We start from the raw sequence: 144,179 nt of genomic DNA on the forward strand, positions 1-144,179 counted from the left end.
GGGGAGGGAGAGAAGGGGGATAAGTAAGGGAAGGGTCTAGTCAAGGAACGTGTATGAATGACTCATGGACATGGAAAACGGGGAGGGATATAATTGTGGGAGAAGGGATGGGCTGGGAGGGGGGGCAATGGGGGAAAAATGGGACAACTGTAATTGAATAACCAAAAAGTAAAATTTAAAAAAACAAACAAACAAACAAAAAATATCTGACAGAGAAGAAATTTTTATTCCTTACAGATTATAAACATGTTTCATAAATATTATGACATTTCTCAATATTCCACACCTAATGTAGAACAGAAACAATTCTTAAAATTAAGTTTATGTGATTTCAAATCCTTTGTTCTTTCCTAAAATTTTGACTGTGTGGGTTCTGGATTATAGTATATTATTTGTTCATAATTATATGTTCCCTCCGTACTGTTGCCATGTTCTTTCACCCCATTAATTTTGAGCATGGCCATGTTACAAGCTTTGTCTGTAAGATCTGTTATATCTGAGCAGAATTATAAAAATAATTAGATGGCTTAGCAGGAACTATCTTTCTCTAGAACCTTCCTTGAGAAGAGCAGCTCATAATAAGTGATCCCCATTAAACTATATTCCAGAGTGAAAAGACATGTGACATTAACGAGAGCCCAGGTGAGGCCAGCTGAGCTCAAAGAGCCCTGCAGACCTCAGTTGAGCCCAGGAAAACAATAGCAGACCCATACTTTTGTGTAACATGAATTGGAAATAAGTGTGTTTTTGTAGCCAACTGAGTTTTTGAGGTAGGTTATTATACAACATAACATAGCAAAAGTTAACTAATATATAAATTGTAATCTAAAAGTAGAAATTGCCATAACATAAAATTAATAAATATATATATGGCAGTACTTAAAGGCTAGGTGGCAGGTGACAAAGTAAGAGGATGAAAAATTCTGCAAAAAAAAAAAAGGTACAGACTGAACTTTGTCAAGGAAGATACCAGCCTAGGACAAAACTACCCCTCATGACTTCCTTTTATTTAGGAAGTTTTAATTTTAGACCATCAAATGGTTATGGTAGGTTTCTGTTTTCGTACGGCCTGCCATATAGGCCTCGCCTGAGCTTGTCAGGTTTAGTATTGTGAGAAACGCTCACAATAAAAACTGGGACACAGGTTCTGCAGACTCGTGAATAAGGGCCTCGCTTTACTGCTCAAGTCCTGTGTCCCAGTTTTTATTGTGAGCGTTTCTCACAATTTGGGGGCTCATCCGGGATCCTCTGCCTGTGTGCGGGAAGGCGCTCTGAGCCAAGGCGGGGAGATGCGTCCTACCCGCTTTTGGGTGGCCCGCTTGACCCAGGGCCTACCTGTCTTAGTGTCCGGAAACGACCTGAGACTTCTTGTTGGGACAGCAGTGGATGGACGTAGGCGGAAAACAAAAGCAAACACCATGGCAACCAGGCAACCTGGTGCACGGGCCAAGGTAAGAAAATTGGACTTAAGTACTGCCTTGGTGGTTGGGCATCCTTGGGAAGCTGATTGTGTGTGTGGGTGGTACGAGTGTGGAGTGCCCCTCTGCTGGATCCGTTCTCCCGCAAGGGAAGCGGCTGGAGATGGATGAAGCATCCTGGGCTTGAGCACACGGAATTGTATACAAGAAAGTTCCAGCAAGGGAGGCTGAGTATACAGGGCGTGGGCAGAAATTCTCTGGTATAGGGGGATTGAGCTCACGGGGTCTGTGTTCAATAAATCTCTGGTGAAGGAGGTTGAGAACACAGCCGAAATTCAGCCACGGGAATCAGCTGAGGATGGGAAATGGAAATTCTAGGCCTAAGGATGGGGACCAGAAGTAAGGAAAAACAGACAATGGTAAATTATTGTTGTTTCTTTTGGCCAAAGGAACCCATTTAGGGGAAATCTGTCTTCTGGCCCCAATTTGGGTCTGATGAATGTTGGGTTTGTCAAGCCCTGGTCTTATATGTGAGTGATCGGGCATCAGCTTTTTTTTTGGATTGTTTGTTTTTGGAGAGAGGAGAGGGGAGGAAGAGAGGGAGAGGCATCGCTGTGTGGTTGCCTCTCACTTGCGCCCCCAGTTGGGGACCTGGCGTGCGACCTGGTCGTGTGCCCTGATTGGGAGTTGAACGAACAACACTTAGTTCGCAGGCTGGCGCTCAGTCCATTAGGCCACAGCAGCCAGGGCCAGGCATCAGCTTTTAAGGAAGAGAGGGAATATGCTCTCTGCTGATCATCACCTACCAGCAGATCCACAGGTCTCTTCCCTGTAAAAAAGAAAAAGATAAGGCCTGGGACCCTCTGTCCTGTCTCCCATTGCCTTATAGCCCTGGCCAGCCAGCGGCCAACTGGGCAGAGGCACCGCAGAGGGACAGTACAGATGGAAGAGACCAGGAACACCTAGCAGATACCCCACCAGTATCCACCCCCATGACACCGCCGGTGGGAACTTATTCTAAATTAAGAAAGGAATTGAAACAATGTAAGCGAGACCTAAAGAACTTCCCCATTTCCTCAGAGCAGCCTGATGTTTCCCCTTAGGGAGGTCTCCATGGGTCCAGGACATATTAGATATGTCAAATGCTCCTTCAACAAGCACTGAAGTTAGAAACTTCAAGCGCAATATGAAGTGCTTGGCAGAGGACCCCTCTGAATTGGCAGAATAATTAGATCGGTTCCCTGGATCCAGCATATACATGTGGATGGAATTAATGTCTATACTAGACATCTTAAGTGGGGAAGAAAAGGGAGTGATCAGACGGGCTGCTATGAGGATATGGGAAAGGGAACATCCTCCCAGTCAGAAAATTGTCCCGGCCTAACAAAAGTTGCCCAGTATAGACCCTGAATGAAATAACAGGCCAGAGGATAGGGCTCAAATAAGAAACCTTAGGAGCCTCATCATCAGGGGAATCAAGGAGTCCGTTCCCCAAGCACAGAATGTCTCCAAGATATTCGAAATATAGCTCCATCAGATTCCTACAGAAGCTCAGGGACCAAATGAGGAAGTATTCTGGTCTAAATCCAGAGAATGCTGTAGGACAGGGACTCTCAAAAGTCACCATTGTAACAGAAACTGGCCAAATATTTGTAAGAAATTGCAAAAAAGTAAATGAATGGGCCAAATAAAGCAATTGAAAAACTCCTCAGGAAAGCTCAGAAAGTGTATGTTAGAAGAAAGGAGAAGAAGGAACTTCAAAAAGCTGCAGGATATCTCTGCAAATCTAGGAACTTTTAGCTGCCAGATACTGAGTTTGAGTACAGTCCTTCACCGTGTGGAAAAGAACAAGGATCGGAAGCACGTTATGGTTAAATCTAAAGAAGTAAAGAGTATTTAGAAAGTTTGTGAATGTTGCAGAAGGTGTGAGAAAAGTTGTAATGATAAAAAGGAAAGTTATGGAAGTTTTAAACCTGGGAAAAGGTAACCTTAGCTGTTTATGTTCTGTTTATGCTCTGAAAGGAAAAATTGAGGTTTCCCAGGGAAAGTTTAAAACTTCACATGAAAAAAAGAAAACCAGGGATAGTGTAAGGCATGTAAATGAAAAGGTTTGTTAGAAGTTTATAAAGGTTTTGAGAAGAAATTGTATGGTTTTAGTAATAGAAGGTATAATGCATGGAAATGCAGTTTTGAAGTACAAGGATTTTCCTTCACGCCTTTATATTTTTCTCCCTACCAGAACCCTCCAGTATTTGGCATTGTAAAGAAGTAAGAAGTGACATAAGGTTCCTTTGCATAAAACTAATAAGACCAGTTGCTAATGGTGGTTTTGTCAGCTGAGGCTTTGACTGGAATGTCATGCCTGAAGGAGGCATGCCTACGCTAATGAAAGCCCAGAAGGGAAAGGCCTAGCACCTTGTTTGGTTGTGCGGTCCATGGCAATCTTTCTAGGGAAGAAACAAAGGTCGCTTCCCTGATAAATGGCTAGGAGGAAACTTAAGGCACAATGGAAAACTTTAAGGACTTATAAAAAGCATGAGTTTTACAGGCAAGGCCAGATGGCAGGAGTATGGCTCAGCTTGTGTGCCCAGAGGGCAGACTGAAGGTCAACCTTAAGGTTCTTTGTGTAAGTTCCAGCAAAGCAGACTTAAAAAATTTATGCTATCAATTGCTGCTCTTGTTGTATTTATGCAAATGAACAGGCTAAATTAAAACTGGACTTAATGCAGTCCCTTTAATGACAAGGAGGTTAATCTTAAGGAGAAAAATTGTGATTTGAGGAAAATCACAATGCTCAGTGGTAGACTATAAACTAGTGCAGCTAACTGTGTCTATAAAGTTTATCTGAATTAAAAGTTTGTTTTCATTCAAAAGTTAAACCAGGTCTGTGACATTATCAACAATGTTTAATTTACAGGCAAGAAGAATGTCAAATGCCTTGCAACTGGATGTCTTCCCAATAAGACAGTCTTACAAATTTAAAGACTGTTTTGTGAATTGTGTTGTGTGAATTAACATGTGTGTTCTTTCTGTTTTCATGGGGCATAAGCCTATGATCTTATTACCTGAGTGATTGTCTGTACATACAAGCCTCACTTAAGAAGCCCATCTGCATTGCCGCCTCCTGAGACTCAACGGTTTGGCTGAACTAAGTGGTTGGGTTGGTGAAGTATGGGTTGGTCAGTGGGCTTCACTTTAAAACTAGTCTCTTTTTTGCCTAAAATATCTTTAAGCAAAGGAGCTCCTCCCCTAAACTGCCAGCCTCTCCAGTGCAACCCTTTTCTTCTAACACTTAATCAGCCACAGGCCTTAAGTCAGGAACCCCATGTGGCTACCAGAGTTTATGGCTTAGGAGCAGATGTATCTGGCATAGATCCAGTTGGGTGGCTAGGTATTCACTTAGTGACAACTCCTCCTTCCCTAAAAAATCTAACTTCTCCCAGCTAGACCTCAGAAACTCCTCAGAAAAGACCCCAGAATAATCCAGCCAAGGTAAAAGTTTTTGAGGTATTAGATCTCAGACAAACCTTAGAAACAGAGACTGGGTATGGAGACGCAAATGCTTGGGTAGAATGGGTCAAATTTACCGTTAAATCCCTGAATAAAAGCAACTGTTACGCTTGTACCACAGGAAGACCCCAGGCACAAGTCGTACCATTTCCACTAGGCTGGGACTCTGACCCCTTGGGAATGGTCTGTATGCTCACTCTCTATCAGGATAAGAATGCAGGGGGAAATGAGACTTGCAGAAGCTTGTCTCTCCTCTTCCTTCTATTAGGAGTAATGGGACTCAATCCCTCCCTTCATACTCACTGGGGTCCATGAATTATTCTTCTTGCCTCTCTAGGTGGGAAGCGAATTCGGGTACCCCTGTGGGAGAACTCCGAACATGTACTCATACCAGAAATGTGAGCCACCTTCACAGTGGGGCTGGCAACTATATTCCCCTCCGAATCCCCAGAGCAGATGTCTGGTGGTATTGTGGGCAAAGGAGTCTCTGGAAAATCCTACCTGACGGGTGGAGTGGAACCTGTGCCCTGGTTCAATTGGCTATCCCATTTACCCTAGCATTTCCCAAACCGGTCCAGACTGCCCCTGTTAGGAAAAAGAGGTCAATGGCGCCTGGTGGATCCTTTGATCCTCATATCTATATTGACGTCATTGGGGTCTCCTGAGGCATTCCAGATGAGTTTAAAGCTAGAAATCAGATAGCAGCAGGGTTTGAGTCAGTGCTCTTCTGATGGTCAACCATTAATAAAAATGTTGATTGGATAAACTATATTTATTATAACCAACAGAGGTTTATCAAATATAGTAGGAATGCTATAGAAGGAATTGCTCAACAATTAGATGCCACCAGTTGAGTGGCTTGGGAGAACAGGATGGCACTGCATATGATGCTGGCAGAAAAGGGAGGTGTATGTGCTATGCTGGGTGGGGGGCAGTGTTGTACCTTTATCCCTAATAATACAGCCCCTGATGGATCTATCACTAAGGCTCTGCAGGGACTAACTACCTTAGCAAATGAGCTAGCGGAAAACTCAGGTATTGACACTCCCATAACAGGATGGTTAGAAAATTGGTTTGGCAACTGGAAAGGAATGATCTCATCAGCTCTCGTATCCCTCGTAGTGGTAGCAGGTGTCCTCACAGCTTTAGGCTGTTGTATTATTCCATGTGTCAGAGGTTTAGTTCAGAGACTAATTGAGACTGCACTGACTAAACAGATGGCCAGCAACTTTACATAATCTCCTCCTCCTGGAGGCCAAAGGGAATCCTAACCATGAGGAAGAAAGTGGAGAAATCCTCCCTAGATTTGAAGGGATAAAGAAAATGGTTTGAGTAGTCAATTTTCCAAAAGAGACAGGGGGGAATTGTAGGAAACAAGGACATAGTGACTCCCAAACCAGTACAAAATCAGCAATAACAAAGGGCAAATGTAATTAAAGGGTCTCTGAGAGGGGAGTTAACAGCACTGGCATTATCTACAAATCACAATAGGAGCATTTAGATAACCGTGTTAGATTGTAATTCCGGAGTAACCAGTAATGGAGAAACGGGGAAGAAGGAGAGGGGAGGGGGAGCTAATTGCCTTAGGACAGCGGAGCTGATCCTCTCACTTTAGGGTGGGGAAGCTAATCACTTTAGGGTGGCAATTTCAGGGTGGGGAAGCTAAGACTATAAAACCAGCCATCTTTGTTTACTCTGCACGCACATTCTCCTGGCTGTGAGGGTGCGCCTGGCTCTGCAGACTCGTGAATAAAGGCCTTGCTTTACTGCTCAAGTCCTGCGTCCCAGTTTTTATTGTGAGTGTTTCTCACAGTATGTGGCCCATTTTCTTCCACAGTCACCTCTCAACTTGGCCAGAGAGATGGACTAAGTGTCTTATTTCAGAGGTGATATAAAATAAATGAAATGAGCATATCCATTCTGAACTGGTAATCTTTCTCTCCATTGTTTTGATTTTGGGAAACAAATCATACTAACACAGTGAAGGAGGTCAATGTCCAATGAGCTGCATATACCTTCTCTTAACTCCTTTCTACTACAATTCTACAGGGTCGGCAGTGCCAACTCTCATGCTTCACAACTTCACAATTGAATAAGGAAGATTCAGGGTTTAATTGATTTGTACAACTTTTCTTATTTTATACATATCTTCCCTCCTCCCCAAAATCTGAGGGGAAGGACACAGAAGAAGGAAATAATGATCTGCTTTCCTACAGGGAATATCACAACGATCAGAGGAGGCTCTGAAGCTGGGGCCCCCAGATGGCCCACCGAAATGTAAATATTTCAACATGTTTCACTTAAAATATAAAAAGGGTTGCCCTGACTGGTGTGGCTCAGGGGATTGAGCGCCAGCCTGCAAACCAAAGAGTAGCTGGTTTGATTCCCAGTCAGTGCACATGCCTGGGTTGTGGGCCAGGTCCCCAGTTGGTGGCGTGCAAACGGCAACCACACATTGCACATTGATGTTTCTCTCCCTCTCTTTCTCCCTCCCCCTCTCTAAAAATAAATAAAATCTTAAAAAAAATAAAAAATATACAAAGGGGAATGTAATATATAAATTAAATAAAATTAATGACTAAAACAAAATTAAAATTAATGAATTTGATGGTGGGCTCAAATGTTGGAAAATTTTAGTTTCAGGTAGCAACTAATAAACTTAGTAATCAATGTATGTAAAAAGCTATTGTTTTAGGAACTGGGGGTATGACCCACCTTGACTCCAGGAAACCATAAGCAGTTCCACCTTTGTGCCTTGGGAGGACTGCAAGCAATCAAGACGGTATCTGAGCCAATTTACTCCAGGGTGGGGCACCACTGCCCAACACAAAGACTACCATCCAGGGCATAAGGACCACTGCCCAGGACACAGATGAAAGAATGCTGAAGCTTTTATCTGATCAACCTTTTCTCTGAATTCCAACCCCCTTACCTACACTTTTCTTCTCTTTATAAAAAGGGTCCATTTATAATGGAATTTAAGACAGTCTGTTATGGTACAAACCCTCTGTCTTCTCAAAGCACCGACCTTTTGAATTAAACGCCCATAAAGATTCAATCCCTTTCTCTGCTTATTGGGTCTGGTAGATGACAGACAGCACGAATATCAGCTTTTCTAGTTTCAAATTTATATTAGTAATAAGTAAATAACCTGGTGTTAAATAAATAACTCCAACTAAATAAAAATACATGAATTTTTACTAAAGAAAATAAAAATTCAGGAGTGCATACTAGTAATAAATAACCTGGTGGATACCACCTTACCAAGTGACTTAAGTTTCTCACCAAAAAATGGTACAAACTGACATCGCTTATATAGACAATCCCAAGTATTTTCAAAAATATCTGCTAGAATAAATGAATTTGGCATAGTCAAAGAATACAATGTCAATACATAAAAAACCAATTGTATTGGTTCGCCCGAAAGTCCATATAGTTTTTTCTATAAAATGAGGCACATTTTTTTTTCCCAATAACTTTATTGGTTTGGATATTTTGATTATGTCGGCTATCTCCTGCATAGTATAATGTTGATTGTTCTCAATTAATGTCTTGATTTGATCACTATCAACTTTAATTTGTTTACAGGACCATGGAACATTGTCCAGCAAGAGATCACACATGAAACTTTGCAAACCACGTTCAAGCAGTCACAGCACCTTCTCCATACACTGCACAAATCTTTTTTTTGTCTCAGTTGCATTTTTACCTTTCTTGAAATAATAAAGCATGATATGCCGAAAATGTTGCGTATTTTCTTCCATCTTCTATATCAAAATAGCTACACAAAAATTCACCAGTTTTGATTTTTTAAAAAGTGCTCTCTGGTATGACAGCTGTCACAATACAATCTAACAAAATTGTTTTGAATGAAGTTAAAAGACAACTAAGTGCTACTAAAACTACCTATTAGAAAGAAGCAAACTCTTTGGCCAACCCAGTTTTTCCATTTATGAGCAATAAACAATAAAAAATGAAAAAAATAACACTTAATAGCATCAAAAACAATTTGGGTGTGTTGATAGAAATGTTCTAAATCAAGATTGTGGTGGTTATTACATGATTATACCCATTTGTTAAAACTCATTGAACTGTATACTTAAAATTAGTAAATTTTATTGTTATACAAATTATACCTCAATAAAGAGAGAGTAAGCACCTACCATGTATCATGCTCTGGATGCTGGACACACAATAGATAAAAAGATAAAGCTTTTCCATTGGAGCTAACTTTCTAGACACTGTATAAGTATGTTGCTGAAATGGTAAAATGAACTGCCTCTGAATTCGGCAGCTTTCTGCCTCCATTATTTTTTATAATATCCCTTGCCCCTAAAAGGTACAATAAATACAACTCAGGCCCTAGGCCTAGACCATTAAGAGGCATCTTGATTCCATAATCTACCCTCCAGCAAATTCCCAGCTGACCAAGCGGGATAAAACGAGACTGAACACCAGACAACTGTGAGTTCCACGCCGGCTTCCGGCGGCGGCGCTGAGACAGCCGGGTCCCGGAAGTTTGTGCGGTGTCTTTGGTTCCCGCGGCAGCGCGGGGGTGGACGGAAGCCCGGAAGTTCGCCAATGGCTGTGCGTCGAGCCTGGGGAGCCTCCTGGGCCTGCCGGCGAAGTAAGATCGATACGGGGTTTCCTGGGCATGGCCACTCCGGCTGCGGTTGGGGCCGCGGTCGCCGGTGCAGCCGTCGTCACGCTTCTCTCAGTTGCGCTAGCGCTCTGTGGGTCGCAGCTGGACGCAGGTACCCGGCCGCAGGCTACTGGTGTGGACGGGAGGCGCCGTGGTGCGGGAGGAGAAGTGTGGAGCGCCTGGACTGAGCGCGGCGCCAGTGTCTGGGAGCTGCGGGCGGGGGTGGTTGAGGTGAGCGTCGGTGGCCGGACCTGGCCCTGGATCACGCGAGCAGGGTGGGCCTGGCCGAACCCTTCAGGGCAGCGGAGCTTTCAGGCCGGACTTGGCGAGAATAATTGTTAGAGTTTTTGGCTTTTTGCTTTTAAGCGTGGTAGGTCTAGATGCTTTGAGGATTATTGTGGGGTTCCCCAGCTAATGCACCTCACTTAATCACACCCAGCAGCAGAGGGACTTCTGGGCAGCAATTTTTTGAGACTTTTTATTGGTAGTTGTTTGTATTAAAGTCACACAGTATGATTAGTTAGCAAGATTTCTCCAAGTTTGTTTTGAGGTTTCATTATTGGACAGGTGTTGCAGATTCTTGACTTCCTGTCCTATATTTAAGGCATATCCCCTTGACTTAAGCATCGCTGTCATGTGCTCCAAATTAGTTATGGTTCATATTAATTTAAAGCACATTTGGCACAAAGGAACATCGGTATCACAGAAAGTTGTAAGTGGCAAGTAATTCTAGAAAACAGCCTAAGAAATATACGTGATTCTCTAGATTTCCACAGCCACATTTCTTTAAAACAAACAAATAAAAACCAGACTGATTGTACCAATTCTTCCAGAATCAGAATTGTTATGGAAACAAAGTTATTAAATATGATAACTTTTAAGTTACCTCTTGTCAAGGCCTTTTTATCCTTCAGGACTTCGATGTTCATATTTAAGTATTTCTGTGGATAGAGCCACATGGTGTTTGTCAGTAAGCCATCTGCAACTGAGATTCACTGTGAAGTGTATGGAAATTTATTTGTCCTTTTCTTTGGCTTTTTCTGCAACAGGTGCTCATCTTAGGTGCGTGGGCGGAACACTGGTGAATAGTGTAGATTTTACTTTGCATGCATACCGTTCCAGTAAATGCTGTACTTCTCAAGAGTGATTTTTCTCACCTTCCAAGTGGTTTCAGAAAGCATTTGAGAAGGATTTAATTTGTCTTTTGGTTGGTGGGGTGAATATTTGGTTAAAGAAAAAATGATTTTTTTGCTTTAAAATGGCAGCATTTTGGTGAAATGGTGTTGTTTGCCCTAGCGTATTCATTACTAACAGATATCTTCACAGGTTTGTCTCTGGGCCTTAGTTTCCTTATTTGTAAAAAAAAAGGATGAACTGGCTACTAATGAGGAGAGTGAATCAGGATGCCTTTAATTGATCAAACATTTATTGACTGTCTTATTCTGTGCCAGGCTCTGTTTGAGGCAATTGAGGATGGGAGCACAACATGGAAACACATAGACCCCTTTAAGCCCCAGATAGGAGCTGTACCACATGCTGTGCAGGCAGAAGGTAGTGGGGTGGTCTCAGGGGTATTTTGTGTGGGGCTAAGTGCTTAGTATTAAAGTGATGGTATCTAATAAACCCAAAACCTAGGGAACCTGGAACAACCAAACAACCCTTGAGTGACTGGTAAGTTTGGATTCTATCTTTACAATTTCTAGACATTTTTTTTTAAAGCAGCTGTATTTATTGTTCTGGGGAATTTGAAGGAGCAACCGTTCTCTGGTATTTTTGTATTAACCAGTCATATTATTAGGCTACATATGTTCAAGTTTGAAACAAATGCATGGCAAGCATTTTCATTACTGCATAGATTGCTCACCAGCAGGCAGTGATGCCATCATTAAATCTGATCATAACAGCTCTGGTTCCTTCCATGCAGCTGGTGAGGGAGCTCCAGGAAAAAACATTTCATTGTAACTGTGCATGGCAAAGACTGCAATCTGGGAATTCAGGATGTGGATGGGTATTTAGGAAGTTAAATTTTTCAGTGGGTGGAGAAATGAAAGTGGGGTTGCTCTGTTGAGCTCAAGGCCTCTGCCAGCTGGCTTTGTGTCAGGGTGGGAAGCAGTACTGCGGAACATCTCACTGAAGCAGAATGGGGCTTTTGAGGAAAGACAGTGGGAGCAGAGGATCTACCAGTTGTACTGATCCTTGCCTGTGCCTAGTTCTGCCTTTTCTTGACCAAAGGTTTGCACTGATTCTGTTCTGAGTTTTAATCCTGTGTTAGTTTGTAAGGTGAAAGGTTTCTGGTTGGCAATAACTAATATTCTCTTTACATCTTGGGGTTTAAACACTCTAAAAGTGTTATTAAAGGTAAATCTGTTTAACTGTGGAGCTGAGCTCACTTCTGATCTTCACTTGAACTTGTGATCCATATCTAGATTTTCTTAGCTGGTGAGATAACTGGAAGGATAAAAATATTGAGGGCCTTGCTTTCAAGGAAAACCAATTAAAATTAGTTATTTAGAGACCAGTCAGAATGCCTTTGAGCCCTGTAAGATATGTTTTATATTTAGAATGTCATTTCTAGGTTACTTAATTAGTATATAATTGAGTGTTGGAAATAGGACTGGAACATGAAATGGGGAATAATATGAATCTGTCAGACTTGAATATGACAGTGGAATGTGACAATGGGAGATTGCTTTTCCAATTTGAGAGAAGAGACATAATAAACTTGAAGGTTGAAATGAAATGTGTGTAGTTTATTAATAACACATTAAAAAAGCTTTCTGAGATTAAATAGACTTCCAAAATGTCTGATACATTTAAAAAATAAGCTTGATATATACAACATGTGTTAGTGTTGTAATTTCTGAACATCATTTACTTACAGAAATAAAGTAATGAAACCATTGGGTAAAAATCTGTAGCATTCATGTTGAGTCAACTTGGGGAAGTATTTTGGTTAATGGTCTTTTTTAAAAAGATTTTATCTATTTTTGAGAGGGGGGAAGGGCGGGAAACCTCTATGTGCAAGAGATCCGTTGATCAGTTGCCTCTTGCATGCCCCCAAATGGGGACCTGGCCTGCAACCTGAGTATGTGCCCTGAGTAGGAATCGAACCGCTGACCTTTAGGTTCGCAGGCTGACACCCAATCCACTGAGCCACACCAGCCAGGGCTAATGGGCTATTTTGTTTAACTCCTGTTCTTTGTATATATACCAATAGATATTTACCATTCTGAGGAATTTAATTTTCCTGTTTTTCAGTTTTAAAAAGAGCATTTTCGCCACATAAAGCACATTCGATAAAGGATATGGAAAATACTTTCCAGTTGGTGAGAAATATTATACCTCCTCTAACTACCAAGAAGCACAAAGGGCAAGATGGAAGAATAGGCATAGTTGGAGGCTGCCAAGAGTAAGTGACTTGGAAAATGTTAGTATTTAAATGGCTAATTTAAACTGTCCATCTGTCTAGTTGGACCCCAGTAATCATTTCCAAATGTAGTCTGATGTTGTGATGCTTATTCTTTTTCCGTGATGAACTTTTAAGATTGAATACGAGAAAACTCTTAAGGGGCTGTGATTGAGCAGTTTACTGGTATGTGTTATAGTGACTATTTTTTCTTATCTTACACTTTTCTGTATTGAGCAGACTCATACCATAAGCATGTATTACTTTTGTAATCAGAGTAAAAACACTCAGCATCTGGTTGGTTTACTTTGTTAATTTAAAGACATTCCTGGAAGTCATTTATGAAATTTGACAGATTCTAGCTTTTTTTAAGGCCTGTTCTCTCATATAGTTTTATAAATTTTGCTGCTGTGGTGTTTGACACATAAAGAGTTATAATTCGTCCATACTTGTAAATGATACCTGTTGCCTTTGACTTAAATTTGACCTTGGTTAGTATTTCTGTTTCTGTTTACATTTTGTATGCTCTTTGCTTAAGTGTATTATAAAATGTTAAAAATATAGGGCTGCCCTGGCTGGTGTGGTGCAGTGGATTGAGCACCAGCCTGCAAGCCAAAAGGTTGCCAGTTCAGTTCCCAGTCAGGGCACATGCCAGGGTTGTAGGCCAGGTCCTTGATTGGGGGTATGTGAGAGACAACCGATTGATGTGTCTCACATATCAGTGTTCGTCTCGCTCTTTCTCCCTCCCTTTTCCTCTCTCTAAAAAGAAATATAAAATTTAAAACCATAAATAAAAATACAGGGCTAAGTATACTTATTATAGATAATATGTAACTAGATTTTATTTCTTTACCCAATTTGACACCACCACCGCGCACAGACCAGCTCCGGGGAGGGCTGCATCTACAACAAGGTCCCCACGAGCTGGGCCCACTCCCTCCCCTCCTCCTTACGCTGGGCCCAGGTGGCGAGCTGGTCAGGAGTCCCTCTGTGCCATTTAATGACAAGTGCACTCCCTGTGACCCTTTGGAATCACCTATGCCCTCTGGGGCCAGGAGACCTCATACAACCACCACCTTGACTCCTGAGAGCTGATCAAGCCCAAGCCTTCCACCCATCCCCCTCTGATCAGAATCAGGGAATCAGGTCCTGGAGGGGGCAGGTGGCTCAGACACCAAGTGAGCCATCTCTACTCCTGTAAAGGAGGAAAGAGGAAGGACATCTCTAAAATCAGAGAAGGAAAACTCTGACTCCAAAAAACCTCCGCTGCCTTGCGGCATACCTCTTCAGGGGAAAGGCTAAGGGAGTAAACCCCGACAGAAAATCCGGAGCCGGAGTCCCTAAGGCAGTTTGACATTGTAGTCAACACCGGCAACTCCTGCGGCGCACCTGAAGCCAAGCTGTATTGACTTTGTCTTTCCCTTGGACCCTTCAGCTGCGAAGAGGGGGGGGGTCTGCTGCATGGGCAACAGCAGACCCTCCATATCACCCTGCCCAGGCTCTGTAGCTTCAGTTTCACTGGAGAGGACACTCCAGCGTCATCGCAAGATGTCGACTCAACACGGGAGGAGACAGATACCGGTTATAAGCTCATCCGATTGGCGAAGGAAACGAGCGCCAGGGGTCTCCTCTGACGGTGGGAGAGGTCATCGCACCTCACTGGACAGCTACCGCCCGCCTCAAGCTGGGCAGCCCCAGCCAATTAGGTGCCGTCTCGCCATGGCTCGCCTGCCCCACTGGGTGCGTGGGGATCAGAGAGGCGCCTCTCGAAAAGTGGGCCACAAAACACCCGCACCAGTTAATTCCAAGCAAACAACAAGAAAGAAGCCTCCGGCTCTTCGCCTCGCTAGCTGGAACATCAGGACCATGTGCCCCGGACTTACTGCAGACCTTCCGTGGATCAAGGGTGCCAGGAAAACCGCTGTCATCGATAGGGAACTGGCACGACTAAACATCGACATTGCGGCTCTACAGGAGACCCGGTTGGCCGACAACGGAACTATCAGAGAAACCAACTACACCTTCTACTGGCAAGGGAAGTCTCCGGACCAACCAAGACAGCACGGTGTTGGGTTTGCTGTGAAGAACACGCTTGTTAACTCCATAGAGCCACCCACAGGAGGCACAGAGAGATTACTTACCCTCCGATTGTCAACAACTTTCGGCCCAGTTAGCATTCTTAGCGCGTATGCCCCAACCCTCTGCGCCACCACTGAAGAGAAAGAACAGTTCTACCATGCACTGGACGAAGCGTTATCCAAGATCCCCAGAAGTAACGCTCTCTATCTCCTTGGAGACTTCAACGCAAGAGTAGGAGCCGACCACATGGCCTGGCCCACCTGCCTTGGAAACTTTGGGAGAGGAAAGATCAATGAGAATGGTCAGCGACTGCTTGAGCTTTCGTGTCACCACGGCCTGTGCGTGACAAACACATTCTTCAAGTGCAAAGAGATCCACCAGGTGTCATGGAGGCACCCCCGCTCCCGCCATTGGCACCAGCTTGACCTCGTCATCACCAGAAGAACGGATATTGGCAGCACCCTCCTCACCTGCAGCTACCACAGTGCAGACTGCGACACGGACCATGCCCTCGTGGTAAGCAAGGTGCGCATAATGCCGAAGAGGTTGCACCACTCCAAGATGAAGGGTCGCCCACGCATCAACACCAGTTGTGCCAGCAACCCAGTTAAGACCCAGCAATTCATCAACAAGATGGAAGATGCACTCGGCGAGGGAGTGGCGGCAGATGACATTATCGAATCCAATTGGCCACGTCTCCGCGACGCCATATACAACTCCGCCATTATTGCTTACGGGAAGAAAGAGCGGAAGAACGCTGACTGGTACGAGGCTCACTGGGAAGAAATGGAACCCGTGATCGAGGCTAAGAGGAAGGCCCTACTGGCTTACAAGGCCACGCCCACTCCCAGTACACTTCAAGCTCTACGGGCTGCCAGGAACAAAGTCCAGAAGACCGCCCGCCACTGTGCCAACACCTATTGGCTAAACCTGTGCAGAAGCATTCAGGAAGCCGCCGATATAGGCAACGCACGAGGAATGTATGAGGGTATCAAGAAGGCAACAGGCCCAATCCCCTCCAAGATCGCCCCCCTTAAGTCCAAGACAGGTGAGGTCATCACTGACCAGGAACAGCAAATGCGGCGGTGGACCAAGCACTACCTCGAGCTGTACGCAACGAAGAACACCGTAACAGACACTGCTCTTAACGCCATCCCAGACCTACCAGTCATGGAGGAGCTAGACACCCCACCTACTGCGGCAGAGCTCAGCAAAGCCATCGACCGCCTCGCTTGCGGGAAAGCACCAGGAAGCGACGGAATCCCTCCAGAAATCCTAAAGAGCGGGAAACCAGTCCTGCTACAGCCGCTCCACCATCTACTCTGTCGCTGCTGGAAGGAGGGTTACATCCCCCAGGATATGAGAGATGCCAACATTATCACCATGTACAAGAACAAAGGAGACCGCAGCGACTGCAACAACTACCGGGGCATCTCTCTCCTCAGCGTCGTCGGCAAAGTATTCGCCCGGGTCGCTCTTGCCCGCCTGCAGACCCTTGCTTCCCGCGTCTACCCAGAGTCCCAGTGTGGCTTCAGAGCTGGCCGATCAACAGTGGACATGATCTTCTCCCTACGCCAGGTGCAGGAGAAGTGTCACGAGCAGCATAAACCACTCTACCTCGCCTTTATCGACCTCACGAAGGCGTTTGATCTGGTCAGTCGAAGCGGACTCTTCAGCTTGCTACGCAAGATTGGCTGTCCACCACATCTGCTTGCTGTGGTCATGTCCTTTCACGACAACATGCACAGCACGGTGTCCTACAACGGCGCAACCTCTGAGGCCTTCCCAGTCAGCAGCGGAGTAAAGCAGGGCTGCGTCCTCGCACCTACGCTGTTCGGAATCTTCTTCTCCATGCTCCTCCAATACGCCTTTAAGGACTGCAGCGAGGGTGTCTTCATTCATACCAGATCCGATGGCAAGCTCTACAACCTGGCCCGTCTACAAGCCAAGAACAAAGTCAAAGAGGTGCTCATCCGTGAGATGCTCTTCGCCGACGACGCAGCTTTGACATCACACTCCGAAGAGGGACTCCAGCAGCTAGTCACTTGCCTTTCCCACGCATGCAAGGAGTTCGGACTAGCCATCAGCCTGATGAAGACGAATGTTATGGCTCAAGGCACGGGGACTCCCCCATGCATCACCATCGATGGGTACACCCTGGAGGTTGTCAACGACTTCACTTACCTCGGGTCCACCATCTCGAGCTCTCTGTCAGTCGACTTGGAGGTCAACCGGAGAATCGCCAGGGCAGCCACAGTTATGGCCAGACTGAACCGGCGAGCGTGGAACAATTCCAGCCTCACTGAGAAAACCAGACTGCGCATCTACCAAGCCTGCGTACTCAGCACTCTCCTCTATGGCAGCGAGACGTGGACCACCTACGCAAGGCACGAAAGGAAACTCAACAGCTTCCACATGAGGTGCCTGCGACGCGTCCTGCATGTCGCCTGGCAGGATAAGGTCCCCAACACCGAGGTGCTGAAGCGAGCCAACATGAGCAGTTTGCATGCAGTTCTTAGCGAGAGACGCCTCAGGTGGCTCGGCCATGTCAAAAGAATGGATGCAGGCCGTATCCCCAAAGACCTCCTCTACGGCGAGCTAGCAGAAGGCAAGAGGATGACAGGGCGCCCAAAACTGCGGTTCAAAGACATCTGCAAAAAGGACATGACACAATGCTCCATCAATCTCAACACATGGGAAGTTCAAGCAGACGACCGCCTAGCCTGGAGGCTCGCGGTCAGGCAAGGTACGTCACGCGCAGAGACTGCGCGCAACGAAGAGGCGGTCCAGAAAAGATCGAGGCGGAAGCAGCGTCAACAGCAGCAACAACGGCCATCTGCCTTCACCTGTAACAAGTGTGGCAGGGATTGTCACTCCCGAGTCGGACTGCACAGCCATTCTCGGCGGTGCAGATAGACTCTCAAGAAGCTACGCCATCGTCTCTCGAGACGGACGGCTGCCGACGATGACGATTCCTTTAATAAGGGAAATAAACCTGTTAAGATTTAGAGTTTACCTGATGTACCTTTTTAAAAAAATGTTTACTCTTTATTTTACTTTGTATTTTTTTCTTTTTCTTTTAAATTTAATTTTAGAGAGAGGGAAAGGGAGAGAGAAAGAGAGAGAAACATCAGTGTGCCAGAACACATCAATTGGTTGCCTCTCCTATGTGCCCCAACTGGGACCTGGCCTGCAACCCAGGCATGTGCGCTGACTGGGAATGGAACTGGCAACCTTTAAGTTCTCAGGCCAGTGCTCAATCCACTGAGTCACACCAGCCAGGGCTATTATATGTTGTGTTTCTGTGTTGATTTATATAGTTTGATTCATTATAAGTGGGTATGTGGATATATAGTATTCATTGTACAGATGGGCCATAATTTATTTAAGCAAGTCCCTATTGATAGGCAGTTGGTTAACTCTATTCTTTTTTTCAATTGACAATCTATCTGTAGACATCCCTTTACGTGTATCTCCTTGTTTACCCATCTGGTTATAATTGAGGGATCAATTCCAGAAGAATTTTTACTGGAACAGAGTACATAGACATTTTCAGTGTTGATAAACATTGCAAATTGTTGTTCCTCCAAAATTGCACTATTGTGTGCTGCCTCCGACAAGTACCTATTCTCCTCACACCCTGTGGTTATTGGCAGCCTTTGCTTTGGAGTAGGCAAGCTATTTTTTGTCTTAGTGTATTTCTTTTTTTTTTTTTTAAGTATATTTTATTGATTATGTTTTTACAGTGGTTACAATATGTTTTAGTGTGTTTCTTGTGGTAGTGAAGCTTGTGTTCTTGTTGTGGGGTGAGTGTGTTTGTGTGTGTATGTAGCATGTCCTATCCTGTGTGTGTTTGTATGTCTCTGTGTGGCATGTCCTTTGGCGTTTCTGGCACATTGACCCTGCTCTGCAGGAGAATATTGTGTATGCAGAGTACACTCTGTATTTTCCCCAGTTTGTTTTTCCTGGGATAGCAAAACTTTTCACTGCTTGAAATTGACATAAAAGTTACAGTCACCATCTGATGCTAAGTTCAAGGGTTTTCCTTTCTGTGCTTAAAAGTAGTTACAAGCATTCTGGAACAGCAGGATAGAAGCCAGAGGGAGGAATGAGGGTCTCTTCTTGTTTGGCCTGGCTGTCCCTGTATGGGCCTACATCAAGATGCCTGTTACCTGTGCCTACTGTTGCTCTCGGAGAACTGCCCCTGCCCCTCCAGTACTGTCCACTGCAGGGTACCCTGGCTTGTGATATTTCACCTCCGTCAAGCACACACTTTCCTGGCAGATGCCTTCAGTAAACTCTCACTGTCTTCTTAAATTTTCAGTTTTTGTTTTTGTTTTTTACCCCTAACGTAACATTCAAAGCATTAATTTTGTTCAGAGGCTGTTGCATTTTCTTTCACTTGCAGGTGTGTGCATTTCTGATAAATACTTTTTATATCTATGTATTAATCTAGAGAAGTGTCATGGTAATATTGTCACCTCGTCCAGTGTACAGCTAATATTTATTTTTAGAGAGAGGAGAAGGGAGGGAGAAAGAGAGGGAGAGAAACATCAATGTGTGGTTGCCTCTCACGCGCCCCCAACTGGGGACCTGGCCCGCAACCCCGGCATGAGCCATGACTGGGAATTGAAACTGTGACCCTTTGGTCCAATGAGCCACACCAGCCTGTGTTTTAATAGGTTTTAAAGTTTCCCCACAGTTACTGTTTTATAAAGTTAATTCCTAGATGCTTTATGGTTTTTGCCTATATTGTAGATGGTATCATATTTTCTAACCTATTATTCCTAGTATAGAAAAATACTATTTTTATTTTTTGTTTTGTTTTTTGGTCGATAGAAATCTGGCATCCTTGCTGAACTATTTTATACTAGGAGATCAGTTCTTTAATAACTTTATTGAGGTCTAGTTGATGTACAATTTGATAAGTTTTATACTATAACGAACCCCTAAAACCATCACCTCAAACCTTCAGTTTGAACATACCCATTACAGGGAGACCACAGTCACAGAAAGACAGAATTTGCCTCTTCTGACATAGTACAAAGATCTTAGGTGAAAGACAGACTTTTGTGGTTCTGATCCATGTTTATTGAACATTTAGCCCCTGCTAAGGGCTTGGCCCAGATCTGGGTGCTTGGTGTCTATATAGGTTGTTGATAAACCTAGTATGCTTGTCTCAATCTCAGACATTTTTGACTGTTAATATCTTCTTTTTAGGTACACTGGAGCCCCTTATTTTGCAGCAATTTCAGCTCTCAAAGTGGTATGTTTACTTATATCTTGTTTATTAGGAAGAGTTGGGTTATTTAAATATGATTAAAGCAAATGTTTTCCAATAGAAATCTATGTAACATCTTTGTGTAATTATGGGTAAGAGAAACATCTTTAAATGTACCCTGACCTCTTGTGCAGTAATAAAATAACTTGAGACTCATTTCTTTTAAAAGTAAAGTTTTATTAGGATTGTACTTTACCAAAATAATCCTGGGATGCCATTTCAGTCCTAGCTTCAGCAGTTGACATCTTTTGTCTTCGGCAGTTGCTTATGCCTTTTGATCAAATCCTAACCACCCATTTAGCACAATTAATGTGACATGTACTCAGCTCCATGGCTTCAGTGCTTCCCATGAGCCTCATAGGTGAGGCAGCCTGAGCTGGTCTGGGTTGACCTGCCTCTTGGGTAGCAGCAAAAGTCTGCCTTTATTCCCAGGTCTTTTCTTAGGTTATGTCTTCTCTTAAGCCTCCTAGCTATAGTTTAGCTGCTGCAGTTGCATATTTTTCTTTTATAGATAGTGCTGTGTAATTTGAATGGTTGAACACCACGTGTCCTGTGGTCAGTGGCTCTTGCTGAAACCACTTTGGGTGTCTTTTGAGTGTGTCCCACATTAAGTCAGCCTCTTGTACTTGTTTCTCAGGGTGCAGATTTATCCCATGTGTTCTGTACCCGGGAGGCCGCACCTGTGATCAAATCGTACAGCCCGGAGCTGATTGTTCACCCGGTTCTGTGAGTGGGGCCGCATGTGGGGTGCTTTACTTGCAGCACCTTCTCTTGGTCGTATGGTATCTTTACACTGACTCTAAGAGCCTTTGTTAAGTAGCTGCTGTACTGAGCGTTGGTAGGTAGATTGTTTCAGAGGAAAGAAGAAGATAATAATGAGCCCATTATCTGTGGTCAGAAGAAGACAGACAGTTGTGTGTGACAGTGTGGGATAAGCTCTGAATACCAGGGCGAAGTGCCCAGGACTAGCGTCTGTGGTCTGTCAAAAATGTCTGGCGGTTCTTGGCCCAGAAGAGGTCTGTGGGCCTGCCTGTGGACAGTGCACATGTGGATGGAATGCAGAACCTATCAGACAGTAACAAAACTGTTCACTCATTCAGCAGATCTAATGCGCAGACCCTGTCCTGGGTTCCACAGGGAGAGCATCGAACTGGGCAGACAAAAACACCTCCTCCCGTGCCGCCGAACTTCCTGCGATGATAAAAGTGTTCTCCCTTGGTGCTGTCCAGCACTGGTTCTGAGCACCTAAACTGTGGCCAGGAGAACTTAGGAACTGAGTTTTTACTTTAATTTTAATTAAATTTAAAAGGTACATGTGGCTAGTATCTACTATATTGGGCAACATATCTCTAGAGATGGACAGCTAATATAATAGTGTGTCAGGGGATGGTAAGTACCGTGGGTAGATGGGGGCAGGGAAGGGGACAGAGTGCTGGCTGTGCACGTGGTGTGTGTGCTGTGTGTGCAGTTTCTAACAGGATGTCATGGGCAGTGACACAGCAAGGGGCATTCAAATAAAGGCTTGAAGATGGTGAGGGAGTGAGTTCTACAGACATGGGAAGTGGGGGGAAGCCCATCCATACACAGGAAGAGCTGGTGTAAGAGTTCAAGCTGCAGGTATGTTGGGGAGCACTCGGGTGCTCAGGATGGGTTGGGGTGATAAGAGGTTTTGAGCTGGGCTTTGCAGGTTATGGGGATCTTTGTAAGCCTTTGTCTTTTACATAAATGAGAAGGAGGCTGCTGGAGCATTTGAGCAGGGGAGGGATAGGACCATTTTTGTTTTAAAAGGCTCACCTGGCTAATGTGTTGACAATAAGCTTTTGGAGCCCAGGGTGGCAGCAGGAGTCCTACTAGGAAGCCTATTGTGAGGACCCTGGTGACAGGTACATGATGGGGTAGAAACAGGACAATGGATCAGGCTCTGGGAACCTTTGGAAAGTACAGCCCCAGAGCTTCTGACTGTGGGATATGGAATAAAAGAAAAAGAAGAGACTCATGAGTGCCACCCAGGGCGTGGGCTGAGTGAGTTGTCATTTAATGAGGTTGGGAAACTGGGGATGGGGGTGATGGTCAGGAGCTGGGTTTTGGACATGTTCTTAGTTGTCTGTTAGATGTCTGAGCAGACACGGCTGGTAAGCATCGGATAGGAGTGGAGCAGTCAGGGAAGGTGTAACTCTGGGAGTTGTTAATGTGTGGATGGCATTTAAAGCCAAGAAACACCAATGAGGCCACACAGGAGTGTGTTCAGGCAGAGAGTACCCATTTAGAAGCAGATGGGTGAGGAGGTGGAGGAGGCCAGGAGGGGTGTTGTGGAGTTGAGTGAAGAACTGCAGACTGTTCTGGAAGGGGCCAGATCCCTGTAGTCAGAGATAAGGACAAGGATGGGTGGTTGGATCTCACAGTATGAGGTCATTGGTGACTTTGACAAGGGCAACTTGTAGGGGACAAAGCCTTGTAGAGTGGGTTCTAAGAGTCCAAGAAATGAGACGACGAACAGGAAAGTGTTGTGAAAAAACAACAAAATTCTGTGCAGCTGTCAGGTCTTGTTCTACAGGAGTTCCCTCTTAATGTTTTAAAGGGATCAGTCACACGAGTCTTTTAGATGACTTCCCCAGTGTCTCATGTAGGGGTAGTCTCTAATTGTGTAAATCTACTCTGTTACCTCTACTCCTAAGTGATGGAAACAGAATGGGCAAGATAATTTTGAAATTAGCCATAGAGTCTTACTCTAATGTATTTAAATGTTTTTCATGATCCTTGTTTAAAAAAAAAATCAAACAAGGAGGAAAAAGTGTTACATGTTTATAGCTATATATACCCTGCATTATTGAGACTATTTCTGATGGGAAGAAAGTTCTGTGATGACTCATCTTTGATGAGACCCAGGTCCTCTGCTTACCTTTGCAGATTTTACAAAACCATATGGACCACTTGAATAAATTGCTGAGGCCCCTCCCAGGGCCTTGGAAGGGGCCCAGCAAGTGGGTGTTCTGATGCCTGAGTTTTATCACAGTGAATCTGCCTCTGCTTCTCTCATATCATTTCCTTGTTGGTACTTTGTCCAGCCAGACTGGTCTTTTGCCACTTCCCATAAGTGAGCACTTCCTTGCCTTATTTCCTGCTCATGCCACTCTCTCTTTTATCAGGTCTGCTTATTCCCAGAGGGTGTGGCTTTCCCTTGAAGCCTCTCAAGTAAAGGTGGCTTTTCCTTTGTACCCTTCATGTATCACCGGGACTAGAGGTGGGATGTGCATCCTCCCTGTTCCTCATCGCTCCTCTCAGACCATTGTGCCTCTCTCATACCTAAAACTTCCCGGCTTCTTTGAACTCACACTGTCATACTCTGGTATTCCCTCTTCCTCGTGACAGCTATGTCAGATCCTGGGATAATTCTTTGAATATTTTATGTCTGGCGTAGTGTCTCCCTCCACCATTACTATCATTAATTAACAATTTCTAATGTGTGTCTGCTTTTTTGAGCTGTAACTTAATTATGAAATTCACTCATTTTAATTGTATAATGATTTTTGTACATTTTTCTAAGTGTTACTATAACCACAATCTAATTTTAGAAGACTTCCATTACTCCAATAAGAAAACCTCTGCCCCTTACCACCCCTTCCCTGAGGCCACCTCATCTTTCTGTCTATATAGATTTGCCTTTCTGAACATTTCATATGAATGGAGTCATACATGTGGTCTTTGGTGTCTGACTTCTTTCACTCAGTATAATGTTTTTGAGCATTATTCGCATTGTAGCATATATCTGAACTTCTTTAAAAACAATAAATTTATACCCCTTTCACCCATTGCTCTCATCCTCACCCCCACCCTCCTCCTTCTCCTCTGAAAACCACCAATCTGTTCTCCGTGTTTATGAGCTTCTTTTGTTTGTTTTAGGTTTTTGCATACAAGAAGGATCACACAATATTTGTCTTTATCTGACTTCACTTAGTGTAATGCTCTGGAAGGTATTTAAATGTTGAAAGCTAGACATCTATGTTGGGGTGTTAAAAGATGAACCATTCTACAGAGAAGACTAAGAGATGCTGGCTAAGTGCAGGGTGGGATTCTGGCTTGGATCCTGAAATAGGAAAAGGATGTTGGGGGGAGGCTGGGAAAATCTAGTTTCATTAATAAACAAATAAGTGAAATTTTAAGTAAACCGATTTGTTCTTCTTTTCCATATTTAGTGACAGCCCCGATGCCGTTCATGAGGTGGAAAAGTGGTTGCCCCGACTGCATGCCCTGGTTGTGGGACCTGGCTTAGGTAGAGATGATGCTCTTCTTGAAAATGTCAAGGTAACGTATGGGATTACTAAACAGACCTGTTCTGGATGCTTAGATCTCGGGAAGTCAGAACGGAAACATTTTTCTTGAATTTCTGTTGTTCAGTGTTTTGTTTGCCTTGTCATGGAATGATTAAGATGGATAACATTTGATTTGGGGGATAGAGGAGGACCTAGGGATAAAGATGGTAATGAACTTAAAAATAAAACAAAACTGAACTAAAGGAATCTCTTCTTTACTCTTGGGGCATTGTCTTTTTTATACTTTAGCAGAAGGAAGTCACTGTGGAATCACTCAGATGTTTGTGACCTTTATGTGTTTTATACTTGAGGTGCTGGGAAGTCCCAGCATCCAGACCGAGCAGTGTTAACAGTGAGCAGCGTTTGGGGTCAGGTTCGAGTTCACCTTCCAGCACTAATTCCTTTACTGCTGGGAACTCTGGCAGTTTTCTCAGCCTCCAAGGCTTTTTGCCTTCCCTCTAAAGGGGTGATTATACCCCCAGGAGTTACTGAGAGCCACGTTTTATAAAGTGCTTTGCACAGTGCCAGGTTTGGTACAGTACACAATACAGTGGGGACAGTCGAAGTCTGTTACAGATGACCTGAGTAGGAGGGAATATTTCTGATAGTCTACCAACTACTTCTGTTGTAAGTCATAAATTTGATGAAAACATAAAAGGTATCTGTGTGTTCTACCTTTGTGTTTTTAGTTGGGTCTTCTTGAAAGCTCTGTTAGTCTAATTTTGTAACCTGGTGCTTTTCTAGCATTTTTAAAAAAAAAAAAATTTATTATGAGGTTACAGTAGTCCCAATTTTTTTTCCTTTGTTCCCCTCTGCCCAGTACGCCCCTTCCCTCCAGCAATCCCACCCCGCTTAGTTCATGTCCATGGGTTAGGCATATAAGTTCTTTGGCTTCAATTTTTCCTATATTATTCTTAACTTCCCTCTATTTTGTACCAACTGATTATGCTTCTTAATCCCTGCACCATTTCCCCATTCCTCCCCCTTTACCCTCCCTGCTGAGAACTCTCAAAATAATCTCCGTACCTATGATTCTGTTCCTATTCTGGTTTGCTTAGTTGGATTTTGTTTTTATTTTTTAGATTCAATTGTTCATAGTTGTGAGTTTGTTGTCATTTTAGTGTTCATAGTTTTTATCTTCTTTTTCTTAAATAAGTCCCTTTAACATTTCATGTAATAATAGCTTGGTGATGATGAACTCTTTATTTACCTTGTCTGGGAAGCACTTTATCTGCCCTTCCATTCTAAATAATAGCTTTGCTGGATAGAATAATCTTGGTTGTAGGTCCTTGCTTTTCATCACTTTGAATACTTCTTGCCAGTTGCTTCTTGCCTGCAAAGTTTCTTTTGAGAAATCAGCTGACAGTCTTATAGGCATCCCTTTGTAGGTAACTCCCTGCTTTTCTCTTGCTGCTTTAAGATTCTTTCTTTATCTTTCTCCTTTGGCATTTTAATGGTGATGTGTCTTGGTGTGGTCCTCTTTGGGTTTAGCTTGTTGGGGATTCTCTGTGCTTCCTGGACTTGTATGTCTATTTCCTTCACCACATTTGGGAAGCTTTCCTTCATTATTTTTTCACATAAGCTTTCCATTGCTTGCTCTTCCTCTTCTCCTTCTGGCACCTCTATGATTCAGATGTTGGCACGTTTAAAGTTGTCCCAGAGGTTCCTAAGCCTCTCCTCATTTTTTCCAATTCTTGTTTCCTCATTCTGTACTGGTTGACTGTTTTATTCTTCCTTATGTTCCAAGTCATTGATTTGAACCCTGATTCCTTGCCTTCACCACTGGTTTTGTGAAGATTTTCCTTTGTTTCACTTAGCATAGCCTTCACTTCTTCCCTTATGCGTTCGCCATACTTAAGCATATCTGTCAAGTCTGAGCATCTTTATCACCAATGTTTTGAACTCTGTGTCTGTTAGGTTGGCTATCTCCTCATTGTTTAGTTCTTCCACTGGAACCTTGATCTGTTCCCTCTTTTGGGTCATACTTATCTGTTTCCCCATCTTGACAGGCTCCTGTGTTTGTTTGCCTCTGTGTCTTAGGTAAGCTGTTGCTCCTGTTACATTGTAAGGGGCGGAGCCTTAGGTATTTTCAGTACAGGGCAACCTATTTCACCATGTTGTGGTGCTGTGTGTGGGGGAGGGTTCTGGGAGGGAACAATGCCGCTTGCTCAGCACTTGCCCCTTTTCCAGGCGCTTCTCCCACCTTTGTATGGGACTGGTGCTTCTCTAACTTTTGTCCTGGCCATTGTTCCCAGAGTAGGTGGGTCTGCGGACATTCTAGGACTATGGAGGCTCTTTAAACAACTGGACTCTGCTGAGAGACCAGCAGTTTCTTCTTCTGCCCCAACCCCCACTGGTTTGCTCAATCAGAAGCAATGAAGCTTTATTTTCCCCGGCGCTGGGACCATGAGCCGTGCCGTCTGGTATGGGGCTGGGAGCGCTCCCCAGGTGTCCCTCCCAACTTTTTAAAATGTGTGACTGCATTTTCCACCTGCATGCCACTGCTGCATCTGCTGCAGCTACCACACCGCGTCCTCTCCACCCCAGCTCCACCCCTCCTACCTGTCTTCATGAGTATTCTTTATATCTACATTCGTTGGACTTCCATGCAGCTTGATTTTCTGGAACTCCTGGTTGTTTCTAGTTTTGAGATAGTTGTATTCCTTCTTAGTTGTGGAGGGAGATGCAGCATGTCTGTCTACACCTCCATCTTGGCTGGAACTCTTTTTTAGCATTCTTGATGGTCTTTTTGGGTCTAGAAAACTCTGGGCCTCAGGCCCCATGGGCTACTTAGTTTGCAGCTTTGACCTCTGTTCTAGTCTTTGTTCTCCTTCTCAAATAAAATCTGCCTACATGCACAGCCTAGCCAGGCGCCTGGTGTCACAGAATGGGCACGAGACTAATTATGCTCACATGCAAATATATATGTGGTCCAGAAGGTATCCAGCCATGTAATATGAAAAATAGAGACATTTATTGAAGAAGATAAAAGAAACATTGTACGTAGGGCAATGATGCCTCAGTCCCCTTCAAAGTAGGCACCTTGGGACCTCACACAGTTCTCCCAGTCACCATAGCTGCCAGTCACCAGTTTCCTATAGCTGTGGGCTTCTGAGTCATCTGAATAGTTTTTGCGGAGGAATGTTCAAGCCTAAGACATTTTTTTAATTGCCTTTTTAAATTGTAGTGCTTTTACAGTTTTAATGCAAAATTTGAGGCAGATTCATTTCTCTACTTGCTCAGTCATTTTGAATGCAATGGCCACACAGTACATGTGCTCACTCAAAGGCGTCTGCCACCCCGACTGACTAGTATAGTGAAGTTGTCATTGTTCATGCATGCACATTCCAGTCCACTCGCCTTGGCTGCCAGGTTGCATTGATGTCGCACAAACTTTTTGTTGTATTAACAATGACTGAACTTTCTCTGGACAGACCTCGTATGTGAAATGGTGCTGTGTCCTCAGGAGATCTGGAATGACTCCAAATCAGGGAATGTGCCTGATGCTTTCAGATGGTGCCTGGCTTGTGCCCAATGAAGGATTCAAGGTCATACTAAATATGATTTAGCATTCTTATTATCATTAACTAAGAGGGGCTTTTTTTGACTCAGTTTTTACGTTTGAATTAAATTCAACAACAAAGTGAAAGGAAGGTGTAGATAGCTGTGTTAGTTGTACTTTCTTGGCAAACTGATTGCTAAAGAATACTTTTAAAAGGTAGGAAGTGTGTTTGCTTTACCAAAATTTAGTGAGAACATTAAGTATACCTTCTATGAAGAATCTTCCAGTTCCAGCCTTTGAGGTGAAAGTTGGGGTTTGAAATTTCACTTTCTATGAATAATCACCGAGGAGAAACATAGCCATGACAATTACAGGTGACTGGGGTGAATGGAAGTGAGCAATAAATTTGTTTTTGACTTAAAATTGAAAGTAGATACACTCTTATTACCTCTTTCAGAGGGGTTGATTAAAATGTGTGTATCCTCTGGAGTATATTTTGCTTAGTGAAATAAACCAGATGCAGAAAGGCATACTGCATGATCTCACTTATGTGTAAGTCAAAATAATTGAACTCATAGAAGCAGAGAGTGAAAAGGTGGCTGCCAGGGCTCGGTTCAGGGAATGGGGAGGTGTTGGTCAAGGTGCAACATTTTGAGTTAGGCAGAATGGGTAAGTTCTGTTGTAGAGTATGGTGACTAGAGATAACAATGCTGTATTGTATATTGAAATTTGCTAAGAGGCAGGTAGATCTTAAGTGTTCTCACCTGTTAAAGTGATAGATATATTAGCTTGATTGTGGTGATTACTTCACAATATATATATAAAAATATCAGGTTATACACCTTGAATTTACACAATGATTTGTCAACTATACATATCCTGAGTTATGCCTGGGGAGGGGCGTGGGGATGTCTGCTTCTAATTTTCTCCTATGTCTCTCACACTACTTTGCATTTTAAAGTTTTTCATTTAATGAAAATTCTCCAGGAGCCCACTGCCTAGAACTGGAAGCCAGCCTGAAGTCTGTGGGGTGCTGGGCTGTTGAGTGGTTCTGAACAGAATGCCTTGTGCTTCACTGGGCTCTGGAATGAGGAGCTGTGATAATAGATGTCTGGGGCTGGGAGGGGTAGCGATTCACTACCGTCAGTCACAAAGAGCTTGACTAGAGAACAGGAGAGGTTAATGAGCCAACAGTTGTGCATTCAGGATAAATAACCTGAGAGGCCGTCAAATACAGTTAAAAGGTAGTTCTAGATGACACATTGTGCAAGGTAGGAGATTTAATTTAGGATTTTCCTGGTTCTAAGCATGGGTTGTGCAAGTTTGTCAGGCATTGCCATTCAGATCTTTGAAAGTCTTAACCTCTTGCTGAAAAGTAGGAGTTAATCATGGTCGAGAAGTGCTAGACCCTTTGGTCTTTCTGAGTGGGAACCTGTGCTGGGGAATTTCCATGTGTAAACAGCAAATCTGCGGTGCACTGTGTCCTGAGTTAGTAGTGCTCGCTCAGTAGGGGCTCAGCACAGGTCACGGGAGGTCTGGCAGTGCGTCTTTGCTGGATGGTTTGTCTTTGCAGAGAGAGGCAAATGAGGGTTCCTGCCAGAAAGGAGCCGGAGTGTTTGCTTCCCCAGTGAGCCTTGTGATGATCAGATTCTTTTTTTCTTTTAAGTATATTTTTTCTTTATATCTTCGTTCGTTGGACTTTGGTGTAGCTCGATTTTCTGGAACTTTTGGTTGTCTCTAGTTTTGAGGTGGTTGTATTCCTTCTTAGTTGTGGAGGGAGATGCAGCGTGTCTGTCTAGGCCTCCATCTTGGCTGGAAGTCTCGAAAACCAAGCTGATGATGAGATTCTTGACCTTTTGTTGACCTGCCAGTAAAAAACTTCTGACCCCATTGGTCATGACAGAATGGAGCTTATGACACACACTCTGGTCTCTTTTAACCTCATCCTTCAATGCGTTATTGTCGTTGATTCTCCAATTGTGGTGGTGTCTCTTATGTAACATGGAGACTTATACATGTTGCTGGTGTAGGTAGGTTTGACTTCTGGTGCTTCCGCAGTAGAGCCTGTTAGACTATAGGCTGATTGCCCTCTGCTGGTCTAACCACAAAATGGAGACATCTGTGACCAGGAAGAGACCTACACCTTGCACCATGATTTCAGACTTCCAGCCTCCAGAACTATGAGTAGTAAATTTCTGTTGTTTACAAGCCACATGTCCGTGGTATTTTGTTATAGCTGCCTGAATAGCCTAAGATAGCATAGTTTGACCACAATTTGATTCAGGCCATTTGTTTGGGTGTTTTCTGAACAAAACCTGGACTGTGTACTCTCCGTCGACAGCTGTGATCTGCAGGTCACATGCTTGAGGCTTGCTAGCTTGTTCTTCCTCATGTGAGGTTCCTGCCAGGCCCTGGCCACCATCCTGACTGTGCTATCCTGGCAGTTTAGCTTCCTGTGCTTGCCCACCTGAGCCATGTCCAGGTGTGTTCAACTCTGAGGAGTTCCCATGCAGGGCCCTTTATCCTGAACCAAGGGCTCCCCTGTATTTCTGAGCACTTGCCACGCAGGTGATTCATTCTTTAGTGAAGTATTTAATTTAAGATCAGTAATTAGAAATGAAGAACTTGTTTTTGAAACATCTGTCTAAATGAATGGGAAATATGCTTGAATTTTACCAGAATTCCACATAAGCATTTTTTTCCCTTCGGACAAATATGTGTGCTAGGGCTACCCAGAACACTGGCCTTGGGTCGGGGGAGTAATTAGCTGTGCGAGTAATTAGCTTGGGTACCTGCGACAGACTCTGCAGCTTCATTGACCTTGGGTTTCTGGTATCATTACCATGTTCTACCTATTGAATTATTGAGCTTTGTAGAATCTATGAATTGTATAGTTATGTTGTGTATATTTTATGTTCCAGGAACTTTTCTGAGTACTTTATATTATTAAACCCATTCGTTCTCACAACAGCCCTCTAAGTAGGTATTAGCATCATTTCCATTTTACAGATGTGGAAACTGATACAAAGAGATGATGTCTAGTGCAGGTATAATATGCCCACAGTCATCCAGGTAGGACTAGTGAGTGGTATTTATGTCTAGAACATCCAGTGCCAGAATTGATACTTTTGATAATTAAGCTCTGAGGAGTAAATGAGATTGTATGTATAAAAGCATCTTCAGGGGGCTGTGGAAGTAAATTGAAGTATTTATTTTAATTCTGCTGCTAGGTGCTCTGTGCTGTGTGTGGCCCTGAGGATACAGAACCCCAGCACTGGCAGGAGTATAATAAAGAATTGGCTGGTTTTTGTCCCTGTTCCTAGGAGGGAGCCTCTAAACCTTTGGAATTTTTTGAGTGATAGAAATGACTCTTATTTAAGGTGGACCTCTTGGACCACACCTGAGTCTATGCTAAAGAGTTGACTCCGGGTAGGGGTCTTTACTCCAGGAACTTGAGATTAGAGTTCTTGCCACTTCCAGGGAGGGGCAGGAAGGGGGCAGCAAATTGAGTTCAGTCATGTGGGAAGTGATTCCATCCTTCACGCAAACATAATATGAAAGACCCTAGTAAACTCAGGTGAGCTTCGTGGTTGGTATGCATACAGATGTGTCTGGAGGGGTGTGTGTGTCCTGACTGATAAGGAGAGGGCCTGCAGCTCTTCCTGGGACCCTCCAAGATCTCTCTGCTTGTGTCTCCATTTATTTGGCTGGTCCTGATTTTTATCCTTTATAGTAAAACTATAATTGAAGCTATAGTGGTTTCCCAAGTTCTGTGAGTCATCCTAGCAAATTATCAGACCTGAGGGGGTGGTGGGAACCCCCAAATGTGGAACTAGTTGGCCAGAAGTGCCAGTGGCCTAGGAACCCATGAGCTTACAGCTGGTGTCTGAAGGGAGGGCAATCTTGAGGGGTGTGGGTCTGTGCCCTTCATCTGTGAAAGTTGACCATCTCCAGGTGGTTAGCACCAGAATGGCACTGCAGCAAGTATCCAGGAAAATAGCAAAGGAGTGTGGTACCAATGTCACCTTCTTTGGACATATGTACTCTCCTATGATGTCTGTCCAGACCCTTTGTTAATCCCACTTCTGGGACCATATTTCAAAGGGAAATATCCTTTGGGATCCCAATTTGTAAACAGTTACATATGGAGTGTCTGTCCATGACCAGACGGGGAATAATAAATGAATTTCGATATAATATTTGGCTGGAATACCATAACCATTTAGTTTTTTTTCTAAAATCATATCACAGACAAGCAGACTAGGTTCAACCAAGGAAAACTGTGTCTGATATACTAAAATAAAAAATGACTCATTACAGCAACATAAAAATATAGTCTGTATAAAGAGGGATCAGATGCAAATTTAAGGTGAGAAAAGGTAGAGTTCTCCGTACTTCCAGTTTTTTTCCTCTGTGAATTTAAGTTCATAATAAAAATTTCAGTGTGTTTATTTAAATAACAAACTCCATTGCAGTGTACAAGTTAGAAGGCGGGAAGTGAAGGTGTACTTCACTGCACTTCCCAGCCCAGTCTCCAGAGTTCACATTTCCATTCATTCTTTTGGACTTTTTTCCCTCTGCATATAAAATAGCAGTTGTGGTTATCATGAGATTGCTAACATTTATTGAGCATTTCCTATGTTCTAGCTAATACAAAGCAATGTATTGTGCATTTTTCGTTATCCCCTTCAGAGCCTGCCACATAGCAGACATTTATTAGATTTTTTTCTGAACAAATTCATTATCTGGTGTAATCCTGAAACAACACTATTAGATAGATTTCTATTCTTTTTTTTCTTCTCTTATAATTCTGGAGGCTGGAAATCCAAGATAAATATGTCAGCAGATTCAGTGTCTGGTGAGAGTCTACTTCCTGGTTTGCAGATACACCTTGCTGTATCCTTCTCGTGGTTTAGAAAGAGATCATCTCTCTTATTGCTCTTTTTGTTAGTTGAATTTGTTGGGGTGACATTGGTTAGTAAAATTAAATAGGTTTCAGGTGTACAAATCAATAATACATCATCTGTATACTGTATTGTGTGTTTATCACCCCAAGTCATGTCTCCTCCCATAACCATTTATCCCCCCTTTACTCTCTTATAGCCCTGGCTGGTTTGGCTCAGTGGATTGAGCGCCGGCCTGCGAGCTAAGTGTCGCTGGTTCGATCTTCCAGTCAGGGCACATCAGAGAAGGAAAACTCTGACTCCAAAAAACCTCCGCTGCCTTGCGGCATACCTCTTCAGGGGAAAGGCTAAGGGAGTAAACCCCGACAGAAAATCCGGAGCCGGAGTCCCTAAGGCGGTTTGACGCTGTAGTCAACACCGGCAACTCCTGCAGCGCACCTGAAGCCAAGCTGTATTGACTCCGTCTTTCCCTTGGATCCTTCAGCTGCGAAGAGAGGGGGGGGTCTGCTGCATGGGCAACAGCAGACCCTCCATATCACCCTGCCCAGGCTCTGTAGCTTCAGCTTCACTGGAGAGGACACTCCAGCGTCATCGCAAGATGTCGATTCAACACGGGAGGAGACAGATACCGTGTCACTCCCGAGTCGGACTGCACAGCCATTCTCGGTGGTGCAGATAGACTCTTAAGAAGTTACACCATCGTCTTTCGAGACGAACGGCTGCCGACGACGACTCTCTTATACCTCTCCTCAACCCCCCTTTCCTTTTGGTAATCACCATACTGCTGTCTGTGTCTATGAGGTGGTTTTTTAAAAGTTTTATTTATTTATTTTTAGAGGGAGGGGAAGGGAGGGAGCAAGAGAGGGAGAGAAACATCAATATGTGGTTGCCTCTCGCGCGCCTCCAACTGGGGACCTGGCCTGCTACCCAGGCATGTGTCGTGACTGGGAATTGAACCAGCAACCTTTTGGCTCACAGGTCGGTGCTCAATCCACTGAGCCAGGGCAGCCAGGGCTGTGTCTTTGAGTTTTCTGTTTTTGTTGCTTAATCCCTTCACCCTTTTTCACCCAGTCCCCAAAATCCCTTCTCCTCTCTGCCAGCTATCAGTCTCTTCTCTGTGTCTGTGGATTTCTATTCTTTTTTTGAAAGTGCAAATTTTTAATTACTTTATTAAATATTATAGTCATTTTAAAGGCTTTAACCATTCAGTCACCATGATACAATGTGTGTGTGTGTACCTATTGGACATCCTTTAAGAGGTATAACTGCTTTGAAATATGCAACATGAAATATGATTTGATATAAAAAATGAATTAATCAGAAGCACAGAAAAGAATCCACTATGTTTTAATAAGAACCCATTGCAGATCCTGGAGTGATTGTTGCATGCATGTCTCTAGTCATGTTGAACTTCTCCTTCAGCCTTGACTGGAGTAATTAATGTGTGTTCCACAACACTGATTCTAATATTCATCTGAATGGTTTCTTGCTTCAGCTTTAAGTTCTGTTTAATCTTCACCAAAGGAGCACCATCAGTCATATGGCTACCCTTTCCTTCCATTTCTTGCTTTGGCAGCCTCAGACAGCAGTCTGGTCCTTTCACTCACTCCATTTCCTTGCTGTCGCAAGATGTCGATTCAACACGGGAGGAGACAGATACCGTGTCACTCCCGAGTCGGACTGCACAGCCATTCTCGGTGGTGCAGCTAGACTCTTAAGAAGCTACACCATCGTCTTTCGAGACGGACGGCTGCCGACGACGACGATGATTTCCTTGCTGTTACCACTTCCTTGCCTCAGTCAGCTGAGCTTGAGCTGCATATTCTTGAACCAGGTTCTCAAGCTGATTGTTGATGTACTTTTCTTGGCTGCCAAACTTTTCCAGAGTCCTACTAATTTCATTATGGACCTTATCCAAAAGCCCCTTGATCTCCTTTAGAGGAGATTCAGTTCTACTTTTGTGCTGGTGCATTTGGTCAACATGGATTCTCAAGTCCGTATTGTCAGTCCTAATAGTGACTTTCTGTTGTGGTAGTACGTGTTCCACTTTTTGACTTCATTCTGCAGCATCTGTTGTGGATTTTAAAATGTAGAGATCAATAAAGTTTTCTTCATTGTCTCTCTCACAAATTCTTCATCCACTTTATTTAATGTTAATTCTGCATCATCTTCTGAAACAGTTTTTTCTGTTTCTTCCACTGGATATGTTGGTCTTTTCCAGGTGAAACCAGTATATTTTAACGCTTCTTCAGCTAAACAGTCAAGAACATAGCATAAATGTTCTTCACAGCCCAACTTTAGTTTTGAAGGAGGAAAATCTGTACTCCCAAAATGATGGAAGCTTAGATAACACATTAGACATTGTTTCATTAGGGTCATCATATTCCTGAAACTGCTCAAAGAGGCATCCTGCTTTGTTAATCAACCAAGCAGCAAGAGTGCAAACCATGTAGAACTGCTCACCAGGGTTGGTAGGCAGTGCAAAAGGGTTTCTGGATGGGGGCTTCAGGTTGTTCTTTCAGAGGAGCTCCTCATAGCAGGGCAACTTCAGCTTCTCCACCAGGTCCTTCATCACTACAAACATGTGCCACGGCCTGTTCTACGACCACCTCTCCAGCCTCTTGCCACAGGACTGAGACACCCCATCCTCTGTACCTGACAGTATGACCACTGCTGCGGTGGCTGCCATCATGGAACAGACAAAGAGCCCAATGTGGGCCCCAACCCACAGATTTTGGCAGACTGTGCTGCTGCAGCCAGGACTGATGGATTTTTGTTCTTCTTATTTTCCTGATGAGGAAATTGAATCCTGCAGAAATTAAATTACATTCTTGAGGTAGTCATGTAGCAAGTAAATTGTTGATTTTTTTTAAAACAATTTTATTGAGATGAATTTTTTTACATACCATACAATTCACCCATTTAAAGTGTGCAGTTCATTGATTTCTAATATATGAGGTCTGTCCAGAAGAAGTCCAGCCATTGTTAATATAATGAGAATAGTTTGCACAACATCCATGTTACCTGGTAGCCAAGGAGAGTGGACTGGAATGCACATGTGTGAACAATGACAACTTCACTGTACTAGTCAGTGGGGGCGGTAGATGCTGTTGAGAGCATGTGTACTGTGTGGCCATAGCATTCAAAATGAGCGAGTACAGCAACAAATCTCTTATCAAATTTTGCATGAAGCTTGAACATTCCTCTGCAGAAACTATTTGGGTGATTCAGAAGGCCACAGCTATGGGCAACTGGTGATTGGCAGCTTCATCACAACAACACACCCGCTCACGCATCACGTCTTCTGCAGAATTTTATGGCAAAATATCAAATCACCCAGGTGACTCAGGCTCCCTACAATCCAGGTTTGGTGCCCTGTGACTTCTGGCTTTTCCCCAAAACTAAAATCACTTTTGAAGGGGAAGAGATTTCAGACTGTTGATGAGATTCAGGAAAATACGATACGACGGGGCAGCTGATGGCAATTGAAAGAACTGCATGAGATCCCAAGGTGCCTGTCTTGAAGTAGATTAAGGTGTCATTGTCCTATGTACAATGTTTGTGTCTTTTATTTTCTTTAGTAAATGTCTCTATTTTTCATAGTACATGGCTGGATAACCTTCTGAACAGACCTCATTCACAGACTTGTGTAGCCATTACCATGATCAATTTTAGGACATTTTCATCACCTGAAAAAGAAACCTTACAGTTATTAGCAATTACTCTGTTTCTCTCAATCTCCTCAGCCCCTGGCAACCACTATTGTACTTGCTGTCTCTGTGGATTTGCCTATTCTGGACCTCTTGTGGAAGTGGAGTCATATAATATGTGGCATTTTGTGACTTGTTTTGTTTATTCAGCATGATTTCAAGGTTCATCCATGTTGCATAGTGCCATTACTTCACTCCCTTTTATTGCTGTTTAATATTCCATTATATGGGTAAACCATATTTTGTTTATCCATTCATCAGTTGATGGACATTTGGGTTGTTTCCACTTTCTGGCTATTATGGATAATGCTGCTCTGGACATTTGTTAACAAGTTTTTGTGTTAACTTTCGCAGTTTTGAGGGGCTGTCCGTATTTTCTATAGCAGCAGCACCATTTTATATTCCCATCAGCAATGTGTGAGGGTTCTGATTTCTCCATATCCTTCCCAATGATTTTATTGTGCATCTTTTTAATTAAAGCGTCCTAGTAGGTGTGAAGTGATATCTTATTTTGGGGGTGTGTGTGTTTTCTTGTGGTTTTGGTTTACATTTCCTTGATGGCTAATGTTGAGCATTTTTTTAATGTGCTGTTGGCCATTTGTAGATCTTTGAAGTATCTGTTCATATTATTTCTCTATTTAAAAAATTACTTGGCCCTGGCTGGTGTGACTCAGTGGATTGAGTGCCAGCCTGTGAACCAAAGGGTTGCTTGTTGGATTTCCAGTCAGGGCAAATGCCTGGGTTGTGGACCAGGTTCCCTAGTTGGGGGCGAGTGAGAGGCAACAACACACTGATATCGCTCTTTCTTTCTCCCTCCCTTGCCCTCTCTCTAAAAATAAATAAATAAAACTGTAAAAAAGAAATTACTAGTCTTTTTATAATTGAGTTTTAAAAATCTTTATATTTTCTAAATACACATCCTTTATCAGAGATATAATTTACAAATATTTTCTCATTCTGTGGTTGTCTTTTCATTTCCTTGATGGTATTGTTTGTAGCACAAATTTTTGATTTTGATAAAGTCCATTTTATCTATTTTTTTTGTCACTTATGCCTTTGGTGTCTTGCCTAAGAAGTTTTTTTTACCTGAAGATTTATATTTTGTTACAAGAGCTTTATTGTTCTTAGTTCTTCTATTTGGGTCTGTGGTCCATTTTGAGTTAATTTTAGTTTATGTTATAAGGAAGGGGCCCAGTTTCATTCTTTTGCAAGTGAATATTCCATTTTTCCAGCACTACTTGTTGAAAAGACTTCTTTCCTCCAGTGAATTGTCTGGGCATCCTTTTTGAAAATCAGTTGGCATAAATATAAGGGTTTATTTCTGGGCTCTCGTTTCTGTTTCATCGGCCTATACAGCTGTCCTTGTGCCCGTGCCACACTCTTCATGACTATAGCTCTGCAGTAAGTTTTGAAATGGGAAAGTGTGGAGTGCTTGTACTTTTTTCTTTTCAATGTTTTTCTGGCTAATTCTGGGTCTTGTGCATTTCCATGTGAGTGACTTAATTTTTATATTTATTTATTTAATCAATTTATAATAGATTAAATAAATTACATTCAAATATATGAATAATTGTTACAACTCAATAAAAATAAAACAAATGACCAGACAAAAACTTCAACTAAAAATTCAGAAAATTATACACACACACACACCATATTTTTTGCACTATAAGATGTACCTGACCATAAGACGCACCTAGGTTTAGAGGAGGAAAACAAGAAAAAAAATTATTCTGAACCAAATGGTGTACTAAAATATTTAATAAAATATAACAATAATATTTCAACCATGTAAAGTGAACAGTTAACAGCGGTATTAAGAACCATCAGCACTGTCATTAACAAGTGAGAGGCTTTAAGGTTCAAGTACTCTTCTGGTTTTCTGGGAACCCCAAGAACTTGTCATCGCTAGTGTCAGAAATTATGAAGTTCAGTTGCTCTCAGTCATTTATATCATTTTCTTCGCTATCTCCATACTGACCAGATGCCCTGAGATTCAGCAGTAAAGTGGGATATTTAAGCGTCCCCAGGGGTTTCACGTGGGCCCACGGCTTCCTCTTCCTCTTCTAACAGCTGTCGCCACTGCTGACAGGTCAGGTAATACACATCACGGTCTGTAATGCAATATTTGCTCCATAAGATGCACAGACATTTAACCCCTGCTTTTGGGGAAGAAAAAGGACATCTTATGGAGTGAAAAATACGGTGTGTGTGTGTGAGTGTGTGTGATATGGTCTGTCCAGAAGGTATCCAACCATCTAATATGAAAAAAGACATTTACTGAAGAAGATACAAGGTACAAGATACAAGGTACATTGTACATAGTATATAGGACAATGATACCTCAGTCCCCTTCAGAGTAGGCACCTTGGGATTTCACACAGTTCTCCCAATTGCCATCAGCTGCCCCATCATATTTTCCTGAATCTCATCAATGGTCTGAAATCTCTTCCCTTTTAAAGGTGATTTTAGTTTTGGGAAAAGCCAGAAGTCACAGGGTGCCAGATCTGGGCTGTAGGGGGCCTGAGTCACTTGTGTGATTTGATGTTTTGCAAAAAACTCCATGAGACGTGATGCGTGAGCAGGTGTGTTGTCATGATGAAGTTGCCAATCACCATTTGCCCATAGCTGTGGCCTTCTGAATCATCTGATTAGTTTCCATAGAGGAATGTTCAAGCTTAATGCAAAATTTGATACAGATTCATTGCTTCACTCCCTCAGTCACTTTGAATGTGGTGGCCACACAGTACACATGCTTATTACCCAATGGCATCTACCGCCCCCACTGACTAGTACAGTGAAGTCATCATTGTTCACACGTGCGCATTCCAGTTCACTCTCCTTGGCTGCCAGGTTACATCAATGTCGTACAAACAGTTCTCATTAACAATATATATTTAGCCAGTAAATACATGAAAAGATGTTCAACATTAGTAAACAGAGAGATGCAATTTAAAAACAATAAAATATCACTACTCACCCACTTGGAAGAGCCCAAAGTTCAAGACTTCTGGGTTTATGTGTGTGTGTGTTACAACTGGGAATTTAATGATAAAATTAATTTAAATTTCATGTAGAAGTGTCCAAAAACAGCCAAGAAATTTAAAAAAAAAAAAGTTCAGGGGAACTGTTTCAATCATAATAGTATGGCATTGGTACAAGAAAAACATGAGTGGCATAAATGAATAATTTTTATATTTATATATTTTACGTTATATTTTATATTCATTTATATTTACACTTATTGTATTTTATATTATAATATTCAATTTCATTTATTTTTCATTGTTATTCTATTACAGTTTTCCCAGTTTTTCCCCTTTGCCCCCTCTATCCAGCCAACCCGTTCCCACAGTCAGTCCCCACACCATTGTCCATGTCCATGGGTCATTCATACATGTTCTTTGACTAGTACCTTCCCCTCCTTTCCACAATATCCCATTCTCCCCTCCCCTCTGGCTGCCATCAGTACGTTCCATGTTTCTGTGTCTCTGGTTCTATTTTGCTCATTAGTTTATTTTGTTCATTAGATTCCTCTTTTAAGTCAGATCGTGTGGTATTTGTCTTTCACCAACTGGCTTATTTTACTTAGCATAATATTCTCCAGTTCCATCCATGCAGTCACAAAAGATAGGACTTCTTTGTTTATGCTATGTAAGTACTCCACTGTGTAAATGTACCACAGTTTTTTGATCCATTCATCCAGACAGGCATTTAGGCTGTTTCCAGCACTTGGCTATTGTAAATAGTGCTGCTATGAACATAGGGGTGCATAAGTTTTTTTGAATTGGTGTTTCAGGATTCTTAGGATATATTCCCAGCAGTAGAATTGCTGGGTCAAAAGGTAATTTCATTTTTAGTTTTTTGAGGAAATCCCATACGGTTTTTCACAGTGGCTACACCTGTCTGCATTCCCACCAACAGTGTACTAAGGTTCCCTTTTCTCCACATCCTCTCCAGGACTTGCTTGTTGATTTATTAATGATGGCCATTCTGACCGGTGTGGACTGGTATCTCATTGTGGTTTTAATTTGCATTTCTCTGATGGCTAGTGATGTTGAGCATCTTTTCACACATCTGTGGGCCATCTGTATGTCCTCTTGTTCAGGTCCTTTGCCCATTTTTAAACTGGATTATTTGTCTTCTTGATGTTGAGTCAGATGAGTTATTTATATATTATGGAGATCAAACCGTTGTCTGAGGTATCATTGGCAAATATATTTTCCCATATGGTTGGTTCCTTTTTCATTTTGATGATAGTTTCTTTAGCCATGCAGAAGCTTTTTAATTTATGTAGTCCCATTTATTTTTTCCTTTATTTCTCTTGCCTTAGGAGATATATTGAAAGAAATACTGCTATGTTGGCTATCTGAAATTTTAATTCCTATGTTTTCTGCTAGGACTTTTATGGTACCACGACTTATATTTAAGTCTCTTATCCATTTTGAGTTATTCTGGTGTATGGTGTAAGTTAGTGGTCTAGTTTCATTTTTTTGCATGTACCAATCCAGTTCTCCCAACACCATTTATTAAGGAGACTATTTTTACTCCGTTGTATGCTCCTGTCCCGTTTGTCAAATATTAATTGACCACAGAGACATGGGTTTATTTCTGAGCTCTCTGTTGATTTATATATCTGTTCTTATGCCAGTACCAGACTGTTTTGATTATAGTGGTCTTGTAGTATAGTTCTATATCAGTGATTGTGATCCCTGCAACTTTATTCTTCTTTCTCTAGATTGCTGAGTCTCTTTGAGGTCTTTTTTGGTTCCATATAAATTTTTGAAATGATTGTTCTAGATCTGTGAAATATGTCATTGGTATTTTAATAGGGATTGTGTTGAATCTATAGTTTGCTTTGGATAGTATGGACTTTTTTTATTTTTAAAGAATTTATTTAGTTTTATAGGGGAAGGGAGGGAGAAAGAGAGGGAAAGAAACATCAGTGTTACACTGATCAGTTGTCTCTCTCATGCCCCCAGTTGGGGACCTGGCCTGCAAGCCAGGCACATGCCCTGACTGGGAATTGAACTGTTGACCTTTTGGTTCACAGGCCGGCGCTCAATCCACTGAGCCAGGGCAGTATGGACATTTTAATATTAATTCTTCCAGTCCATGAACAGAGTATATGCTTCCATTTATTTGTATCTTCCTCAATTTCTTTCTTCAGTGTTTTATAGTTTTCTGAGTATAGGTCTTTTATTTCCTTGGTTAACTTTATTTCTAAGTACTTTATTTTTCTTGTTTCTATTGTAAGTGGGATTTCTTTTTTAGTTTCTCTTTCTGATAGTTCATTGTTGGTGTACAAAAATGCCATTGATTTCTGAATATTGATTTTGTATCCCTTTACTTTGCCAAATTCACTTTTTAGAAGAGTAGTTTTTTGGTGGAGTCTGTAGGATATTCTATATACACTTATCACGTTGTGTGCAAATAATGACCTTTCCAACTTGGATGCTTTTTATTTCTTGTCTGATTGCTGTGGCTAGGACTTATAGTACTATGTTGAATAACAGTGGTGAAAGTGGACACCCTCGTCTTGTTCCTGATCTTGAGGGAATAGCTTTTAGTTTTTGCCCATTGAGTATGATGCCTTTATTAAGTTGAGGTATGCTCCTTCTACTTTCACTTTGCTGAGTGTTTTTATCACAAATGGGTGCTGGATTTTATCAGATGCTTTTTCAGCATCTATTGATTTCATCATGTAGTCTTTGTCCTTCATTTCGTTTATGTGATGTATTACATTTATTGATTTGTGAATATTATATCATCCTTCCATCCCTGGGATAAGTCCCACTTGATCACAGTGTATGATCTTTTTGATGTATTGCTGGATCTAGATTGTCAACATTTTGTTGAGGATTTTAGCATCTATGTTAATCATAGATATTGGCCTGTAATTGTCTTTCTCTGTTGTGTCTTTACCTGGTTTTGGAATTAGGATAGTCGTCGTCGGCAGCCGTCCGTCTCGAGAGACGATGGTGTAGCTTCTTAAGAGTCTATCTGCACCGCCGAGAATGGCTGTGCAGTCCAACTCGGGAGTGACACGGTATCTGTCTCCTCCCGTGTTGAATCGACATCTTGCGATGACGCTGGAGTGTCCTCTCCAGTGAAGCTGAAGCTACAGAGCCTGGGCAGGGTGATATAGAGGGTCTGCTGTTGCCCATGCAGCAGACCCCCCCTCTCTTCGCAGCTGAAGGGTCCAAGGGAAAGACGAAGTCAATACAGCTTGGCTTCAGGTGCGCCGCAGGAGTTGCCGGTGTTGACTACAACGTCAAACCGCCTTAGGGACTCCGGCTCCGGATTTTCTGTCGGGGTTTACTCCCCTAGCCTTTCCCCTGAAGAGGTATGCCGCAAGGCAGCGGAGGTTTTTTGGAGTCAGAGTTTTCCTTCTCTGATGTGCCCTGACTGGAAGATCGAACCAGCGACACTTAGCTCGCAGGCCGACGCTCAATCCACTGAGCCAAACCAGCCAGGGGCGATTAGGATAGTACTGGCCTCGTAAAAAGAGTTTGGCAGTCTTCCCTTTTCTTGAATGTTTTTAATAGTTTAAGAAGAATAGGAGTTAGTTCTTTTTTAAATGTTTGGTAAAATTCACCTGTGAAGCCATCTGGTCCAGGGTTTTAGTGTGCCAGGAATTTTTTGATTACTGCTTTGATTTTGCTAGATGTTATTGGTCTGTTCAGGCTTTCTGCTTCTTCTTGGTTCAGTTTTGGAAGGTTGTATGTTTCTAGAAACTTAATCCATTTCACCCAGGTTGTCCAATTTCTTGGCATATAGTCATAGTAATTTCTTATAGTACTTTGTATTTCTGTGGTATTGGTTGTTACTTTTCCATTTTGGTTTCTGATTTTATTTATTTGGGTCCTCTTCCCCCCCCCCCCCCCCCCCCATGAATCTTGTTAAAGGTTTAACAATTTTGTTTTATCTTTTCAAAGACCCAGCTCCTGGATTCATTGATCCTTTGAATTGTTTGTTTGTTTTTTAGTCTCTCGTGTCATTTAATTCTGCTTTGATCTTGATTATTTCCTTCCTTCTACTCACTCTGGGCTTTGTTGTTGTTCCTCTAGTTATTTTAGATGTAGGGTTAGGTTATTTATTTGAGATTTTTTTTGTCTTCTTTGGGTAGGCCTGTATTGCTGTGAATTTCTCTCCCAGGACTGCCTTCGCTGCATCCCATAGGTTTTGGTTGTTTTTGACTTTTGTCGGTTCATTTTCATTTGTTTCCAGGTACTTTCTGATTTCTTCCTTGATGTCATTGTTAACTCATTCATTATTTAATAACATGGTATTCAGTCTCCATGAATTTGAATGTTTTTGAGTTTTTTTTTGAGGTTGGTTTCCAGTTTCAAGTCGTTGTGATCTGAGAAGATGCTTGATATGATTTCAGTTTTCCTGATTTTACAGTCTTGTTTTGTGTCCTGCCATGTGGTCTGCCTTTGAAAATGATCCAGTGCATTTGAAAAGAATGCATATTTTGCTGCTTTTTGGTGAAATGCTACATCATAATATAATGTATTTAGTCCATTTAGACTGTTAACAGCTTTTCCTATTATATTCATGATGTCTCGAACACTTCTATATATACTTGTCCATTTCTTTATTTTTATAAAGATTTTATTTATTTATTTTTGGAGGAAGAAAGGGAGAGAGAGAAACATCATGTGGGAGAGATACATCTATCGGTTGCCTCTTGCACACTGCCAACTGGGGACCTGGCCTGCATGTGCCCTGACTGGGAATTGAACTGGCAACCTTTCAGTTTGCAGGCCAGCTCTCAAGCCACTGAGCCACACCAGCCAGGGCAATTTGTCCATTTCTTTATGATAAATTTCTATAAGTTCTGGGGCTGAATCAAAGAGCTATTAGCAATAGCTAACAGGCTGCCCTTGCCAGGACTCTGCTCTGGGGTGCTGCCATTCCTTCTTTCTTCTGTCTGGTCTCCTGTGTGGGCATGCTTTGTTTTATTTTGTGTCTTACTGGAGATTTCGCACTGCTTTTCAACTATCCTCTAGCCTTTTCTGATCTGGGTGTAGCTTGTTCATTCCTGTGCTGTTCTTTTAGGTTGGATTATTAACTAGATGGCAGATGAAGCTGAAGTTTTAGAGAGTGGTAGTGATGTCATCAGCCAGTCTCACTTGGAGTTTTGGCCTTGTTAAAAGTGCGTACTCATGGCTCTGACTGCTGCCAACGTCAGCCATCCTTGCAAATGCGGTAAATGTTGACAGGTTTAAATGCACAGTGCACTTAATACAAATCTTTTGAGTGATGGAAACAAATCAGTCCTTAAATGGGTGACTTTGATGCATAATTCAGATTGGTGCTCTTAACTGTGCCAGAAGATCTGAGTGTTTAATGATGTTACATATTCAAATACATTTTCCAGTGTTTGAATATGCACTTTAGGTGACTGTTTTTTGTAAGAACTTTAATAGGAAAAATACAAAGAGGTAAAGATGTCAGTGTTGTGGCCAAACACTGCAACATGAAACCAGAGATTAAAAAATCTGTATTAGCAAAAACCAAATCAGTTTTAACAGTCAAGCCAAACTAAAGGCAAGCAGAGTATTTTCATTGTTAAAATAGGAAATAGGCTTCCATGAGGCTCCTATACCCTGATATCCCTTTGAAAGGGCTTTTGAAAATGCTGCCAATGCTCTGACCAGTGTCAGCAAAGTAGGACTGAGACTATTGGACAAGGCAACTCATGCTTGGTGCGGTTTCACATTTCATTTTCAGGATAATAACTTAATTAAATATATGTGGATTTATCTTTCAAAGTTTTAAGTTATTTCTGCTTACCAAGTATTTTGTTTTATTCTCTTTCAATGTTTTCTATCAAGTGTATCAGCTAGAGATCATTTTTACATGCTGTTGCAATATATAATCTTACACTGGTTCATAATAAGAAGCAACCATATGCTGATCATATACACAGGGTGGAGCAAAAGTAGGTTTACAGTTGTTTGTATGGAAAGTAATACAATTAATAAGAAATAACACAAGAATGAACTCTGTTTCGTATACTCACAACTGCAAACCTATTTTTGCTCCAACCTGTATATACTGGTAATTTTAGCATAAAACCTCTGAAACTTTTATTATAACCTTTTCAGAGAGCATTGATTTTCTGTTTATTATGGTCACTCATTATTGTAAAACACATAAAGTATTATGAAAAATGTATAAAAGCTGATGATTTGAGGAAATCCCAGGACTTCAGATCTCTCATTTCTGAATCCTGAAGATTAGTATTTATTGGAAATTTGGAGACACTAACTTGGGGTTGTCCTTTACAGGCTAGCCTGGAACTCAGTGCTGTGTATAATGTTGCCCATGGACTTATGTTTTTGGATACCAGGCCCTGCCTTACAAAGGGGCTGTATCAGTTCATTTGGAGATTTTCTGTTTATTTTAGGCAGTTACTTCATTGTTTTCCATCTATTTGTTGATAAGCTGATGTTGAAATTCATCAAGGAACTGCTTGGTTTTCTTTTAATCCCTCTGAGAAGTGATGGTCTTGTGGCTCAGCATAGCTTTCTTTTCTTGCAGGGCATTTTAGAAGCATCAAAGGCCAGAGCCATGCCCATCGTCATTGATGCAGTGAGTATGGCCTCTGCTCTCCTCTCCCTTTCTCATAGCCAGGTGCCCAAGGCCATCAGTAAATAGGAGGCCTTTGTTTTATGCAGGATGGGCTGTGGCTGATAGCTCAGCAGCCGGCCCTCATCCAAGGCTACCAGAAGGCTCTTCTCACACCCAACCACATGGAGTTCATCAGACTTTCTGAAGCTGTGGTGAGTTTGTTGACCACCTGAAAGACAGGGTATAAGACCTCCTTATCCTGAGGAGGGGTGAAGGACATGTTCTGTAGTTCTCCAACCACTGCTCCCTGCAGGTGCATCTGCAGGGACAGACTTGGAGATGTTGAGTGGATACATGCATATTCTATGACTCATTTTTCACATGTTAACATATATTTTTCCCTTGGTGGTACATGCAATGATGGGACATCTTCCAATCAGTGCATCTTTGATTGGATGAAATGCAGAGTGGTGGGCTCTGGGGTTACTCTGCCCCCCATGCTGTGTACTCTAGGCAGATAACTGCATCCTTATCTTGTGTTACCTCGTCTGTGAGATGTGGATAATGATAGCATGTGCCTCATATGGTATGTGAGGATGAAATGAAACAATGTTCAAGGTCTTCCCAGAGGTATCCAGCCATGTACTATGAAAATAGAGACATTTACTGAAGAAGATACAAGATACAAGAAACATTGTACACAGGACAATGACACCTTAGTTCCCTTCAAAGTAGGCACCTTGGGACCTCACACAGTTCTCCCAATCGCCATCAGCTGCCCCATCATATTTTCCTGAATCTCATCAGTAGTCTGAAATATCTTCCTTTTCAAAGGTGATTTTAGTTTTGAGAAAAGCCAGAAGTCACAGGGTGCCAAATATGGGCGGTAGGAGGGCTGAGTGATCTGGGTGACTTGATGTTTCACCAGAAAACTGCATAAAATGGGATTTGTGAGAGGTCACATTGTTCTGGTGAACCTGCCAATCACCAGCTGCCCATAGCTGTGACCTTCTGAGTCACCTGAATAGTTTCTCCAGAGGAATGTTCAAGCTTAATGCCAAATTTGATGCAGATTCGTTGCTCTACTCACTCATTTTGAATGTGACAGCCACACAGTAGACGTGCTTACTCCATGGCCTCTATTGCCCCCACTGACTAGTGCAGTGAAGTCATCATTGTTCACACATGTGCATTCCATTCCACTCTCCTTGGCTGCCAGGTTACATTGATGTCACACAAACCATTCTCATTATATTACTAATAGCTGAACTTTTTCCAGACAGACATTGTATGAAAATTCATGAGTCCTTACATATCAAGTGCCCCGTAAATGTTAGTACATTATCATTTGAAGTCCAATCCCTTCTGTAAACCTTTAAAATCCCAGCCATGAACAGTGTTCTTTACCTTTGGTCTAACAAGGCAGGGGATGGGCCCCAGAGCATTTCTACCTCCAGCCCCTGTGTTGGTATCCACCTGGCGGACTTGTGTCCTGTGATATCCTAGGCCTCTTTCTAGCTGGTGGATGGAACACTTTATTTTTGTGTGTGGGGCCATCTGTTGCCTGGGGGATTCCCTTAGATATGAGAGTCTGAGGATAAGGATGGATGGGAAAGGATGTTCCTGTCCATATTTGTGGACTCTTTTCAAGTGTCTTATGACAACTTTGTGGTGTCCTATGTTATAGCTGAGAGAACCCATGGATAGCAGTGATCGCCGTGGAGCTGTGCTGAGACTCAGCCAGGCCCTGGGGAATGTGACTGTGGTTCAGAAAGGGGAGCAGGATGTGATCTCTGATGGCCAACAGGGTGAGTGGCTTTGGGCTTCACCCAGTGTGGCCATGCTGGGTACAAGCCTTAGGAAAACCTCATTCACACAGTACAGGTACACAGTGTGTCATACACGTTTGCACATCACATGTGGTCCTTCATGTCTTACATGCTCATACATTATATGCATCACATGTGTTCCACAGAGGGACTTCCTAATGAGCTTTTAAATCACATCTTCAAATTCCATTTTTATTTCTATTTTGCAAAGGGAAGTGAGAGTCATCACTGTTGATTCTAGCTGATACCAGGTGCAGTGGCTGAAGTTCTGTTAATGATTTATAAGCAGCAGCCCAGTGGGAAGGTGGTGCTCCAGAGTCCTTGACTTGCTATCTCTGTCTTGCCTTCAACATAAATGAAGTTATTTGAATATTTTATTGTGTTTTGTCCTATTTTATAAAAATGAGTTGACTGTGAAGAAATCCTCAGAGCTGACACTAGTAGGGGAATCACTAGGTGCTGAATGTGGCAGACCTTTGTCACATTTTTTCCACGGAAGCCTGAGGACTGTTGAGTGAGAGCAAGACGGGCTGTGAGCACTTACTTGTATCTACATGGAGCATAATCAGGGATTGTATAACATTCTTGCTCCCTGAAAACAGAAAAATCTGACCTGGAGGCAAAAAGTACGCCAGTTCTTTTAACAGAATTTAATACAAAAACTGTCACCTATATAGAGTCCCTGACTAGGTCACAGAAATGAGGGCGAACAGAGAAGAGAGACTTCCTTAGTCGTATCTGCCTCACTTTGTCTCTTTCACATTCCTGGGCAGGAAATGTAGTGAAGTGTTCTCTGAGGGATCCTGAAACCTTTGGGTTCTTTTATTGCTAGAAGGTGCTCTAGACTATTAACATATTCAGAGCATATTCAGAGCATATAACAACCTCTTTCCAAGAGAGAAATTTCTCATTACACAGCACAAGTGAAGTCATGAGGATTACCAGCTGAGTCCATGCAGGGGATGCTAGCACTGTGTGTGTCTCCTTGAAGGCGGGCTCTCTGGAGTGTGAGATGCCTGGAACCTGTAGGACTGAGAGGCTGTGTGTGCTGTGCGTGTTCTTCTAACTCTATTCCTGCAGATCCCTCAGTGGTTCTGAGTCATGTCCGCTGACCACCATACTAAACAGGTGCTCTTGAGGCAGCCTGACTGCTGCCTGCCTCAGTTTCCTCTCCTGTAAAAGACAGGCTTCCTTGTTAGGAACAGTCAAGAAAGACCTGCGGATGACCTGGGACATGCACTTGCTCTAACAGCCATCTCACTTTTGCTCTGTAGTGCTCGAGTGCAGCCTGCAGGGCAGTAACCGCAGGTGTGGTGGGCAAGGAGACCTCCTGTCGGGCTCCCTGGGCGTCCTGACGCACTGGGCACTTCACGCCGGACCTGAGAAAACAAACGGGTATAGCCACATCTTCATCTATCCTACTTTGAAATTTTTGAACTGTGTAAGCTATTTTTGTAGCTCATACTTTTCGTAAGTAGCTGCTTGGAACATTCCAAATGAAATATTGGTGTTACTGTTAACATGGAGATTTCAGGGTGGGGAGCTCTTTTACTCCGTATGTCTGGGCCCCATTCCTCATTCAGTACCAATGGGCTCTGGGGCATCCCTAGCCTTTAAAGCTCTCCTGTTAACTAATGTGCAGCCAAATTTGAGAACACTGTTCTAGGAGGCCTGATTCATATCTGCTGTAAAACAGAAAATTAAAATTAAAAATGCACAGGCAGAGGTACAGCTTACCCTGAGGTAGATGCTATCCTGCAAGGTGAGTTTTCTTTAAGAGGCAGCAGAATTCTGAGATCTGGGCTTTGACCCATTTCTGCTGTCACACAGCTTTATGAGTGAATTCCAGCAGTTCCCACCTGTCTTTGTGCCTCAGTTTCTCTTCTCTGCACCCTTCACGATGACAGTGATGGCTGTACATGCCAGGGTGGAGGTTGCGGCACATCTGGCAGGCAGGAGCACCCACCCAAATGGGCCCAAGAGGTGTGTGCACACGGAAAGGAGAGCTATAGCGCGAGTCTGGTAATGGTAGGAAGAATCTGCATTCTCAGATCTTGAATATTCCCTCATATCTAAACTATCGTCCATAAACACTGGTCCAGTTTTCACCAGGGGAGAACTACTGTGTTCTAATCTTCTCCAGATGGATAGTATTTTTGATATGCCTTTTCTCAGGGAATATCAATATCAGGGGGTCTAATGGTTATTTTAACTGTAATCAAGCTGCCTTCTGCATGCCTCAGTGGTATATCAGATTAGAAGTTGCCAATTTGGGGTCTCTGGGTGGAAAGAGGAAGGAAATGAGAGCCTTTGTTGGCTTCAGGCCTCTGATGTCTGACAAAGCCATGGAGGGAGAACTCCCAACTCCACGCGCCTTGCTAACGCCTCTGTCCTCCAGTTTCAGCCCCCTCCTCGTGGCTGCCTTTGGTGCGTGCTCCCTCACAAGGCAGTGCAACCACCAAGCCTTCCAGAAGCATGGCCGCTCCACCACCACCACCAACATGATTGCAGAAGTTGGACCTGCATTCAGCAAACTCTTTGAAACCTGAGCCAATGCAAACGGGAAGAAAGTGGGCACCGTAGTGGAAGAAATTGCACTCATAACAGGAGAATCCACGCCCAATATGTCTGAATCCTCTGGGTACCAGAGCAGCATGGCTATTTGGGAGGTTTGTAAGTCTATGATACATAGGTTGACGCAGAGAATTTTAAAAATTGGGCATGCAGCACTTTTTGGCTAAATTAATATGCAGTTTTGAGATGTTGTAATGACACTAAACAAAGTACTTCCTAGCAATAATGAGAAAATGGAGAATCATTTGAGAATGAGAAAATCATTAGCCAGCTCAATTTGCGGGCTTGTTCCAAGATTGCAGAGTTCTGTTGTAGCTTCTTTGAGCTTATTTCTTCTCATTCTCTCTACCAGCACACTTCATGTTTCTTTTTAGGCAAGAAGTTCCTATTATTAGGTAGTTCTCTCAAAGGAATCCAGTCGATCGTTTACAAATATCTTCGAGAATAATAAGTTTTGCTTTGAGATCCACCAAAGGATATGGCATTCATTCCATAGCTCATTTTTCTTTTTTAAACAGTGGTTATGTTGAAAAGGTCTAGGCAGAAATACTAAGCACTGGTTGTCCTGATTAATTGGTTAAAGTATTCAGAATAATCAGTGGTCATTTTGACCTTGGAAATGTTTTTGGAGGTACCATGGAAAATCAGAGAAGGAAACTTAATGGGACAATGATACCTGAATGCACAGGTTGGGGCTCTGAAATCCTTCGTGTCTTACACTTTCATGTTTCCATGTCTGTGCACTCAAGTCTGTGTGGTGGCTGATGAGGCCCAACAGAGTGTGCATGAGGGAGATGGATGCCCACTGGTGTGCTCTCTTGGGATAAAGCCTTTGGGTGCTGGGTCTGGTGGTAGATGGTACCAAGAGGGCTCTGGGGGCACTGAACAGAGCAGCCTATGTTTGAAAATGGGTGACTGTGTACTCAGGAAGATTTAGATTCTATTAAAGAAGTTGATATGTCTGAAATTGTTGTAAATGAGACTTTTTATTGCCTTGTTAGCCTCTGGTTCACTTTTGTTTGGTTGTATGGGTGGTCTTCTTAGAAGCCTGAGAGAGACTTGTTTTCTGTCATCATTTCTCCATGGGGTTTGATTCCTGATATTTGAGTGCATTCTTACTGTTTAATAACGCCTTTTACAAGGACAAGAACTGCCCAGTTCCTTTAAAAGTCTGTCTGCCCTTGATCATTACACTTAGATGAAGCTCTGCGGCTCAGATACATCACCCTAAGCAGATCCTACTTTCTCTAAACCAGTTGTGAACTTGTAAGATTTCTTAAAATATATATGCCACTATTATTTCACATCTGACTCTAGAAGTTTGGCTAGCTATATGTGAACTTCTTCAGAAATACTCATGGACAATTTTCCTTTGGGAAATTACATCTAAATCCTGGTGACTATTAAAAGGCAGACCTGGTTGATTTCAATGTAGTTTTATATTTTTTCTTAAATAGCCAAAACTTTCAGGTTTCCTAAGTTGAGGACATTGTCAGGTACTAGGGAAATAAAAATGTATAAGCTTATCTAATTTTATTTTTTTACTAGTGCTTACCAATGTTATTAAAATGAAGTAATTTGAATAAGCCTCAAATGTTGCCATTTCTTTACATAGAAAATAAAATTTAGCAGCCACAGGAGCTATTCCTATGCATTTGTTACCTAAGTTCTTACTTTGAATTAAGTACAAAATCCCTTTGCTTAAAAAAGAGACAGGAAGTATACCCAAGTAGCCAGGGGTCAATACTTTTAAATGAAGTTTTGTAATTGTTTCCTTGTGTTTGTTAATAAACCTGAGTACTCACTAGTCTTACTGGGAGCTTCCCTGAGACCAGGATAGCAGCAGGAAGTACTAGCTGGGCAAGTTAGGCATCAGGGGACAGTCTGCTTCGCCAGTACTGAGTCGACCCTATTTGGGCATCTCCTTGTAAGGGGCTTGCCCTGCTATATGGGCTCTTTGCTCTACTGGGTCACTTACTAAGTCAGCTTCCAAATGAGTTTCCTTGTCAGTAGAATAGGAACACCAATGCCCTTGAGGGTCATGAAGGTCAATGACAAAGTCAACATGGCTGCCGAGCCACACCAGGCTACCTACAACTGTGCCAGCGTAAGCTTACCTGCTGCCCGAGGCTGTACCTGGCCAGGACCTGAGAGCTGGGGGAATCAGCAAGAGGGTCACCCCATATCCTTCTGGTTCACTGAACAGCAATAGCTCCCCACCTGCGGCAGAAAGGTGAGGGGACCAAGACCAAGGCCAAGGCCATTTGGCTCAGTTTCAGGTTGTCTGTCATGTGCCCTCCTGTGTATTGACCTCTGTCAAACCTCTGTGTCTTGTTCACATCCCTACCATCTCTCAGTTCATCACTGCCCAGCACTTGAGGTACAGGCAGCACAGCCAAATCCCTCCAAGATCTCCATGGAATAAGGGGTGCCCTGGAAGCTGCTGCCCTGTTGGCCCCACTCACATGTCCCATCTGTCTTCCTATGATATCTTCTGAGACCCCCACTTAAGACTTACATCCTGGCCCTGGCTGGTGTGGCTCAGTGGATTGAGCACTGGCCTGTGAACCAGTGTGGCCGGTTTGATTCCCAGTCAGGGTACGTGCCTGGGTTGTGGGCCCAGTCCCCAGTTGGGGGCGTGCAAGAGGCAACCACAGATTGATGTTTCTCTCTCTCTTCCCTCCCTTTCCCTCTCTAAAAATAAAATATTAAAAAAAAGACTTACATCCTGGATTCTGGGCTTATGGACATGGGCTGGCTGGGTTATATCACAGATGATGTTGGCTGATTTAACTAAACTGCACTTGGTGTTGGTGGCTGTTGGTACTATAAAGAAATCCATTTTTTAGCCCTGGCTGATGTAGGTCAGTGGGTTGACTGCCGGCCTGCAAATCAAAGGGTCGCTGGTTCAATTCCCAGTGAGGGAACATGCCTGGGTTGTGAGACAGGTCCCCACTTGGTGGCGTGTGAGGGGCAACCGATTGATAAGTCTCTTAAACAATGATGTTTCTCTTCCTCTCTTCCCTTCTCCCTAAAAATAAATTTTAAAAAATTAAAAAAGAAATCCATTTTTAGCCATAGTTACTGACACACCAATGAGATGGTATCAGTTTGATTTATTTTAATGTTGACTAAACAGCCACAGTGGAAAACTTTAATGTAAAGCTTCTATAGTGACAAGCAAGTACAGACCACATCGTGAGCCTGTGGTTCCCACTTCATGTATCCTTAGCTCCTAGGTTTGTGGTCTTCTAACCTCTGACCCAGTAGTTCCCAGGTGGATGTGCTGCTCCTGTCCTGCAAAGGGGGAGGAAGAAGGTCCCAGCTGAGCAGGCTCACTTGGCTCAAGGAGTAAATGGGCAAGATGGTCAGGGCTCAGAGTGACGGGGCACTGCCTGTGTCCTGATGCTTCCACTGGTTTGGGCCACACTAAAGGAAGCAGCCGGATGCTTAGAAACAGTCATGTACTGCCTCCCCCTGGCGAGCTGGGGAAGAGCCACTTGGGGCAGGAACGGGGACTGAGCAAGAACGCAGGTCTGCTCCTGTGTCCACCCGAGTCCTCGAGCGCACATGTCCCCGGGCCTCAGTGTCCCTCCTGGCTCTGACTACCTCCTCACATTCATCACAGGGTGGGTTTCTGTGCTCACAAGCAGCATCAGCACAGGGGATGAGCTTTGACCTTTCCGTGTTTGCGTGATGGCAGCTGGTTTACACAGCACCTCAGGGTAGTCATCTCAGGCCTGTTGTCACTAGTCCTTGGTGGCAGTGGCTCACCTTAATACTGATGCCATGGGCAGCAAGGTCCTGGCGCAGGGTGTCGCATGCCTCCAGCAGGGGTTGCCTCTCCAGGAACTGCTGCTGCCGGGCCTCCCTGTTAGCCTCTCCTGTGGCCAGGGCGAACTGCCGGACCTTGAGCCGGAATCGAACCAGCTCCTCCACCACGCTGTGCAGAGTGGCTGAGCTGCTGTCCCCTGAAACAAACTTCACCCAGGTGGAATGGCATAACCAGCAAGATCCTGGCAGCAGCCCAGACGACCATACCTGACAGGCCAGTGAATTCTGGGCTCAGCCCATCCAGCACGCGTCCTCCCCAGGGTGCTGTGGGGAACTCTCGGCTGGCTGTTCTCACTGGGCTGGGAAGAGAGGCCGTGAAGTTCTGGGCCATTGGCAAGTCTTGCTTTCTCCTGAATGTCTATCACCCAGGCAGAGCTCAGGGCTCCCACTGCAGGCCTCAGAGTCATCTTGGGCGAGGCCTAGAGCTGGATTTCCTCCCTCCAATCCTGGACTCACACTAACAAGCCAGGAGCAGGTGTTCCACAGATATGCTAGCATCTAAAGATGTTTCATTATCATCTAGTTCATTAGGCAGAGTCTAGAACTCTTAAGCCTTATTGGCCAATGAAACCCAATCTATTCACTCTAACCAAATATTTAAAACAATGTAGATACACCACATGACACACACAATGTTTTCACTGGATAGTTGGAGACCAACAGTCTCAGTGCACAGCTGGTTGCCAGAAGTCCTCTCCCCTATACGGTTTCTTCGTGATGGAGAACAATCCTAGTGGCTGTTTGTGTTTGTATGTGTGAAAGAAGAAACCCACATTTTCCTTTGGGTCAAACTTCTTAAACCTCATAAGGTCTTCAATTATTGCTCTGTCCCAAGCCAAGAATAGGCCATTTCTCTGAGAAGCCTGATAAGAATAATTCATGTTGTAAAAATGTGAATCCAAAGTAGGCCCCAGTGTCAACCCTCAGGGTAAGGGAAGTGCACGAGCTATTTATGACAAGGGCCAGGGGAGAGTCTCATGTGAAAATTAATACATACTGCAAAAACTTGTGTCACCTCAGACTAGTCACTTGTACGAACTGGCTGACAATCCCTGGACAGCCTAAGAAAGGACATTAAATCTACCAAGTAATCAACGTCTATCAGTAAAACAAACTTGGAAATTATCACAAAGTCACTGCAACTTGTGTTTAGGTCAGAAACTCACTGCACTTAAAGGTCGTAAGAGATGTGCACCAGCTCACAGGAGACACTCCCTGTCATAGCATGGAGGCAGCTAGGAGACAGACCTCCATGACTCCCGCCTCCAGCCAGGACCCCAAGTGGCAGGCTCCCCCAAATGCCAGGCAGGGGAGTTAACATGGCAGCCCCCCTTCAAAGCATTAAGCAGCTGTTCTGTGCCACAGTCCAATGGCAGGGAGGACCCTGGCAGTGCTGTGAAGGAATCTGGGAAGAGGGGCTGATTCCAACGTCTGTGCAGCCAGATCTTTCCACATTAACAACCTGCTCACATGCCATGTTTTCTAAAATGGCTATTTTAGCCCTTACCCCATCTTCAAAAGTCCTAAAGTTGTTAGGTGTGGCAGAGCAAGGTGGGCCTGTTGGAGCCTCATGAGCATCCATGCAGAGGGCAGCCTGCTGAGGGGGACAGCCTGAGGGGTAAAAAGGTTGCCCAGGCAGGGAGCAACGGGAGAGTCAGAGCTTCAGTGAGTGAGGAGGGAGAGTAATATCGAAGGAAATATGTTTAGGATACTGGAAAGCAGGTTTCTCACTATAGGAGAGGGAGTTACAAATAAAAAGGGGGGAAAGCAGAATGAACCCTTTGTTGGGGGACTGGAATTAAAAGTGTTGGTGGTAAGCCCTGGGTTTCAGTCAATGTAGAGCCAGTGATACAGAAATGAACTTGGATACTGTGTGCACACTGTGCACATACGCATCTCCCAGCTCTGCCCACCAAGGGCTGGGAGCAGCTGTGGCCTGGGCAGTGAGTACATCCAGCACTCAGGTCCTGCCTTCTGACTCCTTTCTCTACTAAGGAGAAATGGCCTGGCTTGGGGCAGAGAAAGTACCAGGTGAGACCCAACAGCTGAAAGCATGGCGAGTTCTGCCACAAAGGGCTCATGGGGAGAATGGGGGAGCCCAAGGATAGGGACTGGACTGATCTCTGTTTGTAGGGGACACACTGCGGGGCTTGGCTGGCAGCTTACTTTCAGGAAAAATGTCCTCTTACTGTACATATGTCTGTACATTTTGAGATTCTTTCTAAATAAAAAACACCAACACCCCCAAACGAGTGTGGACAGAAGTGGCGACACACACCGCTCTGCAGAGCTAAGATGGGCTGCTGGTTCTGCTCAGAACTGCTGCAATTTCAGTTAATAAGATGTCAGCTCTGGGTGGTAACCTTTTAAGGAACGGAATGTATTTTGAGCATATAAATAAATTTGCGATTTAATTATCCACTAAAAAGGGGAGGGGGAACAGTTCTTATTGTATTAGCTTGTAAATATCCCACAGCTGAGGAATGAAAAGAGAAAGGTGTACCTGTTGTTCTGCCAGAGAAATTCCAACAGTCTCAAAAAACTGCTCAACGTAGGAGACGATGGAGCCGAACACAGCAGGACTCCTAGGACCACTGGGATCCTGTGACAGATTACCCAAAGAAGGCTCTTTAACAGCGGGGGACACTCCGTGTAACAGAACATGGAGTGACCTCACAGGTCACTTCTGCCTGTCACACCTCTGTAAGGGTGTGAGTCCTGGCAGGAGACACTCACTGGCAAATCAAATAACCACGGGGCAGTAACAATCCCGCACCAGAGTTCACTGACCTGGAATATGGGCATGTGTTATGGTCTGAATGCTGTGTCCCCCCAAATTCAGACATTGAAACCTAACCCCTAGCATGAATGTATTAGGAGATGGGGCCTTTGGGAGGTCACTGGGTCACAAGGGCACAGCCTCATGAATGGGATTGGCACCAAGGCCCAAAGAGGGGCAAGGCTGGGTGGGCACTGAGTCAGGCTCCCAACACAGGGTATCCTCCCCTATTTCACGTTGCAGCAATAAACTCAGGTTACTCTGAGCAAACAGGAGGGTTAAAGGTTCCTATATCAGCAAACGTGTAATGCTGACTCTCAGTGTTCTGGGACGTCCCTGTGCCCCACATACACCTGTAGCTACTTCTCTGGGGTCAGGGAAGTGGCTGTCTCTCTTGCAGTGCCAACAGGGCAGGCCACATTGGGGGTGAAGCAGCTTCAAGTACTTAAGGGAGGTTAATTAGGAGAGGCCTGGAAGCTATCAGTTGTGGGAGATGGGAAGGTGGCATCTGTTCCTTATGAGGAAAAACCAAACAAACAAAACCCCTCGTTTGTGGCCCTGTTCTTGGAGTTACCTTAGTGACCACCTTCAGCTGTCTGTTCCCTTGGTGAATGAGACCCATGATGGCATCCACCGCCCCGGGTGTGTCAAAGTCGTCTGCCAAGGCAGCCTTCACAGCAGCCTTGGTGTGGCTGAGCCTTGGAAAGATGAGGGGAAACAAATATGTGTCCCTCACTCCTGAGCCCACCAGGGGCAGGGAGTCTCCCCTTAGGCACAGCACGCTTGCGTTCCTCTCCTGCCCCGTGGCTGCAGCCCGTCTTCTCCCTTCCTCCACCCTCAGACCCATCGTGAGCAGTCTCCATGGTGAACGTCCCCTTCTCCTCACCTTCCCAGCCCACGAGAAACTCAGGGGCCCTTGGCCTCCCTCCTCCCCTCTTGTACTTCAGGCCGTGTCCTGCGGCACCGTCATGTCCCTCAGCCTTCCTTTGTCACTCTGCACATTCGCATCTGCACACCCACCACATGTAACCAACCTCTCCAAGGCTTTGTTTCCACATCTAACTCTCTGATGCCCATCTTGACTGGTCTTGGCCCCACTTCCTTTGGATTCCCCTCTTTCTGGACATGGGGAAGGATTGGGGTCTGGGCAATCTTGCAGTTGGGTGGCCCTGGGAACAGTTCTGGCCATGAGGTGTCCACATTTGGGCCAGAACATTGAATGGCGGAGGCAAAGTCCCTGGAGCCCTCGCTTCCCTCCAGCCTGGCACCCTCGCAGTGACAAGAGCCTCTGTCCATTACACACTAATAAACACCAGCGGGAAAACTCATCTAGGCAAACATGTTATTTACAACTTTCACAGCCACCCCACAGGCAGGGCCTCCTCATTTCTCACCAAGCGGAACCAGAGCCAGAGGGAGCTTCTGCACCAGCGCTCTCAAGTGTCCTTAGTCTCCAAAAGCCTCATTTCCCTCTAGGAAGCTCCATGTCGGGCACCCAGGGCTCTCTGGGCAAATCCCAGGATGGCACTTACCTTTCCCACAGCACGTCTTCCCAGATGGGGGCACAAGCCAGTTGCCCCTTCATGTAGGCCCGAGCATCCTGGACAAATGCAGCTATAGCCAGGAGGAGGTGCTTTGCTTCCAGCATGGTGCTGTCGCTGTAGTTGATGGCTGAGGAAGGGGGGGAAGTGGTTACCTGGGGGTGCCCGCTGAGCGCGCCCACACCCAGCAGACCCAGAGTTTCCTAGCCAGGCTGTCCTCACATTACACCAGAAACCCAACAGGGAGGAAAGGACACACAGCAGCTTCCTATATTGTGCCTCCTTGAGGCCTGTCCCGCACAGGCCATCTGTGGGACCTGACTCAGGTGTCTCACCACCTCAGAACAAGGAAAACCTCTCCCAATCCCTCTAACAGATGGACAGACAGTCAGCTGACTGCAAAGTGGGAGAAATCCATTTGGGTGCCTGAAGCAGCTCAAAGACCACCTGGTGCCATGAGGGCTTTGGGCTCAGTATTTCAGGAGAGGGAGAGAGGATTAGACCTCAAATTCAGCATGTTGGAGTACATGGTGACAGATTTAAGAACACTCACTCCACCTGGGCCAGCCGCTGAGCCACTGGACAGTTGCGTCTAGGCTTCCACACGAAGGGCACAGACAGAGTGGTGGAAGTGTGTTAGCTACTCCCCAAGTGGTGGGGGTCAGTGTCCTGGGGCTATCGTGCCTCACTCAGTACCACAAATCAGGGGGCTCACATCAGTAATTCATCCTCTTTCAGTTCTGGAGGTAAAAGAGACTACAATTAAATGGAGGGTCCTTCCTTGTCTCTTGCAGCTTCTGGTGGCTCAGATGTTCTTGGCTTGTGGCTGCACCACCCTAATCTCTGCCTTCCTGGTCACATGGTTGTGCCCCGTGCACAAGCTGAGGAGCCCACTTGTCCCCAAAGGGAACCTGCTTCTCCTGCAGTGCCAGACATAAAAACCAGAGGCAATATTGCTATGATAGTGGTCAAGTCAGACAGGGCAGTGCATGTCCCCAGACCTCACCTTCCAGGGTGGAGACCTCTGGCCCTAGGGACACAGCACTAGACAACCCTCCCCAGAGCAGCACTCAGTATCGCAGCACAGCAGTGACTGCCCACTCTGGGTGGGATCCCATTTTGAGGGATCCTGGTTCAGTCCCTGTGTGAGGATGGCCAGTTCAACTTTTCATGAAGCAGGAAGTGGAGGGCACTGTGGGATTCAGACTTGTCCAGACCCCACAGAGAAGGAGAGGTGGGGGAGTGGACTGAGAGGACTGATTAGAAAACCCATGGCTCCGTAAGCTTCTGGAATCTTCTGGCCAAGTCCTGATATTATGCTTAATAGTGCATCTTCAGGCTAACTTTCAGAACCAAACCTTAAGGGATAAAAGCAACCATGCTAACCAGACTGCTTATTACTTAGCTAGTGTTTGCAATTCCCCACACACTATCAGAACAGACTCTCCCCAGTTGTACACAAGCAGAGGCTGAGGCCCTCACCCCAGAAGGCCTCACTGTTCAGCTCACCTGACCTATAGCTGCTCCGCATGCAGAAAAACCGAAAGACATCCGGGGAGAACGTCTTCAGAAAGTCCTGAGAGAAAAAAACAGGAGAGATGTATAGTGCTTTCATTTAACATTTGTATCACTCGATTATATTATTTGCTACAATTATGTGAGCTACCTCACATATCAAAAAATCAGGAATGTTTATGAAAAGCTTTGTTTTGTTTCCAGACTCTTAGCACCTTTTCCTGCAATTTTCCTGCTGGATTGTCACACTCAGTGCAGTGTCTGTGGGAAAGGACGAGAGAAGCGGCCCGTTTGCCTGGAGTCCGTGCTCCAGACCGGTGCAACGGGACTCGGCTCTGTTGTTGGCCTTGGGAGCTCTTGACCATGACATGGTTTTCTCACCATTGCATGAGAGGATGGGGACACAACCAAACAACCTGGGAACTGCGGAGTTCTGCCCACAAGAAGGGGCACGAGGAGGAAGAGACACACACAGCTCCTGGCTATGTGTGAGAGGGACGGGATCCCAGGAGCAGGAGACTGTCCCGAAGCTTGACTGTGGTAACATCAGAACAAGCAATGTCAGTGCTCAGGGTTGGACTGAGGGGCAGGGGGCCCAGTTCATTCTCTCCGGTGACGTGGTTCTCTGAGGCACTGAGCTTAAGGCAGACCCCACGTTCGTGTTTCTTGAAGAATAAACCATCCCACCTCTGATTAAACAAAATTAAACGAAAATGCAATTGATATCGTCCTATATGTTATTTCCACAATGTCTACACAAAGAAGTGAAAGTTTCCTATCAGAAAGGATAATGTGGGAAAACTTAGCAGAAATCATTAAGGCAGCACAATCTTCAACAAAACCTCTCTGGTGGTCAGTGGCAAGTTCTGCATGATTTCAAAGGGATAATACACAGGGTGAGGTAAGGTTGGGGGACAGGGCCACGCCTTACGACAGATGCCAGTGTGGCCCCAGGAAAGGCACTGGGGCTCTGCTCAGCCCTGCCAGTGTCTCGCTCAGTCACAGGGCTACCCAGCCTTGATCTGAGGACACAGGGCCCACAGTGTGCCACCAGCTGACCAGTGCTGGGCACGAAGGAAAAATGGGCTGGGACAGGACTGCCTGACAACAGGGAGTTGGAGTAAAAACCAGAACCAGCCTGCTCCTTCGTCAAGGAGACTCAGCGAGTAAAAGGAGACATTCTCAGCCCTTCTGCCCTACTTGTGCAATGTCTCTGGCCTCCCCTCAGCAATAGTGACCCAGCATGTGACAGCTGGGAGAAGACAACTGGCCAGGACCCTGTGCCAAGTCAGGTCAGGTGGCTCCTCCGTGGGGGTTTAAGGGTGCTGTTTAGAAACAAACCAGACTGGGAGCACCTGCTCTGACTACGTGCTGGCTCTGGTGCAGGGATTTACACTAAGGGGACACCTGGGCACACCTAGCAGGTTTAGACAGAAAGTCTCACCTGCTGGAAACAAGTCTCCAGCAACACTTGACCAGCAGCCAGAGACCTGTGCTCACTAACTGCCATTGGTCCAAAGGCCAGTCTCCTGCTCCTGCACAATCCAGTTTGACAGACTTCACTGACTTTCCGGACAACTCGGCCTCTGTCCTGCTGGTTCCTGACATGATGCCAGGGCTGCTGTGAGGCCAAACTGAACTACAGGCTCGACTCCAGCCCGGCACATAAAACACCATCATGGCAAGGAATGGATCCCCCAGTGTCTCACAGAAAGCTGTCTGTCAATTAGATTTTGATAAATTACCACCCTAATAAGCAATTTGCATGGAACTCTGACCAGAGCAAGGACCACATCTGACAGCAATTAGCCTTCTGTCCATGGTAGGGGCTCAGGTTGGCTGCCACCTGCCCTGCAGAGCTGACCCTCTCCCCACACCCTCTACTGTGTAAGTTCCAGGGTGCTGCTGTGACTTGGGGAACACCAGGCTGGGGTCCTTTATCCTCTCTGATCCCAGTTCTTTGTAAGGTACACATGGTGAGGGAGAGAGGATAGTTATAAGCAAAATGCTCCTCCAAGAGCCTTCACACTCAAACATCCTACGCTCTGAGGCCCAGAAAGGCCCATCTCTCTAGTTGGGTCCTTCTGAGCTCATCAGACCCTCACTGGGCTCATCTCCTTCCTACACCTCAGAAGACAGAACTGGAGGCTTATCCCAGATGCTTCTCCACTGTCCTCCTGGACTTGCCTTGCCTCTTTGGAAGATAATGAGACCTGCAGGTGTGAAAGCCATGAGTGTAATGAGGGCTGGCCACATCAAGCCCCTCACTCTGGGCCCAACCCCTCAGATCACCGGGCTGATGTGGCAATAACATGACACCTGGGCGCTGATGCAACCCACATCAGAGACACAAGTGTGCAGGTCCCCACCTGCGGGAGTGGGTGGCCTCACTCAGTCCTCCCTGGGAAGGAGGAAAGGACTGCTTGCTCAGACTCCCATGTCTGATCCTTTCAGAGGGATGGAGGTGGGTTCTGGTTTGGCTGGGGACTCCCACCGCCATCATAGGTCCTGCAATTGCATTGACTGCTCCCCCTTGTTTGGCTGCACCTGAGGCAGAGGGGGGATCATTCTTATTCAGGGGGGCTGTTATTTAGGAAGCTGCTCAGCTAATATTCTAGGGGTTCTCAATCAGATGTCCTCAGACCTCCTAGAGCCCATAGACAGAATTCAGGAGGACAGAGCTGTATAACTTTAGATGAGAAAATGGCTATATATTTGTTTCCAAGTATGACATTTCCTCCAATGATCAGTAAGCAATAAGCCATAGTAGGTTCTGTCACCCCCAGCAGTCACAGTCTTCACCTCCCATTCCTGCTGCTGCATTACCTCAAGGTATCCTGTGCCCATTACTTATATGAGATGATCAGACCTGCTGCTAGATTTTGTTAAATAATTCACTGAAGTGAAGAAGTACATATATTCCTTTCAATATAATCAACACCTCCTATAGCCCTATATATTTAATTTTATGTATTTAAAAACATTAAATTCTAAGACCGTCCACAGACTTCAACAGGCCACCAAAGGGATCTCCAGGGAAAAAAAGTGAAGAGGCTCCATCGATCTGATCTTATCAGTAATAAAGCTGGTTCTTCAATTTCCATTTGTCTGTCTCCTTTGTGTTCCTTCCCAAATTGTAACAACAACAAAAAAGTATTACTTCTTGGTCCCCTTAGTTTCCTAAAACTAGCCAGCTAACAAAAACATGGTATACATCCACTTTACACCATGTTTTTTCTGTATTAATTTAATCCATCCACGCAGTCACATGTCTTACTTTTCTCATTTCATGTCATTTCATGTTTGAATCTCCAAGGATCTGGTGAAAACATGCCACTTTAAATGTAAGGTAGGTAATACACAACAAACAGTAAGACCAGATAAGTAACATTGCTATTCAATATAAAAGACTTTATCATTTACAAAATGTTAAGTTGTAATAAAATTAATCATTAGCTATCCTATTATGGTAACAAAAAAAAGAGCCTTTGAGAACTGAAAACCAAACCACTAAATGTCAGAGGCCACAGTCCAGCTCCAGATCCTGTGCTTTTTTCCATAATAAATCTTCTTATGTCTTATCTGCTAGGCTATTTCCCCACTGTGGTACTTCTGAGGACTTTTCAGTTCCAGCTCATTTGAACAGTGCTTCTCTGAACAGTTACTTGCACAGGGCTGTCTCTTACAGCAGTAACTGACTTTCCTCAGTTTCCAGGTAAGGCTCTACTCCCAGGGACCCCAGTAAACGTGCAGCCTATGGGTGCTGATCTGGTTGCTGCCTAGAGAGCAGAGAGGAGCACGTGGATGACTGCTCATTGGCATGCAGAGGGCCTTTTTGGCCACCGTCTCTCACTTTTTCCCCTTGTTTTTCAATTACAGCAGTCCCCCCTGATCTGCAGGGGATACAGTTCAAGACTCCCAGTGGATGCCTGAAACCACGAATAGTACCAAACCATATATATTTCATCTTTTTTTTCTTTACATACATGCCTATAATGAAGTGTAATTTACAAGTTAGGCACAGTAAGAGATTAAACACTGTAACTAATAATAAAGTATAGCAATTATACAATATGCTGGAATAAAACTATGTGAATGTGGCATTATTTAGTAAAAGAAGGGTTACCTGAACACAAGCTCTGCCATACTGTGACAGTAGATCTGATAATAGACGGCTACTAAGTAACTAATGGGCAGGAACCGCGTACAGCGTGGAGATGTGGACAAAGGGATAATTCTAGTCCCAAGTGGGATGGAGTGGCACAGGGCAAGATTTCATCATGCTACTCAAAACAATGCACAATTTAAAACTTAGGAATTATTTCTGGAATTTTCCACTTAACATTTTCAAGCTACAGTTGACCACAAACTTTGAAAAGCAAAACAGCAGTTAAGAGGGGCATAGACCACTGCTTTATGGCTTGTTACAAGCTGCTTTCCTGTTTCTGACAATGTATCAGGAGAGCTAATTCAGGTGAGGATTCCTTGTTGTTTTTTTTTCTTAAATTGCTGTTGCTGTTTGTTTTGCATTTTATAAATTGTCAGATGTTTGGTATGTATGGTTATGGAGTTGTTTTCAACCAAAGCAGAAGCTGTGCATTTTCCCTCACGTGACTGCTGGCAGAATTCCTCACGCGTATCCTCGAGCTGACCTGACCACTTATCAGTTCTCCGCATGTTTGTGCTTTCTTTGACTCTGATACCTTTCCCTCCCATGTTAAAGTTCTACTCATATTTAGTTAAAAAATTTAAAAACTCTATTATAGGTACTTTATGTCTGATGAAGTTCTTTGGTTTTTATAAAAGAAATCTCTCTTCTTTATGCTATATTTTCTGAATAGCTAGTTTCTACTTCACTCCAAAAAGGATTTCAGATGGCTTTATTTTATTTATTTATTTTTTGGCGGGGGGGATGGCTTTAAAGGATTTTTCCTCTCATTTAGAATGTGGACTCATTCAGATTAATCTTAATGTGTATTCACAAATCTAAGTAAATAGTTTTCCAAACCCTGCAACATTAGAGCACTTTGGGGGTGCTCTCATGAAATTAAAGTAGTTTAAAAAGAAATGTGAAATCTAATCTTTATTATAGCATTCATTTTCTATGGACTATTTGCTAATAATAATAATGTACAAAGAAAGTATGACTACATCAAACTAAAAAGCTCCTACAGAGAAAAGGAAATAATCAACAAAAAGGCAACCTACAGAATGGTAGGAAATATCTGCAAATCATATATCTGATAAGCAGTTAATATCTAAACTATATGAAGTTTTCAAATAACTCAATAGCAAAAACAAAGAAACAAATAATTCAATTAAAAATATGGGCAAAGGACCTGAATAGACATTTTCCCAAAGACATACAATGGCCAACAGGTACATGAAAAGATGTGTAATATCACTAGTCATCAAAGAAATGCAAATCAAAACCACAATGAGATTCCACCTCATGCCTGTTAGAATGGCTATCATCAAAGACACAAGAAATAACAAGTGTTGAGGAGGATGTGGAGAAAAGAGAACCCTTGTGCACTATTGATAGGAATGTACATTTGTACAGCTATTATAGAGAACAGTATGGCGGTTCCTCAAAAAATTGAAATTTGGATCTACCATAAAATTCAGCAATTCCACTTCTGGGTATATATATATGAAGGAAACAAAACCAGTATCTCAAAGAGATATTTGCGCCCCATGTTCATTGCTGTATTATTCATGATAGTCAAGACATGGAAACAACCTAAATGTCCTCCAATGGAGAATGTATAAAGAAAATGTGGTATTTATACATAATGGAATATGACTCAGCCATAAAAAAGAAGAAAATCTTGCCAGTGTAACAACATGGACAAAAACAAATACTGTATGACCCACTTATGTGCGGCATCTAAAGAAAATAGAACTTACAGAAACAAAGAGTGAAAGGAAAGATGGTTAAAAAGGGCTGGGGGCAGGGAGAGATGAGGAATGCTGATCCAAGGGTACAAAGTTCATTATGAGTATTAATAATACTGTACTGTATACTTAAAATTGGCTCAAAGAGCAGGTCTTAAGCATTCTCACCACACACACAAAGTAAGTCCATGAGTTGATGGATGTGTTAACTTGATTGTGGTAAATATTTCATTATACACATATCAAATCACATTGTACACTGTAAATATATATAATTTTATTTGTTAATTATAACTCCAAAAAGTCAGGAAAAAAATAACAGGAAAAGAGAAAAGCATGTGAACTTCTTCCATGCTGCTCTGAATACTCAAGTGTCATAATGTGACAAGGTCTCCTCCACATTGCCGGTTTTCACGGGCATGAATGTTTGAATGTGCTCCTGCCCTATGCTCTGATATCACTGTTTCTGCACTACTCTGGTTCCATCATACAACCTGAGCAGGGTGTCCTGAGGTGAAATGTGGTGATGCCTGTGAAAATTTGTGCTGCAAGTCTCTCAGGGAGGTAAGTGAGCTCCTGGGAGCTCAACCATGAAGCAGTAACAGTAAAAAGCTCTCTGAGGTTCCATGAGCTCACCAGGGAAGGGGGCTCATGCTAGCAGGAAGCAGGGATGCATTACCTACAATGTGGGTTAGATCTACCCCAGCGCCACCACCACTGGGGAAAGGGTGGGGCTGGGGGGAAGGAGTGGCTGCCCCTCCTGGTCTGGGCCCACGGGTACCGGGCACTTGACATAATTTCACCTGCCCAGGAGCACAAGGAAACAGGAGTTGTCCTCTCATTTTAAACTAACAACTAAGGCTTTGGGAGGTTAAGAAACTTGTCCCAAATGATAACCTACTATTTTTAAAAGGCTGGTTTTGAGCCCTTATCTGAACTCTAAAGGTTAAGCTCTTTCCACACTAAATGCAGCCTCTGTTAACTAAAGAATTAAGAGTTTTCATGCAGATTACAGGCATAGCTCTGAAATATTGTGGGTTCAGTTCCAGACCACAGCAATAAAGTGAGTACTAAAATAAAGTGAGTAATAATCTTTTGGCTGGTGGAGGATCTTGCCTTCAATTTGTTAAAAAAAAAAAAAAAAAAAAAGCAAAGCGACATCTGTGAAGCCCAATGAAACAAAGTACAATAAAATGACATGTGTCTGTGTTATAAAAACCTATCAGTAGCCTCCAAAATAATGAGGACTGGCAGGAAAAGTTTCTTGTGCTAGAAACCAGGGAACAGCTATTTTTTAACATGTAGGGCAACAACTTAATATCCCCTAGGGAATACAGGCAAGGAGAAGTTGCAAACTGGCCAAAAATACAATATAAAAACAGCCAATAAGTATGCACAGCAAATACACCATAATAAACTAAGAAATGAAAATTTTAAATCTAGTTCTCGTTTTCCACCAAAGTGACAAAGAACATGTTAACCTGATTAGGATTCTCTGAAGTTTGAAGTGAACGAGGGAAAGGGATACTTTCATACACCACTAGTGGGCAGGCAGATGACAGTTACTGCTAAATTACCAGAGGCTGTATCCAGAGCATGCTGCATGTGCACACATCCTCTGATGTGCGGTTCTCCTGTGTCACTAATCACTGGGTGTGTGAATGAGTACTCCTCTCAGTATGGTACACCTGAGAATGCAGGTCCCCTACAAAGTCCAAACACAGGGAAATAACTCAGTCCCGGGATAGCAGCCCCATGGACCACTAAGTGGTCATGAAAAGTAATGCATGTTTTGTAATATCTATGAAAATTTTAAATGCACACACCCTAGTAGAAAATTTGATATAATTTAAGTGACCATCAATAGGCTATTGTTAAAATTAAGGTGTATTCATACAATGGATGACTCAGCCATTCAAAAGAATTAACTCCATCGGGAAGAAAACTGACTAATCCAAAAGACTCACGAGGTGACTAAAGCAAGTGCAAATACTGCTCCCACTTGTGTGGAAAGGAAAAAATAAGGAATATGCTTCTAAAGACACACTGTGACTGCTACGAAACTGTTTAACAGCTGCTGTAGGAGAGAAGAATTGGGTAGCAGGGAATGTGGCTGGGAAGGAAACGTGCTTCCCCATATTTGTACTTCTGAATTTCCTACTGTGTGCTTCTTTGTCTTGTCTGTACTTTTCAAACCCTCTGCAATGAAATACATTACTTCTACAATCAGATTAAAACATTACTTACATCGTTGAGGGGGAGGGGACAGGTGCATTCATTATGGGATATATCATATACTGCATCAGTGTAGGAGAAGATTCTTATACAGGTGGTGTATTTTTGTAAAAGGAAACAGTGAAGTGATAAATGAAGAACAAATATAACAGTTACTATAGAGGTGGATACAAAGGATGCAAGGAAGGATCAACATCTTAAGCTTCTCTTCATAAAACTGACTACAGAACCCTGACTGACATAATCTGAAAAATACGGAGAGTCAAAAGAGAGGAAGATACCATCCAAGTGGAAACAAACAAACTCAAAAAATGGGCCTGCTGTGTGGCAAGGGGGACACCAGTCAGAGAAAATAATTAAACTCTGACTGCACATGTACATTCTGACCCTGTAACATCTGAGGGATACAGCCTGAAAGTAAAGAGAATTGCAAGCCCAGAATAGGCAGATGTGAAGAACTGAAAGCACACTGTGGGCGCCAGGGGCTTGCGGGGAGACAGGGAATGAGAACTGACTGTTAGGGTGTGGAGTTTCTTTCTGGGGTAATGAAAATATTCTTTAATGAGATAGGTGTAAAGGTTGTACCACTCTGTGAATATACTAAGAACCACTGAACCATACAATTTAAAAAGGTGATTTCTCTGGTATATGACTTATGTCTCAATAAAACTATTTTAAAAAGAATTACAAAGAAATCTTGACTTCATTTAAGGTTTTACTATTAACAGGAATACTGGTATTATATTTTTTAAACTTATTTTGTGTCCATTTTAGGATAAAGTATAAAAATGATGTTATTGTAAGGAAATAAGACCTGTCAGTAAAAAAGGGAAGAAAAGCTGAAACAAAAAGGCTCTGTAATATTAAATTTTATCTGGATATTTCAAAATGAACTCAAATTATTTACTTCATGGATACAGGTGTTTTTCCTCCCTTAGCTCTGTCCCCTGAAGAGGCCTAGAAACAGTGTCACTAAGTAGTAATAAACATACTGAGTGCACAGACCTTGGTTCAAATTCCATTTCCTCACAAAGACCCCAAGGAGAAATGGCAGGTCTGGGCAGGATGCAAAAGGTGAACAGGACCGAAATCAAGGACGCAGGCAAGACATGCCCTGGGATGCAGGAGTCCCCCTAGCCAAATGTGGGACAATTGCAGCACATAAAGGATAAAGACTGAGTTGATAAAGCACAAAGACAAATCCTTAACTCAATAGTGATACCGAAAAGAAACAGAGACAGACAGACAAAAACCACTTCCTTAAAGAAGAGTAGAATAACTAGTAAATGTAAAAGGAGTAAAAGAATGAAACAAGTACAACTTTGCAAGAATCAATGAAATGCGCACAAAAGTGAAGCCCACCAAAAGATGCTAAAACTGCAGGACAGAAGTTTGTTGGGGACAGGATACAGACATGACATGTTACCTTGCAGGTTCTTAATATTCATGAGAAGAAAATAACATGTCTCTACAGCAGAGAGATGTTGTGGCCGTTCCCTAGCCAAGCAGTCAAATGTGACATCACAGTCTGGCAATCTGACACTGTGGCCCCAGGGGAATGCAGTATGAAGTCGAGGAAGTGTTTTCGCCAAGCAGGTTTAACCTGAATTGAATCAGCCTTGAGACCTCACTTCCAGCTATAGGAAATATCGGATAGAAGAACAAGTTAAACAATACCACAAAGAAAGAAACAAATGCACAATGTGGGGTGTTCAACAAAAATGGCCTGGTTTCTTCAAAAAGTCAGCGCCATAGGGAAAATAAAAGGAGAGAGATAGCTGTAGAGTAGGAGCCTAACAGAACAGTGGAATATTATTTGGCCTTAAAAAGTAAGGAAATCCTGTTACACTCCACAACACAGATGAACCTTGAGGACATTATGCTAAGTGAAATAGGCCAGTCACAAAATGTCAAATACTATATGATCCCACTTACATGAGATACCTAGAGCAGTCATATTCATGGAAACAAAGCAGAATGGTGGTTGCAGGGGCAGGGGAGGCGGAAATAGGGACATGTTCAACGGGTGCAGATTTCAGTTTTGCAAGATGAAAAAGTCCTGGAGATCTGTTACACAACAACGTGAACATAATTATCACCATTGAACTACACACATAAAAATGGTTAATAAAGTAAATTTTATGTTACGTGTTTTTTACAACTATTAAAAGTTTATTTTAAAGCCTAAGAAGACACAACATTCACATGCAACAAGTAAACCTTGATTGGATCCTGGTTAAAAAATAAAGCAGGAGAAATCAAAATATGGGTTAGATAATTGATGATGTTAAGAAATTATTGCTAACTTTTTACGTGTTTGGTTTACATAGGAAAGCATCCTTATTTTTAGGAGTTTCACGCAGAAGAGAATTCATGACGTCTGAATGTATTTTCTAATGGTTCAACAACAGTAATGAAATGTCTGTGTGTATATGTACACACACATATACACATACTTAAATACAGTCAGCACTGAGATATAGAAAAAGCAGCAAAATGGAAAAAAATAATAACTCTTGAATTTACGTGGTGAATATATAAACATTTCTTTTAACTTTTCTATATGTTTGGAAGTTTGTATAAGATAATATTAGACATTTCCATTTATGAAATTATTTGTGAGGAGCACTCCCCTTTTGGTTTATTCTATCTAAATCTGGTTGGAATAGCTTTAGTGGTTGGGTATTCAGGTGATGAAGGTCTGATTACTATCCTTGTCAATTTAATTTGGCATTATCAACCCAAAGACAAAGAAGATCAAACTGTTTTTCAGTGTTCTATTAGTGAGCTTGTTTTCCATTCCCATGGAAATTCACATTTCAGTCTGCATTTCCACAGCACAATAACACTTTTCGGGTAGGTTAAGAAGCCAGCAAGCAGCAAAAATCAAACAAACAAACCAAACAAACAAATCTTAAGCTATACTAGATAGCAGGAAGGAGGTGGTGGGACAGGGCAGAAAAGGGGTGGCGACGGGGAGGAATCCTGCAAATGTAATTCAAAAGATTGTTATGAATGGAAAAGGGAGGAAGAAGGTGTGAATCCTGGGATGCCAAAAAAGAAAGGCAGTAGTCCACCAAAAAAGCTGACAGAAAATGGTGGAGGGACACATGAGAAGAGAGGACAGGAAACAGAGAAATACCCTGGTGTGCTTTTAAGACCAAAAAAAAAAAGAGTAATTTAAACTCAGAAGTGGCAAAGCCTGTTAGGGTCATGGGGAAAGGGGAGCCAGGGAAACAGGGAATCAGAGGTGTGGGGTCTCACGCTGCGCATCAGCCTGTAACACAGGGTCAGCGAGTTGGGGGCAACACAGACACTTACGGAAAGCACGTTACCTTAATAGTAATGTAGTTTTTCAGTGATTTGGACATTTTTTCTTCTTTGCCTTTCACATGCAAATGTCCTGAAACAAAAACAAAGTCATTCATTCTTATTTGGGTGAGAAGAGAGGGACTCCTCCATCCCACCTGTAGAGAAAGAAGGTGAAGTGGGCACTTCTCCAATACATGCCCAAGCTACAGAACATGGACTGCAGCTGCCTCAGGAACGTGAAGGAAACGATATGCAAATACCCCGTATGTGCGGATATAAGATTTCCCCCAAACCTTCACGGACAGTCAAGCCTCCAGGAAGACAGAACCAACAGCAGCACCTGCTCTAAGTTTCAGGTACTGTTACAGAAACAGGGGAGTCCAAAAACAAACCCCAGAGTTTGCGGCTGGGAGATAGGGAAAAGGAAGCAGCTTTCAGGATGCCTTTGCATGCCTGGGGCTAGTGGCTGGAAACTTTGTTGCACAAAGATCCGCTTTGAAATTTCCAAGGCCCAGGAAAATGGGAGGGGTCTTGGATCGTGGGATGGTACAGAAAGAGCCTACAGAGCCTGCTTAGGGTTCTGTGAATGGTCAGAACTGGTGGCTATACCCACTGTGTCAGAGGACATAGTCAGGGATTTAAAAGCAGCTGCAGACATTTTTAGGCGGTGTGTGTGTGTGTGTGTCTCCAGACTGCTTTAAGGGAGGCCTCCAGGCTGCTTTAAGAAGGGCTCTCGCCATACAGTTTTGAGGAGAGGAGATCCACGTGGTTTTCAGGAAGAAGGCAGTTTACAAGGGGGCTGAGAATCCCCGCAGTACTGCATTAAGAGCTGGAGGGCACCACAGCACAGAAAGACCTCCCCAGTCAGAATTGAATGATTGGCAGCTACCGGTAAAGCTGAACTATGTCTAGGAAGTAGGGAAACGGTATCTCTAACTTTTCTAAAACTAGCTTGGTTTGGTAGGGGGAGGCAGAACTATGCGTTTGTGGGTGTTTTAAAGAACATAAGACCTAGGGCAGAAATCGCAAATAATCTAAATATATATGTCTGTTAAATAAACAGTTCTTTTTCTTTTCACTAAACTCTGGTATTGAGAGTTATAATTCTGGCGTCAGGCAATCGGGCCCCTAACTAAACAGCTCATGGGTTCTGTTTCAATCGGAGCAGCCCAGGGGTTCTGTTACAGTACCACCACGTCCACAGTGGGTGATGAACAGGGACCACTGCTGACTCCGAACTCAGACAAGAACAGATGAACCATGATACTCACAGGAACAATTCATATTTCCCCTTTCCTCTAACTTAGAAACAATGATTTAACTGACTCAACACCTTAAGAAATAACAAATCTCTTGTTTTACAAACCAGGAACTGGGCAATAAAAGTTTTTTTTATAGATGTTCAGAATTGCAGAATAGGGCTTACATGATCAATTAGATTTTCTGTTGCTAATGGATTTCACAGATTTTTAACCTTGATATATTTCACCCCCATGTATGTGAAAGACCAGAGGAAAACCAAACCCATGTTAGGAACTTCTCATTACAAGCCTGGAATTCTTCCTGGGCAGTATTTTTACAAGATTCACGTCAAAAGGAGGGCCTCTCTTTTCCTAACAAGATTCTTCAGCTTTTTCTGACACAATTTTAAACACAAAAATTGGCTTCAAGACCAATTTTTCTGAGAAGTGGTTAAAATGTGGCTTTCAAAAAGAAATCTATATAATACTATATAACTTATCATATACATCAAGCACAATTAAAATTTTTAAAAGCTGACAATATCTGGAAAATGACACATCTGACTAGTTAACTCTATCTCCCATCCATTTACTTCAGAAAAAAAGTATTAATGTAAAGACATGTGTACCTTTATGTTCACTGCATGTGTAACCCCTATGTTCATGGTGGCCAAGACATGGAAACATGGAAATCTGTGTCCTTCAATGGATGATCAGATAAAGATGTGGTACATATATACAATGAAATACTACTCACCCATAAAAAGGATAAAATATTGCCATTTGCAATAACACGGATGGGTCCTGGGAGTACCATGCTAAGTGAACTAAGTGATGGAAAAGGACAAGAACCATGTGATTTCCTCATATGTGGGATATATAACAGAAAATAAACAAACAATCTCATAGACACAGACAACAACAGTGTGGTGTTTACCGGGGGGAGGGGGGAGGAGGAGAATGAAGAGGGTAAAGGGGGTCAAATATATGGTGACAGAGACTGGACTTTGGGTGATGAGAACACAATGCAATATATAGATCACGCACGATAGAATTGTATACTTGAAACTTATATTAAGTGTTAAATGCTTTAACAGATGGTAAAAGTCACAGCAAAACACAGCAACAAAATTCCCTTCCCATTCCTATATTAAAGATAAACAAGACCTGCTATTTTATGACTGTAAGAATAGAATCAGCAAGTGGGGTCAGGGAGCCCTGCCATGGGCGGTCTGAGCTTAGCAAGCAGGGAGGGAGCCCTGCTGCAGGCGGCTAGGACTCTGAGCTTAGCAAGTGGGGAGGGAGCCCTGCTGTGGGTGGCTAGGACTCCGCCTTTCTAGGGGAGAAGGGGTTTCTTTAATAGGGGGAGAGAAGAAATGGAATTTTTGAGCTTAGTTGGCCATTTGGTTATCTCGCAGTTGCGGGTGCGATGGGCTGATCAAAGTGGAATGCGATTTTAGTTTATTTTCAGTTTAAAGCACCCTGCTGTGTGTGGGGGGGCATGGGAACTGGGGGTGTCAATTACCAAACATTTCATTATTAAGTGTAAGTGTTAGTACTGTTGAGCCACCTTTTCAGTCCCTAGATCCACAACTCACTGAAGGACACCCTGCATCTACGGTGTTCACAGCTAACTGCAATTCATCAAGAGCATTAACTGATGAAGTGTCTGCAGAGGGATCAAGCTCTAACTTCCCAGACAGTAAATATGGTGGAAGTAAAAAACCAAACCGGGATCATCAGCTTTGTCCTATTTAGGGAGTCTGCTCAGCAAGGCACATTGTTGGCAGAAATAAAATGTATTTTGGCTACTGCTGAGTTCTATCCAGGGAAATGAAGTGGAGTACTAAGTAACAGTGCCACAAAGAGCATTTCGGCCAGCTTTGTTTCTTTCCAGACTACTGGACAGTCATTGAAGAGAACAGAGATGCTTGTTCCTGGGGCACCCTGAGGGCACACGGTGAGGGTGGGAATGACTCCCAGGAGGACTCAAGAGTCAAGGATACACTGCGGGAAGTGCACTCTGGGGCAAGCAACCTTATCATTTTACTGCCATGCAGAAAACCCAAGTGAGCCCTTACTCCCCACTTGAAGCAGCCTACTGCATATTACAAAACTGGAACGTCTTTGCATTTCACATTACTTCACTGGAAAAACCTAATTTCCTTAATTCAAGGACTTAAAGAAATAGTATTTGATAATGCACTGTGTTTCAGATGTTGATTATCTGCATCTCCCAACCCTACAGCTACCAAACACTCTTTATCTTTCTTCACCTCAAATACCTTAGCTGTCCATTCTAAAAATGTAATAAAACAAGTTCGTCATTGCCCCATGACCTTTGTCAAAATTTGGAGATATGACTATTCCCGTACATCAAAGGAAATTCCAAAATCGCTATGCTCAAAGATGCCACTTGTTTCACAATCTACTTCTGAGAACAGATGGCTGGTGTTAACCAACTACGTTTTTTGACTAGTAAAATGAGAGGATGGTAGGTATATATGGTGACATTATTAAAGTTCAACAGAGAAGGAAAACTCTGACTCCAAAAAACCTCCGCTGCCTTGCGGCATACCTCTTCAGGGGAAAGGCTAAGGGAGTAAACCCCGACAGAAAATCCGGAGCCGGAGTCCCTAAGGCGGTTTGACGTTGTAGTCAACACCGGCAACTCCTGCGGCGCACCTGAAGCCAAGCTGTATTGACTCCGTCTTTCCCTTGGACCCTTCAGCTGCGAAGAGAGGGGGCGTCTGCTGCATGGGCAACAGCAGACCCTCCATATCACCCTGCCCAGGCTCTGTAGCTTCAGCTCCACTGGAGAGGACACTCCAGCGTCATCGCAAGATGTCGATTCAACACGGGAGGAGACAGATACCGTGTCACTCCCGAGTCGGACTGCACAACCATTCTCGGCGGTGCAGATAGACTCTTAAGAAGCTACACCATCGTCTCTCGAGACGGACGGCTGCCGACGACGACATTAAAGTTCAAAATTGGCATACTCCTGATAATGAGTACGTCATACTATTTGAAATTCCTTAATAGTTTTATTAGAAAGCAACTTATATACAACATTGTAAAACATTTCCACATTCTTGTCATTCATAGTTCAGTTCCAAAAAGGCAGACTTATTCCCATCCAAGGAAGTTTGTGTCCAACTGACTGAAATTCAAAAACAACTTAGGAGACAACTCCATTTCTTGGCCTATTTTAGCTGATCTATGTATTTCCAAATGTAGCTGTTTCACCAATAAAAGATGAAATTGACAGAACTGAAATAGAACAGATTAATTTGAAGTCATTACTTACCAGAATGTAGAAAATAATTTCCCCATTGCTGGCACTGATGAAAGACCTCACACTGTGCGATTTCATTTTCATGATGTGGAAACGCTAGATCTATCCCACCAGAATGGATATCCAGTTGACTTCCAAACACCAAACTGTAAGACACAGCACAGAGCCATGAATTAACTCAAACAACACATTTCTCCATAATACATCTTATATTTAATCCTTCCAGCCTTTGTGCAATGAATAAATTAAATGGATCTTAATTTTAAATTAATATGTCTGAAAATTTAACTGATGCAAAAACTAAAGTTCTGTTGTTACTTCTTAAATCCCTCATCCATAGATTTTCCTCCTACTAAACACATTTAATTCATAAAACTCCTAATTCATACCTTTCTCTCCTAGTAAAAAAAATTTAATTCTCTTTGCTCCTGATATACGGTTTTTAAAAACTTAGAAAATTACCTTTTCTTACTTTCAATAAGTAAAGTTTAGTGGTTTTCCAACTTTATCAAGAGAGACAGAACTATAAAGTCAAAATAATTTTTAATTTGGCTTTTGAAAATTTAACAATTTAGTGGTCATATTAGAAAAACATGCTAACAGAATTCAAATCAATGCACTTCAGCTGTCGACATTTCTGCTCTAACACTCTGCTATACATCCTCGAAAGCCTCATGTCCTACAAAACATCACACTATAAGCTGGCCAGACCACTTGAAGCCTGTGCAACTGGCACCAAAGCACCTGTGAAAACAACCCATAGCAGTGTGAACAATCCAGGTTCACTAGCAGCTGCTTTGAAAGATATTAAAAATGCAGAAATGCCCAAGCTGGTGTGGCTCTGCTGTGCAGACCATCATGAATTTTCAAAAAATGGTTCAAAACAGACATTTTCAAAGGTGCCACAAACTCACTGAGGTCCCTTCCTGCTGAAAGTTGACTCTTCTCGCACTGGCTCCTGGCTCCTGGCAAACCCGCATGTGTACCAATTACGATTTAGCTAAGTGTTGGTAGAGAATTGTGCTGTGGCTGAGTGGGTTGTCTGTCTTTGTGCATCCTTAGCAATGGGTTTTAGAATCTCTTACAGTCCTTGAAATTCAAATGCTATGAAGAGTGTGAGGTGGGAGGGCCTGGGATTGGATAGGAGAGCATAAGGGGCCTCATTTGTAATGAGTGACTCATTTTTACAAAGATCCAAAGCAAATATGATGATGTTAAGACTTAATAAAGCTAAACTGTGGGATCACAGTGTACATCAGACCTATTTTAAAATAAGAGAAAGCTGAGAAGGAATAAAAGTCCATTTTCATTATTTAGATTTCAACAATATAAAATATTTAATGGTAACATTAGATTTGAAATTAAATGTTTTCTATCTGCTTTCAAATAACTAATTGAATCTAAAATTAAATATTATTTTTACAATCCAATGTATATCCCACATTACTGTTAAACCAACAATTTACAAATATATATAAGTGGTTATGTATTTATGTATGACTGAGAGCTGGACATATTTGCTTGTTTGTTTTTAATGAAAAGTTGAACCCATGCTTCATAGTAACATGAGAATTTGATGTCTCAGGAATTCCTGGATGTGTTTCTAGATGGGCCACATAGAAATTGTCAAAGGTGAAAGCAGCCGGGGAGATATGGTAGAAAGGGAGAAAGCCTTCTGGGTCTTAACCAGGATGAACAAAATTTAGATGGACAGGTCATGGAGGACGAAGCTTTTCTATCTGGTAGAATGGGGTAAACCTATGCTGAAAATGAAATCAGTGTGGGGTCAGTGTATGGAACAGACTGCTCTTATAGGAGATAATTACTCCTGCTAATACATACTTTTATACCCAGCCAGAAGACAGCACCACATATAACAATCAATTTGAGGGTGATTGGGTTGGTTGATCTGAAAATTTCTGGTGTAGCTACAATGTTTGAAATGTTCACCTTAAGCATATTTTCTTTATGTTTCTGATTTTAAAAACTTATAATTCCACTGTAAAAAATGTACTATAATAAATATCTCCAATGATCTAAAACACATCAAATATATCAAAATCTATGAGTTAATATGATACTTAAAAACCCCTTACCTCCACAAATAGGAATTACATACACAAAATATTTGTAAGAGCAAAATAGTGGGAACATCTAAATGCTCCTCTTGCCCTGGCTGGTGTGGCTCAGTGAATTGAGTGCCGGACAGTGAATCAAAGGGTCGCCAGTTCAATTCCCAGTCAGGGCACAATGCCTGGGTGGTGGGCCAGATCCCAGCTGAGGGCATATAAGAGGCCGTCACACATTGATGTTTCTCTCTCTCTCTTTCTCCCTCCCTTCCCCTCTCTCTAAAAATAAAATAAAACCTTTAAAATAATAAAATAAAATAAATGCTCCTCTTTAGGGTACTAGCTAAGTGAGCAATGGTTAAGCCACACAATGCAGCACCATTGCGTTGGGAGACAAATGATGAAAAGCTTGGTGAACTGACACAAGGGAATTCCAGGGAGAGATTGCTAAGTGAAAAGAGACAGAACAGGACAGCATGTGCAGTGTGCTTCCTTCTGTAACACACACATACACAGGGGCATCTGGCCACGGGCAGAATCATGCAAAGTGCCAAAGGAGTAGTCTGCAGAGGAGATCAAACAGAAGGTCGATGAGGCCCCAGCAGAGATGCCACAACCAGAAGAGAGTTGTTTTGCAGAGGCCAAGGAGAAAGCAGGCACATCAGGCTGCTTGTCACTGTCCAAGTCACTGGTGACTTCAGGAGATCAGGGTCAGGGGGGACACACGGGTTGAAAAATAGACAGTAGCAGGTCACATGTAGATGGTAACAAGAGAAGCAAACCAAAAAGAGGGTTGCTGGAGGGGATCAGGGTTAGAGGACCTGTGTTTATGGAGATTCCCAAGACATCATCCTCAGTGTGGTGTCACCAGGATGAGGAAAGGGCAGACCGAAGGCTGGGAAGCCAGACACGTGGAAACTGGGGTTGATGCTCAATGGGATCTGATCAAGCTATGGGGGTAAGGGTCTGTGGACTGAGTGAGTAAAAGGAAGGTAGTTCAGTCCTGTCACTGAGGGGCTCTGCCCTCGCGCAGGCCCTCAGCCATAGGGTTGGCGTTTCCTAAACCCACCTCGGCAGAGCTGAAGGTAACCTGGAACTGGCCTGTAGGTGATGGGAAATAAAAAACCAATCCATAAAAAGCAGGCTTTCCTACTAAAAAGAACAAGTGTTGATGGAAAAAAAAACATGCCAAGTTTTGTCCCCTCTCCCCCTTTTAAATATGTTTATTAATTTTAGAGAGAGCGGAAGGGAGAAAGAGAGAGAGAACCGTTGAGCAGCCATTGTCCATTCACTGCCCCCACCCCTCCACCAGGGACTGAGCTCACAATACAAGCATGTGCCTGCCCAGGAGTCAAACCCCACAGCCCTCAGGGGTACAGGACTATGTATGCTCCCACCAAACTGAGCTACACCTGCTGGGGCTTGTTTCCTTTTTTACAGCCAGTTTCAACTGAGCACTTAGCTTTCTTCCCAAACTACCTGCACTTTGTGTTGGTGCAGACTAAACTTGCCCCATCTGCGCCCTCTGCTGATCAATTCAGGCAATGCTGGAGCTTTCACATCACAAACACAGAAAGAATCCAGGAAAACCTTACCTTGAGATGGTAGAACATTCAATATGCCAGCCAGGTCTTCCGTTTCCCCAAGGAGAGGCCCAAAACATCTCCTGGGGTTTAGCTGCCTTCCACAGGGCAAAGTCACTGGCATGCCGCTTGTCAGAATCACCTGCCAATGACAAATGGTTGATCAAAGGGAGAGAATCTAGAATGAATGAACCAAACCAAAATCCCAAAGATTCTATTCCTTCTTATAAGTAACCTCACATTTCTCACTCACATGTTTTGCTTTTCCCCCACATGATGGCCAGGACAACTAAATACTTTTACCTAAAATATGCTGGAAGTAAGAGGTCTCTCAGCGGTGAGGACAGTTTCAGTAAGGTGAATAATGATTGAGTTGAGATTCCAAGTGCATACATAGTGATGATTCTCTCTGAGTAGTGTACTGAACTGAGCACTTTCATTTTTCCTTAGCCTGTCTTGTGAGAAAGCTGTATTTATCAGTAACGGAGTTTGAGTAACTTTTCAAAAGAAAAAATAGAGAGCAAAAGGAAAATTACCAGAATATCAATCACATTCAAAGAGTAAAGAGATTCAAAAGAGAAAGGTTATTGTTGAAGGCTGTACAATGAGCCAGTATTGGGCTCTCTTTAAATTCCAAAAATCGGAAGCAACCAAGATCTCCCTCAGTCAGTGAATGGTTAAACAAACTCTGATACATCAGATAATGGAATAATATTTGGTGCCAAAAAGAAATGAGCTATCAAGCCTTGAAAAGACATGAAGAAGCCTTAAATGCATGTTTCATATTTCTGAAAGGAGCCACAAGAACGGGCCAATGTGCTATCTCCAGGGAGCAGAGCTGGAGGATCAGGCAGAAGTAGGGAGGAGACATGTCACATGCTGTGTGACCTGTACACTCTATAATTTTTCTCTATTTGAAAAAACCATCACCCCCTCTGAGAGAGTGGGAGTCCTGACTGACCAGTGAGAAAGCAGAAGCCGAGCCTGTGCTTCAGCCCCCAAGAACCCAAGACAAGAGGCCGAGGGTCGACCCACCTGGCTCTGCAACAGGACCAGGAGCCACACTGATGAGCTTGCCATACTTGTCTCCTCTTGACTGCAGATCAAAGTAGACGTTGCCTGTTTTATAAAGGTAATGATGAGTTCATCGTTTCTCAGTCTTAAATATTAGCATCTAAGTAAGCTTAATAGCTAACAAGTAATTAGAATTTAAACATAGAATGTGACATCTGGCCTTCACTTGGCCCCCTTTACTATATTTTAAAATCAGAGGTAACACCACCAGCACTATTTTTTTAAAAGCATGCAGCTGGACACATCATGAATGTTCGGATGTAGAAGTGAAAACGCAAGGATAAGTTCTGTGTCAAATGTTGAGGCAATTCTTTTTAACAAGAAAAAGGAAAAGTGAATGTTATTATTGGCCTGCATTCAGCTCTGGGCTTCATGTTACATGCCAATCAACAAAGAAACCCTTTCTAACCAGATATCCTCGAAGACTCTTTTTTACTTAGGTTACAAACATTTCCACACTCAAGCATTCCTGTGGCTGTGCACTCACTGAGATGCACATGGTCCATGTTTATAGATTGAGGGTGCAAGATGATCTTCGTCACGAGGTCGCCGCAGAGCTAGGACCAGCCAGCCCTTGCCACTTACAGCTATATAGTATAAAGAGGCAGTGCAGGGGAGGCAGTGTCAGAGTTGGAGCTCTGGCAAGACAACAGTCCTGACCTGAGCTACAAGTGGCTGCTTGGATACAGAGACCCCAGGTGACTTGGTTTTGCCGTTGCCCTCAGAGTCCTTCCTCTTCACTCAGGGCTTATTATGAATTGGTGAAAATGGGAGAAGTACTTTGGAATAAGTCAGAATGTAAAAAACACTTGAAAATGCTTTAAAAGAGAAAAAACACCTTGGCTGGTGTGGCTCAGTGGATTGAGTGCTGGCCTGGAAACCAAAGGGTTGCCAATTCGATTCCCAGGCAGGGCACATGCCTGGGTTGTGGGCCAGGTCCCCAGGTGGGGGTGTGCAAGAGGCAACCACATATTTCTTTCTGCCTCTCTTCCCCTCCCTCTGAAAATAAATAAATATAATTTTAAAAACAAAAACAAACAGAAAAAACTACGTTCTTTAATGGAAGAAATAGTTTCCCTCTACCTTTGTTTACAGTATCAATTTGCTGAACAAATTGTTTCTCCACAAATAGTTCAAAGATCAAATTACAACCAAGCTTTGTGAAACTTTCACAGAGTCCACATTAATGGAGTTTCAGTAAATTAAATTTACTTTAATTATATTTGTTATCATTATTAAAAATTTACAATAAAGCACATTAATAAACAGCATTTATTCCTAAAGTATGTCTGGATGGGACTCTCTAAGCACCTCATGAACATTAATCAGTGTCTCTGGGTTTACGTGTCTTATTTCAAGTTACACGACAGCAGGAAAACAATTCCTGTATTTCTGGAGCCAATTCCAGTTCAGTCAACTAAGCCCTTTTAAAACAAGCTTTTCTTGGAAACAAAATCTAAATATAGCAACTAAAAGAGAGTAAGATTGTAAGTCCTCCCATATGCATAGGCTACTGAGAAAGACGACACAGGTTTCCAGGGACTGGGGGGCCCTCACAGGTATCTTATGCTCTCAGGTAGGACCATGACAGAAAGGTGCTTACAGTCCAATAATCCCTGTAAATCATCTCCAATATCATGCTTTGTACTTTGTTACTAATTTGCAACAAGCACTGTAGTACCTGAATACTCCCAGCCCCGGACTAGGTACTCTAATGGGTTATTCACGAAGAGCAATAAGAACTGACAAAATATGAATACATTAACAGCAAGCTGAGACGGCATATGATTGTTAGCCAATCACCAAAGCTGAGAGGGTAAGTTCACTTTTAGCTATGGGTAGTAAATAAAACTTCCAGGGAGAGAGAAAGCTTTGGTCAGGATTTGCGGAATGGCCAGGATTTAGATTTGGGAAGAATGACTGGAAAGGAGGAGGTCTGCCTGAAAACAATGCCTCATCGTTGAAGCAGCAAATGCCAGGATGCCAGTCTTTCCCTGAGGCCACTAAATAAAAGGCAGCAGCTCCTAAGCCAGCTAAGCTCTACCGGAAAGAAGTGATCATGCAAATCCAGAAGACAGGGTGTTCCTTAGGCAACTGGCCTGGTCAGTCTCTTCAACAAGTCCACAGTGAGGGGGACAAAGTGGGGACTGTCTTAAAGAGATGAACCCTGGCTGGTGTGGCTCAGTGGATTGAGTGCCAGCCTGAGAACCAAAAGGTCACCAGTTCAATTCCAGGTCAGGGCACATGCCTGGGTTGCAGGCCAAGTCCCTGGGTGAGGGGACTGCAAGAGGCAACTGGTCGATGTTTCTCTCCCTCTCTTTCTCCCTCCTTTCTCAACTCTCTAAAAATAAATAAATAAAATCTTTAAAAGAGGTGAAAGGGACACAACCACATGTAGTGAGAGACCGGAATTAAATTACCATGTGGGAAGGTAGGAAACAACATGGTAAATGTGAATATGTGGAGGACATGGCATGCATCTCAGGTCTGATAATGGTGATGTCTTTTATGCAGAGATGTGTGTTGAAGTGTCAAGTGCCTGAAGGGTCAGGACATTCACAGCTTTCTTTCATTGGTCCATCAAAAATACCATGTCCATCCAAGGAGATGACTGTCTGAGGACCAGTCTTTGACAAGGTACTGGGCCTTTAGAGGTATTGCCATTATCCTCAACTTTTTATGAAAAATTGTAAACAAAGTTGAAAGAAGACTCAAAGAATACCTGCACACCTACCATCCAGAGCCAACAACTGTTAGCATCATGCCATATTTGCCTTATCTAGACTAGCTCTCCAGATGGTCATCTCTTCCTGTGACTGTGTAAATATTTTTTAAACAAATTGATGCAACCATTTTGCAAAGACAATAACCATAGGAAAACTTCACATTTTCACTGTAGGAATCACATCGAGAAAGACAGTAAAACATTTTGCACATTCCAACAACTCATAAATATGTGTCCATTTTTTCAAAGTCCTATCAGTGTTACCCAACAATCAGTTTTTATAACATAACCCCCACCTTTTGCTGTTGAGTAAGCATGCCCATTAGCAATTATTCCTTCAATGAAAGAAATGATCTGAGGAATATTTTCAGTTACCCTCAAGTACAGTGTGGGTGGGAGAACCTGAAAGAAAGGAAAAGCAAGATGACTGTTTGCATAGTTCAAAAATGTAAGTTAACTCCAGCTGGCTTTATTGTTGCAGCTTCTTTTCTTCATGGCAAGAAGAATCAACAACATCCTACTTTACCTTTAAGGCTGCCATATCTTGTTTAAAATCTTCTTCATAAAGACTGGCAAGAGAAGCAGGTGATATCTTCATCTGCAAAAAGATTAGGTGAGCCTATTAGCAAGTCTGGAGTATTCACAACAGAACCACACAGAGGCACAGCTGGCTCCCACGTGGAAGGGCTGGGCCATGGTGGCCTTGTCGTGGCTTGGTCTGAGTTTGGCATGCCTGCTCACAAAAAGAGCATTTAGTGGAATCTAATGAACTGAACTACAAGGAAAATGGGGAAAGACTAATAGATGGAGAGCAGGATGACAGCTACTGTGTGGGTGGGGAGGTTAGGGAGTAGAAGGATTGAGCATAAAGGAAAAAGGACTCATGGACGTGGACAACAGTGTGGTGATTATTGGGGGGAGGGGTAGAAGGGGACTAAATGGTAATGGAAAAAAATACAATAATGATTAAATTTAAAAATATGCCTGGAGGGCCCCCACCCCCCACACAAAGGGCGTTTAACTTTAGGTAACAAACTTATTCTAGTAGCTTAGTCAGTCAAAAAGATTTGTTGACCCTGTTTTCTGGTTAGAAAGAAAAAATAAACAATGTCATGGTTTCCATTATATAATTCAAAACTAAAACTAAAACATACAAAAAGCCTCTGTTTTAACCCTGGCCAGGTAGCTCAGTAGTTTAGAGCATCATCCCAATATGCCAAGGTTGCAGGTTCTATCCCTGGTCAGAGCACATATAGGAATCAAACAATGAATGCATCAATAAGTAGAACAACAAATCAATGTTTCTCTCTCTGTCTCTCTTCCACTCTCTCTCTAAAATCAATAAAATTTTAAGAATGGTTTCCCAAAACCTGTTTTTCTAGAACAGGGGAAAGCCAGATCAATCTATTGTACGTAATAACCAGAAACTTGAGTTCCTATTCTATACCTTACCCCTAAGGAGGCAAAAGTAAACAAGTCAAAAATACATTACAGAGGAAATCTCTAAGAAGTATCTGAAAGCCATACAGCACATGAATTGTGATGGGTTTTCAATCCCACAGGACCATGGCTGGGCTCCTGGGGATGGGCAATACCCTGCCATGAATGGACATCAAATACTGAACATAAGATATATGGGGTCACAGGCCTGCAGCCCCAGATCTAGAGTGGGCTGGCACACAAAACTAGGCTTACAAAAGAATTACCTCCTTTCCAGTGGAAAAACATTCCCTGGACAGAAGCAGGACATACGGTGAAGTTATGAAATTAAATTCAGCTCCCTAATTGTTGAGCCTGTGAAGTTACCCATGAGCCACTGAAACTCAACCAGCATCTGTAACATCTGCTTCATCCTCTTCCCTGCTCCTCCCCAACCTTAAGAAATAAAGCTCCAGGTTATGACAAAGAAATTTCAGCTCCAGAATATGAGAAACTTTCTTAAGTGAAACAACATCTTGAAACTACCATCTTCCCAGCCCAGGGCTCTAAAGAAGCAATCATCCTAGAAACTGTGACCAATGAACATTCACTGAAGAAAGAAATCTGGTGAACAAAGTGTGTTTTTGGCTGTGTGGTCTTGGGCAACACTAAACCTCTGTGCCTTAGGCTTTCTTTGCAACATGAAGATAATTCTAGCCAATAATCCTTAAATTGCTATGAGGATTCAGAGTGCAATGAGAAAGTCAATGCTGTGAATGGAAAAAAACTACATTAATATCACTACTGAAGAGACAAAACACCTAGCACACACACATAGTTGGTGACCAGTACATATTAGTCCTTTTCCTGTACTGCAGCTTTGTAGCGGAGCTGACCTCCTAAAAATGAAATCAGTTTACTTATACATATCCAGAGGACAAAAGACCAAACAAACATAAAAGCTAAAAATTCAGTGTTATTTCTCACTTTAGAAGCTTCAAATACTATGCAATTTTGGACCTAATGGTCAGCTTGTATTTAATTATCTGTGATTTCTGTTTTCTGCATAGGAAACTCACTCCCAGGGAATGTGAATGACATAAAGGGTGCCCAGGACTGGCCTCCCTTCCAGAAGGCAAGAGACCACTACCAGTTGTCTCAGGAGCAAGACCATGGTCATACATATATTTGCATCCTCTTCTTTTTAAAAAAAAAAAATTTCATTTTTTTTTTTTTTTAGAGACAGAGGGGAAAGGAGGAAGAAAGAGAGGGAGAGAAACACTGATTGGTAGCCTTTCACATGCCCCCAATTGGGGACCTGGCCCACAACCCAGGCATGTGCCCTAACTGGGAATCAAACCAGCAACCTTTCAGTCCTCAGGCCAGTGCTCAATCCACTGAGCCACACAAGCCAGGGCTGCATCCTCTTCTTGAAATAAGGCACCTTCCACATTTGGCCTACACCTGTCTTCCTTCTCTAACAACAATGATCCAGAACTGTCCACAGAGTACAATGAGCTACCATCTTACTTTCAAAGGCTGCCTGCATTCCATCCCAGACATTTCATGAACTAATCACCAGTCCTCTTCAATTACTCTCCCATCTTTTACTGAGACATGCACAACTACACACACATCACTCCCCACAGGGGAAAATCCATTTCTAAGCTATAGACCTAGATGTAAACCAACAGAAAATGTTTGCTAACTACTGCCAACTGCCTTCTGCGGAAGGTGTACCAATTTGAAGCTGACCTGCAATGCACACAGGTGTCTATTTCCTATACTCTAACCTGTATGGTGCTAGCAAACTTCCAGATTTTGTCGACATGATGGCTAAAAAGTGCTTCTCATTGTAATTTGATTGTAATTTGTACTTCTCTTACTTTGAGTGAGCTTGAACATCTCACATGTTTACAAACTATTTGTACTAAATGATTTGTAATTACCCATACTCCCCATGTTTCTATCGAGTTGTAGATTTTTTCTCACTAATTTGTAGAAAGTACTTTTATATGAAATAAAGTAATCTTTTATCTCTGAAGTGAATTTCAATTTTTTTCAGTTTTTAAACTTTATGGTTACCTTATGGCATGTAGAAAATTTTATTTTAATATTTAGCAATCTTTTATATTTCTCAACCTTTTCTCACAAATGGTTTCTTGGTTTAAAAATAAACATAGGAAACCCTTCTCCAATATGAGGCTATGAAAAGTGCCCCAGGGTTCTTTTAGTAATTTGTGGTTTCATTCCTTTTACATTAAATCTCTCATCTGCCTTGAATTTGGTTGTGAGGCATATATCCAACTTTAGTTTATTTTTTCCCCCAGATGGTTACCCAAATGTCAACACTTTTTACTGAATAATTCATCTGTTCCCAATTGATTTGAAATATCATCTTTAATATAAAACAAATTTCCATCTTTTATCTATTTCTGAACTTTCCTATATCTATCTATATAAGAACATCTAATTTCACAACCTTTACAGAGACAGAAAGCAGATTGGTGAAAGCTCAGGGACAGAGTGGCAGGGACAGCAGGAGAGAGGGATGGCAAGGGACAGCAGAAACTCTGGGGGGCGATGGATGGAGAGAGTCACCATCTCAGCACTGGTGAGGGGGTCATAGGTGTGCATGTGCAAGTGTTGTCATATTATATGCCTCATGTGCACTACATGCAATTGATCATGGGTCCGTTCTACCTCAATAAAGCTGCCCCCCGTAAAAGGAAAGAACATGTGAAAACAAAAAATTGTTTATAGCTTTTAAAATGTTTTAATATTTGGTAGGACTACTCCCTCTTCAATATTCTTCTTTTACAGGCTTTTCCTGGCTATTCTTGTGGTTTTTTGCTATCCCATCTGACCTTTAGAATCAATCTAACACACATGCACACACACACACTTTTTAAAGTGACTTATTAAGATTGCCTGAACAAGCAATACATGTGGCTTCTCTAGCTCACATGGCACAACCCTAGAGGACATGGTTCAGAAATGTTCATGGGTGACAACAAATTGGAAGAGGGATACCTTCTACTTTTAAATTAACTTTTAAGCAGCTGCTCTCCTTCACTTTCCAGAAAGCAAACGATAGGCACATGTAGGTGCTGAAATGGAGTCCTCATCCTTGTTAATTCAGATCATTGTCCAGCTCTCCCTTATCATCACACATCATTTCAAGCCAGCTCTCCCTGGCAGGAGACCTTGCTGGTCAGGCCCTCAGCTCTCAGACTGAGTGTCCAGCCCTCTTCCTGGAAAGAAGGGCAATGGAGGCCAGTGTTTTGAAGCACAAAAAGAATAACTTTGGCTTGAATCACTTTGACACATTTATTATGATTTTTCTTAACATAAAATGTGATTGTGCAAATACAACATGCCTTTTAATTCTTACCCCCAAAATCCTTTGGCGGTTTTTATCCCTGACAAACTATAAATCTGTGCAAAAAATTTAAGACAAGGGAATGATTAAGGAAAGTGTAATATTATAATTTAAAATATTTTAAAAGCAAATATTGTAGCAGATGGCATGAAGGATACTGCCATCATTAAAAAAGCTTGCATTAGATAATAAGACTAGCCCTTTTGCTAGATACTAAAAACCAAACAGGTGTTTTCATAGCTATGCATTTCAGATACATGGTTTACCATCTTAAAGATACTCTGGAGAACAACAACAACAACAACAAAACATTCGATGCCATATTAGCATTTTGCCATGTAATAAATGTGGAAATTTTCGGGTGTCAAAAATTAAGCACTCTATATTTAGAATCATTAAACCAATTTTACCAACTTTTCATATTCTGAGTATTATAAAAAAAAATTTAAAGTAACAACCAATGTCTTCTGGTGGTATCTGTGAAATTCTCTAAATAACTCCTCATTCTTGCTGCACTTACGGCTGCCCACTGCCCCTTCTTTCCTAAAACCTGCCCCTCCCTGGAATCCTGGCTTTTCACCACTCTGGGGACCACCCGTAGTCCTGCCTGCAACCTCCCCAGCACATCACCCCCATTCCTGCCTCTATCTCCCACCCACCCACGTTCTTTCTGACTGGGGCCCTTCCCAGAGCTTGACCAGTCTCCAGCTTCCCATCAGCTGTGCTCCCACAACTTTCAGGTTGCCATTTGCACCTCCAATCTTGAAGATTCTCAGCAGACTCCAATTCACCAAGGGCAAGGACACATCTGCGCTCTCTCAGGTTCCAGCGGAGTGTGATGACAGATGAAACACTGACCTGCTCGCCTTCCTTCTTAACAGACCCGCATTTCCAAATGCCACCTCTGCTTCGGTGTTACTTCCAACTGCTCATTCCCTCACTCCATCAGAGATCACTAATTTTTTCTTGTCATTTCCATCCCAAATCCAGCCAAGGAGGTCAACTTCAATCGCAAACCATCATCTCCTCCTGTGTGAAGGCTGATAATGCACCACCACTGGCAGGGTGCTGTGAGGTCAGCTATCGCAGACACAGAGCAGGCTCTCTTGCTTCCCATCACCACCTCCCCTTCCAGATCTGCCCTTCACTCACCCCTGTGGCCATGTAGTATGTCACAACCTCACCTCCAGGGCCTTAAGGCTGGACCAGGGCAGACACATGACCCAGGGACAACAAACACAGGTTGGGAATATGGACATGGGGCAGAGACAGAACTGAATGTTGATGAAGGCTTAAACCAAACTGTTATAGAGAACCAGGGACAGGATGATGAACCCAAAATGCTAGCATAGCCCAATCTTCACTTCTAGCTCTGTAATGTCTTCTTTCTGACACTAAACATGTGGTGTCTCTTCCACCACCAATCACTTCTCAAGTTCTCTGACTCTAGTGGTGTGTCCCACAATTTAATGCTCTTCTAAAACCAACTTATGGAGTTAGCACAGACCACACAAAGTAAAGGATCAGACCTACAAGACTGCCCCCACTTCAGACACCAGCTGCAAATGGTGGTCCCCAGGCCACTCGTATTTCTCCCCAATGACTGAAAATTTAGGGATTTAATAGTATGAGTCACACAACTCAGGAAAGCGCTCTACTTACTACAACCATTTATTATAAAGGACATAATTCAGGATAGCCAGATGGACATGATGCATATGGTGAGGTATGGGGAAGGGGTAAAGCTCTTATACTCTCTCAGGGCATGCCCCCCCACAACCCAGCACCTCCCTGTGTTCACCAGTCCTGAAGCTCCCAAGTGCTGTACTCTGGGGTTTTATGGAAACTTCATTACTTGGGAGAGTTGATTAAATCATTGGCCCCTGAAGATCAGCTCCACCTCAGGCCACTCTCCCCTCCCAGAATGTGGCAGTAGAAGAATGAGGGTGGGAGTGAAAGTTCCCAGCTCTACTCATGGCTTGGGCTCTCTGGGACCAGTCCCAACCCTGAAACAATCCAGGGGCCTCAGTCATCTCATTAACATACAGAAGACATTCCATTACTCCAGAAATTCCATGGTATTAGGAACTCTGTGCCAGGAACCATGGACAAAGACCAAATATATATTTTTGTTATACCATAGCCCTGAGCTCACTGAACTTATGATTTCTATATCCAGGTTGGTTTGGATTTCTTTAGGTATCTCACCCTTGTTCTCCTCACAAAGCCTGCTCTTTAAGACATGCTCCCTCTCTGTGCATGGCTCCCACTGACCTCGCCCAGTGGCCCCATCTCTAGTCATGTCCTCCCCACCCCCAGAGTGAGTCCTTTCCACTGGACCAAACATATCCTGTGCTAGAATATCCCTAGTGCCCTGAGAAGGACACCCAAGTCCTCAATACACCATCCAAGCCCAGGATGCCCCACTAGCTCTCTAGCATTACTGCAGGCCCTCCAAGTGTCCCCAAAACACCAGATTGAGTGGTTTCCAGACAGAACATACTCCTTCATGCCCCTGCTCCGCCTGTCTTCATACCCTTCCTTCTGCCTAGAATGTCCTTACCATTCTTGCTCTTCATGTGTCAATCCCTTCCTAATATTAAAATCCTGTGTGGGCTAACCTCCTCAAGTAAGTCATTTCTGAATTCCAGGATAACTGGGTGATTTTCTTTGAATCCCTATACCAGAACTTATAAAATAAACTATGTCACACACAGAGCATCTGTCTGTAGGTCCGTCTGCCTCACTGATACAAGCTTCAAAAGACCACAGACTACCTTCCTTTGTATAATGCCAGGTACAGGTCTGACCGCGGCTGTCCAATGCATGGTCAGGACCAGTTCTGGAAATGGAAATTGAGTCTACTGCAAGAAACACGCTACAATGACTAAACTATCCAAACAAAATAGAAATGGGGAACCCTACCTCTCTAAAAAGATCCAGTCTTAAGGAGAGTGACACAACTTACAAACACACTGCTCATCTTTTAACCTGGTGGCTCCACTTGGAAAAAGTATTTACAAAAACAAAAAAAGATATTCATCACAGCACCATTTTTAACAGCTAGAAAACAACACAAATAGTCAATGAAGGGGGATGTAGGAAAATTGCTAAATAGCCACCCACAGTGGAAGGCTATCTAGTTAGTGAAAAGGCAATCAGAGACTTGCGGCCAAGATGGAGGCTTAGACAGACACGCTCGGTCTCCCTCTACAACTAGAGAGGAATACAACTACTTCAAAACAAAAGATAACTAGAAATTCCAGAAAATAAAACTACACGGAAGCCCAACGTATGAAGTTATAAACCAGCGGCGCCCTTTGGGCAGGTAGGAAGAGTGAAAGTGGGTGGTGCTGTTTGCGGTCGCACCAGGGACAGCGGCAGGGAGAGCAATCCCAGCGGCAGGGAGAGCAATCCCAGCGGCAGGGAGGACAATCCCGGCTGCAGTCAAACCCCGGCGGCTCGCGACCCCAACGCTGGGGAAAGCAGCCACCACATCGCCTTGAACAGTGAGGCCCAGAGGGCGGGAGGACGGATCCCGGTCTCCTAGCAGAATAACTGCGGGAATCCATCTTGGACCCCCGCCCCCACACAAAGCGCCATAGCGCTGCGAAAAAGGTTGCTGGACCACCGTCGGTTGCTGGGTTGTGACGACAAAGGGCCACAGCGCAGCGAAAAAGGTTGCGGATCGCCGCCGGTCGCTGGGTCGTGACGAGTACACAGGCACTGCCCCCTATAGCCGGCCCAAGAAAACAAAACGCATCTGTCAAAATGAGGCAGACAACTATAGAAATCCCGGTGGCGCAGCTCACCGGGCAACAGATGAAGTATCTGACAGATGAACAAATAAGAAACCTGTCAGAGGCTCAGTTCAGGGCCATTGTTATCAGGTGGCTTACAGAATTAACAAAAGATCTGGAAAAAGATGAGAAAGAATCGAAAAACACTCATACTGAAAGGAACAAAACCACATACGAGACAGATGGTGAGGAAATAAAATCCAGAGTTCAAATCAACAAACCAGAACACAGAGAAGGAACAAACAGTCAACCAGTGCAGAGAGAAAAAACGGGAAGCAAGAAAAATGATGAGAAGATCAGAAACCTCTGGGACAGCTATAAAAGGCCCAACATAAGAATCATTGGTTTGCCAGAAGGCGAAGAAGATGAACTAGAAATTGAAAAATTAAGTGAAAATATAATAAAGCAGAACTTCCCAAACTTGGGGAAGGAAATAGACTTACAGGTTCAGGAAGCACAGAGAATTCCAAAAAAACTGGACCCAGGGAGAACCACTCCAAGACACATTATAATCAAAATGTCAAAAGTTAAAGAGAGAATCTTAAAAGCAGCAAGAGAGAAGAAAAGAATCATGTACTAAGGGTCCCAATTAGACTATCAGCTGATTTCTCAAGGGAGACCCTGCAGGCAAGAAGGGACTGGCAAGAAATATTCAAAGTAATGAAAAGCAAAAACCTACAACCACAAATACTCTATCCAGCGAAATTGTCATTCAGAATAGAAGGGCAGAGAAAGTGTTTCCAGGACAAAACAAAACTGAAAGAGTTCATTAGATCCAAACCACTGTTATATGAGATGGTAAAGGGACTGGTTTAGAAAAAGGAGGATCAAAACTATGAACACTAAAATGAAAACTGCATCACAAGAAACAACAACAGAAGCTAGGGAATTGAAACAAAGGCAAACTAAACAGGCAACGAGAGTGGAAAAAGAACTATAGGTATGGGGAGCATATTGGGGGGAGGTCAGCAGGGAGGGGGAAGGGCGAGAGGGAGGGAGATGATATAGGAATTAAGGATCATGGTAGGAGGGAATGGAATAGACAGAGAGAGGTTGAGAAGAACTATATGTACAACTAATGGACATGGTCTAAAAGGGGGGGGACAACTGGAGGGAGTGGGGCCACCGGGTGGAGGGGAGAAGAGTGAAGGGAAATTGGGACAAATGTAACATTATAATCAATAAAACACATTAAAAAAACAAAAAAAAAAAGAAAAGGCAATCAGTAGAAAGTAGGAAAACGTGGTTTCTACAAAATAAACCTGAGAGAAAATAGCAGAATATGAAAGTAAGCTAACAGCCCAAAAACAAAGATGGTAAATTATAATATGTCCATGCAATGGAATGTTATAAGACTATTTTAAAATGCTCAAGAATATTTAAAAACATGAACAAACTCTCAAAGTACAGTAAGTATAAAAGACAAACTGTAAAACAATCCAAAGCACAAACCAGTTTTCTAAAAAAAAATACTGTATACATGTACACACATTTTGTAAAATTACAGTAATATAAAAAATTCAGTGTTGTTTTTTTCTGTAAATTAGATAATTTGACAATTATTTATAGCTCTTTAAAGATAACTGTTAAAATTACTAAAATTACTAATTATAAAAAGCAGAAGAGGCGAAACTTTGAAAGTAGACTTTTAAAAGTATAACTATTCATATAACTATTAATTTAATCCTTCATTAGAATTCCCCCCCAAAAAACTTACTTTAAATGTCACATGGGATATAAGAGAAGTGCCCTGTTCGCTTAACAAATGAGAAAATTAAACCTCATATGAGTTAAATCTCCCTAGCCCAAAAGTGGCCTTTTGACTTCCCTCTGTAAAGAGGGAGTAAGGTATTTACCTCAGAAGCTGAGGGGCCAGGGAAGAAATTACAGATTCAATTCAGGAGGCCCCCACAGAATGAGGTGATTCATGAAAAGATTCAGGGACCAAAATCAAATAGACCTGAACTTCCTTTACTAGGACAAAAGATCCCTCTGATTACCTATCAGAGGATAGTCATTGGGACATGAGTGGACAGTAAGATGGGAAAAGTACTTGTGAAACACAGATAAGAAAAACTGTCACATAGAAGTCAGAACGCTCATCGATCAAGTTATCAATCAATATAATCTTCAATACTTACTTCATTGGCCCTTTTAATTATCTTATCATCCACATCTGTAATTCCCATCACCATGATGATGTTGCATCCAAAAACCCTGGTCAGGACCCTTCGAATTATATCAAATCTAACATATGAACTGAAAGAAAAAAAAAAAAAGAATGTTTTTAATACACTGAGTCATCATGATGATACTTAAAAATGAGTGAATTACATTTTAACATGCTGCTGCCTAACTTCAAATATGTGATATAATCGATAGTTCAAGTGCAACTAGAAAAAAAAAGACTTTATTGACTGGTCCACACTGGTTCTCACAAGAAATCAACACAGGTACTGCCTCAATTTCAGGATACATTTAGCATTTTTAATTTTAGAGCTGTTGTTCAAGTGAGTTACATCTATTTAATTGTATAAAACTTTACTCATAATACAATCTCACTGGGTAGTTAAAATACCAAGAGCATTTACCATTCTTCATGTTCTCCAATAACTATAATATCCCAATGTGACAAAAGAGAAGTAAATAACAAATCAAAACAAATACAATCCTATTAAAACTGTATAAGATTATTAAGAAATGTGCACACTATTATGGAATATTAAAATACCAGCTTATTGGTAGAGTATTATACACTGGGGAAACTCAAACTTGTAAAACTGAACTCTCAAAATCCATTAAGATCCATTCGAAATCTCAAGAATCTGGTTTCCCATAAAAGCAATACAATAGTCCCTCTCTATATCACGGTTCATTTATCGTTGCCTCATTGTGTCGCGGAATTAAAAAAAATATTATATTTAATTATTTATCACGGATTTTTCGCTATATCGCGGGATTTTGCGGTACTGTATACGTATGTTGTTAAAGTTACATAGGTTTAAGAGTGTAGAATAAATGTAAGGTTCCTACTTCACGAGGGGGTCTAGAACGTAATACCCGTGGTAAGTGAGGGAATACTGTATTAAAATTTAAGGTCAGCTAATCTCATGATCATCTCTGTTGTTCATGTGGCCCCTCTAAATCTCAGTTCATAAAATCACTTCCCTTGAAAACGAGCCTCATAATTGTATCCCTTAAACCTCCTACAGTCACTTATCCCAAACACAGCTGAGGCCAAAGCCCTCCATTCTAGTGACAAAACTATCTCCAAAACTCCTGCCAAGATATTTAACCTTTTGAAGTCTCAGGTTGCTTATTTATAGTGTAGATTGGGCAAAATTTGACTACCCCATAGGGTTGTTATACATAATCTTAGTGCAGCACAAATCCCAACAAGCATTTATTATTTCATTCATTTAGAGTGAGAAAAGACTACAAGATGTGAGATTTAAGAGAAAAAGTTAACAGGTACCTAAAACAGTGATTTTCAACTGGTATGCCTCAGAATTTTTAAAACATGCAATGCCTGACTGTTTAGTCAGGGGCACTGACCTCTTTTCCCTTAGACTGTCAAATAAAAAAATTACAACAGCCAACACAACAATAGTGAATGAATCGAATTTATACCTATTTTTTTGTCATATTGGCAAAATATTTGTCATATTTTTTTGGTGTGCTGCAGGATTTTAGTATTTAGTTTATGTGTGGCATGAGATGAAAAAAGTTGAAACTAGCTGACATAAAACAGTGAAAACTGAAGTGAAGTCACATGTTTGGCCCAGAGGAGCTCAAGGGCTACTACAGGTGGGCTTGCCCCCAAGGGCCACTCCACAGGAACCACATGAGGCTGCACAGAAGAGGGGGTGGAGAATGTGAACTCAGCTCATCTGTCTGGTTCAATTCCCCTCTGTGGGATCTGAGGCTGGTTGCATTAGCCCTCTGCAGCGCAGTATCCCCATCTGTAATTTGGAGGTAATAGCACTGCCACGAAGAACAGACATACAGACCAACAGAACTGAGAGCTCAGAAATAAACCTGCATATATATGAGCAAATAATTTTGGACAAAGAAGCCAAAACATACAATGCAAAAAGAAAGCTTCTTCAATAAATGATGCTGGGACAATTGGAAAGCCACATGCAGAAGAATAAAACTTGACTGCTATTTGTCACCATACACAAAAATTAAAATGAATCAAAGGCGTAAATATAAGTTCTGAAATAATAAAATACACAGAAGGAAATATTGATACCAAACTTATGGGCCTTGGACTTAGAGAGAATTTTATAAATTTAAACTCAAAGGCAAGGGAAATAAAAGCAAAAATAAATGAATGGAAGTACATATATCAAACTAAAAAGCTTCCAGGGGCACTCTCGCAAGGTGGAGGCGTAGGCAGACACACCGTGTCTCCCTTCACAACTAGAAGGAATATATCTACATCAAAACTACAAAAACAACCAGTAGCTCCAGAAAATTGAACTGAAGGGAAGTCCAAGAAATAAAGAAGAATAGTCACCCACACAGGTAGAAGGGGTGGAGCCAGGGTGGAGAAAACATGGTATGGCGGCAGTGCAGTGGCTGAGGCTGGCCAGTGGAAAGCACAATCATCCATTATAAAAGTCAGGAGGGACACCTGGGGAACAATCCCAGCTGCAGATGAGACCAAGCAGCTCACGATTCCAGCACCAGGGGAAAATAAAGTCACATTGCTTCTACCGGTGAAAACCAGTGGGGGTTGGGGCAGCGGAGGAAACTGCTTATCTCTCAGCAGAGTCTACTTGTTTAGATTCAGGAAGTGGAAAAAATGCCTGGAAAAGGTGCAAGTGCTGAGCAAGTTGCATTGTTCCCTCTCAGACCCCTCCCCCACTGCAGTGCTACAACGTGGTGCAACAGGTTGCCCTGCACTGACAAATACCTAAGGCTCTGCCCCTTACAATACAACAGGTGCAACAGCTCTACCTAAGACACAGAGGCAAACACAGAAGGCTGTTGAGTTGAGGAGACAGAGAAGTAAGGCCCAAAAGAGGGAGCAGATCAAGGTTCCAGCAGGAGAACTGAGCAATGAGAAGATAGCAAACCTAATAGATGAAGAGTTCAAAACACTGGTGATAAAGATGCTCACAGACTTGAAAGACAAGATTAAGTATGACAAATACATAATGGAAGAAATGAAGGCTATGCTAAGTGAAACAAAGGAAAATCCACAAGAAACCAGTGTGAAGGGAAAGAAAACAGGGTTCAAATTAATGATCTGGAAGATAAGGAAGAAATAAACAGTCAACCGGTACAGAAGGAGGAAACAAGAATTGAAAAAAACGAGGAGAGGCTTAGGAACCTCTGGGACAACTTTAAATATATCAACATCCAAATCATAAGGGTGCCAGAAGGAGAAGAGAAAGAGCAAGAAATTGAAAACTTATGTGAAAAAATAATGAAGGAAAACCCCCCAAATTTGGTGAAGGAAATAGACATACAAGTCCAGAAAGCACAGAGTCCCAAACAAGCTAGACCAAAGAGGACCACACCAAGACACATCATAATTAAAATGCCAAAGGTTAAAAAGAAAAGCAGCAAGAAAAAAGCAGAGACTTATCTACAAAGGGGTGCCTATGAGACTGTCAGCTGATATCTCAAAAGAAACTTTGCAGGTGAGAAGGGACTGGCAAGAAGTATTTAAAGTGATGAAAAGCAAGGACCTACAACTAAGATTACTCTATCCAGCAAAGCTATCATTTAGAATGGAAGGGCAGATAAAGTGCTTCCCAGACAAGGTAAAGCTAAAGGAGTTCATCATCACCAAGCCATTATTATATGAAATGTTAAAGAGACTTACTTGAGAAAAAGAAGATAAAAATTATGAACATAAAAATGACAACAAACTCATAACTATGAACAACTGAATATAAAAAATAAAAACAAAAACAAACTAAGCAAACAACCAGAACAGGAACAGAATCATAGGTATGGGGATCATGTGGAGGGTTATCAGCTGGGAGGGGGAAGGGGAAGAAATGGGGAAATGGTGTAGGGATTAAGAAGAGTAATTGGTAGGTACAAATTAGACAGGGGAATGTTAAGAACAGTACAGGAAAGGATGATGTCAAAGAACTTATATGCACGACCCATGGACATGAACTAAGGGGGTGTGATTGCTAGAGGGTAAGGGGGTACTAGGCGGAGGGGAGCAAAGAGAAAAGAAATTGGGACAAATGTAACAATATAATCAATAAAATGTACTTAAAAAATTAAATTAAATTAAAAAAGCTTCTGGACAGCAAATAAAACCATTATCAAAACAAAAAGGCAACCAACCGAATGGGAGATATTTGCAAACAACACCTCTGATAAGGAGTTAATATCCAAAATGTATGAAGAACTTACACAACTCAGCGACAAAAAACAAACAATCCATTAAAAAATGGGCAGAGAACCTGAGCAGACACTTCTCCCAAGAAGACATATAAATGACCAACAGGTATATGAAAACATGCTCAATTTCACTAGCTATTACAGAAGTACAAATCAAAACCACAATGAGAAACCATATCACATCTGTTAGAGTAACTATTATCAACAAGACAAGTAATAATAAGTGTTGGAGAAGTTGTGGAGAAAAAGGAACCCTCATATACACTGCTAGCAGGAATGTAAATTGGTGCAGCCACTTTGGAAAACAGTATGGAAGTTCTTCAAAATTTAAAAATAGAGTTCCTATATGATCCAGCAATCCCTCTTCTGGATATCTATATAAAATATCTGAAAACATTTATTCATAAAGATATATGTATCCCTTTGTTCATTGCAGTATTATTCATGGTGACCAAAACATGGAAATAACTAAGAATTGAAGTGTCCTTTGATAGGTAATTTAGTAAAGAAGATGTGGTATGTACATATATGCAATGGAATACTACTACTCAGCCATCAGAAAAGATGAAATACTGCCATTTGTGACAACATGGATGCATCTTGAAAATACCATGCTAAGCGAAATAAGTCAGATGGAAAGTGAAGAACCAAATGATTTCACTTATATGTGGGATATAAAACTGAAAGTAACAAATGAACAAACAAAACAAACAAACAAAAACTCACAGAGACAGACAACAACAGTGTGGTTACCAGAGGGGAAGGCTGTGTTGGGTGGGGAGGCTTGTAGAAAAGGGTAAAGGGGATCAAATACATGGTGACAGAAGAAGGCTTGTCTTTGGGTGAATACACAATGAATACAGAATATTATAGAACCTGAAACCTGTGTAATTTTATTAACTAATGTCACCTCAATAAATTTAATAAAATTAAAAGTAAAAATAATAGCACTGCCACCTGGTGTTATTAGAATTACATTGGCTGGTGTTTGTTTGTAAAGCATTTTGAACAGTGCCTGGGATGTAGCAAGGGCTATATGCGCCTGTTAAGTATAGATTTTTTTTTTTTTAAATTTAAAAAGAGGCTGGTGTGGCTACCTGGGGAGGAAAGTGGAATGACATGAACCTGGAGAGTAAGTAGGAACAGAGCTGTAGAAGCACAGAGAAGTCCTTAGGATTCTGAACATCATCTTGGTAACAGTGGAGCCATTCCTGACCACCCCTGCCCTCAACATCTCCCAACTTCTTCAGAAATCTTGTAGTATTTAGGTTTTCACCTGAAGGGGTGTCCTGAATTGAATGACTCTTCTTGATGGATGAGTTCTATCTCACCAGCAAAGCTTCTATAATGGTTATCCTCAAGTCGGGGGACAGGCAAAGGAGAGATGAAGGGAGACATAGAGGAGGCTGGGTGTTGGTCATGTTCTGTTTCTCCATCTAAGAGCTGTGAACATTCATTCAGCTGTACATTTAAGATTTTAACTCTTTTCTGAATTTGTAAGGGCAAATACAAATTATAACTTAGAGGCTTGACTGCTAGTTGAAAGTAAGAGAAGAGACTTTCCCCCATTACCCCTTCCTTTCAGAATTTTTTCCTCAGTCCTTTTAAAAATGTATGTATGTAAACCTTTCTAATGACTAAATAAGTCTCTGTCAGTCTCACAACTCAGGAAAGTTTAAAGGACCTGGAAGCCATCACTTTAAAATGAAGCAATAAAAAAACAAATAAATAAATAATGCTCTAATGGGCCTAACTTGTCACTGGACTCCATACTGTAAACCCTGCCTAAACTAGTGAGTGGTATCCACTTAGCTCTATAGACGAGCATGATTTCTTTCTGCCCTTGCAATCATTTTAGTGAGTTGCCTATATGTGGATCCCATTCTGGTTTAATACTTACTCAATAATAAAATTGTTTTCTTTCTCTTTTGCCTTTGAGGAGAGGTTTTTTCCTGGTTGGGAGATTACTGTTTTTAATATTTCCCCAATATATTTTATACTTCAATAGAGGTAAAATATGCTTTTTACAATTAATAGTAAGTTAGCCCAAAGTGATGAAAAATATGACTCCTAGACCACTTACTTTGTTATAATAAAACACAGAAAAGTTCAGATTTTACTGAGTGATGTATAATTTTTTAGAAAAGTGTACTGAATAAATATAACTTTTTACTTTTAGTCTAGATCTGAACAATAACAAGTTTAAGTGGTGTACAAGAAAACATACAAAATATTAGGGGAAGTAGCAGTTTTGACAAATGAGAGAGCAAGCACAGAGGTCATATATACACCAGGACCACCACAGCTCCAAGACTTCCTTAATGTGTGACCCCTGGAAGGTTCCTTATTCTCAATAATTGTTGATCTCTCACCACACAGCACACTTAAGGTCCTATGTTAAGAGGCAATCTCATAAAATTGTGAAGATTCAAAAAGATGGAGACTCTTCAAGGACTTCTGGTCAAGATGGTGGCATAAACACAGCTTGCTCCTTGCACAACCACATCAAAATTACAACTAAACAATAGAACAAACATCACTCAGAACTGTCAGAAACCGAGTTGAATGGAAGTCTGGCAACTATGGAATTAAAAAAATCATGTCCATCCAGACTGGTGAGGGGGTAGAGATGCAGACCAGGCTGGTACCCCATCCACGTGTGGTGAATAAAAATTAGGGAGGGATATCTCAGGAGCGAGGAGTCCAAGCCCAACACCAGGCTCCACAGCCCAGGGTTCCAGTGCTAGGAAGAGAAGTCCCCATAACTTCTGGCTGCAAAAACCAGTGGGGACTGTCAGTGGAAGAAACTTCTGGAGTCCCAAGCAATTCCTCTTAAAGAACCCGCACATGGACTACTCAGACTCGATCCCCCTGAGCTCTAACACCAGGGTAGCAGCTTGAGAGGCACCAATGGCACAGAGGGATGAACTAAGTGTCTGGCATCAAGGCAAGAGCTGAGGGACAGCTATCTTCCAGACAGAAAGGCAGACAGAGGCCACTGTCCCTCTTCTGAACCCGCCCCTCATAGAGCCACAGAGCAGGCAGGTAGGTGACACATCTGAGACTCCATCTACCTGGTTCACACTGTTTGTCCCACTCTGGTGACCCCCTGGAGCTCCATTCCACACAACTTACTAGCCCATCCAAGCAGTTAACAGTGGCTTTTCTATATGAATGGCTGGTCTTGGCTCATGCTTCACAACTTCCTAAATCCTCTCAAACAAGCAACAGCCAGCCCTGGCTGCGGTGGCTCAGTGGATTGAGCATCGGCCTGCGAACCAAGTATCGCTGGTTCAATTCCCAGTCAGGGCATATGACTAGGTTGCACGCCAGGTCCCCAGGCGGGGGCACGAGTGACAGGCAACCACACAGTGATGTTTCTCTCCCTCTCTTTCTCCTTTACCCTCTCTCTAAAATAAATAAACAAATAAATTAAAAAAAAAAAAAAAAAAGCAAGAGCCTACCTCAGTGAGCCCTCACCCCCTGCACCTCTTGCTAAGTGGCTCCAGGGTCAGCACTAACAGCAGCCAGCCCATATTCACAGCTTGGCTTTGACTGGGAACCCCCATACCCAGCACAAGTAGCAGACATCTCAGACTGCTTTATTGCTCATGCAGGGTGGCCATGGGCAGAACACAGGTTGGGACTGACCTTGGCCTGTAACACCCAGGAAACTGCAAGGGCAGCATACCCAGTGGATAGGTACAGACCACATAGGAGCACTACCACTCTGATCCTTCACAGCCGATCCTCCATGGAGGTTAGTGGTCAGTGATCACAGCCATCCTTGCAGCTGACAGGAATGGGTAAATTGACCTACCAACAGCAATCAAGGCTCAACTACAAGAGGAGGGTGAACTCAGCCCACATAAAGGGCATACCTTGAGTATCCAGCCTGGGTCAGAGGGGAGACTGTGCCAGTGGACCCTACAGGACACCTACTACATTAGGTCACACTACCAAGACAGGGAGTCATAGCAGCTCTACCTAATACATAGAAACAAATACAGGGAGGCTGCCAAAATGAAGAGACAAAGAAACACGGCCCAAATGAAAGAACAGATCAAAACTCCAGAAAAATAACTAAACAAAATGGAGATAAGCAATCTATTAGATGCAGAATTCAAAACACTAATTATAAGGATGCTCAAGGAACTTAGTGAGGACCTCAACAGCATAATAAAGATCCAGTCAGAAATGAAGGATAACACTAACTGAAATAAAGAACAAATTACAGGGAAAGAACAGTAGAGTGGATAAAGCTGAGAATCATGTCAATGATATGGAACACAAGGAAGCAAAAAACAATCAGAACAACAACAACAAAAAAGAACCCCCCAAAAAAGAGAATAGCAAAAGCAGCCTCCGGGACAACTTCAAGAGGTCCAACATCTACATCATAGGGGTGCCAGATAAAGAGAGAGGGCAAGAAATTGGAAATCTATTTGATAAAATAGTGAAAGAAAACTTCCTTAATTTGGTGAAGGAAATAGACATGCAAGTCCAGGGAGCACAGAGAGTCCCAAACAAGATGGATGCAAAGAGGCCCACTCCAAAACACATCATAATTAAAATGCCAAAGGTTAAAGATAAAGAGAGAATCTGAAAAGCAGCAAGAGAAAAGCAGTTGGTTACATACAGTCCTATGGGAATAAGACTCAGCTGATTTCTCACTAAAGGAACTGTGCAGGCTAAAAGGTATAGCCAAAAAATATTCCAAGTCATGAAAAGCAGGGACCTATAGCCATGATTGCTCTACCCAGCAAAGCTATCATTTAGCATTGAAGGGCAGATAAAGTGCTTCCCAGACAAGAAAAAACTAAAAGGCTTCATCATCATCAACATTATATGAAATGTTAAAGGGACTTGTTTAAGAAAAAGAAGATTAAAACTATGGACAATAAAATGGCAACAAATACATATCTATCAACAATTGAATCTAAAAAACAAACTAAGCAAACAAGAAGAACAGAGAGAGAATCATGGATACGGAGAGCGTTTTGTTGGTTGCCAGATTGGGGGGGGGGTTTAGGGGAATGGGTGAAGAGGTGAGGGGATTAAGAAGTACAAATAGGTAGTTACAGAATAGCTATGGGGATGTAAAGCACAGTATAGGAAATGGAGTAGCCGAAGAACCTACACAAGTGACCCATGGACATGAACAATGGTGTGGGGATTGCCTGAGGGAGTGGGGGGTGCTGGGTGGAGGGGGGCAAAGGGGGAAATATTGGGACAACTGACCAACTGATTCCAGGGCCCCTAGAAAGGCCTGATCTCACTAAACACATCAAGAAACATCTAATTCCAAAATAGGTCATTTTCACTGTCCTCCTTGCCTCACTTGTGAAATTGGTATAAGTGTCCATAACTGCTACAAGAACCAAATAAGACTGTAACATGCATGATTCCCAGACTACCTGGAACATAGTAAGTATTCATTATTCTTAAGTAGCCACTTGAGGGAGGTAAAAATTCAAATTCAGGACACTCACCAAGCATGGCCAAGGTGTGCATGATCATAGACAGTTGGTCCACAGCTATACCTAGGAACAAAGTTAAAATTCATCATGTGAAACATATTTGCAAGAAACACACTTTCTCAGGTAGGATTATCATATACCATGTCTTTTTTTTTTTTATTTTAAGTAACCATTTCTGGGGAATGTACAGCCAGGAATCTACTACTTGACTTGCTAAATCCACACAAAAACCCTGTTAATTCACTATGATAACCAGTGTCTTCAGTGGTGCTTACCATGTATTTTATTACTAAATGATATCTAAGAACTCAACCCCACGTTTCACACAAAACGCACAGTTCACAATCCTTCCCGCCCTACATTCCCAAGCACAACCCCCGGGAGCTACCAAGAGGCGGCGTCCGCGCTGCCCACGATTAAGGGGTCCTTCCTCCGTGTGAGGCTGTTGTACACCTTGACGCCGGTATCATGGCCTGCAGGCTGTAGCCAGCCCTGCCCGCGCGCCCCGGACACCGCTCGCCCTGGCCCCGGTCCCGACCCCGGCTCCGGACCCAAGCCCAGTGGGGCCGGGTGTAGCGGAGAGCCCAGACGAGCCGCGAACACCCGCAGCATGACAGGCCCACGAGCCTCCAGGAACTAGTTGACTCAAGGCAGCTTGGGAAGCTCGCCACGCCCACTTCAAGAGGTCCCGGCCCGGCCCCACCTACCCTGGAAGAAAACGCCTAGCAGGGCCCCGCCCACTCCGGAAGACGACCAGCACAGCCCCCGCCCACCCCGAAACATACCGGGCCAGGCCCGATCCACCCCGAAAGAAGACGGACAGGGCCAAGGCAACCCCGGAATTAGGACTTGCTCCGCTCCCGCCCACCCCGAAGAAGGACTCGGCACAGCCGCGCCCATCCCGGAAGAGGACTTGTTGTTCCACGCCCACCCCGGAACAGCAGTAGGAAAGCTGCGGCTCCGCCTCCGTCAGGTCTGTTGGCGTTCTTTGGAGAGCTGTGGGACGGGATAGTCGGAGTCCAAGTTGGGGACTGGGAGGCCGACAGGGGACGGAGTCGGAACTTAAGGTGGCAGGAAAAGGTACTCCCTCCAGCCCGAAGGAGGGCCACCTTTCCTCATCAGCGCAGGTAGTCCACATTCTGACACGGTATGAATCCCCGCCGAGGCATGGGAGGTCTCTGCGAGACAGAGTGTACGGTGCGGGCACCTGCCGCAGACTTCTCGCGTACTCGCGAAGCCAGTTTGCACCCCAACACGTACACACATTTGCACCTCAATAGACGCACCCACCCAGAGTATGTTTGCATCCCAACACACCCTTTTCCTCAGTCTGCAGAGGAAAGACCAAAGCTGGGAAAGCACCCGTTCATCAAGTACACGTGGTAGGAAATGTCTGCTTGGGATTCATTTTAAGGTTATAAACATTATGAATTCCGGTTTTGTAACGAGCAGGGGCTCTCCCCAAAGTTTTCACCGCCCATGGTTTTGGGGGTGGGGGAAGGAAATAATAACACCTTTTAAGGGACTTTGCCTGTCTATGGCAGGCGGCAGCTAAGGCTGGTAAAGGGGCGGATGGTTTAAGATACTTTGCATATCAATGACAACGAGATAGCCAGGCTTTTAGGGAGCCATGAGGAACGCCCTGCTGTCTGAAAGGATGAAGAAGGGTCCCCTGCCTGTCCGCTGTGAGGTCTCATGTGAAAGAAGGTGCCATGCGGTTTTGAATTAAGAGCTGGAATAAGGAAGAGGAGACCCACTGGGAAACCTGCCTGGAGAACATGGAGGCACGGTAATGAGGCTGAATTGCGGGGACCTGCCTAACCAAGCACGGGTTAGTGGGAGATGCCTGAAATGCTGAACTGTGACCAGGAATGCTGAGCCTTGGACTTCTGCTTTTCTGAAAGAAGGTAGCTCAGACTGGTGATACAGTATTCTGAAACTGGCCTGGTTTGGCAGGGGAGGCAGGACTATGTGTTGTGGGTTTTTCTTTAAAGGGAGTGGGACTTAACGGCAGAAAACCGCCATTATTCTGAACCTGTAAAACTTAAATATACCCTTTCCTTTTCCACCAAACTTTTGTATTGGGAGTCGCGCTTCTTGGCGGTGGGCAATCGGACCCCACAGCTGTTCCAGAACAGCATAGGCTGGGGTTCTGTAACAGTTTCAGAGGGACTTTAAAGGCGGGTTCACGTGAAGTTAGTTTAAAATTATCTCGACAAACGTGCCCTAATATCTTGCAACACAGTGTTTCAAAAAACAAAACAAATCTTTGCTTTTGCCATCCTCAAAAGAACACAGAGGTTCTTATGTTCTTTTTTGGATTTGTTTTGTTAGTTCTTTGAAAGGCAAATGATTGAGTAGAGACAAACTAGTTATGTTCCTAGAGCACTTAAAAAAATTTTTTTTGAGATCCCTGGAGTCCAGCTCTGTAATTCTGTTTCAAGCTGAACTGTAGCCTAATATAAACTATGTTCTATGAACAACACTAAAATGTTAGACCCTGTTGAGAATTAGGAGACCTTAACATCAAACTTAGCAGTGCTCCTTGACTATTCAAAGTTCTTCACTGCCTGCATACTTATCTTGATGTTATTTTGTAATTGTCTCTTGTTTCTGGTAGAATGTGCATATTTTTTTTCCCTGAGTACTTTAGATTGTAAATTCTTTTGAATCTCGCACTGTACCCAGCACTAAATTCAGAACAGTTGTTGAATTAATCTCTGATGAAATCCACCTGTTGTGCAAATGGGAGGAAATTTGTGTGATAAAATGTGATAGAGGAAGCTCTAATCCAATTATTAGATGTTCCAGTGAAATAAGAAAATGAACAAAAGGCTTGATTGCAATCTGTGAGAACACACAGAATTCAAGGAAAAAGCTGTAAGTTTTGAAGACAGATTTAATAACATTATAGACCAAATCCTGCACATAAATCTGGATAGGTGCAGTGTTTAAATTGGCTATACAAATCATGACGTTTATGTTCATAGTATCTGCTGTCTTCAGAAAACTGGTCATGTAGTGTGTTCAGTCCTTGAGATGCAGAAATCTACCTTTTCTTAAGTCGTGGGAATCATCAAAACAATGATAAACATAACTCATTATTTAATGATTGTTAAAAATACGATTCCTTCTGCAGGTTGAATATTAAGGTAAATAGAGTAAAATTGACCAAGATTATATACCAGAAAGAGAATCTTTGAAGTGACCCCTCTCTAATCTAGGTCAGAAAAAGGAAGTTATTAAAATGATTCCAAAATGTCGTGAATGCCATTTCTTTGTCCTTAATGACAACAAAAATGTAGTTCTCCGTATCACATTTTCTTTCAAGGCGAAGTCTTGTAAATCCAGAATAGAAGAAATAAGGGCATTGTTTAGGGCATTTCAAGTTTGAAATGAATGTGCTGATTTTTTTTAAGCACCTCAAAACACATAATTGTATATTCATCGTTTATCTTTTAATCCCTTAGGTCTGTGTTAAATGGAAATAGAATTTTAGAAAAAAAATTTAATATCTATTTTTGCAACATACTTTAAAGAGCAAAATGAAACAACCAAGAATCTTCAATGTATCTTCAAAATTAAACATTTTTCCTTAGTGGTATATCTCAAATGCATGATTACAGTTCATTGTTTTAGCTATTGGTCTTCTAACCTTGTTCAGAAAACTGTGAAGTCATTGGTATATATATTAAGAACTTTGTAAAGCTAATAAGAAAATATTTTCTCACTTCTTACCCCAGGGGTAAATTAAATGTCTTATAGAATGTAAGCTCCTTATTCTCTACTGTACTCCCAGGGCATAGAACAGTAGCTATAACATGGTAGGCATTCATTAAATATCTTGTTGAATGAATAACATGTCTTTGTGTTTTAAGTGTCTGTAAAGTCCATGAAACATGAGAGGAATCATTATTCAGATAACATCGTGATTTTTAGAAAAGATAACCTAGAAGGGGTAAATGATTTCTAACCTTTATTCTTCAGATAAACGGCTACTCATTCAAGAGCCAATGAGTGCAAGCCTTGAAAGAACCTACTTTTTTCTGCTATTGTACTTTAAAACGGCTTACATGCTCTTAGAGGAATATGTAGTTTTGCTTACTCAACTTTGTACTCTATTCTATGTAACATTTCCGTTTCCACATGTCATATTAGTCCTTTGTGCTGGCCGGTGGCCAATAAATTTTGTTGTATGAAATAAAACTTTTCTTACATGTGCTTTTAACTGGGCCAAGTCCGGAAGACATGTGAATCTGTAAGTAAAATAACAACCATTTCCCCAAATATCAGAGTGAATGTCCTGATATGGGGGTTGGATGAGGCAGTGTAAGAGTGAAGAACAAACCCACTTACTTCAAGGTGTAAGTATTATTCGTCGTTGTCCGTAGTAACATTCCAATGTAAACAATCCATTTTGAATGACAAAATATTTTGCTTAATTTAGATTCATTTGTTGTAGTGACATCCATATCACAAGATGCCCTACAGATCACTGGAAAGAGCACCACTGCGGATGTTTTTATAAAAACTGGATTGGCCCGAAATATTACCGGATTACATATAGTAATTTTAAAAATTCCAAAAGGTCTTGATTGTCACATCGTTTGGTGGCGAACACTCCGAATCTCAATACCAGAACTGTGCCCATTAGAACTGCAATGTAATTACTTTATCTACATGGTGTGCCCTATACGGCAACAGAGCAGACCCGGAGTTAACAGTGAAATCCTCTGCATTAATAAAAGAGGAAGAAAAACAGCACTGCCCTGGCACGGAGCTAGTAGGGACATCACGAGGCCGGGGGTCAAGCTTACTTACAAGGCTACAGACAACAAGAAAACCCGCCCACCTTGGGGAAGACATAACGCACAGACTGCAGAGTAGAGCAGGAGGGAAGCGCAGGCAGCCGCGCGGAGACAACTCGGTCAGGAAGGACACCCTGCAGCGCAGGCCAGAGCCCCGTGGACAAAGGTGGAGGCCACGCCCACAAGGCGGGATGTCTGAAGGAGAAGGTGGGCCTGCCTGCCGGCCTGTCGTCTAGGCAACGATATCGTCGGTGCCGGTTCTTTTAAGAAAGCCCTAAATCCGGGAGTTTGTAGTCAGTCAGAAAAGGAGCCATTGGGAAGGGGAGGGGCCGAAACACAAGAGAGACCTCAGAGTCCCAGGGACGTGACGCCTGGCCCGCCAAGGTTTAGGTGGTCTTCGAAGTGAGGGAGCGGACTTTGAGAGCAGATTCTACAGCACAGGCGGGAAAGGGTCGGGGTTGGCAGTCCTCTACGGGGTCCTGGCCCGGAAGCAGCTCCTCTCGGGGCCCCTTTGTCTCTTAACAGCTGGGCGCTGGGCTTGGGCCGGCTACACAAAGGGCGGGAGGTGAGGACTGCGCAGGCGCACCAGTCGCCAAGGTTGCTGGGAGTGGTGGTCCTGCTGCCGAATGGTAGGCGTCCCGCGCGGGCCACCACTTCCGCTCTGTTTGGCCCGCCCTCTGTCTCCACCCCTCCGCAGGACGCGGGTTTCTAGTACTGTATAGTAAGTAGTTAAGAGCCCTGCAGGAGTTATATCAACCTTGTCCCGCCTTCTCTTCATGTTTATTGGGCCACAGAGATAAGGGCCGCAGAGGACTGGCTCTAGGACCTGCCAGTCTGTTCCGAGATGTACTTATACCCCCGCTGCGCGGTAGGCACTGGAGGTTTGAGGGGCTCTGTGGTGAGAAGGTTAGGCTGTCTGGATGTGCGAGGATCTCGAGGCGGTGGGTCTCAGCAGAGTCGGTTCCGTCTGGGTCTTGGGAGGGTCTGGCTGCCATCCCGCGTCTCCCGGCGGGTATGCAGCGATGCGGACATGTTCTACCGCCAAGTACGAAACTCAGTAAAGTTTGCGCCTCGCCTACGGTCCTCCCTCTACCCTTGCGACCCCCGCCCCCGCAAAAGTGACAGACAAAGCCACACCCCCGGGCGGTCAGGCCGGTGAGGGGCGTGAATGCGGCGGGGGCGGGGCCCGCGGGGAGGGGGCAGTGGGGGGTGGCGGGGCGCATGCGCTGTACGGGGGACTGAATGTTTCCCAAGTGTTTGAAACTGGTATTTGGGTTTTCCACGTTGGACAAGTGCGGCGCGACGGGCAGCGCGCGCCCCTTCCCGCGCTCGCTCGGCCCAGCCCCGGCCCCTGCGCCGGGGTGCGCGCCCGCACGCCCGCCCGCGCCAGCCCCGCGCCCGAGGCCGCCTAGCGCTGGCCCGGCACGCCCGCGCCGGGTCCCCGGGCCCAGGCGGCGCGGCTCGCAGATGTAGCGGCGCGGGGCCGGCAGGAGGGGGGGCACCGGCGGGCGGGAGGTTTGCATTTTGCAGGGCTGGGCTCCGAGGGGGCGGGGGCTGGAGGAAGCGGAAAGCCGCGCCGAGTCGCCGGGGACCTCGGTGAACCATGTTGAGCCCTGCCAACGGGGAGCAGATCCACCTGGTGAACTATGTGGAGGACTACCTGGACTCCATCGAGTCTCTGCCTTTCGACCTGCAGAGAAACGTCTCGCTGATGCGGGAGATCGACGCGAAATACCAAGGTACGGCGGGATGGATGGGCGGGGGCGGTCGCTCCATCCCCGCGGGTCGCTGCTCGCTGCGGGGCCGTGGGCCGTCCTGGTCCCTTCCCGGGGAGCCGTGGTCCCGCGGTGGCGGCCCTGGCCCGGCAGAAACAAAAGGTCTGGAGCGTCTTTGATTCGTCAAGGTCCTTGTGTGCGAAGCCGGGACACGGAGGAGGAAGGAGAAAAGAGAGGTCTCAATGCCAGGCTACGCGAGCAAAGCGCTCTTTGTAGTGAAGTGACGAGGCGGGGTGTTGCGGGGGAGGGGGCTCAGGCTACAGCGCGGAAGGAGAGATGTGCCGCGTTCGCTAGGGCTGAGGGGCGCAGGGACGGGGCTACGCGCAGGTCTGCTGGGAGGGTGCTGCAGGCAAGGGGTCCCCCGGCCCTGCTCAACGTCCCTGGAGCCACATACACCTAGTCCCGAATCTGAGTGTTATATAAAGTCCAGGGTCGGTAATATCTGCGGTGTAGCCCGGTTGCCCTCGCCCAGCCCCCTGGCTCTCCCGAGGCTCTGGACACCGAGTGGGGTCTACGCGGCCGAGTGTAGTTTGCGGAGGGCCTGGGCTTTATTCCGTGCGTACGGTGGAAAGGAGAGGGGAGGATGAGGCGAGGAAGTCGCCCATCTGTGCTGGCTTGGGGGGCGCGTGCAAAGACCATGGGCTTGGAGGGGAACATGGCAGGGGAGAGGACCTGTGGGTCGTTGTCTGCAGCCCCGGCCGCCCAGAGTGCTGGAGAGAGGCAGAGGGTTCATGTCCGCTGGGAATTGTTGGCTGTTGGGGAAACTTTCCTGTCAGGTCAGACACCGCATTGGTGGCTCTGTTTGGAACGTAGGTCGTCTCTCCGAGTTTACTAATGTTTACAAGAATGCGCAGCAGGGAAACTGTTAAGTGGGGGGAGGTGGAAAGCCAGAGCTTTCCGCGAAACGCACATAGACCACCTTCTGCTGAGGCGCCCCTCCGCGCTCTACCAGACTCGGTTTCGCAGTGTTATTTATAAGAGGCTTATTAGCATATTGTGAACCTCCTGCTTTAGCTTTCTTATGATTGGGTATGGCGTCCCCATGGAATGTCCTTATCAGTCTGCTGCTGAGCCATTGGTTGCTGGGCCGGATGAGGGTGGGCCCTGCGCTGTGACGGGCACGGGTCTCTTTCAGCAGCCGCCTTTTTTCTCTTTCGTAGAGGGGCGGGGAGGAGGGAGGAGGTCGAGTTGATTTGAATGTCTTCGGGTCGCCCGGCTTCCGTCCTTGGATTGGCTATTGACGCTCCGGGGTGGGCCGTGTTCCCCCCTGCCCTGCTCTGTGATTGGCTCCCATCCTGGCCTCCGCCCTCGGCCTGGCGACCTCCATAGGCTGTGGTTCCCTAGGCGGGGCGCGTCTCCCGCTGGCTTCCTCCCCATTGGCCGGGGGTTCCCGGCCCTGCCCCTATCCTCAGGGACCCGAGCCCGGCCACTTCCGGTTGCGGAGCAATGGCTGCGCCCCGGGGCCGGAGGCAAGGTTTGTTATCCCCTTTGCTGGCTCTGCGGAGGACCCAGCTGAGGTCTCCCGCTCTGGCCCCAGGACCCCGCGGGACCAGCCAGCGGCTGCGAAGAGCGGGGGAAGTGTGAGTGACCCGTGGCCGAGGGCTTCTCTCGGTGGTGGGTGGTCGGTGCCTGGGTGGCTCAGGTAGTGTAATGATTGAAGATCAGGGATAATGAAAGGATTCACGGCCTTTGTAGAATTTGTGGTACTGTTAGTTAGCATTTTCCTAGATAACAGGAAAAGAAGTGTACCTTTAAAATTGTCTAACATCCACTCCAGTATAGCCCTTAAGGTTACTTTTTTCATTGCTGTTCCGCTGTTCAGTTAGTACACTGTACGGTGCTTATTTGTCTCCTGTGAAGCACATACTCAAGCTACTGTTATTGAGTTAAGCTGTAAAGCCTAATCATCCGTCATGGTTATAGTCATAACTTATTTGGGACTTATACTATAATTGTTGAGATAAGCAGCATAGTTCAAACAATCAAGCTTTTACTTTTAAATAACTACGTTGCAAGTCAAACTTGGTCAACAATCTTTATTGCTTAATATGCATCAGTTGGAGATTAACTTATAATGATGGATTATAATTTAGCCAATTTCAAATGGTATTTGAGGTTATTTTAAAATTATATTTGTGTTATTTTTTAAATACGCACTCACCTACCCACCATGGAAGTCAGCTTCATAAAGAACTTAAGTGCAAACCTTATGTAAAGTTAAAAGTACATTACAGATCATTGGAAAGATCAAATTTTGCTGTAATCTCTTTTAATCCATAAATTTTCCCCCATGGTACCATTGCTTTCCTACAGAAATGTTGCTGTGGAGCATTTAGAGTACTTTGCTTGGGGCATCCAAGAAATATATGCCATTATAAAGGTAATAGAATTACTTCTCATTAATTTTGTGATGTTTGTTTTTTTCTCTACAAGTGAGACTTCACTTGGGTGTAAGCTTGCTTGTGATATAAAATACGTAGTATTTATTAAATTTTAAATTTGCCATATGATAGAATTGTTTTTTTCTATGAATGCTAAAACTGTTGCTAGAAATTTGGTTACTTATTAAACCAAATGATAGTTTTGTAATGTGCAGTTAGTTTAAAAATAAATGACAGAGCCCTGGCTGGGTAGTTCATTTGGTTAGAGCATCATCCTGATATGCCAAGGTTATGGGTTCCATCTCTGGTCAGGGCACATACAAGAAGCAACCAATGAATGCATAAATAAGTGGAACAACAAACTGATGTTTCTTTCTCTCTCTTAAATAAAAATTTAAAAGAAAATTGCTAAGTATTTCTAAACATCATTATTTGGGCTTTAAAAAATAAATGGCAGAAACTTATTTTAACATCTGCGAAACAGAACTTTGGTTAAGTTGAGCATAGCTATTTTCAGAATTAATTACTCTTTAAGAGACTGAGATCGTAACACTGTGGCACCATGGCACTCCTTTCTGGTGGAAAACTCTACATTGTTCTTCTAGGAAGTATCTTCAGGGCTGTCTTTAGGTTAAGAATGTAGCCTGGAAAATAATACTTACCATTTAGCTAAGCTCCAGTGTTGTCCTAAGTTTGTATGTTGATTTTAGTTTTAGATTTATGTCTTATGACTATTTGGAGATAAGATCTGGGTGATAGCCACATTTTATACATTTTCTCCCCACATCCCCGTACTTACTTCCTAGTTGAAGAGTAGAATTGTCTTTTTTTTTGAGAGACTGCAAAAGGTTTACAATAGAAAAGTGATACTATTTAATGGTACTATTTGGGGAAAATAACTAGAAATTTATGTATTTAAGCTTTTGGCAAGAAGGTTTACTTTATCTCAATCAGATTTTTTAACAGCTTTTATTTCTTGAGAAATTACATAATTACATTTGCCAAATTACATTTTAAATTTACATACACTGCCTTCCTACCTAAGAATGTTTAAATTTAGTATTGAGAATTTTAAATTTATTTTTGATAATGTTTTACAATCTATAGATATAAATGTTATTGTTTTAAGTAGTAAATGCAAAAGCAAAATCTCTAACCTTTGTTTTAAAGCAACGCTAGCTTATATGGCTTATTGTGACAAACCTTTCTTGTTTTCAGAGGAATAACATCCTAGGATGAAAATGTTGTGACTGATAAATTGATGCTCTGGATCACAAGTAATATTTATATACAGTCTGTAATTTAATAGGGTATTCTACACATAAGTACATTAGAATAAAAAGAATAAAGACCTTTAAATTATTAGAAAAATATTTGAATAAAAACAGTGGAAATATAGGATCTCGTTAATTTTATTGAAAATAAAAGTTTGGGGCCCAGTGCTTCATCTGAATTTGATCTTTTCTCCTCATTGTGCATCTCAGGAGTATTACTCACACTTCTGAATGTACACATAATCCCTTGGGGAGCTTTTGGTAGCACTTTGCTAAATGAGAACTGTGTTTGCATTTGTGCTTAGTTCCAGGGATTTTTTTCAACAGAGAAAAAAAAAGTCTGCTGGGAGGGCATACAAAGTATAAGCTTTTTCACACTATGAAACCTTGCGTTGATCACTTCTGTCTTTTGCAATTTTTCATAGACTAGAGCATTAAATAGAAGGCTTGGTAGTGTTTATAGTGTGGGTGTAATGCTCATTTTTCCCTTTGCAGAAATCCTGAAGGAACTGGATGAGTATTATGAGAAGTTTAAACGGGAGACAGACGGCACTCAGAAGAGGAGAGTACTGCAGTGCATTCAGAGAGCCCTGATTCGGAGCCAGGAGCTGGGTGACGAGAAGATTCAGATTGTGAGTCAGATGGTCGAGCTGGTGGAGAACCGGACCAGGCAGGTAGACAGTCATGTGGAACTCTTTGAGGCACACCAGGAGGTCAATGACACCACTGGCCATAGTGGCAAAGCCGGCCAGGATAAGTCCAAGAATGAGACAATCACACAGGCAGAAAAGCCCAATAACAAGAGGTCTCGGCGACAGCGCAACAATGAGAATCGGGAGAATGCAGCTAATAATCATGACCACGATGACATCACCTCAGGAACACCGAAAGAAAAGAAAGCAAAGGCCTCCAAGAAAAAGAAACGCTCCAAGGCCAAAGCAGAAAGGGAAGCATCACCTGCAGACCTTCCCATTGACCCAAATGAGCCCACGTACTGTCTGTGCAATCAGGTCTCCTATGGAGAAATGATCGGCTGTGACAACGATGAGTGCCCCATTGAGTGGTTCCACTTCTCCTGTGTAGGACTGAATCATAAACCAAAGGGCAAGTGGTACTGTCCCAAATGTCGAGGGGAGAATGAGAAAACCATGGACAAAGCCCTGGAGAAATCCAAAAAGGAGAGGGCTTATAACAGGTAGTTGGTGGACCTTGGTGAACAGTGAGGAGAACTAAGCCAGTGTATTTATTACATTGCCACCTTTGGTGAGGTGCAAGGACTGTACAATGTATATTTTTAAAGAATGTTAGAAAAGGAGCCATTCCTTTTGTAGGGATGGCAGTGATTCTCTTTGCCTTTTGTTTTCATTGGTATACTTGTGTAACAAGAAAGTGGTCTGTGGATCAGCATTTTAGAAACAGCAAATATAGGTTTGAATTAAACACTCAAGTGAGTCTTCGACTGATTTTTGGGGGGGGTGGGGGGAATCTAGAGAGTTGACCTGGAAGCGTCCTAACACATTAAATGTGGGAAAAAAAGACTCATTTACCTACTGTTTTATTTTAATAAAAATAATGTTATTATTTCATGAACATTTTAAAAAATAATTAGCTAACCAAATTGCTAAATCTTCTTGCTATTCTAATGTATATCCATATAACAATTCAATAAAAAGGTTTAAAGTTTGAAGATTATTTTGAAAAAGGTAAATGGTTAAATTTTACATGACATATATTTTATATACTGTCCTATTCCCCAGATGGCCTTCTTTAATGATTGGGTACATTTTTTTATAACCAAACAGAAGAGGTCTAGTCATGGAATGTCAAATCATGCTTTTGCTTTCACACATCCTAGTGTAGTGTTTTAAATTTACATAAGGTGTATAAGTGTACATTTCCAAGTGAACTTGCGCTTACTGTATTATGATCAGAAGGGCAGCCAGACTTACCTGGCAGGGGAGTTACCATGATCACGAAAGTGGTTTTCCCAGGGTGAGGCTTTATCTTATCCATTGCACTCCAGATGTGCTGACCCCTGCGATTTCCCTAAATGTGGGAAACTTGACTGTATAATTTGGAATAGTGGGGAATTGTGTTCGTGCTCTTCCTTGAGAAGAGGAAAGAAAGAAGTACAGCCAGATGCCATTGTGAAACCAAGGTGTATTTCCTGCTGTGTAGATGTGACATCAAGAAATTAATGAAAGTTAGCCAGTTCTAGCAGTATATTTAATTTTGACATAAGTGATGTTTAAATTTTTGTCTTAAAAGTATGTACACCAGCAGTTTAGACAAGCCTTAAGCAAAATGTTGTATTCTCAGTAATGAAGCAGAAGTTACCTAATTGCCAGCAAGTAAATGTCAAAACAATACTTATTTAGACCAGGGGTTGGAAAATTATTGCCCACAGGCCAAATCCAGCCCTCCATCCATTTTTGTATGGCCTGTGAACCAAGAATGAGTTTTATTTACATTGTTAAAAGAAGAATCCTATTTTGTGACACATGAAAATTATATGGAATTCAAATTTTAGTGTCCATAAATAAAGTTTTATGCCCACACAGCCGTGCTCATTCACTATTTTTGTACAATGACAGAGTGGTGCAACAGAGAGACTATTATTACCTACAAAGTTGAAATTACTTATTTTTTGACCCTAAATTTGCTGACCTGATTTAGACTAATTTCTTGCATGATCTGTGTCCTTAACTGCTCGCATATTAAAACAGTCTATGGAATTTCCATTTCTAAGGGATATATTATTCACTTTAACCATATATTCCAGAGCATTAGTTTCTCTTCATAGTTTGTTTTATATCCTCTATGAAGCTGCTACAAGGAAGAGTTGAGTAATCTAAGGATCTGTGTGGCATTTATTGTAAGTAAAACAATAAGTTTTTATTTCATTTGATAAACAATTATTGTGAACTTTATACCAGATTTAATAAGTCTGTTTTTACAGTGGATTTCCATTATAGGAAGCTATTTGGTAGAGAAATATAAATTATACTTGATCATTAAAATGTGAACTTTTTGCATATCAATACCTACAAATAGGCATTTACTTTGCAGCAAAACTCCAAAACATTTGAGAATCTTGAGTGTTGAAATTTGATAAGATTTACCTAGACAAACAATAAACAAAAAGTTTACTATATGAAATAAGTTTAAATAAAATACCTGATAATAATGACAATAGAAGTAGTTTAAAAGAATCATTGCTTACATAAAATTTTTTTTTCCTTTTTTAAATTTTTATTTTTTGGTTATTCAATTACAGTTGTCCCATTTTTCCCCCATTGATCCCCCCTCCCAGCCCATCCCTTCTCCCACAGTTATATCCCTCCCCGTTGTCCATGTCCATGAGTCATTCATATACGTTCCTTGACCAGACCCTTCCTTTACTTATCCGCCTTCTCTCCCTCCCCCCTCCCCCCTACTGACAACTATTCTAGTCTTTGCCTATTTAAACTTTGGGCTAATAACGAAAATTAAGTTATGAAAGTAGAGATTCCATAGAACACAGTTGCTAATCCCCGATTGCTTCATATTTATTCAGTTTTATTGTAGATGGCTGTAGTGGAGAGAGAAAAACAGGCCAAACCTTTCTGTATTTGAATGCATCTTTGTCCCTTAGGGGTTTGCTCTTCAATAACTGCTTAATACTTGATCCATGGCATTTCACCTTTAAGACACTTATTTCCTGTAGGGTGGTTCTGAGAAATAAATGAGGTTAAGTGAATGACACTTGGGTGATAAGCAAATGCTGGATTTTTCTCCCTGCCTTTAGTGAAGTTTCCAAGAAGGACAACTGGTTAAGCATTTTTTTTCTTTGGAAAATGTGGAACATTATAGAGGCAGATTTTGTTGGATTTGACAGTCTTCTAAATGACTTAATTCCTTTGGATAGTAAAAAAAAAAATCACAGATAAGTACTTGGTACATCAAGATTTAAGCTTCAGCCCTGGCTGGTGTGGCTCAGTGGGTTGATCACTGACCATGCGAACCGAAGAGTTGCTGGTTCAATTCCCAGTCAGGGCATATACCTGGGTTGCTGGCCAGGTCCCCAGTTGAGGGCACACAGTCACATATTGATGTTTCTCCCCCTCTTTCTCTTTCCCTTCCCCTCTCTCAGAAAATAAAGTCTTAAACAAAGATTTAGGCTTTAAATCATGATTAAATACAATAGATCCAGGTAACCCTGGGGGAGTGCTGACAAATTTAAAAAAAAAAATAGATGAATTAAAAAACTAATGTAGAACACTTATTTTTTAATTGAAGTATAATTGACATTTAATTTTAGGTGTAGAACAATAATTTGATACTGTATATATTTTGAAATGATCACAAGTCCAGTTAACATTCATCATTTTTAGTCGAAATCTGTGATGAAGCCTTTAAAGATTTACTCTGTTAGCAACTATAAAATATGCAATACAGTATTACTAACTATAGTCACTATGCTGTACATTATATTGCCATGACTTATAACTGAAAGTTTGTACCTATCTTATGGCCTTCACCCGTTTTGCCCACCTGCACCCCTGCCTTTGACAATGACCAGTTCCTTATATTTAATAACCAAGTTGTTACACTTGGTTTCCATTAGAATGGAACACTTTATTTTAAACTGGACCAAGGAAATTTGGTTCATTCAATTAACTAGTGTGTAAGTAGCCAAGGCTGGCCTTCCTAGGGCAGGGGCTGCAGAGGAAGCTATACACTGGATCCTGAGAGGGAATAACTAACTGCAGTAACAGGAGCCATGGGCGACCCAGAGACAGGTTTTCCAGTGACTTGGACATTGTGCTGTGGTCATCTCAGTAACCAAGACTCAGTGGTTACAGATTCTGAAGTAATAAAGCATTTATCAAGGGAAAAGCCATTTTATTATTATTAATGTACTTCTTTTAGAAAGGCTAGGTATTTATTTGAAATAACCTTTTGTGTCATTCATACAGTATTGCAGGTAAAATGTATTAAGGTATTAAACATTGCACTGGCTGGTGTGGCTCAGTGAATTGAGTGCCAGCTTGCAAACCAAGGAGTTGCCTGTTGGATTCCCAGTTGGGGCACATGTGAGTTGCCAGGCTGGATCCCAGGAGGTTGGGGGCGTGTGATAGGCAACTGCACATTGATGTTTCCCTCTCTTTCACCCCCCCTTTCCCCTCTCTTTAATTAAAGAGAGAGAGAGATACTAAACCTCATTAAGCAAAATTATTAACTTTTTGTCTGCACTTTTAAAGATAGGATGTGCTTTTGCAGGAGATCTAGCTTTTCTCCATTGTTCCAGCTGAAGTAATTTATGAATTTTTGTAATCGGTGGCATGTATAGAACAAGATTTTAGGATGTTTTTGTCTCCCTCTATGTTTTAGCTTGTAATCCATTCCTTTTTAATTTGGGGGTCCAGGTAGTTTTAGGTGGTCTGGGAGGTACACTTTTGGGTTTGCTTAATCTGGAGAAATTGCTAGTTAATTACTGCTTGCACTCATGTCTCATCACCCTCATACTGTGCGTGTGCATGAAGGGCTCAGGAAGATAACTGAGAAAGGTGTGTTGTGACTTGAGATAGCCTTTGAGGTTTTTGTGAGGGGCTTTGTTTTAACTATTCAGTTTTCCTCACAAACTAAACATTAGTGTGTTGGGTCCTCTCCCCACCAAAAGGATGACATAGTTTTAACTGGAATAAAGAAAAACGCTAGAAACAAACAAACAAAAAACGCTAGATCACTTCTCTTGCCTCAAAACTTTGTATTATCTGATTTTGTTCATAAAGATGAGATTGAGACTTTATCATTTAAAATCCCTACTTTAAAAAGAAGTCACTGCAAAGAGCAATAGGTTAAATCTTTTTTTTTTTTTTTTTTTTATCCTCACCTGAGGATATGCTTACTGATTTTAGAGAGAGGGGAAAGGAGGGGGAGAGAGGGAGAGAAACGTCAATCAGTTGCCTCTCTTACGTGCCCCAGCTGGACCGACCAGCAACCCAAGCATGTGACCTGCCTGGAATCTAACTTGTGACCTTTCTGTGTGCGAGGATGCTCCAACCAATTGAGCTACACCGGCCAGGGCAGCTGGTTAAATCCTCATTTGTACCACTCAATGCTTTGTTAAACCAGAGTTTTTCTATTAAACAGGAAAATGCTTTTGGTCCTGGCTGATGTGGCATGGTTGGAGCATTGTCCAGTAACCAAAAGGTTGTGGGTTTGAGTCCCAGTCAGGGCCCTACCTAGGTTGCAGGTTGATTCCCCAGCACCAGTCCGCATCTGGGCATGTGATCCTGGGCTGGTTTGAGAGGCAGCCAATCAATACTTCTCTTTTGCACCAATGTTTCTCTCCCTTTCTCTGTAAAAGCAATAAAGAAGTGTCCTCAGGTGAAGATTAAAAAAGAATTTTTTTTGAAGAAAAGAAAATGCTTTAGTTTAAGCAGTCAACTTGAAGTTTTTCAACATTGCTGACATATAGAAGTAACAGCCACCATTAATTGTCTACCAGGTGCTAGTACCATGCTAGGTTCTTTGTATACTTTATGTTAATGCTTTAAAACAAACCTGCCATGAAGATGTTAGTGTTTCCGGTGAGGATGCTAATACCCAGGTGAGGACACCTGATTCACACAAAGCTACTCATCCCATACTTAGCTGCAAACCCTGTATCCTCTTACCACCATGGTACACACCAGGAAACCCGCCTAGTGCTCAGGACCTGGCACTATTGTCCCATAGTAATTGATGCCTGGAGCTGAGCTAAATGTTCACAGTGATATTGTTTGTTCTCACTGCTCTGTGTGGTAGGGAATTACCCTCAATTTATGACAAAAACTGAAAAAAATAAAAGAAACTTGGAGAGTAAAGAAGGGAGCAGTCAGCCTCAAGTCTTCTTCATTGCTGGGCTTTTTACCTGAGTGAAAGAGCTGTGCTACCGAGTACAGCATAAGTGTCTGCTCTTCCTTCAGGTGAACCAGTGCACTGTCATAGCATGCTTTTGTCTTGCCCTGTAGTAAATTCTAGGATTGTATTTATGCCCGGAAGGTTTTAAGCAATTTACCAGGAGCAGAGTGCTGTCCTAGAATTAGCATGAGAATGAAGTCAGAAGGTTTGAGTCACGACTACTTTACTACCCACAGTCTAACCTCAGGAAATCACTCCTCTGCCCAGCGTCTTCACAGGCAAAATAAGGCTGGTGTTACTGTGTAGCTCACCGGAGTGCCAACGTAGCTAATGTGTGACAGTACTGGATTAAAGCTAAACACCATACAAATAATGATGTGAGTAATATATTTGGTCAGTTGTTGGTTATTCTAGTTAACAGGTTTATTTTTTTCAAATCTGCACCCAAGGACATTTTTCCATTACTTTTAGAGAGAGAGGAAGGGGTAGAAAGAGAGAGTGAAACATTGATTGGTTGCCTCCTGTACACATTCGGACTGGGGATCAAACCTGCAACCTAGGTGTGTTCCTGACCTGGAATTGAACATACAACCTCTCAGTCTATGTGGTGATGCTCCAACCAACTGAGTCGCACCAGCCAGGCAATGGATATATTCTGAAAAATGAGATTGAGGTTCCTTACAGCTGGAGTCAAATCTGGCCTTAGAATAAAGTGGTTACTTCATCTTTGGTCCTGAGTGAGGAGTAAGTCTGCAGCTGCTTTTCTATAAATGATTCTTTCTCTTGTAGAACACAGAAATAAGTAAAGAAAGTTTTTATTTGCAGCAGCAAGCAGTCTGTTAAGCTTGTTGACTTACCTCTTAGATTGAATTTGAGCAGACAGAAAATTAGTTCAGCCCCTTATGTGTGTAGGTGTGGAAACTGAGGTGCAGAATGTTGACGTCACTTAGCAGTTAGGGGTGGGAGTCCAAGGCCAGGTTGCAATACTGATGTTCCAGGGCAGCACCTGGCTCACTGCTGTTTCACATGTGGGCCTGGTCCCACTTGTGCAGATTTGCTCTTCCTGGAAAGCCATAGGCCTTCAATAAATGTGTTGAGTAAATAATCTAAGAATTAACCTAGAAAAGCAAGACTTTTTTTCTAACTTCTAAATGTTCTATAATTACACCTAAAATGAAATTTCAAATTGCTTTCTGTGAAGAAAATATTTTTAGGATAAATGTATAGGCTTTAAGAAATGCAGTATTTAAAAATGATTAATATTTGAGAATTTGGTTAGATTTTGATCACCTAATGCATTAAGTATGTTCTATAAAATTTTATAAAAACAAACATAAATTGTTCATGGGCTTTCTTAACAATTTATCCATTTACAAAGATGCTTAGGAATGGTTTGCTCTCTCACAAGTTTATTTTGCATGAGAAATTGCTTGATAAATATTTACTTTTCCTCTATTATTATATTATAAGCATTAATTTTGGTTGCAAGTAACAGTAATTAACTGACCATGCCTTCAGCACAGATGGAAAAAATGAGAGAAAGTCCAGAACCAGAGCAGCAATGAGGACAGGCAGCATGGCTTTCTCTCTGTAGCACAGATGTGACTTGAGAAACAGTTTGGCCCAGGAGGAAACAGACCCACTTGGTGTCAACTATGGCCAAAGGGGCAGATGGCATGCTAGACACTGAGAAACTGCAAGTCTGGTTTGGACAGTCAGGTACTATGTTTAGAGTAAATCTTTCTGTTTTTAAAATCCTTGCCCTGATAGATGCGATGTTTAAAGCGGAGAGTTATGCTGCCACCATGGCAACCAGATTAGATCTGGCCTCATTCTTTCCCCATCAGTTGGGATGTGCTCAGGGAATGGAAATTAACTTTTGTATTTTAAGGTAAGTAAAAAGTAGGTGGTGGTGAAGATTTTCATTAGTCCATGGTCAATATGCATGATTTTCAAAATATTTTTGATTCTTTGAGTCATTGATCTGCTCTATAAAATATGAAAAATTAAATGTTGACTACTAGTGAAATACAGTCCAGGTAAAAAGATCTGCCATAAAATATCAGTTAATTGAAAGTACTAATACATAAGGATGAACTTTTACAGTTTATCATTTGATGTGAAAGACTAATAAGGGGATTTCACTTTGCAAATTTTGAAACTTTATTTCTAGACTGAAGAATGTTAACAAAAGTGAAAACTGGACTGAGCTGCTGAAGGGAGGAGGAGAATAGAATGTACAAGGACAATCATGAAACAGTTGTGGGGTTTATTCATTCATTTTACTCTATATTTCAAAAATGAAATTTCAATGTAAAGTAAGCACACTATTATAATTTATTAAGTTCTGAGAGGACGTACTGGGGTGGTGCAAATCTTAGGTGAAGTTATAATTCTGCCACTGAGTTTGCAGAGCAAATTAATTTTTGAAAAATATACTACAACTAATTATATCATAGAAGAGCAAATTTGGTCATACGAGCAGAAAGTCAAAGTAGCAGGCTCACTGTAAGTACTAAGGCTAAATGTCTTCAGGAAGCAAGTTACATGGACGAATTTATTTTACTTTTCTAATTCCTTTGTAGTATGATTCTTATGACAATTTCATTTACATATGTTTTTAATATCTGACAAAGGAATGAAGCTAATGAATGACATTTCTGGCTTCCTGGTAAGGTCATAACACAGGAATGTGCATGGGATAAAAGAGTGTCCCACACCAAGAACATTATGCTCCCTTCATCTGTGATGTGGCAACTTGGACTCTTTTGACAGTTGACGGTGCCGTGCCAACATTCCTGGAGTGCAGAAAAAGCAGGTCAATCCTAGAAATAAATATGTGGTTGATACAGTAAAAAAGCTATTGAAAGGACATACCTGTGAAAGCCATGAAGAACTTCTGATCAATATGGTGGACTGAGATAGTTTCCACACCCTAAAAATGCTAGATGAAATATGTGGGAGGGAAAAAGTTTTAACTACATAAGAGCAAACACAAGAAAGAAAATTCCTCATGTGCTAAAGCAAATGAAATCAGAGTAAGAATAAGCAGCTGCTGACGAGGTAGGCAGGTAACTGAGGTTGCCCAATCAAAATGTGCCCCCTGCTAGCCATGGTGATGAGTATAAGAATGGGCAGGTACGCCAAGTCCACCACTATGTATCTTCCCTGGAACTTTTTTTCCTGGAGCTACCAGCAAAATTACTTTTTCTCTTTCCATTGGAACTGCCAACTAGTAAGGATTTTGATACGGGGTTTAAGGGAGTTGCCTTACCCACCCTGTGGAGAAAGTCCTCCCTGGAAAATGAAGAGGAAAAGAGTTACCTGATGGCATCGTTTAAATATCTGAAGCAAAATGAAGCATCGTTTAAATACCTGAAGCAAAATGAACCCCTGGAACCAGCCAAGTATGTGAGTTGATAAATCCTTTTGTTCTTAAGCTAGTTCAACTTGAGTTTGTATACTGACCAAATCAACCACCACCTCTACTTCCCAGTCCTTCTAATTTTCCCAAGATAACAGCTATCAACAGTTGGTGAGGATCTGTTATCTACAAATCTTTTTGTAAAAAATTTTATACACTCCTCTATGGTGCTTTTAAGACCACAAGTTTCGCACACTTCCCATCACAAGTCAGGCCTGATTTCTCCTTCCCTGGCCTCTGGTTGAGCTTTCCCACCTGCCCTCAGGAGGAATGTGCAGCAGACATGACACCATGGAACTTCCAAGGTTCCTTCATCTCCACAGATGGTCACCCTTAGGACATAGCAACTTGTGAAGGCCAGACAGGTATTCCTGCTATGTCTTCAGCTGAGTCACAACTTGTAGCCAGTGCCAACCACCAGACACATGAGTGAGTGAGCCTGCAGATGATGTCAGCCCCAGGTGACTGCCATGTGAGCAGAGAGGAGCTGTCTGCACCCACCCTACTGAGATCACAGATTCCTAGCAAATTAATTATAGGGTGGTTTATTACATAACAGGAGACAACCAGAACAATACCTATGCAAAGATAGTTTTCCTTTGCTTTTCACATAAACGTGATTGTACCCTATGTATTGATCTTCAGCTAGCTAATTGTTTTCCTGTGTAACACTTTGCCTTGAAGTTTTCTCCATGTCAATACATTAAGAATAATTAGCATATAATTAACTACTGCAAATAATTTTGTCCTATACCAAAATTTGTTTAAACACCTCTATTTGAAGAATATCTTTATACTTGCTATTTGAATCTTTTCTTACAGGTATATGGCGTATGTATTTTCATTTACTCATGGTATCTATTATATCTTTCAGTGAAATTTTATAGGTTTCTTCATATTTCTTATTGATACTCCTTATTTTAGTTGCCACCATATAGGGAACAATTTTCATGATTTTGCTTTATTGGCTATAATTTGCATGTAAAAATAGTAGCTAATTGTTGTATGTCAGTTTTTCATCTGGCCACTTCGGTTCCTGAAATTTCTCATTGGTTCTAGAAGTTTGTCAGTTGACTTTGAGGTTTACTAGGTAAAGGATCATCACTATGGAATTACCAGTGCCTAGAGCATTTCTGTGGCTGAGGTAGGCATTCCCACTTAGAGCCTGTCTCTACCTTTCTTCAACAGAGTTTTGTTCTGAGTCTAATGGAAATGCATTTTCCACATTATTCTAATATTGATAGAGATTTCTAGTAAATCCTGTTTGTTGAGTACAGGAAAGTTCCCCCTGTGATTTCTGGTATTTCCAGAAATTATTGAATTTCGTCAGATTTTTTTTTTAATGGGGGTGGGGATGGGAGCAGCAACATGTGGATCTTCTTCTTTCTAAAAATATAGTATATTTTCTAATTTCAAAAAATCTTAGCATTGTTGGAATGAACTCTTCGTAGACATGATTTTCTTTTAAGGCACTTCTGTATTTGATTTGATAGTCGGCAGCCGTCCATCTCGAGAGACGATGGTGTAGCTTCTTAAGAGTCTATCTGCACCGCCGAGAATGGCTGTGCAGTCCGACTCGGGAGTGACACGGTATCTGTCTCCTCCCGTGTTGAATCGACATCTTGTGATGACGCTGGAGTGTCCTCTCCAGTGAAGCTGAAGCTACAGAGCCTGGGCAGGGTGATATGGAGGGTCTGCTGTTGCCCATGCAGCAGACCCCCCCTCTCTTCGCAGCTGAAGGATCCAAGGGAAAGACGAAGTCAATACAACTTGGCTTCAGGTGCGCCGCAGGAGTTGCCGGTGTTGACTACAACGTCAAACCGCCTTAGGGACTCCGGCTCCGGATTTTCTGTCAGGGTTTACTCCCTTAGCCTTTCCCCTGAAGAGGTATGCCGCAAGGCAGCGGAGGTTTTTTGGAGTCAGAGTTTTCCTTCTCTGTTGATTTGATAACATTTTAGTATTCTACTATCTCTGAGATAAAGCTTTTTATTTAAACATAGTTATTCTATAATCTTTGTATGATAGTTTTAATGTGTTTTATTGATTATATTTTACAGTTGTCCCAATTTCTTTGCCCTTTGTTCCCCTCCACCCAGTGAGCCCCCTCCCTTCAGTTGTCCCCACCCCTTAGTCCATGCCCATTGGTTGTGCATATAGTTCTTTTTAACATCTTCCTGTCTACTCCACTCCCTCCTACTATGCTTTTAATTCCTGCATCATCTCCCTCCCTTTCCCCCCTTCCCCTTCCCTGCTGACCTCCCCCCAATTTGTTCCCCATACCTATAATCCTTTTTCCACTCTCATTGCCTACTTACTTTGCCTTTGTTTCGATTCCCTAGCTTCTGTTGTTGGTTCTTGTGATGCAGTTTTCATTTTAATGTTCATAGTTTTGATCCTCCTTCTTCTAAACAAGTCCCTTTAACATCTCATATAACAGTGGTTTGGATCTGAGGAACTCCTTCAGTTTTACTTTGTAGTGGAAGCACTTTCTCTGCCCTTCTATTCTGAATGACAGCATCGCTGGATAGGGTAATCATGGCTGTAGGTTTTTGCTTTTCATTACTTTGAATATTTCTTGCCAGTCCCTTCTTGCCTGCAGTGTCTCCTTTGAGAAATCAGCTGATAGTCTTATTGGGACCCCTTTGTATATAATTCTCTTCTTCTCTCTTGCTGCTTTTAAGATTCTTTATCTTTAATTTTTCACATTTTGATTATAATGTGTCTTGGTGTGGTTCTCCCTGAGTCCAATTTATTTGGAACTCTCTGTGCTTCCTGGACCTGGAAGTCTATTTCCTTCCCCAAGTTAGGGAAGTTGTGCTTCATTATTTTTTCACGTAATTTTTCAATTTCTAGTTTGTCTTCTTCACCTCTGATAACCCTATAATTTGGATATTCGCTCTCTTATAGTTGTCCCAGAGGTTTCTGAGCTTCTCCTCATTTTTCTCACTTTTTGTTTCCTCTTTCTGCACTGGTTGACTGTTCCTTCCCTATGTTCCAATTTGTTGATTTGATCCCTGGTTTTTCTTCTCACCACTTGTTTCATATGTGTTTTTGTTTATTTCAGCAGGACTTGTCTTCATTCCTTTTCTGTCTTAAGTCCCGCTGTTATTTCTGTAGCTGTCTTATAACTATAGCTCTGAACTGAACCTCAGAAAGATTATCTATCTGTTTGCCCATTAATTTGTATATTTGCTTTCTGGTCAGCTGTGTGATTGGTATCTTTATCATTATCCCTGCCATCCTGACAGGTTTGCTTACCTTTCCTTCTTGGGTGGGGCTGTCATACCTCCTATGCTATAGGGGGCGGAGCCCCATGCACTCATCACTGTCGGGTTACCCTTCTCACCACACTGTGACACTTTTTGTGGGGGCGGGGGTCCAAGATGGATTCCTGCTGTTCACTCTCTGCTGAGAGACTGGGAACCTCCTCCTCTGTCCACACACCCTCTGGGCCTCACAGTCTGAGGCAATGGGGGTCTGTCTTCCCTGCATTGGAATCGCAAGCTGACGGGTCTGACCTGCAGCCGGGGGTCCTCCCCTGGTGCTTCTCGCCTCCCCTTAAATATGGGTGTCTGTGCTTATCGCAGACCCACTGCTTGTTGCTGCAACTGCCGCCGGCAGCACAGCTTGATCTTACCGCCCCGGCTTCACCCCTCCTGCCCGTCCGGACGAGCACCACTTCTTTATAACTTCATATGTTGGACTTCCATGTAGCTTTATTTTCTGGAACTTCTGGTTATTTCTGGTTTTGCGGTAGTTGTATTCCTTCTTAGTTGTGGAGGGAGATGGAGCATGTCAGTCTAGGCCTCCATCTTGGCCAGAAGTGTGTGATAGTTTTAATATCTGAAGTCTTTGAGGATTTTATTTTGCTGTTGTTCTCGGTTGTAGTACCATGTTTCTTTTGTTTAGTTGTTTGTTTACTTCTTTTCTTAAAGATTTTATTTATTTATTTTAGAGAGAGAGGAAGGGAGAGAGAAAGAGAGAGAGAGAAACATCAGTGTGTGGTTGCCTCTTGTGTGCCCCCAACTGGCGACCTGGTCCACAATCCAGGCACATGCCCTGACTGAGAATTGAACCAGTGATGCTTTGGTTCACAGGCCTGTGCTCAATCCACTGAGCCACAGCAGCCATGGCTGTTTACTTCTTTTTACTGTGAAACAGCTAAATGTCTTTAGAATTTTATGTGTAGGAATTCTTGTGGCTTCAGTTGAAGGTGAGTTCCTCCATTGGGGATTTTCTTTTTTTTTTTTTGCCAACATACTAACAACCTGGAAACCAGGTTAAATTAAAATCCCAGCTTGTGGTTTTTCAAACCACACAACAACTAGTATAAATTCACACCACAAATACACATGAAAGCTGGTTGTGTTTTCAAATTTCCCCCCTTCATACAGGGCCAAGAGTGAAAAAGAACTTTCTTTGCTGTGCTGTTATGCATGGCAAATTTATTTTTCATTCTAGCTTTATACGAGTGGACTATGCTGGATCTTCCAACTGGGGCAGCACTGAGCTAGAACCTTCAAGCAATGTTCCTTAGTCTGTGTGGCCTGAGAAAGATCAGGAAGCTCTGCCTAGGCTGTGTATGCTCCCCACCCCTCTGCACCTTGTGCCCCATTCAGCCATCTAGGAAGAAGTCCAAGGCTCCAGGGTTTGGCCTAAAGGGAAGAAAGACGTTGGCACTAATAAGGATTTCTGCTTCTCTCCCTCTCTTTTTCCCTCCCTTCACCTCTCTCTAAAAAAATAAATAAAATCTTTAAAAAATACACCAAATTTAAACAATTTAAGGCCTAATTCTATTCTTGCCAATTTAGTGAGAACTGCACTACAGTATTTTATAAATAGTTTAAGTTTATTATGCATACTTCATAATTTAAAATTAATTTCATGGCCTTTTCTAGTATATATTCTAGCGTTGGTAATCTAAGTTTCTCACTTTATTTGAAGTGTAGTGTGATTGTGGGATGATAAAGTATCTTTTGAATTTTGAAAAGGGTTAATAAAACTTCATTATTTTTTAAATGTTTGTAAAACCAAGACATGTTCTTAAAGTCTTCACTTTGCTGTTTCACAGAAAAAGATATCTTGGAATTGGCCCTTCGATAATTTATGGTTTGAAATTTGTATCAAATTAAGCAAATTTATCTCCTTAATCCAGGCACCTTTCTAATACATGTTATTCCTGAGTAAGGTTTTTGGTCCCTCCAATGTAATTTGAATGTTGCCAAGTTTTATTTGGGAAGAAAGTGCAGCTCCCCAAGGCACTATATATGGACGTGGCCAATTCTAAGGCATATGTGACTCTTAGGACCCTGCTCCCTTGCCCCTTTTCTCATGTCTCCACCCCTACCCCTTGCAGACATCTACAGGAGGACCAGCATGCCTCTGGGACACCCTCTTCTCTCCTCTTAACATTTTGCTAGGTCCTTCTTCAGTGAAATTGGTGCAATTTTCAGTCAGTAGATGTTTGTCATGGCCCAACCATGAGGGCTCAGCCCTTGGGTAGAAGTGAGGCATCCTGACAGTGGGGCTCCAATACCAGGAAACATTGGCTCAGCAGACACTGCAACTCTCCAGGTTGAGAGTCCTCCATCAGATCCACTTAGGTGGTGGTTTTTCCCACACTCATTGCAAAGAATTGCAATGTGGCGTCTGAAATCAGCTACAGGGCTGGATCTCCCCTGATTCTCAGCTGGTTTCCTTACCAAAGACTTGGTGTTTTAATCTGAAAATGGGGAGAATGACTAATATCTCCTGCCATGCTTAATCTAATGGGGTTATTGTGAAAACCACATGAAAAAATAAATTGAACAAAGGCACTTGGTAAGTTATAAAGCCTTATCATCTCAAATTATATATCAAAGTAGACTTCTTTCCCCAGCCACTTTGTGAAATTCGAATGCTGGGTTGCTTGGATGACCCCTGGTCTTGAGCAGTTTTATGAAGGGCTTCTACTTCCTTACTGTCTCCTAGATCTTCCAGGCTTCCAGAACAGGGAAGTACATGTTCATGGTCACCACAGTAGCATCCACTCAAATCTACTCTCTCTGAGCAGCACCAAAGGATTCCACCACTCCTCCTTTTCCTTCCAACAAGTCCCTCCTTCAGAAAAACTTATCATTCTCAATACCTTTTCCTTATGGTCTTTCAGGGTTTTTTTTGTTGTTGTTGTTGTTTTAATCCAAAGAGCTTATTTAAATGCAGTGGATTTCTAGATCAGGGAAGAGGTATCTTTGAATATGGGGAGAGGATATGACCTTTTATTGGCTTTCAAATGTCACTGCATCAGCTTCTTTAGCCCTTGGGTTTCAAGCAGCTTGGGTCTACTGGATCTGTAGTTAGCTAAACCCTATTTAGCTAGAATCCTATTCAGGATTTAGTTAGCTAAATCCTAGTTAGCTAAATCCTTCGCTAGAATTCTATTTTAACAAACTCAGAGAAAACTTCCATTACTTCCCTGAAGGCACCCTCCTCTGATGGGAGAGGGTAAGTGAATATAATTATCAGAGTTTAATTTGCTATAGTCTTTCAAACTTTGAAGATGTGCTTACTGATTGTCCCATAACCTCACTTTCAAAAATCGTCTTATGGAAATAATCAGAAATGTCTGACAATATTTACATATAAAGGTTTATATACATTTAAGTTTTAGTTATACTTTGTTACTATTTATGATCACTTTAAATAAAAGTTAGAAACAAGCTAAATATTTAATAATAGGAAAACTGTAAAAATGTATGCTTAACTGGATAATGGGAATACTGTACAGTCATTAAGAATTTGTATTTGGAGAACACTTAACGAAATAAAGCTGTATACATAATCTAGGTTTTTCTTAAATGAGAAAACAATATGTAAATGTTTTTATTTCAAGATGGAATTTTCAGTTTGTCTCTTTTTTCTCCTGAATACCATTTAAATAACCAAAGAAACATGAAAATAAAAATTTAATTTTCAATTTTGGAGGAGAGGAGAGGAGGAAGAAGGGAGATCCATGCGGTTTGCAAGGAGGGCAAAGGAGAGCTCCATGCTGCTTTGAAAGGGAGAATACAATGTGGCTTTGAAAGGACAAAGCATATGTTTTCCTGGACTGATATACGGAGGCTGATGACATAGTACCCCAGATTCTGAAGGAGACAGCTGACAGATAAGGGATGGGGAACTTTTAGGCATGTTTTTGGCTTACAGCCTTCTGGGGAGCAAGGAAAGTGCTGGGTCCCATGAGAAAACAGGGCTCTGAACTGAAGTGCTCACTGCCCTCCCCAGGTTGGAATATTGTAAATAAAGACCTGTTTTCCTAAAAAAAAAATTAATTTTCATATGTAAAAGTTACCCTACAATGGAAAACGACTAGCTGTATGAGATGAATCGTTGGAGTTCATGGCCCCCATGGAAAGAATGAATATGGCAGAGGGTCTGTAAAGGCTGTAATTAGTATTCTTAGAGCAATTTGAGAAGATATTTTTCATGCTAAAATAGGAACAAGTAGCTATAAAAAATAGCCACCACAAATCTTCAAATGAAATATGACCCAGAAATTCTACTTCTAGGACTTTATCCTACGCATAAACACATTGCAATAGCTGTGCAATGGCTATTTGAAGTTGAATTGCATTTTGAATAGCAAATTGAATGGCATTTAGAATTGCTATGCCAATAGCATATTTGTAATAGCAGAAGATTTAATGCAACACGAGTGTCCGTACGTTGAAATAAATCACAATCACAATAACAAAAGGAATCTGGGAGATATTTATTTACAGACAAGGAAAGATTTCTAAGATCTATAGCTAAATGAAAAAAGCATATGTAAAACATTGTGTATTATTCCAGTGTACTAAAATGAATCTGGTGTTGCATGTGTGTACACAATGATAATGCATATATGCAAAGAAAAGACTGCAAGTCTTGATATCAGCATGTAAAATTACTTGTTTTATATTTTGGGTTGTAATCCAACACTCCATTATTTTCTGTTTGTTTTTATTTTCTGGATTTAGCTTTTTATATTATTATCTAGAAAGTGGAAAGATTCTGAACAAAATTTTTCCCTCTTTGACCCCTCCACCCAGCACCCCCCCACTCCCTCAGGGAATCCCCACACTGTTGTTCTAGTCCGTAGGCTATGCATGTAAGTTCTTCTGCTACTCTGTTTCCTATCCTGTACTTTTACATCCCCATAGCTATTCTATTACTTCCAAATTGTACTTATTAATCACCTCACCTCTTCACACATTCCCCCACAACCCCTCCCATCTGGCAACCATCAAAATGCTCTCCATATCCATGATTCTGTCTGTTTTGTTTGCTTAGTTTGTTTTTTAGATTCAATTGTTGATAGATTTGTATTTTTTGCCATCTTTCATAGTTTTGATCTTTTTCTTAAATAAGTCCCTCTAATATTTCATATAATAATGGTTGGTGATGATGGACTCCTTTAGTTTTTTCTTGTATGGGAGCACTTTATCTGCCCTTCAATTCTAAATGATAGCTTTGCTGGATAAAGCAATCTTGGCTGTTTGTCCCTGCTTTTCATGACTTGGAATATTTTTTGCCTATCCCTTCTAGCCTGCAAAATTTCATGTGAAATCAGCTGACAGTCTTATGGGAACTACCCTGTAGGTAACCAACTGCTCTTCTCTTGCTGCTTTTCAGATTCTCGCTTTATCTTGAACCTTTGGCATTTTAATTATGATGTGTCTTGGAGTGGGCCTCTTTGCATACATCTTGTTTTGGACTCTCTGTGCTCCCTGGACTTGCATGTCTATTTCCTTCACCAAATTAGGGAAGATTCCTTTCACTATTTTTTCAAAAAGATTTCCGATTTCTTACTCTTTCTCTTCTGGCACACCCATGATGTGAATGTTGGAACACTTGAAGTTGTCCCAGAGGCTGCTGACACGGTCCTCATATTTTTGGATGTTTTTTTTTCTGGTTGTTCTGATTGGTTGTCTTTTGTTTCTTTATGTTCCAAATTGTTGATTTTATTCTTGGCTTCATCCACTCTACTGTTGTTTCCCTATAAGTTGTTCTTTATTTCAATTGGTGTATCCTTTGTTTCTGAATACATCTTTTTTATGTTGTTGAGGTCCTCACTAAGTTCCTTGAGCATCCTTATAACCAGTGTTTTGAACTCTTCATCTGATAGATTGCTTATCTACATTTTGTTTAGTTCTTTTTCTGGAGTTTTTTAAAAATTTATTTGTTTATTTATTTTATTTTTAGAGAGAGGGAAAGGAGAAAGAGAGGGAGAGAAACATCACTGTGTGGTTGCCTCTCACTCACGCCCCCAACTGGGGACTTGATGTGCAACCTAGTCATGTGCCCTGACTGGGAATCGAACCAGCGACACTTGGCTTGCAGGCCAACGCTCAATCCACTGAGCCACAGCAACCAGGGCCACTTTTTCTAGAGTTTTGATCTGTTCTTTCATTTGGGCCATGTTTCTTTGTCTCTTCATTTTGGCAATCTCCCTGTGTTTGTTTCTATGTATTAGGTAAAGCTCCTGTGACTCCCTGTCTTGGTAGATGGCCTAATGTAGTAGATGTCCTGTAGGGTCCAGAGGCACAGCCTTCCCTATCATTCAGACTGGGTACTCGATGTGTGCTTTTTGTGTGGGCTGAGTACATCCTCCTCTTGTACTTGAGCCTTGATTGCTCCTGGCAGGTCAATGGGAGGGATTTACCCAGGCCAGTGAGGTGCAAGGATTGGCTGAGACCACTGACCATCAGCCTCCAACCTCTGTGGTCTGTAGTTGTCCACTGGATGCACAAGTCCTGGGGTTTCCTGGGTGTTGCAGGTCAGGGTCAGCCTCCACCTGTATTCTGCCCAGGGCCACCTTGCCTGAGCTATAAAGCAATCTAAGATGTCTGCTACTTGTGCTGGGGTTGGAGATTCCCAGGAGAAGCTAAGCTGTGAATCTAGGCTGTCTGCTGCTAGTGCTGTGCCTGAGACCACTTAGCAAGGGGTATGGAGGCTAGGGGCTCATGGAGGCCTGTTGTTGCTTGTGTGAAACAATTTAGGAAGTTGTGAAGCTTAGGATGAGTGGGATGGAGCTTCAGGGGATCTCTGAGGTGGAGCAAACACTGTTTAGTGTTAGCCAGTGATGAAGTCTCAGATATGGCAGCTGCCTGCCTGCTCTGTGGTTCAGTGGTGGGAGGATTCAGAAAAGAGACATGGTCTCTGACTGCCTTTCTGTCTGGGAGAAAGCTGTCCCCCAGCTCTTGCCTTGATGCCATACACTTAGTTCCTCCCTCTATGCCACTGGTTCCTTTCAAGCTGCTACCCTGATGCTGCAGCTCAGAGGGAGGGAATCTGAGTAGGTAAGTCATGTGTGCACTCCTTAAGAGGATTGCTTGGGGCTCCAAAAGTTTCTTCCACTGACTCAATCCCTGCTGGTTTTTGAAGCCCAATGTTATGAGGACTTATCTTCCTGGCACTTAAATCCTGGGCTGGGGGGCCTGGTGTGGGGTTAGGACTCCTTGTTCCTGAGATACCCCTCCCTAATATTTATCCACCACACGTGGATGTGGGACCTGCCCATCCCACATCTCCACCCCTCCTACAGTCTGGATGTGGTTTTTTAATTCTGTAGTTGTCAGACTTCCTTTCAACTCAATTTCTGATGGTTCTGAGTGATGGTTATTCTATAATTTAGTTGTAATTTTCATGTGTTGAGTGTGGAGGTGAGTGGGGTTTGCCTATGCCATCATCGGACTGGGAGTCATATCTATTTATTGCATTATTTTATTGCTCAAAATGTGCAGCTTTGGCCCTTCGGAGCTCTTTCAAGTTGGCTCCTGTATGCCTTTGACATACTCCCATTCTTTTGTTTTTTTGAACATGTTCTTACCAGATCCTCCAGGCTCATCTTGTCCTTTCCCAGCCCCAGTGCTAGAAACAATAATTTTCCCAAGGGACCTGATTCCTTTTATTGGAGATGATGTTTAGACATCGATGACTGGGTGCTAGGTGTGCTTGTTGTTATTGGTTATCATTCTTTCCAGGCTCTCTTAGCAGATGAAGCTAGGAGATGGATGTACAAGGTCTGTTTGAAAAAGCCCAACCATTGTTAATATGAGAATGATTTTCACAACATCCATGTAACCTGGCAGCCAAGGAGAATGGACTGAAATGCACATGCATGAACAATGACGACTTCACTGGACTAGTCAGTGGGAGTGTTGGATGCCATGGAGTGAGCTATTGCACTCAAAATGACCGACCAAGTAATGCAACAAATCTGCATCAAATTTTGTTAAGCTTGAACATTCCTCTGCAGAAACTGTTCAGATGATTCAGAAGGTCACAGCCATGGGCAACTGGTGATTGGCAGCTTCATCATGACAATGCACCCTCTCAAGCATCACATCTTATGCAGATTTTTTAAAGTATATTTTATTGATAATGGCATTACAGTTGTCCCAATTTCCCCCCTTCACCCCTCTTTCCAGCAATCGTCTCCCCTTAGTTCGTGTCCATGGGTCATGCACATAAGTTCTTCAGCTTCTCCATTTAATATAATATTCTTAACATCTCCGTGTCTATTTTGTACCTACCAATTATGCTTCTTAAACCATGTACCTTTTCTCCAATTCTCCCCCTTACTCCTCCTCACTGATAATCCTTCAAATGATCTCCATATCTATGATTCTGTTCCTGTTCTAGTTGTTTGCTTAGTTTGTTTTTTTAGATTCAGTTTTTGATAAATATATTTTTTGCCATTGTTCGTAGTTTTGATCTTCTTCTTTTTCTTAAATAAGTCCCTTTAACATTTTATATACTAAGGGCTTGGTGATGATGAACTCCTTTAGCTTTACCTTGTCTAGGAAGCACTTTATCTGCCCTTCCATTCTAAATTATAGCTTTGCTGGACAGAGTAATCGTGGTTGTACGTCCTTGCTTTTCAACACTTTAAATACTTCTCACTAGCCCCTTCTTGCCTGCAAAGTTTCTTTTGAGAAACAGCTGGTAGTCTTATGGGAACCCCTTCGTAGGTAACTCTGCTTTTCTCTTGCTTCTTTTAAGATTCTGTATCTTTAGCCTTGGGCATTGAATAATGTGTCTTGGTGAGATCTTCTTTTGGTTCCTGGACTTGTATATCTGTTTCCTTTGCCAAATTAGGAAATTTTTCTTTCATTATTTTTTTCAATTTCTTGCTCTTCCTCTTTTCCTTCTGGCACTTCTATAACTCGGATGTTGGTACATTTAAAGTTGTCCCAGAGGTTCCTAAGCCTCACCTTGTTGTTTCAATTCTTGTTTCTTCATTCTGTACTGGTTTACTGTTTACTTCTTCCTTATGTCCCAATACATTGATTTGAACCCTGGCTTCCCTTCATTGTTGATTTCCTGTATATTTTTATTCATGTCACTTACTGTAACCTTCACTTCTTCCCTATGTGTTTGCTGTACTCAATCATTTCTGTGAGCATCGTTATCACCAGTATTTTGAACTCTTCACCTGACAGGTTGGCTATCTTCTTTTCACTCAGTTCTCCCTCTGGAGTCTTGATCTGCTGCCTCTTTTGGGCCATACTTCTCTGTCACCTCACCTTGACAGCCTCCTGTGTTTGCTTCTGTGTCTTAGGTAGAGCTGCTGCACCTGCTAGGTTGTAAGGGGTGGAGCCTTAGGTATTCATCAGTACCAGGTGACCAATTTCATCACGTTGTGGTGCTATATGTGGGGGAGGGATCTGAGAGGGAACAATGCCGCTTGCTCCCAGGCACTTCTCCCACCTCCTGTATGGGACTGGCACCTCTCTAGCTGTTGTGCTGTTGATCGTTCCCAGAGTGGGTGGGTTTGCATATGTTCGAGGACTATGGGGGTCTTTGAACAGACTCTCCTGAGAGATGGGCAGTTTCTTCTGCCTCCCCCGTCCCTACTGGTTTCACAGCCAGAAGCATTGAGGCTTTATTTTCCTGGCACTGGAACCGTGAGCTGCTCTGTCTGGTCTGGGGCTGTGATTGCTCCCCAGGTGTCCCTTCCAGCATTTATAATGTGATACCGCTCATTCCACTGGCCAGCTGAAGCCGCTGTCTTGCCACTTCCACCACTGCCTTGCCTTTGCTATACCACCTCCTCTTCACCCCAGCTCCCCAGCTCCCTGTCCACCCATCCTACCTGTCTGGATGAGTATTACTTCTTTAATTCTTTGGTTGTTGGACTTCCATACAGTTCAATGTTCTGGCAGTTCCGGTTGTTTTGCTGTTGTTGTTTTGAGGTATTTGTAATCCTTATGATTGTGTCAGGAGGCAAAGCATGTTTATCTATGCCTCCATCTTGGCCAAAAGTCCAGCAGGAGTATTTTTAAACGTATATTTGCTGGTTCTTTTCTCTTAAAAATTTAAAAATACAATAGATATACTATATTTATAAAAAGTAAAAATCTACTTTGTCATTTTTCTAATTTTAGTTGCCTACCAAATAAATGCATGTTGCTTTTATAATGAGAGAGAAGCAATAAAGGTTATATTTTTATTTTCTGAACCTTTTGTAAGTCCATCAGTTACAAGGTGAGTCTGTAGGAGCCCTAAGGGACAGAGAGGTGAACTGATTTGAACAAGAGTTTTTCAGTAAGTCTTGTAAGTGGTAGGAGTTATCCGGTAAGTGTAGAGATTAAATATTCTGACACTTAGTGGTCAGAACCCTTGACACTCCCACCACAGTGGCCATCTTCACTGTTTCTGAATGACATGCTTGCTTATACTCTTCAGTGAGGGAGGCCTCTAACACATACAAGTCCTTGGATGGAGTATTGATTGTCTCAACCATTCAAAATGGGTTAAGAATCAATTTAGAGTATTTAGAATATTTTTTAAAAAATATTCTTTATTGATTATGCCATTACAGGTGTCCCAATTTCTTTTCCCTTTGTTCCTCTCCACCCAGTGACATCCGTCCATCCAGTTGCGCCGCCCCCTTAGTCCATGCCCATTGGTTGTGCATATAGTTCTTCTCAACATCTTCCTGTCTACTCCACTCCCTCCTACTATGCTTCTTAATTCATGTACCATCCCACTCCCTTTTCCTGCTTCCCCGTCCCTGCTGACCTCCCCCCATAATATTCCCCATACCTATAATTCTTTTTCCACTCTTGTTGCCTACTTAGTTTGCCTTTGTTTCTATTCCCTAGTTTCTGTTGTTGGTTCTTGTGATGCATTTTTCATTTTAATGTTCATAGTTTTGATCCTCTTTCTCCTAAACAAGTCCCTTTAACATTTCATACAACAGTGGTTTGGATTTAATGAACTCCTTCAGTTTTACTTTGTCCTGGAAGCACCTTCTCTGCCCTTCTATTCTGAATGACAGCTTCGCTGGATAGGGTAATCATGGCTGTAGGTTTTTGCTGTTCATTACTTTGAATATTTCTTGCCAGTCCCTTCTTGTCTGCAGAGTTCCTTTTGAGAAATCAGCTGATAGTCTTATTGGGACCCCTTTGTATGTAATTCTCTTCTTCTCTCTTGCTGCTTTTAAGATTCTCTCTCTATCCTTAATTTTTGACATTTTGATTATAATGTGTCTTGGTGTGGTTCTCCTTGGGTCCAGTTTATTTGGAACTCTTTGTGCTTCCTGGACCTGTAAGTCTATTTCCTTCCCCAAGTTAGGGAAGTTCTGCTTCATTATTTTTTCACATAATTTTTCAATTTCTAGTTCTTCTTCTTCACCTTCTGGCAACCCTATGATTCGGATGTTGGCCCACTTATGGCTGTCTGATAAGTTTCTGAGCCTCTCCTCATTTTCCCCACTTCTTGTTTCCTCTTTCTGCACTGGTTGACTGTTCCTTCCCTATGTTCCAATTTGTTGATTTGATCCCTGGTTTTCCTTCTCTCACCACTAGTATCATATATATTTTTGTTCATTTCAGCAGGACTTGCCTTCATTTCTTCCCTGTCTTGTTTAAGATCTGCTGTTAGGTCTGTAAGCAGTTTTATAACTAAAGCTCTGAAGAATGCCTCAGAAAGATTTCCTATCTGCTGCTTTGTTAGATTAGATATTTGCTGTCTGGTCAGCTGCATCACCGGGATCTTTATCATGATCTGTACCATCCTGACCATTTTGTGTTTACCTTTGCTTCTTGGACTGGGCTGTCACACGTTCTATGCTCTAGCGGGCAGAGCCACGTGCACTTGTCACAACTGGGCGACCCTTCTCACCACACTGTGGCATTTTCTGCGGGGGTGGGAGTCCAAGATGGATTCCTGCTGTTCACTCTCCGCTGAGAGACCAGCAGCCTCCTCCTCCATCCTACACCCTCCGGGCCTCACAGTTGAAGGCAATGGAGGTCTGCCTTCCATGGCTTTGGAATCGCAAGGTGACGGGTCTGGTCTGCAGCCGGGGGTACTCCCCAGGTGCTTCTCACCTCTCCTTAAATACGGGTGTCTGTGCTTACCACTTTCCTGCCACCATCGCTGCTGCTGCCGTGACAGCATAGCTTGACCTCTCCTACCCGGCTTCGCCCCTCCTACCTGTCCGGACGAGCACCACTTCTTTATAACTTCATATGTTGGACTTCCATTTATTTTCTGGAACTTCTGTTTTTTGTTTTTTTTTTCTTCTGGTTTTGTGGTAATTGTATTTCTTCTTAGTTGTGGAGGGAGACGGAGCATGTCAGTCTAGGCCCCCATCTTGGTTGGAAGTCTCCTGTGTTTGTTTGCTTCTGTGTCCCAGGAGGAGCTATCGCTCCTATTTCGTTGTAAGGGGCGGAGCCTTAGATATTCATCAGTAACGGGTGACCTGTTTCATCATGTTTTGGCGCTGGATGTGAGGGAGGGGTCTGAGAAGGAACAATACCACTTGCCCAGCACTTGCCCCTTTTCCAAGCACTTCTCCCACTTCTGCGCCAGACGAGCACCCCTCTAGCTGCTGCCCTGGCTGTTCCCAGAGTGGGAGGGTCTGTGGATGTTCTAGGTCCCTGGGGGCCCTTTAAACAAGTGGACTCTGCTGAGAGACTCGCAGTTTCTGCCTGCATCCCAACCCCCACTGGTTTGCAATGTCAAAAGCAATAAGGCTTGATTTTCCCCAGTGCTGGGACAGTGAGCTGCAAGGTCTGGTGAGGAGCTGGGAACATTCCCCAGGTGTCCCTCCTGACTTTTTAAAACGTGTACCTGTGCTTTCCACCAGCCTGATGCTGTTGCCACTACTGCCACCACCACACTGTGTTCTTTCCGCCTCTCCTACCTGTCTGGATGAGTATTTCTTCTTTATATCTTTGTTTGCTGGACTTCCATGTGTTTTGATTTTCTGGAACTTCTCGTTGTTTCTAATTTTGAGGTAGTTGTACTCCTTCTTAGTTGTGGAGGGAGACACAGCATGTCTGTCTATGCCTCCTTGTCAGAAGTGTATTACATATAATTTTTAATTTTTTTAAAGTATATTTTATTGATTATACTATTAAAATAGTTCCAATTATAATTTTTAATTTTTAACTTTTTATCTAAAAAGTTACCATTTTCTATGTATGTCACAATATACTTTTCCCTTCCTTTTACCTGGGCTTACTTTCTCTTTTTATATTTAACTAAATTTTATATCTTTCTCTAATAAGACATTTTGCTCAGTTTAAAATTTAATTATTTTCCTGATAGATTTGTTTCTTTAACATCTCCGTCTGTCTATAGTTAATTTTTATCTTTTACACATGTCTTCTTAAGATTCTATTTCTTTATCAAAAAGATCCCTTTCAGGATGCTTATCACTGTCCTTCCATTCACAGTGGTTAAGCGCCTGGGTTAAGGAGTACTGCTCAGTGGTTAAGGGGGTAAGTTAAGAGGTTCTGCTCTGCTCCCAAAGCACGTGAGCTACCTGGGGTGGACACAAGGGTTAAGGGGACAGTGTGGTGGGTGCAGCGAATACCCAGGTATCTGAGTGGAAATTGATGTTATGCCTGAGGAAAAAGAGGAAGGAAGGCTGTTGATAATGATCACTGGATCCATCACCCTAAGACAACCTTGCAGCCATAAGGAGTAGGTACTCCAGGAATAAATCGGAACTGTCAGTTCAGAAAAGAAGTTTGGAGCCATGGTATAAAATGCTCCAGAATAGTACTTAAATAGCATCAAATATGGTAGAAAACCAAATTATATCAAGGGGTGGATGGGGTACAGTAGAAGATGATGGTCTAAAAATCAAATTGGCACTCAGGTAAACAGGCTCTTTCAAATAAATAAAGGGAAGTTGATTTTTAAAATTTCTTTAGGAAAATTTGGATGTACATTTCAAAAGCCTAAAAATATTATCATCATTTGATTCAGCAATTACATAATGGATATTTATCCTAACAATAATAATAGCTAATATTTACTGAGGGCCATAAGTGCTATTGTGAATGCTTTATGTGTATTTGTGAATTTAATTCTACAGCAACACTATGAGGTAGAAATTATTATGATTCCTATTTTCCAGTGGGGGGAGGGAAGCACAGAGCAGTGAGAATTGGCAAGAAGCAATTAGTCAAGGTGTCTAAATGCTTGAGCCCCTCAAATTCTAACAGAATTTGAAATCTAGAAAGTGGGAAAATTCTGAGGCTCAAACATTGAGTTCCTGGCAGGCTGGGGCAGGGGGATTGTGAAGAGGAGGCTGGGGGTACATGTCACCACCCTACACTTATACCTGGCTGTGCATGAACAGGTGAAGAGCAGGGGAGAAGGAGCTTGGTTGATTCAATCACCTTGAGTCCTTGAACTGTAATAAAATACAGTGCACCCCTGTCAGACGTGATTCATGAAGTGTTATCTGGTCCCTGTAGTTTAATCAGATAGAATGTTGACACATAGAAGATATTCCCAGCGGATTCATTAATTGAGTTGTCATTAATTTTTTTTTGTATTTATAGCCTTGTTATAAGTGTTAGTTTTCTGCTGCCTTGGACTTTCTCAGAGAGCTCTAATTTTATTTTATTTTATTTTTTAAAAAGGTGTACTTGGTCTGCAGCAAAAAGGTTTTCAGTTAAGTAACTGCTTAAGGCTGCTAGTTATTTAATAGATGACTAAAGAACAGAAATCTTAAGTCTGATTCTAAGTATTATGCTTTCTTCACTAGGGGAAATGATCTCTATTTTAAAAGGATGTGTTTAAAATAACATTTTAAAGTGTATATTTGGATTTGGGATAATAAAGAGCTAAAGTTTAATGGGCGAAATAATAGGAGGAGTTAAAAGATATATAAACAAGTCATTTTGCTCTCTCTGGGTTTGTTTTTACCTACTTTATTAATAAATTTTAGGACAATGTTATTCTGCTCCAGAAGTTCCCAAATGTTTTTAGTTCAGGACATCCTCTTAGTGTTATAACTTTTCTTTTTCATTTTTAAAAGGATTTTATTTATTTATTTTTACAGAGAGGGGAAGGGAGGGAGAAAGAGAGGGAGAGAAACATCAATGTGTGGTTGCCTCTCGCACGGCCCCAACTGGGGACCTGGCTTGCAAGCCAGGCATGTGCCTTGACTAGGAATCGAACTGGTGATCCTTTGGTTCACAGGCCAGCACTTAATCCACTGAGCCACACCAGCCAGGGCTAGTGTTATAACTTTTCATAGTGCCCATTGGTCAAAAGAAATGCCTACAGCCCTGACCAGGTAGCCAAGATTGTGGGTTCAATCCCTGGTCAGGGCATATACAAGAATCAACTAATGAATGCATAAATAAGTGGAACAAAAAATCGGTGTTTTTCTCTCTCTCCTTTTCTATCTCTCTCAAAATCAATAAATAAAAAATTTTTAAAAAATACCTTACAATTCTGTTTATTTAATAGTGGCATCCAAACAACTTAATAAGTATTTGTGTATTCACTAGTAGCCATTTGTAAAAATAATATAAATCAAAATAAAAAATAATGTTTCATGCCATCCTGAAATAACCATTATTTCTCGCTAAAGGGCCAGCACAGCAAATGGTCACTGCATGATTTCTTTTTTATTTTTTATAATTTATTTGTTTGTTTGTTTGTTTATTTATTTATTTTTAGAGAGAGGGGAAAGGAGAAAGAGAGGGAGAGAAACATCACTGTGTGGTTGCCTCTCACTCGTGCTCCCAACTGGGTACCTGATGTGCAACCTAGTTATGTGTCCTGACTGGGAATCGAACAAGCAACACTTGGTTCGCAGGCTGACGCTCAATCCACTGAGCCACACCAGCCAGGGTACTGCATGATTTCTTAGTCCTCAGAATCGTTGGACATAGCACCCTCATTTCCTGTCCCACATTGATTTTTGCCTGGTTCTTGCTTTTTATTTTTAATTTAATTTTTATTTTTAATGCAATATTACATATATAGTTTTGGGTGTACAACATCGTGACTAGGCACTTACATAACTTACAAAGTGATCATCC

The 144,179-nt window shown here is 42.6% G+C and overlaps 3 protein-coding genes, 1 long non-coding RNA gene, 1 other non-coding gene and 1 pseudogene across 7 annotated transcripts; 3 read left to right on the forward strand and 3 right to left on the reverse strand.

The window, feature by feature from the left end:
- Positions 1 to 9,425: 9,425 nt before the first annotated feature.
- NAXD (NAD(P)HX dehydratase) lies at positions 9,426 to 51,714 on the forward strand. Its single transcript, XM_090258719.1, has 10 exons — positions 9,426 to 9,682; positions 12,829 to 12,979; positions 20,276 to 20,321; positions 20,974 to 21,062; positions 24,530 to 24,638; positions 46,315 to 46,365; positions 46,452 to 46,556; positions 48,032 to 48,152; positions 49,448 to 49,568; positions 50,572 to 51,714. The coding sequence occupies exons 1-10, from the start codon at positions 9,583 to 9,585 to the stop codon at positions 50,720 to 50,722; spliced, it is 1,044 nt and encodes a 347-aa protein (XP_090114845.1). The 5' UTR covers positions 9,426 to 9,582; the 3' UTR covers positions 50,723 to 51,714.
- LOC149996325 (intraflagellar transport protein 57 homolog) lies at positions 34,400 to 35,741 on the reverse strand (annotated as a pseudogene).
- LOC149996326 (uncharacterized) lies at positions 49,043 to 53,756 on the reverse strand. The gene is made up of 3 exons (XR_016507495.1): positions 53,473 to 53,756; positions 52,865 to 52,967; positions 49,043 to 49,552 (listed from the first exon to the last, which is right to left on the reverse strand). It is a non-coding gene; the product is annotated as an uncharacterized LOC149996326 (long non-coding RNA).
- Positions 53,757 to 53,843: 87 nt separating this feature from the next.
- Positions 53,844 to 104,969, reverse strand: CARS2 (cysteinyl-tRNA synthetase 2, mitochondrial). Of its 2 annotated transcripts, XM_090258717.1 has the most exons (16): positions 104,696 to 104,969; positions 104,320 to 104,370; positions 94,594 to 94,711; positions 84,378 to 84,449; positions 84,148 to 84,253; positions 81,088 to 81,171; positions 80,065 to 80,194; positions 76,413 to 76,546; positions 71,885 to 71,952; positions 60,411 to 60,477; positions 58,893 to 59,031; positions 57,935 to 58,058; positions 57,085 to 57,183; positions 56,089 to 56,192; positions 54,522 to 54,728; positions 53,844 to 54,044 (listed from the first exon to the last, which is right to left on the reverse strand). In XM_090258717.1, exons 1-16 carry the CDS (start codon positions 104,917 to 104,919, stop codon positions 53,999 to 54,001), a joined length of 1,773 nt encoding a protein of 590 aa, XP_090114843.1. In that variant the 5' UTR covers positions 104,920 to 104,969; the 3' UTR covers positions 53,844 to 53,998. The 2 variants fall into 2 exon arrangements, with proteins under 2 accessions (XP_090114843.1, XP_090114844.1); XM_090258718.1 differs by lacking the exon at positions 56,089 to 56,192.
- Positions 104,970 to 110,622: 5,653 nt separating this feature from the next.
- Positions 110,623 to 115,992, forward strand: ING1 (inhibitor of growth family member 1). Of its 2 annotated transcripts, XM_090258456.1 has the most exons (3): positions 112,300 to 112,470; positions 113,204 to 113,270; positions 115,041 to 115,992. In XM_090258456.1, the coding sequence occupies exon 3, from the start codon at positions 115,187 to 115,189 to the stop codon at positions 115,742 to 115,744; it is 558 nt and encodes a 185-aa protein (XP_090114582.1). In that variant the 5' UTR covers positions 112,300 to 112,470; positions 113,204 to 113,270; positions 115,041 to 115,186; the 3' UTR covers positions 115,745 to 115,992. The 2 variants fall into 2 exon arrangements, with proteins under 2 accessions (XP_090114581.1, XP_090114582.1); XM_090258455.1 differs by lacking the exons at positions 112,300 to 112,470; positions 113,204 to 113,270 and adding an exon at positions 110,623 to 110,854.
- A 494-nt stretch (positions 115,993 to 116,486) lies between these two features.
- On the forward strand, positions 116,487 to 116,656 carry LOC149996329 (U1 spliceosomal RNA). Its single transcript, XR_016507555.1, has one exon. It is a non-coding gene; the product is annotated as a U1 spliceosomal RNA (small nuclear RNA).
- Positions 116,657 to 144,179: the final 27,523 nt, after the last annotated feature.

Source organism: Furipterus horrens, unplaced genomic scaffold, assembly GCF_987537825.1.
Source record: "Furipterus horrens unplaced genomic scaffold, mFurHor1.1.pri manual_scaffold_12, whole genome shotgun sequence".
Lineage (NCBI taxonomy): Eukaryota > Metazoa > Chordata > Mammalia > Chiroptera > Furipteridae > Furipterus > Furipterus horrens.

What these genes read in the sequence shown, in the direction of transcription:
- NAXD (XM_090258719.1), top strand. Translation starts at nt 9,583, where the DNA reads ATGGCCACTCCGGCTGCGGTTGGGGCCGCGGTCGCCGGTGCAGCCGTC. An exon ending in TGGGTCGCAGCTGGACGCAG is followed by an intron (nt 9,683 to 12,828) that starts GTACCCGGCCGC and finishes CCTGTTTTTCAG; the next exon opens with TTTTAAAAAGAGCATTTTCG. An exon ending in GGACCTGAGAAAACAAACGG is followed by an intron (nt 49,569 to 50,571) that starts GTATAGCCACAT and finishes TCTGTCCTCCAG; the next exon opens with TTTCAGCCCCCTCCTCGTGG.
- CARS2 (XM_090258717.1), bottom strand. Translation starts at nt 104,919, where the DNA reads ATGCTGCGGGTGTTCGCGGCTCGTCTGGGCTCTCCGCTACACCCGGCC. An exon ending in GCGGAGCAGCTATAGGTCAG is followed by an intron (nt 59,032 to 60,410) that starts GTGAGCTGAACA and finishes CCCCTTCCTCAG; the next exon opens with CCATCAACTACAGCGACAGC. An exon ending in GAAGACGTGCTGTGGGAAAG is followed by an intron (nt 58,059 to 58,892) that starts GTAAGTGCCATC and finishes CATCTTTCCAAG; the next exon opens with GCTCAGCCACACCAAGGCTG.
- ING1 (XM_090258455.1), top strand. Translation starts at nt 110,719, where the DNA reads ATGTTGAGCCCTGCCAACGGGGAGCAGATCCACCTGGTGAACTATGTG. An exon ending in GATCGACGCGAAATACCAAG is followed by an intron (nt 110,855 to 115,040) that starts GTACGGCGGGAT and finishes TTCCCTTTGCAG; the next exon opens with AAATCCTGAAGGAACTGGAT.